At 33.4% G+C, this 144179-nt stretch overlaps 3 protein-coding genes across 5 annotated transcripts; 2 read left to right on the forward strand and 1 right to left on the reverse strand.

The window, feature by feature from the left end:
* The first annotated feature begins 1388 nt into the window (after positions 1–1388).
* Positions 1389–22998, forward strand: LOC110103398 (BTB/POZ domain-containing protein At1g30440). 3 transcript variants are annotated; one of them, XM_028698169.1, is made up of 6 exons: positions 1389–2497; positions 18188–18374; positions 18462–18667; positions 20004–20073; positions 20506–21705; positions 22263–22998. In XM_028698169.1, the coding sequence occupies exons 3-6, from the start codon at positions 18537–18539 to the stop codon at positions 22785–22787; spliced, it is 1926 nt and encodes a 641-aa protein (XP_028554002.1). In that variant the 5' UTR covers positions 1389–2497; positions 18188–18374; positions 18462–18536; the 3' UTR covers positions 22788–22998. The 3 variants fall into 3 exon arrangements, with proteins under 3 accessions (XP_028554002.1, XP_020687758.1, XP_028554003.1); XM_028698170.1 differs by lacking the exons at positions 1389–2497; positions 18188–18374 and adding an exon at positions 18765–18856 and having other exon boundaries at positions 18614–18667; XM_020832099.2 differs by lacking the exons at positions 18188–18374; positions 18462–18667 and having other exon boundaries at positions 1390–2497.
* A 3663-nt stretch (positions 22999–26661) lies between these two features.
* LOC110103376 (187-kDa microtubule-associated protein AIR9) lies at positions 26662–112480 on the reverse strand. Its single transcript, XM_020832062.2, has 38 exons — positions 112321–112480; positions 111024–111997; positions 110774–110845; positions 104155–104220; positions 103965–104036; positions 103795–103860; positions 103651–103713; positions 103505–103570; positions 102532–102631; positions 101340–101441; positions 89940–90163; positions 89737–89851; positions 82449–82569; positions 82163–82338; positions 75972–76107; positions 66291–66391; positions 66144–66191; positions 65864–66048; positions 65589–65706; positions 63590–63717; positions 63238–63406; positions 62617–62735; positions 62266–62434; positions 62011–62095; positions 61855–61928; positions 61344–61463; positions 58925–59120; positions 58710–58831; positions 58418–58625; positions 50449–50522; positions 45796–45934; positions 45533–45714; positions 44121–44276; positions 31554–31685; positions 28244–28302; positions 28091–28114; positions 27880–28011; positions 26662–27153 (listed from the first exon to the last, which is right to left on the reverse strand). Exons 2-38 carry the CDS (start codon positions 111828–111830, stop codon positions 26977–26979), a joined length of 5103 nt encoding a protein of 1700 aa, XP_020687721.1. The 5' UTR covers positions 111831–111997; positions 112321–112480; the 3' UTR covers positions 26662–26976.
* A 20562-nt stretch (positions 112481–133042) lies between these two features.
* LOC110103410 (GDSL esterase/lipase At2g04570) lies at positions 133043–135892 on the forward strand. Its single transcript, XM_020832123.2, has 3 exons — positions 133043–133417; positions 133521–134016; positions 135702–135892. The coding sequence occupies exons 1-3, from the start codon at positions 133055–133057 to the stop codon at positions 135890–135892; spliced, it is 1050 nt and encodes a 349-aa protein (XP_020687782.1). The 5' UTR covers positions 133043–133054.
* Positions 135893–144179: the final 8287 nt, after the last annotated feature.

The following is a 144179-nucleotide window of genomic DNA, read 5'->3' on the forward strand; positions in this document are numbered from 1 at the left end:
TGAGTACAAAAGAATGAAACTAAAAAAAAAAGAAATAAAATGAAACCTGAATCTCTAATCTATCATCACTCCATTAGATCCTAAGCCCTTCCTAAAAATATATAAAATCACGGAGTGAGTTAACATTTCAATAGGTTACTAGAACCTACAACTAAAATCAATGTAAGATATTAGAAATAATATCTATATAATCATTCAGTCAATAGAAGTGTGAATATATAAATGTAAAAGTACGTAACAATCAATGAAATAATAATATGTCACATGATCAATAAAGATCAATACAATTATATATCTTACGAGCAGTAACCATTTATCAATAACTATATACATGGGGTCAGTAAACTCTATCATTTATATACTTATTAGTTATAGAATATTTTCTATCTTAGTTCAAGAAATTAGCATACATTATGTACAGTGTTGATACTATGCATGAATCTCATATCTTGATCAAATACAGTGCAACATGTCAGTGTAGTATATCATGTATGTTATATCATACATATGTATCATATATTTATGTATTATGTAGTTCATATAATTCATAATTAATGATTCATATATATATGGTTGATAATAGTGATTGGATGAGTTGATTAAACTGTAATAATAATAGCTATTAATTGTGACAACTAAGTACATGAAGCTACAAGAGGGTGTTAGTTAAGAACTCAATTATATATTTTCATATGCCTTCTAGGCATTTAGCAGGCAGTCGGTAGGCTGTGCTAATGGTACACGCATCTAGCGGGCTCGCCAATGGAGCTTGTTGAGGATCAGTAGATCCCATTCGCTAAGAAGCATGGAGGGAAGTCACCTATCACAAGGGCAATCACCGATCCTTATGGATAACACGACTAACCACTCTCCTCATAAAAGAAGATCGATCGTAGAGCTACTTGCCATCGTCGACGATGGGGTAAATCATTCGTGCTCGCCACTTCAGTGATCAGAAAGTGCATACACGTAGGTTTTCAGGTTCATTCCTTCAAATTTGCTTGCTAGTAGGGTCGGATGTCATCCACAAATAAATTTTTATCCAACATAAATAATGTGTGCCACGACATTCATCGAAAACAATGCTGGATGAAATTCTTGCATGATTTATAATTATATTCAGAACTTGATTCCTCTTAAATGTACATGATCACACAAAATATCTAATAAAATTGATTCAACTAGAACACAAATATTAATTTTTTTTTAATAAATTACATAAATAATAACAATTTTTATATTTATAAATTACCCTATGCAATTGACTATTCATATGAGCCTAAAGAGATAATCTAAAAGGATAAATAATTGAGTCCGGTTCCAATCAAGCTAATCATGCGAATAATAAATTCATTTTAATTGCTTTGATATGCCTATTTTGTCGTGGAATCAGCGTTGAAATCTGAAAGCAACCAAAGTCCCCAATCCCATCGTTTCCGCACATGGGATTAGGTCAATACTCCATTCCACCATTTTTCTCCTTGCGATGAAGCAATTTTACAGTCGTCGACTCGATGCAATTCAAAGATTTCTTTACTTAGGAGGAAGGGAGGGAGAGGGAAGGGAGGGAGTGGGAAGGGGGGAGAGAGAGAGAGCATATACTGTTGTCTTTTCCTTAAAGTGTTTCTATTCTTGCTAAAAAGAGGGGGGTTCTGTGCTTTTCTCCACGAGTACTCATTTCTGTGGCAGATGTATCATGGGTTTTGCTTGCCATGGTCCCATCCAAAGCGTGCCTCCAGCTCGTTGAAGCTCTCAAGGGGAGGACCAAAGGAAAAGACAGAATAGAAGTTTTGTCTGTGCTTTTGGAGGGCATCTTGTTCATAACCTCCCCTTTTGTTCTTTTCTCCTCCGTTTTCTCTCTCTTTCTCGTGGTTTCGTTTGGGTCTGTACTCACCGAGTATTGCCGGGGAAAGGAGTGTTCAAAATTTGGTTCTTTATCTGAAGAGGATTTGGTATGCGTTCCAAGGTGTCTCGTATGCTGGGTTTGGTGGATTAGGGTGTTTGTGGTTACATTTTGGATTTGTTGCCTTTGGGTGGTGTAGTTGAGTAATTCACAAATCAGAAATGTGTAACTTTGTTTGGGTTTTTGAGTATTTATGGCTGATTTTTCAGCTTATATGTGACTTCTAAGAGGATTTGTGGCCAAAACTTTTGTAGATTTTCTCTAAATGCTTGCCTAACTAGAATTTTATCACTGGTTTCTCTTGTTTGTTACTTTTAGAGGTTTTTTCCCCTATTGAAATTGTAGAATGGTCTGGGGAATTTAGGACTAGAATTGGCAGTGCTCTTAACCCATGACCCCAAACTGCACTTTATATTGCTTTCCCCTCAGTTTATGTTGCGGTGCTATCAAAGGAATTAGCAGCGATTTGGTTGTGGCGGCATAGGCATTAGGTTCTGCTTGAGTTCTTTACTGGAACATTTTTTGGTTGTTTTAGATGGCTTGCATGAAGCTAGGCTCAAAAATGGACACCTTCCAACGGAAAGGGAGGGCTTGGTATGTTAAACTCCATCCTTGTTTACTTGGTGTATTACATATTATTTCAGCTGTAATCTTTAAATATTGTTTCTGCTGAAGAACTTTTGTTATACATTTTAGAATGTATATATTTACAGTCTTTCTATTTCAGCTTTGAGAATTTGAGCATCTTCAACTAAGGTATATGCATTTACTACTTAGAAGACTTGACCCCTCCCTTAATCACAGCAAATAATATACATGGCTGTTTGATGAAATTGCTTGTTTGTATTACTGTAGTATGCTGTGACATGCTGGACTGCTTAGAGTGGTTTTTTCCCTCTGTTCAAACTAAACTGAAGGATGAAAATAGAAATGTATTTTAGAGATTGACTTGCAACTCCTTTATAGGGAAAGATCATGAAGGTTGAAAGTTTATAGCATATGTTTAATAGATTTTCAGAAAAAAATGTGTTTGGAACCTGTTGATTGCATGAGATGGAAAAATCACTCACCTTAGGCACCTAAAGTCATTATTTTGTTGATGTGTTACTGAAGTACTTACCTTTTTAACAATGAACTACCTTGGAGGGTCAATTTGGGATGCTTCATCTTGGTGAAGTGCATAGGGTTCGTTTGCACCTCTCTAAGTATAGAATAAAAAATTCACCATAAAAAAATAAATCTTAACCATTAATAATTTGGTTCGGCCAATTTTTCAATTGGTTGTCCTTAAGTGGTGAAAGTGATTTCTTATAAGCATAGGAATAATTGCTACATTTAGATGCTTTGAGAACATTAGGGGACTTTCAGAAGTTATATAATATTGGTCTCAGACCGGGACAATATTGAGCTTTTTGAGCCCATTAGCATCCATGCTTTAACTATAAACCTGCATTTGTTTTGTCATGCATGCCATTATAAATGTATCCTTTAGAAATATATGATGTTTTTTTAAAATTGAGGTTGTATATTAAGTTATGATGGTTGTCATTGACTGCTTCATCAAGAAGTGGATCATAAAAGAGCTAGCATGTGTTTCATAAGTATTCTAGAAGGCCCTAAATTATCATCAAGTGAATAATATCTAATTGGACAACATGCAGGCTGATTGGCATTGACATAAGTAGATTGTGGATTTACTCCTATATTTCTACAATATATCATCATTGTTAGCATTATCCGAATTGTTTGTTGTCTTCTTTATGAATCATCCTCATTTCATTCTTATTCAATGCTCATGAGATAGTAGCTATACATGTACCGGTCTTTTTTCACAATTTCTAGCCATGTCACTTGTAGTCTCAATATTTATCTTCTTTATTTTTTCACCTTATATGCGTGTCTTCTGCCTCAATTTTACATGATCAAATCATGTACATATATTTTTCACAATGGTGCTACTCACATTTCGCTTCTAAAATAATATTTTTTCATTCTATCCTTTTTTATTTTTACCATACTTCAATTTGGCATTGCTTTCTATAATGACATGCTTAACTCAGCTATCAAGAACATATTTGTTAACACTCTGAACCATATTAGCATATTGGCATTGCGTAATTATTGTTTTGTCAAAATTTTTTTGATCTACATTGTATTCTCTAATCTCATAGAATTCTTGAGGCATTTCATTTTAGTTGCCTTCTTTAACTCTAAGAAATATGCTCTCATATGTATGCACATTTTTTTATCTACCAATAAATCCAATCCACTTAAACTTAGTATTCCTAATTATCACTTCATTTTTCAATAATATAAGCGGATAATTATCATTCTTGCATCTATTAAAATTGAATATTATGTTCCCAGTTCTTATTTTGATAATCTTATGACTTTTATCTTTTAAATTTTCTGCTATTATCTTATGTTTTCTTTTACTTCAAAATAGATCTCACTTATTATATTATATTATCTATAAATAGAATATACTATGGATCCTCACTTTACATTTGGAAGAATCATTTATTTTCAATTTTTTAGTGAAAATATATCTTGAATATCTTTTGTTGAGGCAACAACATTTGGTGTTCACATTTATGATATTGACTTTTTAGCATTCTATGTTTGTATGAACTGATCGCATAGAATTTGTATTGTTTTGTTTAATGAAATCTTGTGTCAATAACCTTTGCATCATTAATATCATGAGTCATGTTTCCATTTGTGCTAATGTTAGGTTTAGCTGATATAATGATTTTTAATTGGAAATAATTGTATTATTGAACTGTAATCTGACATTAATATTTCTAGCATTTCTAGCCCATATAATGTCAAAGTCCTTATGGAACTTCAGATTCTATGCTCCATGTATCTTGCTCTCTTTGAATATGAAATTCCGTGAGGATTTTGACATTTGAATGTGCTATAGATGCTAATATCATTTGGTAGTTCAACAACATCATCTTTTTCATAAATCTTTCTTTAATCTTGTTGGGTTCAGATTTTCTGTTGATCAACTTATGAACAAACACTATGAAGATCTCTCCTTTCTCAGAGAAACCATCGCATCATCACGCTTTTATAAAAGTTTGCCCTCGTTAATATTTGTTTACATTAAAGCCTTATTATAAATTGCATAAAACTCTTTAAGTTCGAACATTCTCCATTTTCTCATCTATTTTGCACATTCAGTCTTGAAATTTATAGCTAAAAAACCAAATCTAAGGGCGCCATAGGTTTCTTCCTTGTAATAGTTGTAACACCTCCACAGTAACTTTTAACAGTACTGAAAGTACTACTAATATAAAGATAACAATTTCATCATTTGATTATACTATACTCTTGAACATTTGAAAATATTTATAAAATATCCAACATTTATCATTTATCTCATCAAACGGAAGCATCTAATAGATTAAAATTTTAACAAAGACATAGTTATAGAGCACTAAAAAAAATCAAATAAATCCAAAGTAATGCAACATTAAACTGCTTATTAACTTCAAGTGTATAGCTCACAAACAAGATAAATACTAATATAAAATAAGAAATAACTTATAATTTAATCTTCAACAATTTTTTTCTTTTCCTTTATTGTAACAACCAATAAGAAAAATACTGGTGAGTTATGAGGCTTAGTAAGCTTTGCAGGTTAATTAATAATTAAAAAATAATAATTGTAATAAATTAAAAGATTGAAATTATTATTGATTAATCTTATCGTTGCGTGTAAAATATAATAAAATAATAATTAACATTAGTCTTTATTTTTTTTATTTTGCACTGAATATTAATTTTAGTATGTAAAAGATTTGACTATACTTTTATAACAATATTTAATAGAGCTCAAGTGAACATGACATTATCACCATTTAATTATATAGAGGTCCCTTTTATCCACTTGCTATGTAGGTATCATATTCTCTGGGGTTCCTTTTTCCCCACTTATAATATAGTTTCATACCTGGGAACCCTTTTGTCTCATATATACTTGTAAGTTATATATCATATATAGCCAAACTTTACTTTAAATTGATATTCAATACACTTTTTATAATCATAAGTTATATTTATTTTTTTGCATGCTTTCATAATCATTCATATTATAATATATATGCCATGAATATGCATATAATAAGTAAGTAAAATGACTTCTTTCATAAACATTATCAATAAGGAAAATATTTAAATGAAAATAATAAATATTAATTTAAACTCACATAATAAATTTATATAAGTGGTTATTCATATTTATGTGAGTTTAAATCAATATTTATTTTGTTCATTTAAATATTTTCCTTATTGATAATATTTTGAAAAGAACTCATTTTTTTTACTTATTATATGCATATTCATGGTATAAGATTATAATATGAATAATTATGAAAACATACAACAAAACAAGTATGACCTATAATTATGGAAAGTATATTGAATATCAATTTAAAATAAAATTTGAATACAAATGATGTATAATTTATAAGTATAGGTGGGACAAAATGGTTTTCATGTATGAAATTACATTGTAAGTGAGACAAAAGGGACCCTAGAAAATATGATACAGCATAACAAGTAGGGCAAAAAAGATCTCTAAAGAGGCAAAAAAGACCTTTATATAATTCAATGACGATAATGGCAGATTCACCTTAGCTTTATTGAATATTATTATGAAAGTATAGTCAAATCTTTTACAGATTAAAATTGGTATTAAATACAAAATTCAAAAGAAGTAAAGACTAACATTAATGATGATTTTATTATATTTTATAAATTACAAGGGTAAAGCTAATTAATGATAATTTCAATCTGTTGATTTATTATAATTATTATATTTTAATTGTTAATTAATCTGTAAAGCTTATTGAGCCTCATAGCTCATCAATATTTTTCTTACTAGCTATTGTTACAGGAAATAGAAATGAAAAGATTGTTGTAGATTAAATTACAAGTTATTTTTTATTTTATGCTAGTATTTATTTTATTTGTAAACTCTATACTTGAGGTTAGTAATCAGTTTAATATTGTATTACTCTGGATTTATTTAGTTTTCCTTAGTGGCTCTGTAAATATGTATTTGTTGAAATTTTAAACTATTAGATGCTTTCGTTTGATGAGATGAATGATAACTATTGGATGTTTTATAAAGTTTTTCAAATGTTCAAAAGTATAATATGATCAAATGATAAAACTGTTATCTTTATGTTAGTAATACTCCTAATACTATTAAGGAGTACTGTGGGGTGTTGCAATTGTAACATTCTTCTAAGATATATTAGCCATTTAAGTGTACAAAATCATGCTTGTGATAAATTTAGTCCCACTACATAGGCTTATCTATTGATAAACATCAAAGTAGGTTACCTGGTGTGCAATTCACAACTTTATTTTGTCCATTAGTCTGTGGATAGGTTGCATAGTCAATAAGTGAGATGTTAAATCTCCTCATATCCTCCAATGAGCTCCATCATCCATGGTTATAGAATTTTTTACCCTTTTATGATGTTATGCTTTCTTAGTTTAATGTGATCTGAGTATATCCTCAAAGGACATGTTTGCCGTTGTCATTATATCAAATGACTTTTTTCTGTATGGATTGAATTATCCATTTTTGTGAATAGATTGATCATGAGGAAGATTGAATGCATTCATTTTCATGTCCTGACATGTAAGGAAAAACAATGGGTTGCTTTTCTCTTGTAGTATTCGGGGTAGTAATTGTGTGTATGAAATTGTCTTCTGTATGTGAACCTTCACTACTTGACCCATGTATGCTATTTCTCAACATATTTTGCAACTTCTTTCTTTATTTTGGTCGATAATCTTTCTTATGACTGCTTTAATGTATGGTGTCTCAACATTATGAAGTTTTAAAATAAAATTTGCTCTAAAAAAACCTTTAGAAATACACATGAAAACATCTAAACATCCGGCTCATGAAAACCTCTTTGCTTTCCATGGAAACATTTAGCCCAATCTTTACTAACATGCTTATTTTTGAAGCATTTGCCACTTTGTTCTATTAAATTTTTTAATGCTTCAAAACTGATAGGAATTCGATTTCCTCATAGTAAAAACAACAATAACAAAGAGAGAATGCAACAAAAATTAGCGAGAAAGATTTTTATATCGGCACAACAAACCAAGTTACAAGTTGATATACTATTCAAGAGGTAGATCGACTCTCCACAAACCCTAGGCTCTGCTAGGAATAACTCCAAAGAAAACCACAACAAAATACAATTTACACAATGAAAAAAAACAACCCAATTAACCCTAATATAAACCTTTCTATTTTCCTCCAAAATATGAATTCAAATCAGTCCTCCTTTACTAAATAAACTTTTCTTACTTCCCTCCCACATTTGAATTCAAATTAACCATCTTTTCCAAAAAAAAAAAACCATCTTTTCCTAAATAAACTTTTCATAATTTCTTCTTAAATCTAAATTCAAATCAACCATCTTTCCTTAAATAAACTTTCCTAATTCTCTCTGAATTTTAGTATTTTATGCAAGTAATTAAAGGTGGAATTAATCCCCTTTGCTCTTCTTGCCCAACAACCGCCTGGGGTGAGGGAGCCACCACAACATCAATATTCTCCTCCCAAAAAGTCATTTTGTCCACAAGGTGGAAGGAGAGAAACTCCTTCTAGATGTGATTGTAGGGCTCTCATGTTGCCTCATAATAAACTGGTAAATCCTTCCACTTGATCAACACCTCCCTGATCCCCTTGGCGCCACCTACAGTGGTTCTAATATCACCTCCATATATTTTGACAGTGTGATCGGTAGTGCGGGCAAGGGTGTGTGGTTTTCAATGGCTTGTCTCAATTGCGATACATGAAATACGAGATCAATGGCTGAGGTCGGTGGCAACTATAGGCGATATACTACTGCGCCAATGTGGTCCACTACCTCGTAGGGCCCAAAGTAGCGGGAGGAGAGCTTACTCCTATATTTCTACAATATATCATCATTGTTAGCATTATCCGAATTGTTTGTTGTCTTCTTTATGAATTATCCTCCTTTCATTTTTATTCAATGCTCATGAGATAGTAGCTATACATGTACCGGTCTTTTTTTCACAATTTCTAGCCATGTTACTTGTAGTCTCTATATTTATCTTCTTTATTTTTTCACCTTATATGTGTCTTCAGCCTCAATTTTACATGATCAAATCATGTACATATATTTTTCACAATGGTGCTACTCACATTTCGCTTCTAAAATAATATTTTTTCATTCTATCCTTTTTTATTTTTACCATACTTCAATTTGGCATTGCTTTCTATAATGACATGCTTAACTCAGCTATCAAGAACATATTTGTTAACACTCTGAACCATATTAGCATATTGGCATTGCGTAATTATTGTTTTGTCAAATTTTTTTTGATCTACATTGTATTCTCTAATCTCATAGAATTCTTGAGGCATTTCATTTTAGTTGCCTTTTTAACTCTAAGAAATATGCTCTCATATGTATGCACATTTTTTTTATCTACCAATAATTCCAATCCACTTAAACTTAGTATTCCTAATTGTCACTTCATTTTTCAATAATATAAGCGGATAATTATCATTCTTGCATCTATTAAAATTGAATATTATGTTCCCAGTTCTTATTTTGATAATCTTATGACTTTTATCTTTTAAATTTTCTGCTATTATCTTATGTTTTCATTTACTTCAAAATAGATCTCACTTATTATATTATATTATCTATGAATAGAATATACTATGGATCCTCACTTTACATTTGGAAGAATCATTTATTTTCAATTTTTTAGTGAAAATATATCTTGAATATCTTTTGTTGAGGCAACAACATTTGGTGTTCGCATTTATGATATTGACTTTTTGCATTCTATGTTTGTATGAACTGATCGCATAAAATTTGTATTGTTTTGTTTAATGAAATCTTGTGTCAATAACCTTTGCATCATTAATATCTTGAGTCATGTTTCCATTTGTGCTAATGTTAGGTTTAGCTGATATAATGATTTTTAATTGGAAATAATTGTATTATTGAACTGTAATCTGACATTATTATTTCTAGCATAGATAATGTCGAAGTCCTTATGGAACTTCAGATTCTATGCTCCATGTATCTTGCTCTCTTTGAATCTGAAATTCCGTGAGGATTTTGACATTTGAATGTGCTATAGCTGCTAATATCATTTGGTAGTTCAACAACATCGTGTTTTTCGTAAATCTTTCTTTAATCTTCTTGGGTTCAGATTTTCTGTTGATCAACTTATGAACAAACACTATGAAGATGATGTAGACAAGGGGGGGGGGGGATTTAGCTCATTATGAGCTGGTTTTTAGTTCATTTATTGAACTAAGAGTTAGCTCATTATGAGCTATGTTTTTAGATCATTTATTAATTTATTAGTAGCTCATTATTTTGTCTCTTCTTCTTCCCCTTGTCTATTCGTTTCCCGTGGATGGTTCTTGGGTTCCCGTGCCTTGGCTCCTTGGTTCCCATGACTGCCTCCTTGGTTTCTTGCGGCTGGCTTTTGGATTTCCGTGCCTTGGCTCCTTGATTTCCATGGTTGGCTGCTGGTTTTCCGTGTCAGGTGGTTTTCCCGTGCCTTGGTGCCTCGGTTCTGTGCGGGCCTCTTTGGCTTCTGCGGCTGCCTCTTCGGGTTCCTGGCTGGGCTGCTTCCCGTGGCTGTTTGGGGGCTTTTCCGTGGCTTTGGTGCTTCGTTTCCTAGAATGTCTGTTGGCTTTTCATATTCCCTATTTAAATAAGCTTTTAAATTAATGAGGGGCTGTTTGTATTCCCCTCTCATGCCTATATATAGAGATGTTTTGGGTATGTTTAAAATATGTTATGTGAATGATTTTTGAAAATGTAAACATGCGGGTTTTGTTGGAAAAGCTTGCGAGCTTTGTCCACTTCTTCTTCTCATCTCCTCTAGGAAATCTTGCGAGCTCTTTCCACCCTTCTTCTTGGCTTCTAACCTCTTTCGTCTCTTCGCAAGTGCCATTCCACCTGTATCCTTCTTCTTAAAGAAATGCAACTTTAGGTGTTTGTCATGTTTGAGTCAAGTTTGTAAGAGTCTTTGTTTGTAATTCGTTTTATTATATAAATTGTGTGTTCTTTTAAGCATTTTATGTCTTTCTATCATCCTAGAAAGATTTTATTTTTGTGATAAAAAATTTGGGACCCTTCCCAAATTTTGATTGCATTAATTTGGTATCAGAGCAAGTTAGGAAGTCCTAGGTTTTAAGTTGGTTTGTCAAGTCAAGTTATTGTGAGTTGTGTAAGTCTTGTGAGTCAAGTCAAAATTTATGAGTCAGTTTGTCGTATGTGTCATGTTAGTTATCATGTAAGTTTTGTTTTGAGTCATGTTGTCATTTGAGTCTTGGTGTCAAGTGAGCAATCTCAAGCCTTGGTGTCTCTTGATGCAACGCCTTCAGAACAAAGCTAACTCATCGGGAGATGAGTTCTCAAGAAGGGGAGTCTGATGTAGACAGGGAGGGGGGTCAAATAAAAAAAAAAAGGTTTTGACTTCTCTTGAGTTTGCTAGCTTATTAATTTTTGAGCTAAGATTTAGCTCATTATGAGCTGGTTTTTAGTTCATTTATTGAACTAAGATTTAGCTCATTATGAGCTATGTTTTTAGATCATTTATTAATTTATTAGTAGCTCATTATTTTGTCTCTTCTTCTTCCCCTTGGCTATTCGTTTCCCGTGGATGGTTCTTGGGTTTCCATGCCTTGGCTCCTTGGTTCCCACTGCTGCCTCCTTTGTTTCCTGCAGCTGGCTCTTGGATTTCCGTGCCTTGATTCCTTGGTGTCCACGGTTGGCTGTTTCCGTGCCTTGGCTCCTTGATTTCCACGGTTGGTTGCTGGTTTTCCGTGCTGGGTGGTTTTTTCGTGCCTTGGTGCCTCGGTTATATGTGGGCCTCTTTGGTTTCTGCGGCTGCTTCTTCGGGTTCCTGACTGGGCTGCTTCCCGTGGCTGTTTGGGGGCTTTTCCGTCTTTGGTGCTTCATTTCCTGGAATAGCTGTTGGCTTTTCATATTCCCTATTTAAATAAGCTTTTAAATTAATGAGGGTATGTTTGTATTCCTCTCTCATGCCTATATATAAAGATGTTTTGTGTATGTTTAAAATATGTTATGTGAATGATTTTTTGAAATGTAAACCTGCGGGTTTTGTTGGAAAAGCTTGCGAGCTTTGTCCATTTCTTCTTTTCATCTCCTCTAGGAAATCTTGCGAGCTCTTTCCACCTTCTTCTCGGCTTTTTACCTCTTTCGTCTATCCGCAAGTGCCATTCCACCTGTATCATTCTTCTCAAAGAAATGCAACTTTAAGTGTTTGTCATGTTTGAGTCAAGTTTGTAAGAGTCTTTGTTTGTAAGTCATTTTATTATATAAAGTTGTGTGTTCTTTTAAGCATTTTGTCTTTCTATCATCATAGAAAGATTTTGTTTTTGTGATAAAAAATTTGGGTCCCTTTCCAAATTTTTGATTGCATTAGAAGATCTCTCCTTTCTCAGAGAAACCATTGCATCATCACGCTTTTATAAAAGTTTGTCCTCGTTAATGTTTGTTTACATTAAAGCCTTATTATAAATTGCATAAAACTCTTTAAGTTCGAACATTCTCCATTTTCTCATCTATTTTGCACATTCAGTCTTGAAATTTATAGCTAAAAAACCAAATCTAAGGGCACCATAGGTTTCTTCCTTGTAATAGTTGTAACACCTCCACAGTAACTCTTAACAGTACTAAAAGTATTACTAATATAAAGATAATAATTTTATCATTTGATTATACTATACTTTTGAACATTTGAAATTTTTTATAAAATATCCAACAGTTATCATTTATCTCATCAAACGGAAGCATCTAATAGTTTAAAATTTTAACAAAGATATAGTTATAGAGCACTAAGGAAAATCAAATAAATTCAAAGTAATATAACATTGAACTGCTTATTAACTTCAAGTGTAGAGTTCACAAACAAGATAAATGCTAATATAAAATAAGAAATAACTTATAATTTAATCTTCAACAATTGTTTTATTTCCCTTTACTGTAACAATAACCAATAAGAAAAATACTGGTGAGCTATGAGGTTCAGTAAGCTTTGCAGGTTAATTAATAATTAAAAAATAATAATTATAATAAATTAAAAGATTGAAATTATTATTGATTAATCTTATTGTTGCTTGTAAAATATAATAAAATAATCATTAACATTAGTCTTTACTTTTTTTTTTTAATTTTGTACTGAATATCAATTTTAGTTTGTAAAAGATTTGAGTATACTTTCATAATAATATTTAATAGAGCTCAGGTGAACATGATATTATCACCATTGAATTATATAGAGGTCCCTTTTGCCCACCTGCTATGTAGGCATCATATTCTCTGGGGTTCATTTTTCCCCACTTATAATGTAGTTTCATACCTGAGAATCCTTTTATCTCATATATACTTGTAAGTTATATATCATATGTAGTCAAACTTTACTTTAAATTAATATTCAATACACTTTTTATAATCATAAGTCATACTTATTTTGTTGCATACTTTCATAATCATTCATATTATAATCTGTATGCCATGAATATGCATATAATAAGTAAAATAACTTCTTTCATAAACATTATCAATAAGAAAAACATTTAAATGAAAAATAATAAATATTGATTTAAACTCACATAATAAATTTATATAAGTGGTTATTCATATTTATGTGAGTCTAAATCAATATTTATTTTGTTCATTTAAATGTTTTCCTTATTAATAATGTTTTGAAAAGAGCTCATTTTCTTACTTATTATATGCATATTCATGGTATAAGATTATAATATGAATACTTATGAAAACATACAACAAAACAAGTATGACCTATAATTATGAAAAGTGTATTGAATATCAAATTAAAATTAAGTTTGGGTACAAATGATGTATAATTTATAAGTATAGGTGGAACAAAATGATATCCATGTATGAAATTATATTTTAAGTGAGACAAAAGGGACCCTGGAGAACATGATACATGCATAACAAGTAGGGCAAAATGACCTTTATATAATTCAATAGCGATAATGCCAGATTCACCTTGGCTCTATTGAATATTGTTATGAAAGTATAGTCAAATATTTTACAGACTAAAATTGGTATTCAGTGCAAAATTTAAAAGAAGTAAAAACTAATATTAATGATGATTTTATTATATTTTACAAATTACAAGTAAGAGTAAAGTTAATCAATGATAATTTCAATATGTTGATTTATTACAATTATTATATTTTAATTGTTAATTAACCTGTAAAGTTTATTGAGCGTCATAGCTCATTAGTATTTTTCTTACTAGCTGTTGTTACAGGAAATAGAAATGAAAAGATTGTTGCAGATTAAATTACAAGTTATTTTTTATTTTATGCTAGTATTTATTTTATTTGTAAACTCTATATTTGAGATTAGTAAACAATTTAATATTGTATTACTCTGGATTTATTTAGTTTTCCTTAGTGCCTCTGTAAATATGTATTTGTTGAAATTTTAAACTATTAGATGCTTCCGTTTGATGAGATGAATGATAACTATTTGATGTTTTATAAAGATTTTCAAATGTTCAAAAGTATAATATGATCAAATGATGAAATTGTTATTTTTATATTAGTAATACTCCTAATACTATTAAGGAGTACTGTGGGGTGCTGCAATTGTAACATTCTTGTAAGATATATTAGCCATTTAAGTGTACAAAATCATGCTTGTGATAAATTTAGTCCCACTACATAGGCTTATCTATTGATAAACATCAAAGTAGGTTGCCTGGTGTGCAATTCACAACTTTAAACTACATTACATGGTTTTTTGAACTGTTCATATAGACGATATGCGATTGTACTATATGATCTATGTACATTCCAATTGAAATTTTTAGTTTTATGGATGAGTTTTCTTATCTTTCATATATAAGTGCCTAAAAACTAACACAATATCTTGCTTCAAATTTCTCTTAAGAGCGTCTTTGGGAGAGTATTTTAGGAGTAAACAGAGAGAGAGATCTAGTAAGAGTAATTTGTGAGGTGATTCAGAAGGTTGTCCAAAGGTAATGATCTCTTATTTATTCTTCAACATTCTTTCCTACTTCCTTGAAAGCTCTTGAGAGAAGATTTTCAAAGAAGATCACAGTATTCTACCATCACCAGGAGGGTGAGAAAGGATGTTGATACTCTGCCATCACCATGAGGATGAGAAAGGACTTTGGTACTCTATCATCACTAGGAGGGTGAGAAAGGATATTGGTAGTCTGCCATCACCAGGAGGGTGAGAAAGGGCATCAGTATTCTGTCGCATCAGGTTAGTGGAAGAGAAGTTTTGTAATGACTTATCCACCTTGCTGTGGGACCAAAAGGAGAGTCACTTTTGATTTAATGCAATACTGAAGAAAAAGTCTTCAGGGAGTGGACGTAGGTCTAATTGGACTGAACCACTATAAAATTTAGTGTTATTCTATTATTTTACATTTTATTGCATTTTTATTTTTTGCACTTTAAATTATTATGATTTTATAAAATATAAGATAAATTTTAAATTACCAATTCACCCATTTTCTTGGTTAGCATTGGAACAATTTTATTAGGTCTAATAACCTATTCAAACTTTTATTTCATAATTATATAGTTCACGGTTGAACCATCTTATCATGTGCTTGAATCAATTTAGCTTTGTATAACTCAAGGTTTTGTTGAGCCTACATTTGTTTCTCTTCAATACCTTCAAACTTTTTTTAATTTAAATTTAGCATTTTATTCCATTATAATTTTATTATTTACTGGAATACATAATCAAAGCAATGGTACCTCCAAAGGGAGAACATCCTCTACTTCAAAGTCTAAAGCAAATGGCATAATTTAAGTGCGAGTTCTATATGCCCACAAAGGTTCTCTTAGCTGTTCATGCCATTGATGCTTATTATTATCCATGATTTCCTTTTTGAGTTGTAACAAAGTTTATTTAATGCATCAGCTTATCCATTTTCTCGAGGGTAATAGACTGTTGAGTATCTCCAATCTATTTTATGATGACTAAAAAAACTATTTATTTTTGTTCTTCTATAGGATTGACCATTATCATATATGATTCTGCAAGGAATATCAAATAAAGATATAATATGATCTTTGAAGAAGTTAGCTCTTCTTTTTCCTTCTATGAACTTTACTGGTCTCTTTCTTTTTTGGCTAAGGATTTTATGATTGTCCCTTAAAACATGCATGACAATGATGGCCCTAAGCTTATTTACTGGTCTAAATAGCCTGATAAAATTTTTAAACTTAATAGTGATGGTTCGGTTAAAAACATTTCTTCTGGTTGTGGTGTCATTATTAAAGATTTACATGGCAATTTTATTATAGTTTATGCTGGTCCTCTTAAAAATGTTTTGTTATTTTTGCTGAAATTTTAGCTATACTTTATGGTTTAAAATTATTTCTTTCTCTTGGCATAATTAACATTTGGATTGAAGTTGATTCTTTGCGTTGTATCTACTATTTAAAAGAAAATGAAGATAAAATTTGCAGCTTGAGCTTTTTTATCTCCTAAGGGATATTAAATAATTAATGACCCTTTGTAATGTTAATATTTCCCATGTGTTTCGTGAAGGGAATGCTTGTGCTAATTGGTTAGCAAATGTTGGTTGTAATCTTCAATTCCTTACTGATAATGGATGAAGAGTAAAATCAACATTTAATATGAGAATATAAAATATATAAGAGATAAGATGTTCAAGAGAGGTTTTAGTCATAATTGAAAAAAATGTACTCAATTTATTTTTGGGAAATATATTCCAAATTTCATTTTGAATCAAAATATCCCATAGTTGGATTCAGAATATTTATATAAAGTCTATGTCAAATGATATAGGCTCAACCAAGGTTCAAATTATAATCAAGCAGTATTTGATTTATATTCAAATCATATTTTTACCTTGTTCAAACAAGGTTTTATCTTTATGAATCCTATTTAAATAAGGTTTGAACTCATTTTAGGGTTTAGGGTTTAGAATTTATAATTATATATATATATATATATATATATATATATATATAAAGAAACCGGTTAACATACATTCGGTTTCTTTGGAAATTTTTTTTTGAAACCAGAATTTTGTTATGGGTTTCCTAAAAAACTGAATTTTTAGAATCCATTTAATTTTTTTTTTTTCAAATACCATTCATCTGCTTTTGTCCATCAGTCTGTGGATAGGTTGCATAGTCAATAAGTGAGATGTTAAATCTCCTCATGTCCTCTAATGAGCTCCATCATCCATGGTTTTAGAATTTTTTACCCTTTTATGATTTTATGCTTTCTTAGTTTAATGCGATCTGACTACATCCTCAAAGGATCTGTTTGCCATTGTCATTATATCAAATGACTTTTTTCTGTATGGATTGAAATTATCCATTTTTTTGAATAGATTGATCATGAGGAAGATTGAATGCATCCATTTTCGTGTCCTGACATGTTAGGAAAAAAATGGGTTGCTTTTCTCTTGTAGTATTCGGGTAGTAATTGTGTGTATGAAATTGTCTTCTGTATGTGAACCTTCACCACTTGACCCATGTATGCTATTTCTCAACATATCTTGTAATTTCTTTCTTTATTTTGGTCGATAATCTTTCTTATGACTGCTTTAATGTATGGTGTCTCAACATTATGAAGTTTTCAAATAAATTTTGCTTTAAAAAAACCTTTAGAAATACACATGAAAACATCTAAACATCCGGCTCATGAAAATCTCTTTGCTTTCCGCGGAAACATTTAGCCCAATCTTTACTAACATGCTTATTTTTGAAGCATTTGCCACTTTGTTCTATTAAATTTCTTAATGCTTCAAAAAATAAAAACAACAATAACAAAGAGAGAACGCAACAAAAATCAACGAGAAAGATTTTTATATCGGCACAACAAACCAAGTTACAAGTTGATATACTATTCGAGAGGTAGATCGACTCTCCACAAACCCTAGGCTCTGCTAGGAATAACTCTAAAGAAAATCACAACAAAATACAATTCACACATAATGAAAAAAAACAACCCAGTTAACACTAATATAAACCTTTCTATTTTCCTCCAAAATATGAATTCAAATCAGTCCTCCTTTACTAAATAAACTTTTTTTAATTCCCTCCCACATTTGAATTCAAATTAGCCATCTTTTCCTAAATAAGCTTTTCATAATTCCTTTTTAAATCTAAATTCAAATCATCCATCTTTCCTTAAATAAACTTTCCTAATTCCCTCTTAATTTTAGTTTTTTATGCAAGTAATTAAAGGTGGAATTAATCCCCTTTGCTCTTCTTGCCCAACACCCGCCTGGGGTGAGGGAGCCACCACCGCATCAATATTCTCCTCCCAAAAAATCATTTTGTCCACAAGGTGGAAGGAGAGAAACTCCTAGATGTGATTGTAGGGCTCTCATGTCGCCTCATAGTACACTGGTAAATCCTTCCACTTGATCAACACCTCACTGATCCCCTTGGCGCCACCTTCAGTGGTTCTAATATCACCTCCATATACTTTGACAGTTTGATCGGTAGTGCGGGCGAGGGTGTGTGATTTTCAATGGCTTGTCTCAGTTGCGATACATAAAATACAAATCGATGGCTGAGGTCGGTGGCAACCATAGGGCGACATACTACTGCACCAATGTGGTCCACAACCTCGCAGGGCCCAAAGTAGCGGGAGGAGAGCTTCTCATTCCTTCGTCGAGCCACAATCCGCTGCCTGTAAGGTCAGATCTTCATATAAACCCTATTCCTAACCTCAAACTGCATGTCTATCATGTGTCCATCCTCTTACTTCTTTATGATTTGCTGTGCTCTTTGTAGATGTTCCTTTAATTATACCAAAATCTATTCTCTTTCTCCCAAGTGCTGCTCCACTGATGACGTGTTGCCATGCCCATAATATATCAGATGAGGTGGATCCCTGCCATATAGGATTTTAAATGGCATTGTTTGGTCTGCTGTATGATATGAAGTGTTATACTAATTTTCTGCCTAGGCTAACCACTTGCCATTGTACTTCTACCTTAGACAATAAAGGTTCAGTTTTATTTCTGATTCTTGTCAAATATTCATTTTTGGAAGGCTGAGGATAGCTGATGAATTTTTGGAGTTCCCAAATATTGTTTCTCCTTGTATTGAGGATTAAGCATTTGAAGATTTAGCATGGCCACTTCAAGGCTCTTCAACTTAGCATGGATGAATTTTTTTTATTTATTATTTTCAAGGTTTCATCTCCCAATAATGTCCTTGATTCTGATAACACAAACACTGTGGAAAGAAATAGAAAAATTAGACTTTGAGATGGGCTTTTAAATTCTCCGTACTACAAAATTTAGCCACAACATTGGGGAAAATTTAGAGTTTAGTTTCATTTACTAAAATTTTTTGTGTTATTACATGATTTCTTCCCTTTTTATGTTCATATGTCTTGATTTGGCCTAAATAAACTATACTTTGATTAAAAAGACCCAATTTGTTCAAATTTATCCCAACATCTAGAATATTTCTCTATCAAGCCCCTAAAGATGGGATTTTGAAGTTTTCTTACTCCAAAATGTTAGTGGCATCCTTGGACAAAATCTAGAGTTTAGTTTCATTTTGTACTATTTTTGTGTTATTACATGATTTTCTACAGTTCGTATACTCATTTTTGGCTTGACTTTGACCTAAATAAACTAAAATTTGACCTAAACAAACCCAAATCGACCAATTTTATCCAAACACCTAAAACACTTCAATCAAGCTCCTAAAGTCTAACCAAATGACATGACAGACTGCGAATAGCCTGAAATATAAGTTTAATGACAAAAATAAATAAATTGTGAAACAATTGTGAAAACTCTTCCAAGTTTAACAGATTAATTATTTCCACACTTATCTTGTAATTCATGCTTTCTTTTCATATATTGCTTCTGCAAATGTATGGGCATCTTTGATTACTAAAGCCTTTGGTTTGCATGATCTGTCATTGACCATGTAACTCTTTCAGAATTAAGTTCTTAAAACGTAACTGCAATATCTGGTTTCTATGTAATTGATGATATGTGTATTTTATTGCAGGTTCAGCACTACTGGCCTTCCCAGTGATGTTACCGTTGAAGTTGGAGAGATGTCCTTCCATCTTCACAAGGTGATTGTAAAACCATGTAATCTGTATAATTTATTTGATAAAAAACTCATGCTTTATCCATTTCTTTTCGGGAATGAATTATTTATGTGTAACTACGGATTTTCTGTCGCTATTAATATCTGTAGTGTTAATCATATCATTGGTTTGGCATAGCTGCTGAAGATGTCACAGAGAAGTCATTTTGACTTCTGGTTCTGGAGATATATTAAAAAAAATACGTTCTTCATTCTCTGAGATAACTTTTTAACTAAAAATATGCTTTGTCCTTTATTTTTCCTCTAATAAATCTTGCTATCTGCTGATTTAACCATTGCATCTATTTCATTTTACATATCTTCTGAAATTTATTTTGCTATGGCAGAGGTTTCCCTACGTTTAATTAATTGACCTCTTCCAATTTCAAATCTAAATGTTCTTACGGATGACTTGCAGTTTCCTTTATTATCCAAGAGTCGTCTTCTGGAAAAACTGATTTCTGATAAGTCTGGCGAAGAAGAGAGCTGTATCATAAAGCTTTCAGATATTCCTGGTGGTTCAAAGGCGTTTGAACTAGTTGCCAAGTTTTGCTATGGCATGAAGATAGAACTTACTGCTTCGAATGTTGTATATGCCCGGTGTGCTTCTGAGTATCTGCAAATGACTGAAGAGGTTGCTGAGAGGAATTTAATCTCAGAGTCTGAGCTATTTCTCAATCAAGTTGTTCTCCGTAGCTGGAAAGATTCAGTGAGAGCTCTCCAAACCTGCGATGATCTTCTCCCTTGTGCTGAAGATCTTAACATTGTTACAAGATGCATTGACTCGTTGGCTGTGAAGGCTTGCATGGACCCTGATCTATTTGGCTGGCCTATGATGGAGCATGGCTCCATGCAAAGCCCTGGTGGAAGCGTTCTATGGAATGGGATAAGTACTGGAGCAAGACCCACAAGTCGTAGCACAGATTGGTGGTACGAGGATGTCTCATCTCTCAGTCTTCCCTTGTATAAGAGGCTTATATCAGTAATGGAGTCACGAGGTATCAGAGAAGAGATAATTGCTGGTTCCTTAGCCTCCTATGCAAAAAGGTATCTTCCCGGATTAAACAAAAGGCACAATGCAGCACTTATGACACACATATCTGTACTGTCTGAGGATGAGCAAAGGGGCCTTCTTGAAGAAATTGAGAGTTTTTTGCCCATCCAAAAGGGTGTGACTTCTACAAAGTTTCTGTTTGGTCTTCTCCGCACTGCAATGATTTTGAAAGCCAGTCCTGAACACTTGGCTAACTTGGAGAGAAGAATCGGTATGCAGTTGGATGAAGCCAGTTTAGAGGATTTGCTATTGCCTACCTTTTCTTACTCTATGGAAACACTCTATGATGTTGATTGCATCCATAGAATTCTCAAGCACTTCCTAGCCATGGACCTGGCTACTGGTGGAGCTTCTCCTGGTCTGATAGATGATGAGCAGTTGATGGGTTCTCCATCGCTTACACCAATAACCACTGTGGCTAAGCTTATAGATGGGTACTTGGCAGAGGTGGCCCCTGACGTCAACTTAAAGCTGCCAAAGTTTCAGTCTCTTGCAGAAGCCATTCCAGAGTATGCCCGTCCTCTGGATGATGGGCTATACCGTGCCATTGATATATATTTCAAGGTAAATAATGTAATTTAGAGGTGTCAATTTTTGACACTGCTCGAAATCCGACCCGGACCCGACCCAGAAAAATTTGGGTTCGGGTTGACCCAGTTAGCAAACGGGTCGGTTTCAAATTCAAAATTTCGATTCGTTTCAAAAACGGGTCGGCTTCAGGTTAACTCGTCCCGCGGACTCTGCTCGCTGCCGCGCGCTTGCGACTCGGACTTCGCCTGCACTCGCGATCCCGCACTCGCGAACCCGCTAACTCCTTCCGCTCGCGACTCGGACTTCGCTATCCGCACTCGCGGACTGGCTCAGGCGCTTAGCTGCGCTTCTTCAGCCAAATCTACTAAATCTAGGTCGGGTCGGGTCAAACCCGGCAACCCGCGTGGGTCGGATCCAGGTTGAAATGTCCTACCCGTTTGCAGAAATGGGTTGGGTTCGGGTTGATATGTTTAGATCTGGGTCAACTCGGGTTTGACCCGAACCCAACCCGTCGACCCTAATTGACACCTCTAATGTAATCACCCTGACATATCTTCTTAATGTGTTTCTGAAATAAAATTCCAATACAGGCACACCCATGGCTATCAGAATCTGAGAGAGAACAGCTATGCCGGCTGATGGACTGCCAAAAGCTCTCCCTTGAAGCCTGCACCCATGCTGCACAGAATGAGAGGCTTCCTCTTCGAGTTGTTGTCCAAGTACTCTTCTTTGAGCAGCTTCAACTTAGAACTTCAATCGCCGGATGTTTCCTTGTTTCTGACAACCTCGATGGTTCAAGACCGTTAAGGAGCGGTCTTGTGGCCCCAAGTGAGGGCGGCGGCGGGGGCTGGGCCACTGCTGTCAGGGAAAACCAGGTTCTGAAAGTTGGTATGGATCACATGAGGATGAGAGTCTCTGAACTTGAGAGAGAGTGTTCAACCATGAGGGAGGAGATTGAGAGGCTGAGCAGGTTGAGAAATGGGTGGAGCGGTTTCTCAAAGAAATTGGGCTTCAGGGTGAAGCCACAGATATGCAGCACACAGGAAGATTCAGTTAGCGAGCATCAGAGCAGGAGTGGGAAGATTGAAGCTATAAGCAAAGCTCACAAATCATAGAAGAAACTTATCAAAAGGTGAATGATGGACTATATGCTACTTCTCTTGTATTTCACAGTTTATTCTTTCTTGTAATCTTGCCATAGTTTTTATGTTTTGAATTTAAATGGCTAGTTGTTTTTTATGAATTCCAATGTTGCTGGCAATGTAACAGCACAAACTTTTATCAACATATTGTCCGCTTTGATTTAAAGGCCTCATGATTTTATCACATTAGTGTAAATTTTTAGAAGGTCAACCATTCTAGGATTTTTTTCGGGATAAGCACGTCTAAATGTATAGTTTCTTAAATGAAATTATAACAATTATATCAAAAGATGTCTAGATATTAAGAGTTTAGCTTCCTTTTATTTAAAGGGTTTTACAATCTTTTTCATTTAAGTAATTGATGTAATCATCATTATCTTTTTGATGCTTAAGAATTTATTTTTATTTTTTTACTTAAAGGATTTCACCGCTAACCTTGACGTATTGGATTGAAGATTAGTAGTCCTTACAATATTATGATCAAAATATCAAGCTAAGAGAATTTTATGTCATGTTTCAAATGTATCGATCAACCTTTTCTGCTGATATGAAAACTATAAGAGAAAGTTATACTAACGGCAAGTCTCATGTGAAAATTACCTTTTTTTTATTAGTTTGTTCGCTATTCAACGAAAATGAATGTAGAGAAAGGATTCATAAATTGCTATGATGAGATTGATGATTGTTCTAAGCCCAAGTTATTGATGAGCATTAGGATTGTTTAAAGTGTTATATTTATGTTAAAATAAAAATTAATTTAAAAGTTCAACTAAAATTGACTTTTCATATTGAAATTAAAGCTTCATTTGGGTTATCATTTATACTGTTTCTTAAAATAAATGTTTAGTAGAAAAATCATAATTTTTACATAAGAAAGTTGCTATAAGAAATACTAAAAAACTGTCTCAAATGAAGCCTATGCTTAGAGCACTGACCTGAGAATTTATTTTGAATTAATTTCAACTTAACAGTAACATTAATCAAATTTTGATTAAAACTTTCTCAAAACTTATTATATATAATGCATATGTAACTAAATGATTAATTAATCTATCAGAAAAAATAATTATTTTTACAAAACATAATTAGTTCAAACTTAATTTTTAATATTATTCTTAGTTTATCTTCAAATCGATTAACTGTTGATCATAAATGGGTTAATCAGCCAGCCCAAGCTGATTAGAGCAATCATACCATGATGATGCTTTTGTAGTTGTATAATATGTAGAATGATAACATAAAGATTTACACTATTTGAACTCCATCCCTTTTTTTTACTTTCATTTAGTGCTAGTTTTTCTTTCATCTTGATATAGTTTATAATTATAGTTGGCTTTTTCAATAATATAGTTGAAAAAATATCCATTTTCTTAAAAATCTCTTTAAGCCTTCTATAATTAGAAAGATTTTTCTCTTTCCAAAAGACAATCATTTCAATATTAACTTATCATATCATTTTATCGAGAAAGTATCTTTAATTGAATTTTAATATGACAGTAATACCCCTAAAAATCTATGAGACATTTAAGTTATCAACCATCATTGAGTGCCATGTTAGTATTTAGTTTAGTTTAATTTGTGGACGCTCATCAATATCTCATTGCATCATCTACTAAGGCGAGTATTCACTATGCTTCACCTTTGTATTATTTGACATCGTGTTCTTGATAAAAACCTTCTACCCTGCTCTTTATTTATGAAATTTCATATGTTCCTCATTGCGGTTGACACTAGAGAAAGTATTATATTTTTGAATCACATATGTACTATTAACATGTTCCTATTAGAAATTTGCACTTGAATATTTACTTGTGGACATTACTTCCATATGTTAGTTCACAAATAATTTTTAATGCTCTCTTCTTCACCTATATTAGTTACATTATATAAGCTCATTGCTGATTTCTTTGGAATCTTTTGATAATTATCCTATGTATCACAAATAGTAAATTTTTTACTCTAATAATTACCTTTCTTCACATTACCATTTGAGCTTTATATTATCCATCCATATCTCCTTTTTGGTCTCACTTATACTTAAGCTTATTCTAGAAATACATGTCTTATCTCATAGTATCAACATCAATAGACATTTGTTTATTCATTCTATATTAATCACCTAAGCATGTGCCAATTCTTTAGAAAGGTGTGGATGATTTGTTTTCTTTATTTAAATTTTATTCAAGAAATTAGAGGCCTTCTCTATAATCACAATTATTTTGATCGAATATTTAATTTAAAACATTGTGTAACATAAAGATCATTAGCAAATAAGACAATTATTTGCATAAATTTAGTGATGTCAAAGTCTTTACAACTTGTGATTGTAAGTGCTATTGAAAAATAGTATCACTGTCTTATTCTTAAAAAAAAAAAAAATACTATTAGAAGTACTAAAAAATTCCATGTTGGATCTCACCATAATATTGGAGATACTCTTAAGCATAAAAATATCTATAATTCCAAATATTCTTATGATAGTGATAATAATAAAATCAATCTATGATTCCATTTGGACTAAATTATTGCTTTCAAAAGAAAATTTTTATTGCAAAATTTTCTTAAAATGAAAAATTTTGAATCAGAAAATTGCTTTAAAAACAATAAGAAAACTGTTCCAAACAAACCCTATACCTACCATCAAATCTTTTGAACCTTAGCATTATTGTATCAACACCTATATGTTATCCTCTACAAAATTAGTGCGTGAAACAATTCGATAGGTGTAATGCTACGTTGTTCTAAGATATTAGTGACACCTTACAAAGCAATAGCCCAACTCCAAATACCTAAATGTGCATCACATGTAGTAGTAGGCCTTACATAGTATGGTCCTAATTATCAATAACAAATGAGAAAAATATAAAAAATAGTCCCCTAACTATTACTAAGTGCCAAATTATGTTCCAACTTTATGATAGGATAATATTCAAAATATTTTACCATATTATAAATCATTTACTAAGTGTCAATATCAAACTTATTCATGATAAAATTTGTTTTTTTTATCATATCCTATCAAATTATTTGGAGGATTATCACTTTATAAGCATACATTTCAACAAAATTCATTTGATTCTTTTGCTAACATTGTAGTTTTCACTTGATTTTCTATTAGATTTTGTGTAGGTATTGTTTTTTTTTTCCTTTCAATTAAATGTTTGTACTATCCTTGTTAAATTTTTATTGAAGAGTATTAATGCAATAAGATGTTATCTATTTTTTATACTTATATATATATATATATGCTTACAATTATTTTTTTATGAATCCTTACCTCATAAAAACATCAACATTTACTTTCATGACATCAATCATCAACATGCAAAGGCCTTACATGACATAAACAATCACATCAACATTGCTTTCATGCTTTCAACTGTTTTATTTCTATATATATATAATCAATGGATGCTATTCACCACCACAAATAACATCATCCTGAACCAAAACATGAATCATTCACTCATGTAAATGTTTACCATCTTTTTTTTTAAAAATTTGCTAAAACCCTAAACCATCCTAAGAATGTGTAACAAACAAGCTATAAATATCTAGAAGTCACAAAATTGATTTGAAGCATTTTCTTTTTCAAGAAACTTGACTTCGTTTGGATAAAGCAATAAGAAAGTTATCCAAAAAGAAACCTTTATCTGACCTCAAATCAGTGTACTTTCACTCTTTTGATCTTCAAATACCATACTCTCTCAACTTGGGCTTCTCTAGAAAGCAACTCTTTCTTTTTCCTTTTGATTATACCAAACAAGATTTCGAATGACAAATGTTTGGTCCTCATAAGTTAGCTATATAAAAATAATAATTAGAAACAAATACAAATAAAGCTCATAGCCAAAAACATATCCCATGAATAGAAACCAGTAAAGAATACACAAACACCCTCACACTGCAATATTAGTCATGTAACCCAAATGATCAGCAAATTATCCTAAGAATGCACACTATGAACAATAATATAAAAAGGAAAAAAAAAAAAAAAAACATTAAACCAAAGCCTTAGTACTACACTGACCGCACCATAGAAGTCTCCACGATTTACAACATAAATACAGTGGATGATCAATGCAGTAAAAACATTGACAAATTCCTTCTGAGCTGTGTTAAATATTTTCTTGAAAACAGTTCTTTTGAGTAAGTTGAAGTTTCAGCTATCTATTTTCAGTAGGGAATTGAGGGAGGTACTATTGAATCTTTGAGCAAGTCCTCTAATAACAAGAACAATAATATCCCTCATGTGCCGCGTTTGCACCATTAGATCTACCTCATCTTCACTGTCAACAACAATCTTGAAGCGGTGTTGATCATTCCTGTAAAGTTCCACCTGTAAAACAAAGAAATTGTTAAGCTCATATAGAATCGGATATCACAAGCATTTTCTTCATGTTCATTTTTCTATAAGATCAAGTGTTGTAAGTTCAGCTCAAGTGTTTGCGCTTGATAAAGCTGATGAAGAGGAGGTTACATAAACAACAATGATTTTCAGGACTATACAACAACAACAAGCCTTTGTCCCACTATGTGGGGTCGGCTAGATGAATCCTTTTTCACCATTGTGTCATGTTGAAAGTCAAATTCTCATTTAAATTTAATAAAAAAAGATCATTTCTAATATTTTCTAACCAAGTCTTTTTAGGTATACTTCTACCTTTCTTAACATGAGTAAAATCTAATACCTCAAATTTCCTAACCGGGTCATCAACGAAAGGCCTCCGTTTAATGTGACCAAACAATCTAAGGCGACTCTAATATTATCTTCCAGTGGCTATATGCTCATTTCGTATCCTATCTCTAAGGGTAAAGCCACTCATCCACCTAAGCATCCTCATCTCTGCAACACTTAACTTAGTATTATGCTTCTCTTTTAATGGCCAATATTCGGCACAATAAAGCATTGCAGGTCTCACCATCATCTTATAGAATTTTCCTTTAAGTTTGAGGGGGACTTTTCTATCGCACAACAAGCCCGATGCATTCCTCCACTTCAATCATCCAGCTTGAATTCTACTGATAAGATGGTTGTAGGTTCTATAATGCATGTAAAACTTACATGAAAGGGTGGAGCATAGGTTCCCCGGATTTCTGTGGCAGGAAAAGAAGCCTTGGAACCAGGCTTTACAACCTTGATCCTCTTCCTGTTAACTTCTAATATTCTTCTCTCAAGGTTTCCGGCTCCTGGGACCTGTGGAAGAAGATGGTTTCAGTTTTCCAGGATAAATTGTTCAAGCAAAATATCGAGACAGGACCAAAGACAGTAATACCTTCTTGTCTTTGTTAATCAATGCCTGATTCCAAAAAGAAGAATAACAACATCAGAATTGGCAAGAGAACACCAATACATATAAACAATTATAGGAACAAAAGGTACGCAGGAACAACATCTAAAAGTTTTGTTATGGGTTGGAAAACATCACCTCAAATTTCACTGATCCGATTTCAACCTTCTGCTTCACCTCTCTATATACATCGGGCTCTGTGAAAATATCTGCTTGGTTAATATGGGGAAGAGTTGTGCAGTAGAGTGTGAAATCAGATATGCATGGATCATGAAGCTTTTCTGATGGGGCAGTTTAATCACTAAAAAAAAAAAAACCATATTTATGGCATCGAAGGTATGCCCCATACGCTAAGGTCAATTATAGATTTATAACCCCACACAAGGAGCAGATAAAAAGGCATACTGATAGGAAATACTTGAGTTCGCAAGTAACCCTAAGGTAAATACTTGAGTTCGCAAGCAAACCTATCACTAATCGGTGAAAACAGCGAGAATAATGCAAAATTTGGGCGCATCGGCCCCAAAACGTTGTATTACAACAAGGGAATCAAAGCCAAACAAACACGAGAACAAGACACAAGTGATCCTCAATTCGAGAGGAGAATCGTTCTCTCCCAATCTCTAGACAAAGAATCTAGAGCTAAGACGCTAAGAAAATCCAAGAGAAAACAAATCAAAGCATGCATAATCCTAACCCTAAACAAACCATACTATTAATACATTAATTCCTTAATTCAAACATCCTTAATTCAAAATTTCCCTCACCCTAGCCACCCAACCCTCTCTCATCAATTTACTCCTACTGGGGCCCACTAATGTGGGAAGCAATAAGGAAGGGAGGCGGCACTTGTCCGCCCCCTGTAAACCTAAGCCGGCCTTTGGCCCGACTGGGCCAGTTCAGGTTGAACCAACCTAACACATAGCATACAAACCGGACTAAAATTTGAGACCTCTACTATGAGAATTGGAGCATACTGACTAAACTAGAACTCAATATATGTAAAACTCAAAATCGATGATCTTAGGCGTCACACACATTTCGATGCGCTGCGACGAGATTTAAGTGAAAATTCAAAGTTAACGGATTTCGGCGGAAATAATTTTATAAAATTCTAAGAAAAATTATAAGAAATTTGGTATATAGAACTTAAAGATAATTTTGCTTAATTTTGAAGTTAAAATTAATAGAAATCTCATAATACCCAAATTACCACTAATCATTTCTAAATCTGAGATGATTTAAGTGAGGGCAAAGTGGTCATTTAGCAATCCCTATTTTCCCTAAATAAATAAGAGACTGAAACCCCCCTCCCTTCATGCGATTGTTTTATTTGGCCAAACCGAACCGAGAGAAGGAGAAGGCGGACAAGAGAGGCGGACGGGAGAGGGCTTCGGCGGCGGCTCCGACGACGATTTCTGGCGAGGAAATTTGGGGAAAACATAGAGGATAAGGGGAGACTAAGGTATGCATTAGAATCTACATTTCCCCTCTTATTCTCAAGATTTTTGGAAAGGAAGATTTTTAGGGTTTTTCAATAAATGTTTTTTATTCCAAAATTTCTTTACGAAATCAGTAGAGAAGGTTAAGGAAGATGTTTTAACGATAGAAACGAAGTTTCCCTAAATTTTATTGAGATTTGAAAATTAGTGTTTTTCCTAAAAATTGAAATTTCTTGAAGTGTTTTCACAAAAGTGATTTCTATGGGTCCTATGAATGTTTCTAAATCAAAATATTGAGTCTTCTTAAGAATTTGCATTTTATTTATTTATTTTTCTAGTTAAATAAATCCGAAATTAAATTAACCTAATTATTAATTAGGTTTAGAGAATGTTTGGCTTGATGATTTGATGAATTAAATGGATTTAGGGGTTCCAAAAATTAGGGATTTTAATAAATCTAAAAATTCAAATTAAACTATGTTAATTTTCTTAAGCGTAGTAAGAATCGAATAGTGAGATATGAATAGTTTAGACAATTTGAAAATAATTAAAACTTTGAGGAAAAATTATCGTTGACACTTCTTTATGTATGATTTTTAGGTTGTGATCAATAAGGGGAGGGACACATTTCAAAGCGACACTATACGAAATTTTTGTGCTTGTGTTAAGGTAGGTACTCATATCTCTTGTAAAAATTTCATATATATTGCTTTGTTCTTTTTATTCAATGCAAATCTTTAGAGCTTTCAAAGTTATATGATTTATGAATTTTATTTTGCAAATAACATATTAGTAGAATATATTTATTTCAATAGATAAGTAAACTTATATGTTATGGTTTAATTTGTGATTTTCATGTTTGAAACTAATGATTTCTGAATCATAATTATTTTTCATTAAGCATATGATTGCTGAAAAAAAAAGATTATAAATTTCTGATATAAAACTATGCATGTTGATGCAGAGTATCCAAATGGTAAAGGAGCTCTTCAGAGCCAAATAATAAAGGGGCTCTTCAGAGCCAAATGATAAATGAATGGCCAAATAAATGAAAATGTGTACCTGATCAATACAAACTCTATGAGTACCTCTGAGACGAGTGTTATAGTAAATATTATACATATTAAAGTTCATATATGTTTTCTATGCTCATTAAAGGTTTATGTTTATGGAAAGGTTATGAAAAAGGCTTTTATTCAGAATGGTTTTGAATTTATGTATTAATGGTTATTCTTTAAAGTTTTACACTTGATGGTTATTTATTTTTATGTAAAATGTTTTATTGTTGTTTTATGAAATTTTTATGGAAAATATGAATTATCTGTTGGGCAAGTAAGCTCATCCCTTATTGTGTGATTCTTTTTCAGAAGAACCATCTAGGAACTGATGGCAGAAAGACAGTTTACTTATCGTCGTAGGACTGGACGGAGGAGTGACAGGTTTTTTCTTTCAGTTTGTGTCTTGTGTGTGTAAGACATAAAATGCATGTTTTATGAACTTTGGAATTTGTTGTTTTGACTTTTAGTGTTTGATGTTATTGAAGAATTGTAGAAGAGAAACAATATTTATATGTGTGGTTTAGTGGCTCTTTTATGTCATGTTGGAATGAACATTATTACAAGTTTATAATGTTAGTTTACTGTTTATCGTACGACAATCTGTTCCTGCCTCGCCTTTGCAAGCTTACCAGGCCGGGTCGTGACAATGTATTTGCTCAAGATTACTATCCTTGACAGCTAGCAGCAGATTACACAGATTTGCAACTTGGAGCTTCCAAGTGATTAGCTTAGTTAAAGATGTATTCCTTAGCATCTCAAGGGAAAAAAACAGGTAGCAGATGCTAATTTGGAGAGATCTGAATCTGAACATCTGATCTAGCAATTTTTGAAACTGATGAATGTTGGTTGTTAACGATATCAACTACTTAAATTGTAGCCAGCAGACCAGGTCATACCGCATGAGAATTGTCTGTATAGAAGAATATCTAAACGCATTGAATTCCATACCAATTGCAATGGGCTCCGTTGAAGTATATACAGGCTCTCCCTCTACCCCATCTTCTCGGACTGGAGTATAAACAGCAACAAGCCTGTATCCCACATCATCAACATTAGCTTCATACATTCGCCCAACCTCACCTGTTACAAGAGAAGAAAAACGGTCATATTAATATTACCATACATGCATAAACAAACAACTTAGGCATCTAACATAAGATGTAGGCAATGCAACAAATTATTTTTAATCTCCGAAAAGAGATCAAAATACAAAGCTAGAAAACAAAAAGAAAAAGTAAAGATATAAAAGATCATAAAACTTAGCTTCATGCAGACGCCCTGCCTTATCTGATGAATGTTTTATTTTAATTTTTTTAATATAAATGAGTTTAACAAGGAAAACACCTAACATCTGATTTTAGGAAACCCACAAATGAAATTTGACATGGAAAACACCTAGAAAGGATTGAATTCAAGGTCCTTTATTTCTTTTTAATGCTAAAGAGAATTTAGCATGGATAAGCACGTAAAGAAGGTAGGGGAAAAAACAATGTTAATCACATAAAAATCTTTATATCTAACTATATTTCTGGCGATGTCCAATGTCTCAGCAGGACTAGAAAATAAGACTGGAAATAACATATCTATAAGTTCAAAGCTTATCCTTTGCAAACAATCCTTGAATGCTAATTCCACGGTTGCTTATTCCAAATTGACATGCAATCAAACTGATTAATTGACATTCAAAGACTTTAACAGAGACATCATTTAGTTGAACAAACTCCCAGCTCTTCAAGTGTTCAAGTTAACATAAGGAGTTTTACTGCATTAGAAGTGAGGAAAGACGGCACGGAACCGATATTCTAAGAGGGAGATGTATTAAAGCTACGAAGCACAAAAATTTAGTGCGACCATGTTCTGTGGTTTCTAAGATCCAACTGTGGATTTTTGTTGCCAGGATTATCGGCTCCAGCAGCCTCTAGTGAGGCGGGCCAAATCTTTCAGACTGACTGAAGCTTATCAAGTGCGACTTTTTTATTGATTTTCTAAATGCCATCTGTCATGGATCGAGGGACTACGGGTTTTCGGGTCAACTCAAACCTGACTTGATTTTAAAAGCAGGTTAGTATCTTGAACTCGAGCCCGACCCGTTTGGCAAATGGGTTGACCCGAATCCGGATTTTTTCAGGTCTAGTATGGGTCGGGTTTCGGGTTGGGTGAAATATTGACACCACTATGCTACAATAAACATTCTAATATTTCTTATGGACAATTTTGAATTCAACATCCATTCGAGTGCGGTGAGCATCGACAAGTATTAAGGATTAGTAGCCAAGCACTACGATTAGGAAACTCAACAAATGCGTAATAAAGCCAACTTCTAGAGAATTTACGACTAGCCTAAATTTATTTGTCTCAGCTATCCATACAAACAAACCTACATGATACGGTGAGCATTTATCCTCTCAAAATACTATTTTACCACAAATGCAGACACATTAAAATATAGATAAAACCACAAAAAAAAGCTATAAAAAGAGTTGCGATCTAAAAAATAACATAGATTAACGCTAAAACTCATTTAGAAATTAACACTCGGTCGATCAAGTAAAAATTAGACCAGTGTTTGAGATCACAGTGATCTCGACATAAGGCCAAATAAGAAAGCAATGAGACTAGCTCCAATGTGAACGACCTCCAAGAGAACCAAGACCCCTGGGTAGACAGACAATCTATACTCGATGAAGCCACCTTTCACACTTGATTTTGAATAAGTTTCATCAAGGAAAAGAGATATCTAGCAACCGTAAGAATAAAAACCTACATAACATAAAGGTTTACGTAATCTTTTGATTTAATTTTTGAATATTTGACAATGGATTTGTATTAATTTTCTACAAATTCACCAGGTACATGGTAAACTTAAACACTTCCCTTTATGAATTTGACCTCAGAAGTATATCTTGGGAGCATACAACTCAGCATCCACTATAAATATGATTTTCTATGATATTTATTTTAACAGTATCTACCTCGTTATAATTCAATGATAATATTTGCCATCATAAAATTCAACTTGGCAGTATGATTTTTTATTCAAACCGTCTTCTTTCTAACAAAAGGGGCTTGGAATCAAATCATTTTGTAAATTTCTTGTTACTTATTTCTAGCAACTTGCATAACTCCAAAAGAGAGAATATAAAAAGCCAAGCGTTATAGAATGCGGCTCCCCCTTTTGCAATAAGATCTACACTTAAGCAGCACGCGAGTTCACTCTAAAAAGATTAGATATGCAATCGGTAGCCTAATGATTTCTTTGTTTGCACTTGATTGAATGTGCTCCAATTTTGTTCACATGCAGATGTTAGTTAAACATGTTAGACTTAGGCTTTGATTACAAATACTTATAATTTAGTGTTTCATCTCTAAAGTGCATCCACCAACAGTCTAAATCACGAATTAAAAAATAAATAAATTAGAATAATGTTAATTATATATTGAACAAACTTAATCATAAGTTAAATATTTTAGTGAAGCTGACAAACAATTCACTAGGTGTGTGTGTTTCGCCTGCTAGTTGGTCAGATCTCATGCTATTCCTTTTTTTGGCAAAGAATTCATTTAGTTGTCTATCAGCCTTCTAAAAAATGAGACAATGTGTTGTATAAGTAGTCCAATCTAGATGTTTTCTTTTCTAATTAACATCCTCCCTGTCGCCTCATACACTTGCATTATCTATTACTACTAGAACAACAAAATTTTCTCCAACTTTCTCAGCACTATGTTCGAATTGTGAATAACAATGATGCATCTTTAATGAACTTAGATATCTTAACACTTTAAAAAACATCATTTCATTAGGATTGTAAACAAGGAATTTGATCAAGCTTGACATCTTATGTCTTGCCAACTATCCGATAATATTGAAACTCCTTTTTATGCTCATATATTTATTATTCTTGAACTATCTTATCAGTAATTTACACTTCTTCCATTAATATCCATTTTCGATGGTCATGCATGGAAGTTTAAATCCTCGATCATAATTCTTAATTAAGCATGTCATATTGAAAAAGGATGAACTCCTCGCAGCATTTAAAGGATTATCATTTTCATAAAAAAAAATCTTCTAACATCCATACAAACAGCTAATTTTCATTACAAGATACTCGTCGGATACTTTAAGTTTGATTTTCAATAACATGATCCAAACTTCAATAAATCGGTCCATAGGGCTTTGAATTTTTCTAGTAAAAATAAAGGCACTATCAATTCAACTAGTGAATTAATAATAGGAACATGTATAGGACCAAAACTAGAAGAACCTATGATCCATTCTCAGTCATTTCATCATTTTTTATTAGTGCTGATGCTTTGTCACTGCAAAGCCATTCAAATAGTGTCATCTCTCATTTAACTTCAACTGAAACTTTTTCACACCACCCCACATTTGTATGAGTTTGAATGAGAAGATCATATACTCTTTAACACCTCTTATAATACTTTTGCTAGAAATATTCAATTATATATATATATATATATATAAAAGATTGGTGGCAAAAGGGTACACTCAGACATACGATATTGCCTACCACGCAACTTTTGCACATGTGGCCAAGATGAACACCGTGAGGACCCTGCTCTCTCTAGCAGCTAATTACAACTGGCATCTGAAATAGCTAGATGTCCAAAATGCATTCCTACACGGAGATTTGGAAGAAAAAATATTTATGGAGATTCCACCAGGATTCAAGGAGAAATCTAGGGGTGATAGTGTGCAGGTTAAAAAAGGCTCTATATGGACTAAAGCAATTGCCTAGAGCTTGGTTTGAAAAATTCTCAAAAGTCATGCCTGTGAGATCTCGTTCCCTTACTGTTCCTCTCTGAATTGGATTTTCCTCCCAGGATCGGCCGGGATGATATTGAGATCGTCCAGGCCGATCAGTGCATTGAAAACGGCTGATTTCTGGACTGGATCGTCCAGGCCGATTTTGGATCGTCCTGGGACGATCAGTGCATGGCAAAATCCTGAGAGCAAGGGTTTTTGGCAAATTAATTATCGGCCTGCGGAATCGTCCTGGACGATTGGATTTTGTTCACATCGTCCTAGACGATGTGGCGATCGGCCGGGCCGATCAGGCTTATGATATAAGCAAATCAGCTCGATTCGAGGAGAGAGAAATCCATTTATAAAGAAAATATTCTGAGGAGAGGAAAAGAGAAAGGAAAAAGCAGAAGAAATCTTGTATTTCCGGAGGCCAGCGAAGCGCTTTCGTCCGTCGCCGACTAGTTGAAAGAATTGAAGATCTCGCGTAAGGAACTCCGAATCCTATTCTATTTTCAGAGATATTGATTTTTGATTGCGTGTGCACTGTTTTGTGTTTTCGTAGTCGAATTTTGGACCCGGTTTAATATTGACACAACTTTCACCGCACAACTGTTTATAAAGATTATGAATTATGTAATATTCACGATTTGAGTATTTTCTACGCATGATTTACCGGTCGGAATTAGTTCTACGCGATTTTAATTGAATAGAAAAATATCATGATGTTATTTGATATGGATTCAGTAGAACAATAGCCTTATATTGATGTTGTGACACGTTCTGTGTGAATTTGAAAAATTAGTGCTTTTTGCAGGTTTCTTTTTTGTTATTAAAGAATGATCCGTGATACTGCAGTTATCTGCCGAATTTTCGTAGATTTCTGATTTTTCTGAGATTGATAGATTGAATAGAATGAATGTGAATATTGATATGATTGCTTTAATATGACTATGAATTGATTATTATTGATATGATACTGGAACACAAGTGGAACCTGTTGAACGTTGGTTGGAATGAATTGAACCTGTACAGTGCGTGGGTGCGGCCGACGGGCTTTCCTTTAAACATTGATTATGGATATATGGATGGGAGTCATAAGGAGTTCTTATAGATATGCCGACGGGCAATAGAGTGACGACTCTTTTTATTGAAACCAACGTATGGATATCCAACAGCAATATGGATTCTACAACAGCAACATAGCCAGTTGATTGTACTTGTTCAGTATTATTGTATTGAATGCATGTTTACTGTATTGACATACGGATTTATTGCTTTATCGATTTCTACTTTATTGATTTGATCGGATTTACTGTATTGTACGATTTCATCGATTTCATTGATTGATCATTGAGCATGGATACTATTGATTATTGACATTGACTATGGATTTCCGTATTGCATAGACTCATTGACCATTGACTGATACAGATTTGATTGACTGACATGCATATTGATAGCGTCGTCCGTGCTTTGATTTAGTTATAGGTATTAGGTGACCTGCTGGGCTTTGTAAAGCTCATTATATGTGGTTGAAATTTTTCAGTCAGGGCAAGGGAGCAGAAGATAGGAATTGATCCGGATCTACAGGTTTTTGTCTTTGATTGATAGTGATTCTTTTGTACTCAGGACAGGATAGATTTCTGTACTTGTGATTGTAGTGTAGTTCCTGAGTATTGTACATGAACTTTTGTGATATGAATCGACTTGTTATTGATTTTTTAATTTAAGACTTTTGTTTAGACGGTGATTAATTGAGAATTGTAGATAACTCTGGTAAATGGCTGGTTAATTGACATTCTTTCCAAGTTAGATCTCGGGGCATGACAATGCCACTTAAATGGTTATCAGTAGAGACCGAGGGATTCATACATTCTTCTCAAGCACTTAGACTCAGAGGGACTTATAATTTTATTAGTTTATGTGGATGATATAATATTGACTAGGAATAATAAAAAGGAGAGAGTGATTTTGAGGAAATGTCTGCTAAGAAATTTGAGATCAAAGATCTTGGTAAATTAAAATATTTTCTTCGAATTAAGTAACCACTCAAGCAGAGATTCTTATTTTACAACAAAAATACATGAATGATCTTAATAAATAAACAAGCTAGCTAGCTTGTAAACCAGCACCACAACAACAACAACAACATCAAGCTTTATCCCACTACGTGGGGTCGGCTACATAGAATCATTTTTCTCCATTGTGTCCTATTATAATGGTCAAATTCTCGTTTATAAATAATAAAGAAAGGTCATTCCTAAATTTTATAACCACGCTTAGGTCTGGCCTTTACCTTCTTAACATAAGTCAAATCTTAATACCTCTACTCTCCTAACGCGTCTTGGAAGGCCGCTTTTTATGTGACCAACCTCTAAGGCGACTCTCTCTAATCTATCTTCTACTGGAGCTACTCAACCTTTCACGTATATGCTCTAGAAGGCCACCTGAGCATCCTCATCTCTGCCACACTTAACTTAGTATTATGCTTCTCTTTATGGCAACATCAGCACATAAAGCATTGCAGGCCTCACTACCATCTTATAGAATTTTCCCTTAAGTTTGAGGGTACTTTTCTATCACACAACAAGCCCGATGCATTCCTCCACTTCAACCATCCAACTTGAATTCTGCTGATAATATCCCCATCTATTTCACCATCACTCTAAATAATAGATCCAAGATATCTAAAACGTGTACTCTTATTTAACGATTGAGCTCAAAGTCACAATCCCTCACTAGTCTTATTACTAAAATTACACTCCATATATTCCGTTTTAGATCTACTCAAGCGAAAACCTTTAGTCTCTAATGTTGACCTCCATAATTCAAGTTTACTTTCAACCCCTCTCTCTAGTCTTATCAACAAGAAGAATATCATCAGCAAAAAGCATACACCAAGGCACATCCTCTTGCAAATGTCTTAGTGAGAAATCCATGACTAAAGCAAAAAGATATGGGCTTAAGGCTAATCCTTCATGTAAACCCAACCGAAATAGGAAATACTTGGTCAAACCACCTTGTGTTTGAACACAAGTAATAGCTCCTGCAACATATCTTTAATGATTTGAATATAAGCATTATGACTCCTTTCTTTTCAGAACTTGCACAACTTGTTCTCCAATTAGTAATCTCTTTCTCTTGGAACTTGTAAATCATATGCTTTTTATCTAAATCATAAATTATCATATGTAGATCCCCTTATTTTCTTCTTCCAATTAATTTCCAATCAACCTCTTTAATAAATATATGACTTCATAGTCGAACTAAGTCAGAATCCAAATGATTTGAGAAAATTATATAGTGAACCTATCTAAGCTCTACGATTTTAAAGTAGACACATGAATTAATTCTCTCTAGGAGTTGCGACAAGTCTATATGTCAATCATATTTGGAAAATAGGAATGAAAACACATGATTTATTCATTTGGAAAGTCTAGTCTATAATGTAGTAAGTTTAGAAAGTTCATTGAGGATTGTTCTCTTATAATCAGTACATATGGAATATGCTTTCATGCAAACAGTGCTATTTCAAAGCCTGAGCTATTTTTTTAATAGAGCCTTAAGCTTCCGGTTTACTAAAGTCTTATGAAACAACTATATAAATCTGAGCGTAAAAAATCTTGTAAACCAGCACCAACGACAGTAAAACCAAATCTCAAATTGGGAGAAACTAAAGAAGATCTAAATGTAGATAAGGGAGCTTACCAAAGACTTATGGCAAATTGATCTACATCTCCTGTTACCGCACTAGATATAATGTTTGCTGTAAACACGGTCAGTCAATTCATGCAAAATCCAAAGCAGAATTACATGTAAGCTCAAGGTCTGAAAACCGGACCTGACAATGAATCGGAGAAGGTGAGGTTCACGGTTTGACTGGTTTAACTGGGGTCGAACCGCGAATGATGTAATAAATAGAATTTATATGAATTTAATAAATAACTTAATAATAATGTTATCATTCAAAGTATGAGACAAAAAAATAAACTAAAAAAATATGAAAACATAAAACTTATTTAATTAAATAAAATAATTATTTTAAAATCTCACATTAAAAGCAAAAAAAAATTTAATATCATATCATAAAGAATTTACACTAATAAAAATATATATTCTAAATTTAAATATTTTCAAATTTTAAATTTGATTTTTTATTTATAAATTTACATCATAACCACATTAATTTAATATAAATTATTATTAATTTATGTTACATATTTAATATAAATTAATTCTAACATAAGTTTATAATTTTAATATAAATTTCTTCTTATTATATTAACTTACATGTTTATGTGGTATATCAAAATTATTTTATAAATTTATATCTAAAATCATTAATAAATAGATAAAATTATTAATGATAAATTATTTTTAATAGTGTATAAATAAAAAAATTATTATTAACTAATAAATAATTATCATTCACATCAAAAATAATTAATTAAAAAATCTATTTAAAAATAGGTTTTATAGGCATTATATATGTTATGACTCATGCACACCTCAACCCTTTTTTTTAGTCCCACATCTCTTGGAAACACTTTTTTGCTAATAATGAAGTGGTGGGGTTATGTGAAGATGCTTCATGATGGTTTGAAGGCCATTGTTAACAATAAAAAATGTATTATAACTTTAATTAAAGTTATTATATATATATATATTTTATTTAAAATAATATATATTATTATATTTATTAAAAATAATTAAAATTTGTGGGATTTGAACCGGCCGGTTCAAAATAACCGGGTCGGTTCACCAGTTCGCTGGTTGAACCAATGGTTCTGACAGGTTTAGTCCGGTTCGATGCACAAGCGATTTTAAGACTGAACGATCGGTCGGTGGTGACCGTTCATGGTTGAACAGGTCGAACCGGCCGGTCTGGTCCGATTTTTAAAACATCGTGTAAGGTATAAACAGAACACTGCACTACCCTATGATGCACCGACACTTTTCCTAAATAGGCGTGCAGTGTCAACACTGTATCCGACACGACACGCATCAACACTCCTCCGACACGTGCAAACACACAAAAACGTGTCCAATTTAAAAAAAAAAATATTAAATACAAATTGAGCACGGTATCTTAAATATTTTATGATTTTAAAATATAATTTCATGTATAAATTTTTTACTTAAAATATAAAAATTAAACTTCTTATTTCTTATCAACTATGTTGCACGGATACTCCTAGCAGGCTGTTGGGCACGTGGTGACGAGATACGCCTCCGATATGGCACAGATACGGGTTTGCTGTGTCTGATTAAAATATTAATTAAATTTGACTGACACGCGTATCGGATAGCGTGTCCTATTAAAAAAAAAACACGGAGCCACGATTTAACCCTATTCTTTTCAGCCTTCCACCTATTCCATATTTATTTATGCGGCTTAAAACATTTCAAAGAGCTAGATTTTTCGTTTCCACACAAGTGTTCTTCGTTATAGTTGAAGGAGTGGCTCGATGACGCGAGCATGAGAAGCAAACAGGATCATCCTTTGTCGACAAAGAGGCTTGAGACGCGGTATTAAAGTCAATAGGATCATCTTCGTCGACGAAGCGGCTTGACAACGTGAACAGTGAGGCGACATGAGCAGTGAAGGTTTCGTTTTCTTCGTCGTTCTTTGTTTTCTTAATCATAGGCTCGGTATCGAAACTTGTACGCTTGATACCGAACGTTACTGGAACTAGTATTGCTCGGTACTGCTCAATACGAGCGGTAACTGGAACAGGTACCGTTCGGCATTGAACTCGGTACCGCTCGGTATTGGAACTCGATATTGCTTGGTCGAACCCTTATAGGGGACAGCGCCCTGTTGGACCCCCGGCAGAGTCGCAACATATCTACACTTTCACTTAAATTTTTTCATGTTTCAAATTCATATGTTTTAATTTGTATAGATCCTTTGTAGAATAATGAGCTCTAGTAGAGTAGGAATTGGTTCTGATGATGGTCCATCAGAAATTAATATTGAAGATAACAAACCTTTATGGTGTTATGTTACAAAAATAAGTAAAACATCAAAAGGGGGAGGCAATATTGCATTCAAATGCAATTTCTGTAATGCAACATACAAAGGATCATATTATAGAGTGAAAGCTCATTTGTTGAAGATTAGTGGTCATGGAATCAAAGTTTGCCTGAAGATAAGCTCATCACAAATGGGATGTTGCTGATTACGTGCATACAAACCTTCGATTTCTCTCAAGGAAAACTCCAACTTATATGGAAGGAGACAACAGGATGTGGGATGTTGCTAGAGATGGATTTGAATCTCTTGAGGATATGAGAATATTAGAAATTGCTAATCTTTCACTTGATGAGCCTGAATTAGAAGCTATGATATTTATTGAAGATGATATAGAAACTCAAAGACAAACCACTGAAGAAGCTAATCCTATCATTCCTTCTATTGAATAGTTGAATTTCATGTGCTGGGCAATTTATCTTCTTGTTTTTGTTGTTGTACTAGACATTTCAATATTTAATGCTTACTTTTATTTCAATTTTTTTGTCATTTCAAATATTACACTTTGATTACTTTATTAATTTTTATGTATTATTTATATATTATAATGCCGTATTCGCGCCATATCCGTATCCTGTATTTTTAAGAATTGGCGTGTCCCGTATCCGTATCATGTCGTATCCGTATCGGTGCAACATAGCTTATCAACAACACCAAATCAACCACCCTCTCAATATCGACGATAAACCTCTTAATATTGATGCCCAATATTTATTGCATAACATCAATTCCAGACTCTTGACATCTCCTCTCTTGATGATTGATAAACTACATAGACGCCCGACTCTTGATATCCTAAAATTAACCATTTTAAACAGAAATTCTAGTTAAATGACTTATTATTTCTAAATTATTTTTAAAATTATACTTATTCAATTTTTATACACTATTTTTAAAATATAAAAACTATAATATTGTATTCAACCCATGCTCATATCCTATATTTTCAATAATTGACGTGTCCCGTGTCCGTGTCGTGACGTGTCCGTGTTGCCGTGTCCATGTCTATGCATCATAGGCAATACCTTAAGGGGAACCCAGGTAAAGAGATTCTCTTCATAAGAGACTGTGGAATAACCCAAAAATATACTGATGCATATTACGCAGAATCATCAATAGATAGACAATCTACCTCAGGATATTGCACATTCCTTGGAGGAAATCTTATTACATGGAGAAGTAAGGTCTAGTGCAGAAGCATAATATAGAGCTATGACCTTGAGAATATATGAGCTAATATGAATCAAGATGATTCTAGAAGATCTAAAGATCAAGTGGAAAGGACGCATGAAGCTACATTGTTACAAAAAATTAGGTATCAACATAGCTCACAATCCGTTTTAGCATAACAGGATGAAGCACATAGAAGTGGACAGACATTTTAAAAAGAAGCAACTAGACAGTGGTCTTATATGTATCCACCATGTCCCATGAAAAGATTAGCTTGTAGATATTCTCACCAAGGTACTTGATAATTCTACTTTTTGAGACTAATTACCAAGCTGGGAATAACAAATTTGTATTCCCCAGCTTGAGGGAGAGTGTTAAAATACCAATAGTTCCTTGGCTCTTGATCCCAAGGTCAAGATGGGGATCCGTGAGAGGCTCACTAGGATCATGCCAATCTCCTTCCATATTTAGGTGGTTGATTTAGGAAGGATTATATAAGGGAAATTATGCATGATCCGTATTTATTTATTTTTTTATTAAGATGTCTTGTATAGATCTATAAATAGGGATACTTTTGTATAATGAAATCAAAAAACCTTTTCCCTCCCCAATTCTTTGAATTTAACTGTTTATGTAGTTTCAAGGAATTGAACTTTACCACTTATACTTTAAGAAAAAAAGACAATGATATATCTACTCCTTCATATCCAAATATTTATAGAGAATCTTTCAATTGTTGTATAAGCATGCACATGATGATTACACTTTCTCTTGGGGTGCAACAGCACACGTGAATTTAGTGCTAGAAATGCCACGCGATGTGTCCCAAATAAAAAAATTCATCTGATATGTATTGGGAACATCTAGATGCAAACTTCCAACACCTCCATATCTAGGTACTTATAGTGAATCTTTCAATCTATTTAGTTTTGTTATTGTAGTTAAACATTAGATTATACAGTATTTGGTGTCTCAAGATTATCCCTTGTCACGCCTTCTCTTCCGGTCTCTTGTCATATCCATGCTTCCAAATATTATATTAGCTGCTAGTTTAGTTGAATAATAAAAAAAAGCGCAGGAAGGACACTATAATATGTGGACAAGAAGAACAAATTGCTACAAAAATCTATATGCAATTCTATTGAAAGCATCTGGGTTTCTGTTCCATGTAGCTAAGGCAAGTTCTGTATAATTTTTATTTCAATAAAAATGCAGCACTAAATAAAGAAACAGGGATTAAATATTTCAGGGTTGCTGTTAAATGAAGATATTCCACCTTTCTATTTCAAAATGATTGAAATATAAACAAGTAATATTTCATGGTAGAATTAATGAATATTCCCGCCCAATGTCAGCCCCTTCGCATTTTAAAAGCATATATTGGAGCCAAACAGAGTATAACGATTCAATAAGCAAATCAGAATCAAGCACATCATATATTTAGTATAAGCCATATAAAAGACCTTTTTTAAAATTGATTAAAGGTATATTAATTAACACCACACTTGCAAATCTGCCATAGTATATGTCATTTTTGGCATACCAGGTATAGATATATGATCAGGACTTCCAACCATCGATCTAAGCCACTGGATTTTGCTCTTTCCTTCTTTTCCTCCACTATATATACCACGAACAGCATACAAGTTTGTATGGAAGCCTCTTCCCTCAATCTCAAGCTTACAAATTTTAGGCATTCCTGGATAAAAATAAAATAGTACGACATAAAGAAAGCTGATGAAAAATAACGCTGATTAATATAAAAGGTTTGGATACTTCAAAATCTAACAAGGGCACAGCAAAACCATTATTCAGGAACAGTCAAGAATGAATATGATAATTCTGTAAAACAGTTATACAAGGAAAACAAATCGAATGAGAAATCATGAACTTTTGTTAATATCAATACCTAATGCCATTACATTACAGGAAGAAATGCAAATAATATTGTTTTTAAGGATATCACCTTAATCAAATACATTAGCATCTGGTTACTTCCAGCATTAGTTTGCTGAAGACATAAAATGTTGAGAACTTGAAACTCAGTAGGATTTTTATTAAGATTATTCAAAACGCCCTGTAATGAGCCTCCCGTAAGTCGTCAATGAAAAACAAAGCAATTATAACGATGAACAAGTGAAAATAGGGTCTCTAAAGTGGATATACACAGCACTGTCACGCATTCGCTACATAAATTTGTCCACCACTATACATACATTGAAAACATTTAGCAAGAAATAAGATACTAAAATTCATAGTCATTATACTGACATAAACATAAAATTTAGTTAGCACATTCATCCATTATACTGACACACACATAAATTTTACTTAAGCAAATTCACGCGTTATACTTATATACTGCATGCACAGATTTATTATTCAAAAGTACTTGAATCTTCCAAATCTAATCAAAGATCTTGAAAAATACTTCTATTTTAAACTTCAATGGTAAAGCAAATACTTTCCCTAGGATAACCGCAAGTTTTTTTTTTTTGAAAAATACTCCTTTCTCATTCTAACATATGAGGAATTAATTTTAATTAAAATAATTTCAATTCGTTTTTTGTCATCTTCGTCGAGCTAACTACGTTCTCTATTTTTCAATACATGTTAAATGTTATAATGGTTAATATTGCCAAAAAGAACAATTTTACTGGGTGTTTGTTATCTTTTCTCATGTCCATCATAAAATACTCTCCATAGCTATTTAGATCAAAGTGAAGTTCCCCGAAAGAAGAACAAAATCATGAAAAGTGCAGGCCTACCGAGAAGTTTACTGCTGTCCCATATACCTCTCAAAAATAAGATATCCAATTCTTAAAACAAACATAAAAACAATGTCTCATGAAGTTCAACAGAGAAATTATAACTAGCCCTAAAATATCAGAAAAAAAAAGGTTTCGGAGAAAATCATATATTTATCATTGCCTTTTAACACAAATATTGAACTACCTGGCAAGATAGGAGAAGTCACTGCTGAGACAGTTTCACTTGATCTTCCAAATACATCAGTAACAGTGCACTCACATTTCAGGCAACGACCAATATCCTCAAAACGCACCCTATATGAGCAAGACTGTTGTGAGGGAACCAGCTCAAAAGATTGATGTTCCCCCATCCCCACTGAATAAAACCTGTCATCAAAACCTTGACATGATAAGAGAAATTAGCTTCTAAGAAGCTATTATACCAAATATGACAAAATAGTAGTTTACCATTGGTATTTAACATCGTTTTTGTACTTGCTCCAAACATGCTTTTGATTTTCAGTTTTTGGTATTAATTGAACAGCTGTGAGTATTTCTCCTTCTACTTCCTTTCCATTGAAAGAAAGCAACTCAATTTTTGGGAGTTCTGGAAAAAGCATAACAAATAAGGCATGACAATCAGCATCTAAGAAAAGCACTTGAGCCTTAAGGTATCATCAGTCATTATCTGTTTCCTTATCAAATGCCTATAACAAAAAAAGGCTTTGAAGGAACATGCATAATAAAATTAGGAAAGTGGATTTTTCAAACACATCTGTTGACCTCATGAGTTTGAGACTTATATGGTTCATTAGTGATTTGATGATTTATGTTATGTTATCTGTAAGAACCGGGCTTGGCTGGTTCAATTGAACCGGCCCCTAACTAAAACAGGCAATGCAAAATTGAGAGGACGAGCAAAACAGAGCAGGGCCGCACGCGAGCGACTTGCTGTAGTGTTGATAACAAGTTTGTATAGTCATATAGTTAAGTGTCAAATCACATTGTGCTTAACATAAATCACTAATCTTATAATAAAATCACAACTTATATTGCTTATCCCCTACACTGTCCACTAGGTTGTTTATCAAGTCATCATACTTGTAGGTTCAACATAATACATTATAGATATGAAAACCAATAAAAGAAAATAATTGAATTAGTGTTGATTCAATTGAACCAACTAGTAGTCAGATTTACTATAAAAAAGGGTAAAAATAGATTGCCAGAGAAGAAAAATGCAAGTAATACAATGTTAGATAGAGGAAGCGAGGGCGAAGCAGCGAGAGAGTGAAGCAAGCGCTTAAAGCAGATGACTAAATCAAGTGCAGTGAGAAAATAAGTGATGAAAGCATGAGAGCCAGCAATTAATGTGAGTAGGGCCATGCATTTGTGTGCGCGCGTGAGAAAAATGGTAAAGCTTTCAGATTTCCTATGCCTCTTTTACATCGCCTTTCTATTCAAGCAAAGGCAAAAATTCAACCTTAACTAAATTATTTTCAAAACTCCTTTTGTTCCACTTTCTATTCAAGGTAAAATTCGATCTTACCTAAATTATTTCAAATAGAGAGAATGACCAAAATAATCTCTTGACTCTTCATGAAGGACAAATGGTCCCCCACTATATTGAAGGACCATTTTGGTCCCTAAAATCTTTAAAAATGAATCAAAATAGTCCCATGTGAGACTATTTTTGTTCTTTTTTAAGGAATTGAGGGACCAAAATGATTCTTTAATATAGTTGTGGACTATTTTAATTTTTCATAAAATGGTCCCTGAAATTTTCATAAAGGTTTCTAGATATTAATATAGTAGAAGATAAAATTTGAAATTTATTTAAGGATATCCTAAGTATTGATAATTGGTTTTACATAAGGAGAGGTAATCTATACTTTATCATTTTGGCTTTGACAATGAAAAAAATGAAACTGATTTTGTTATTTGAATTTAGGATAGGTATTGTTAAGAAATGTAAATTTCATTTCATCTGTGTAATTATGTAATGGGGATAATTGGTTAGCAAAAAGAAAAGTATGATTAATATCAGAATAAAAAAAAACAAAATAAATAAATATTTATATACAATGTTATATATTTATAAGTACTGAAGTTGAGAGAAATGAGGATTAAGGATTGATTTGACAAACAAAATGGCTTGCATCTAAGGTAAGTGACTATATTTCTATTTTCTAATACTGATATATATTCCTCTAAATCTAATTTATTGATTTTTATGCCTTCTTATATACATTTGATAAAGGTATTTCTACGAGATTGTTAATACAAATTGTTTAAGATAAATTCATCTTTTCTTTCATGCAAATGATCTGCATATTATAATAAATGTTGCTCAAAACTCATTTTATTTCAAATGAGTATCCCATATAATGTTATGAAATATTTATTATGATAAGTTTTGAAATAAATGCAAAGAATATGACATTTAGAAATGCTTGCATGTATAGTCATCTCCTTGTGATACTAACAGATGACGCATTGTACCTGCACATAAAAGATTATTAACTCACCTCAAAGTTGGGAGATTTTTTAAAATTATATTAAGATTGATGTGCATTAAGTGATGCAAAGATGGCGCTATAGTAACAATACTATTAAAAGATAAGATAGTATATGATATGATGTGTTCCTTTTAAGTTTTTAATGCTCTTGTTATGAATGTCTAATTGAATGTTAAATTTTCTATTCCATGTTTAAATAAAATTTAGATATTTTTTATTTCAATTGTTATTAATATGAAAGTCCAAGTTCTATTTATGATGACCAATTTACATTTTATTCTCTTTCATTAAATTACAGCAACAAATAACTACTATATATATTTCATGTCCAATAAATGAATGATAGAAGATTGTTTGTCTACAACTAATGAAGAGCATTCGGTGATCGATATGTAAAGAAAATCTGAGCACTATTCAATATTATGCATCTTTATAAGAAGAACAATGTATCTTCTTGTCATTTTTCAGATAAATAAAAATTTATGAATTAGTGACTCTTTTGATGTGTTGGAAGAATGGCTTGGAAATTTTTGTTAAGCATGATAAAAGCATTTAAGTTTCTTCAAAATGTCTATTCCTGTGTTAATATTCTAAGCTCCACGACCGTCGTGCCAATTGATAACTCTATTGTGCATAAACTTTATATTTCTTACATTAAATGATACTTTGATTGTGTCAGATTTGGGTTGGGAAGAATCTTAGCTCTGAAGTATGTAAAACTTTAACACCCTTGTTATGCCTTAAACTATCAATGTCATCTAAAGAAGATAATGTAAGATCCAAAATCAACGTAATAAATCTAAAATTTTATTTAATAAAATTATCATCTTATTTTAATAATTAATTACTCTTAAATTAGAAATAATAATTATTAAATAAGATTAAGTATTTCCTAATATTTTATCCGAACAGATGCTTATAAGGTGTAAGAATTGACTTGGAATACAGTTATGTATTGGTGTGGGCCCTCTCTCTCAGTTTTCCTTTTGTTTGGAATTCGCTAGCAGTAAATAAATAAGGGAGGGCAGTTACGGGAAGAAATTTCTGTTATAAGAGGCGGCACAGTGCTTTGGGAGGAAAATCGGTTCACAGGGCTGTATGGATAGTGAACGGCTGAAGGAATTTAGTGACTGTGAAAGAAATCATCAAAGTATACATAAGCTAAAGGGATTTTGTGTGGCTTTGAAGGCAAGCATACAGCGGCTGAAGGGATTTGAAGAAGACAGAAGTTTTGTGTAGGAATTTCGGCTTTGATAGGAAACAGAGAACAGAAATTTTGGGAAGAAATAGGAAATCTCGGCTGTGAGAACAAAGAACAGTGAAGGAAGAATACGAGGGAAAGTGCGGTGAAATAAGAGGTAAGCATTTTTGATATATTCTTAGTTGTCTTTTATATTTCTAAAAGTGATAAAAGTTCGAAGGAAGTGTATACCAATTGTAATTTTAGGATTCCTAAGATTTATGCAAGGAAGTTTTGAAATAGTTTATAAAAGGAGAAGGTTACATGGTGTAGAATTGGAAGAAACAATTCGTCAGGAAGGTAAGTTATGTAAATTTAATTTATAAATGCAAGGATTATTATTTCTAGGTATATTTTTAATGTCATTTGAATGGTTTGAGAAATTTATGCATTATGAAAATTTCAATAGTAACCATGGGAATCCATTCAAGTATTCATGTATAAGCAACCGCATATCCATACGAACAATTGAAGTTTGAAATATGAATAAGCATGATTGCTTAAATCTTTGCTTAGTTGGTAAGATGTTGAAAAGAAGTTCACTTCTTTAGGTATTGCATATAAATTCTTTTCATGCAATAGATGGTTATAAAAATTATGGAATGTATACAACCATAATAAGCATGTATGGATTATGAATATGTGAAGTGTAATGAATATCAATTTATTAAAGTAAAAGTTGGCTATAAAATGATGTAAATTTACATTTGCAGGTAGGGCAAAATGGTTCTCATGTATGACACTGCATTGTAAGTGGGGCAAAAAGGTCCCCATGTATGACACTGCATTGTAAGGAAGAGGAAGTGAGCATATCCAATCTAAAATAAAAAACAGTTCAACATTAAGCCTTTCAAATGCAATATCATATGAATTATCTCAATTCATCAATTCCATGTTTGGAACTATAAATCTGAAAATAACAGTGGTTTATAAGGCAACTCTTAAGGTAGTAAATCATTATTATCATTAACGGACTTATCACAATTACCTAAGGTTGTCTTTTACATAAACTTGTAGCCATGTTGCCTTTAGTCTACCAGTCAGGACCGATTTCTGACAAATTGTTTCTTAACACATAAAATAAACATATTCTATTCTTAATTATTTATGAATTAATCACATTAAGTTTATATTTTAAAATCTTCGATAGATTTCATTTCCACAACCCACTAACCTATTTTTTTCCACTTACATTTCCACTTATTAGCTTACTTGTTGGTAAATAAATTTAGCGCTTCTTCAATTCTTCCTAATGAATAAAACTCAAAGAATACTCCACATTCCACGGAACATCTCTTACATAAAGCAGAAGATAAGGAAAATGGAAGAAGTTGTAACTCTGATAATTCATAAACTGTTTACCTGGAAGAACAATGTCAGATGCTTCTGACAGTACAAGTTCCCCAATAGCTGAGTCTGAACGAACAGGAGTGTAGCTGCCAATAAATGTTAAAATAATCTTTTAAAAGAAAACAGAGACAAGTCAATACTATCAATCTAATTATAATACGAAGGGGCTAGAAAAAGGTACAGAATTTTACACCAAAAAATAAAACACAAGCAATGTTGATGCGAATATCATACTAAAATAATAAAAGCGTGACAATAAGAATAAGAATGGAATGATGTCCAAATCACTTGATTCCTTTCAAAGAGAAAAAAAAATAAAGCAAACTGTTACGGTTCTCCCTGAACCGACCAAACCTGCTCAACCTGGGCCGGTTCACTTCTATAGGAGGCGGGCTAAGCCAGCTCCTTAGAAGTTGCCACCCAAGCATGTGGACCCCTCATAAGGTGGCAAAATAGAGAGGGAAGGGGGCGGCTAAAGCACATGAAGGCTATTTTGAATTTGGTTAATTTTAGAAAGCTTTTGATTTGGAAGATATGTATTTAAAGAGGATGGGAGGTTAGGGTTAGGGGATGTTTTGAGTATTGTATTCTCTTGGAGTTACTCTTGGGTGTTTTGGGCTCTAGATTTATCGTCTAGAGATTGGGAGAGAACGATCCTCCTATCGAATTAAGGATCAGTTGTATCTTTGCTTGTTCTTGCTTTTGGTTTGATTCCTATAATACAATCAACTGTTTTTGGATTGTTTTCATTGGGGATCTTAAGGTTTTCTCTCTGTTTTTATCAATTATTGTTAGGTTTGCTTGCAAACTCAAGTATTTCCCATTAGGGTTACTTGTGAACTAAAGTATTTCCTATCACAAACCACCTTTGCAAGCATGACTAAATAAATAAACTTTTGCTAAGATGCTAAACGTAACTTTAATGCCAAAGGATTAGTTGCAAGAAGAAAAAAATTGCAGCTGTAACAACTACCAGAAAAAATAACAGATGCAAAAATCTTTGACAGGAAAAAGAAAAAAGTGCATATTGTGCTATTACCATTAAATAATTTTATTGAAGCAACGATTGCCAAAAAGAACTAAAAATAGAAGGATACTAGCAGAACTGGCTTTGTCCCTGCACGAAATTGGCCCATCGAGCTTTTCCCAAGCTTAGGAATTCGGCACTACTAGCCGCATAAGAATATGGGCTGTCTTAATCCAAGTGTGCCCTATCATTTTCTTGGATCATCTACTGTTTAATGATTGGGTAAATTATTACCAAACCGACTAGCTAATCAAAGTTGAACCCCGACTAGCTGATCAAGTATTAACTCATCCAGGATCCAGTAAATTGACACAATTTAAGACAGAATTTTCTAGCCTGTCATTATAAGTAGAAACAAATCTATAGAAGATTTTGGGATTTGGAAAATCCTTCGTTGTAAGTAAAATTTCTTTCATATAATTTTTTTTAGATTTATTATTAAATCATTTTTTTTATAAAAATTTTATTATTTGATTTTAGGAATTTTGGAAGGACAGAGATCAAGTTGCAGAAGTTGGGTTCTTCAAGGAATTCAACAAAAAAAAAAATTTGAGGTTGAGGTAAGAATCAATTAGGTAGATGTTATTGAGAAAGTTGATGAAAGTTAACTATATATAAAATTTCTTTGTTTTGTATCTCTTTAGGTTGAGATGAGGATCGAATATTTGAAAAGATCAAAGTGGGTAAATTATGTAATTTTATAATTTTATTTTATGCATACAATCTTTTAAACATTTGATTATTTGCATAAATTACAATGATAAATTTCATCTGTTATAAACGTTTGAAAGTTTTATTAAAGAGAAAGGTATTAAACTATGTAAGATATGAAATATGCAAAGATATAAATAATGATTAAATGAAAAGTGGAAAATGGAAAACAAAATGAAAGACAAAAATTATGTATATGTATAGAAATAAAAAGATGTAATTATAACAATGAAAAAGGTATTGCAAATTACAAGAGTTCACCCCCGTATGATACTGGCTGGGGAAGCAACGTACCCGTGCATGTTAAAAAGGAAAATGAAAAGAAAATGAAATGGAAATGGTTGAATCTTAATTGATACATTTAGACGGTGCTCCTGTAAATGGAAATGGGGAAATGGATATACTAAGGAATTGAATGTCAAACCTAATAAAAGAAATGTTAACATAGAAATGGATGGTTATGAATGAATACCAAGAAAAAGACTTATGTGTCATTATAAGATTTATAATGCATGAAAGATGTATGTGTATCGATTGATATTAAGAGAAAAAGTTGTATGTATTATATCGATATATCTATTTTCACTGTTTTATAATTGTCAATAATTACACACTGAGTTTACTTTGTAAACTCATTCCATTAAATAAATTTTTAAGGTAAATTTTTAGATATTTAAAAATGACAGAAAGAGAAGAATTCGAAACAGGTAATTTATGATTTTTATAAATGTTAAGTATTTGAAATTTTTTTGTTAGTGGCTCTTCAGATCAAAGGAGAAAATATGATGTTTAATGTTGTTTTGCTTATGAATTGAAATGATTTGATCATACAGTCCGACTTTTTGTTCCTGCCTCGTTAAATCGAGTATCCGGGCCGAGTCGTGACAATAAAACTCTTCATTAGATTCATAGTTGTGTTATTTCAACCCTTATTCAAATGAAAAGATGATTCCAAAGTTAGTTTATTCCAAGGCGTAAAACTTGCATCCATGTGCTTCATCTTATGGCCAAAACTTAAAAATGACAGACCTGCACATATACTTCAATAGAAAATTCATACTGCATCGCCTATTGAAATCAATTGAAAAAATTGTATTCTATTGCTTACAGTGGCAGCACTTCTAATAAATATATAAATATGGTGCTTCCGATAAATAGTGGTGGCACATATAAAATTATGGTTAAATTTTAGGGAACAAAGTCACTTCTTGAGAGGGATAAAACAAACAAGTCAGATCAAATTTAAGTGTGAGAGCTTCTAGACCTACTGCAATAATTTTTTAATGGTGAAGAAGAAGATTCTAGGGAGATAGAAATAGACATGGTGAGATACAAATCTTGTGATGAAGAACATAACATGGGTTATGATGGAAATGAACATGAAAAAATAGCAAAGATTAGATTAACCTTAAATTGTGGAAGCTAAAAACCAAAGTTATTATATGCTTGTTTAAATTTAAAATATAACTATTGAGCCTAAGGATCCTTAAATAGTACCTCCTCATCATGTTCTCCCTCAAATCAGAATTTAGCAGTAGCAAGATCCACATCTCTAACGCTCCACTTCTCCTTTTCACTACACTAGCCAACACCACTACTCACACATTAGATGGTAAGTACCATAACAAACCACTAATAATTCGAACCTCTACACTTACCAATACTATTCTTATCATCAATCTCCTCATTTATCTTGTTTGCCCAGTCAACCATTTATCACTATTTGCCCCTACCTCTCCAAGGCAGCACCACACACTCACTTGACCTTAAGCACCAAAGCACGCCATTGGTAATCCCAACTTCTACACTTACCAATATTACTCTTACCATCATCATACCCATTATACGTGTTATTAAATCACCTGATGAACATTACACCAACTTTCCACGTCGAAACAATTAATTTATAGAGTAAATCTTGCACCTCCCAATTTTCCTATATTTGTCCTCACAAGTAGAGCTTCTCCATCTCCTCAAGAAACAACAATGACACTTTTACCGCCAACCCCAATTCTCTATCAAATGTTGATCTAATTTTGACGAACGAGTTTAGACATTATCCTTCAAGTGAGTAGCATCACGTGATGGTTCATGTGTAAAACCCGAAAAATATCGATCGGATGCATCGCATGCATTTCGATGTGTCGCGATGAAATAAGGAGAAATTTCGAAGTCGTCGGAATTCGACACAAATAATTTTATTAAATTCTAAGCGAAATTTCATTCGAAATGATATGAAGAACCTATACCTAATTTCGCACGAATTTAAAACTAAAAACTATCGAAGTTAACTTAAGTAATATTTAGCCTTTATGCTCAAATTGTTCTCATGATCCTTAAGAAAAATACTATGAGAAAGGGTACATGCGTAATTAGGCATTTGTTTTTTTCCCTTAAACCCTCATACGCCTCATTCGGTCCCTTGTTTCGTTTGGCCGCTCGCGTGAGGGTAGGCGGCATCAGGTGCAAGGAGGAGACGATGGCGCCGGCAGAAGTTTCCGGCGAGGTCTTGGGGAAAAATCAAAGGGGAAAGACTAAGGAAGAAGGAGATAAGCTTCAATTGCAAATAAACTCTCATTTTCCCTAAATTTTCTTAGGTTTAAATTTTAAGGTTTGCTCAAATCTTAAGGTTTTCAAAGAAGAATGATAGAGAATGAATAGAACATGATTCTAACCATTTAAAATGTAAATTTGCTCAAGAAAATCTTAGGTTTCCAAATAAAGATTTTATGGAAATTTAATATTGTCTTAGGAATATTATTAGGAAGGGTTTAAAAACATTTTTAAGCATGAAATTCGAATTTTCCCTAAAGTTTTTTAGTTTAAAAAATTATGGTTTTTCCTAATTTTGAGATTTTGAGCTAAGTTGTTAACTAATGTTGCTCCAAGGAGTCTTGGGAAGGATTTAATTAAGAGAAAATGAGATTTTGATAAAAAAATATTTTTTTTCTAATTTCTAAATTAATTTAATCCGAAAAATAATTGGGTTTAATTGTAATATAGGTTAGAGAAAATGTTTTAAATAATAATCGAAAGGAAATATGTAAAATTTCAACAAGATTTGCAAAGTGTTTAGAGTAAGTGATAATTACATTCTAAATTTCATGTTATTTCTCTTTTAAATATGTTTATGTTACAATTGTTCTTTTAAGAAGTTAATTGTTATGTCTTGCATATGATCATAATTGTAATTATATTACATTAATCCTTAAGATATTATTGGTGTCTTGAGTTACATATAAAAGTTCATGTTGCATTATTACATTTCATGTTTAAATAAAAAACTCTTCATATGTATGAAAGTTCACTTTCATGCTTAATCAAATTCATTTTAATAGATCAAACATATGTATGACTAATATATTATATCATCTTATTTTATGATATCAAAATGATATGTAAGATTGTGCATCTTGAGACGGAGTACTTCAGTACGGATGTATTTTATTGTAAATCAATGTAAGGAAGTTTAGAAGTCTATATCTTTTAAAAGTATTCATTTCATTTCATAAAGAGTTTATTGATAAATATAAGTTTAATTATCATTCATATTAATTCCTCTACATTGCACATAAGTTTAGATGTAATTGTTATTTGCTGTGTTAGCTCATTCCCTAGTTTTGGGATACTTTTCAGAAGATCTTGTTGCTGGGTGATGGATGAGCGACCCTAATTTATGTACAGCGGTAGAGGACCGGAGGACAAATTCTAGTGTATTTTTCTTTAGTTGTTGCAAAAAGATTTGGTTGGTGGATGTTGACATGATAAACTTTTAGCCACCCTTTGTAAATCTTGTGATATTTAGATATGAAATATTTTGTTCTAGAATTGGAAGTTGTTTTTAAATACACTAATTATCCATTAAGTTATTTTAGATTCATATGTTTCATGTTTTAAAGATATTGAAATGCTATGTTTTAACATTTAAGTCCGACATCCATTCTTGCCTTGTCTATGCGAGCTCATCGGACCAGATCGTGATAAGAGTGGTATCAGAGCCCCGTCTATGCGACATCCGTTCCCGGCCCGATGAGCTTGCATAGAAGAAACGGGAACATATGTCGGACTTAAAAGTTAAAACATATCCTTTCAATAATATTGAAATATGAAGCATGTGAATCTAAAATAATTTAATAGATAATCAGCACCTCTAAAATCAACTTTCAATTATAAGAACATTTCATATAATAAATAAAAGATATACAAAAGTAGATAAAAATTTTCTTTCATGTCAACATCTACCAACAAAAATCACATCAAACTAAAATACAAGAAACTTGTCCTCATATATATGTAACTTGGCGTAAACCAGGATCGTTCAGCCATCATCTAACAACAGAGTCTTTTGAAAAGTATACCAAAAATAGGGAATGAGCTAACGTTCAGCAAGTAATTATTACATCTACTAAACTCATATGCAATGTAAAGGAAATCAATATGCATGCCAAACAAACTTGTATTTATCTATCAAACCTTTTATGGAATGAATGCTTTTAAAGGACATACACATCTAAACTTTTTTACATTGTTTTATAATATATATCATATATATAAACATCCGTACAAGAATACCCATATTATAATGATCAGGCACAATTTCATATTTGACCATTCATCATCATTTTGCCCTCAAGAGCCGTATTGTGCAAATGCACCGTATTTGTACTCCGCCTCAACATACACAAACTTGCATATCATGATATCATAACATATGATGATTTAACATATCAACCATAAATATGTTCGATCCACTAATATAATTTGATTAAGTATGAAAATGAACTTTTGTACATATGAAGAGTTTTCTATCTAAACATATAATATTACACATGAAGAAAAGCTAAGGTCATAAGTTGCTTAATGAAAACTAAAGGCATATGTAATACTATCATTAACATCTTAAAACATTTAAGGCCAAATGCAACTTGAGACAATTAAGCTTTTAAAAGAACAATGCAACATAAACATCCATATGCAACTCAAGACAAATAACACCTTAAGGATTAATATAACATAATTACAATTATGGACATATGCAATATAAAATAATTAACCTCTTAAAAAAAATGCAACATAAACATACTTACAGGAGTAAGAAAATGAAATTTAAAATATACTTTGCCACTTATCCTAAGCACTTTTCAAATCTCCTCAAACCAACCTCTTCTTAGGTTTAACACCTAAGGAAAACAAATACTTAAATTAATATACATGAAATTCTCCTTCCAATGCTCTTATTTAATAATTTCATTCTCTATCTTTTTTTTTTCTTCCTAATTACTATATACCTAAACAATTAATGAAATTTTAACATACAATTTCAGTTATAATTAAAATATCAATTTTAGGAACCTAAATTTTACATATTTTCTTCAAATTATTTTTTAAAATATTTTATCTAACCTATATTACAATTAAACATAATTATTTTTTGGATTAATTTAATTTAAAAATTAGAAAAATAATTTTTTTGATAAAAAACTTATTTTCTCATTATTAGAACCTTCCCAAGACTCATACGAATAACATTTGTTAACAACTTATCACAAAATCTCAAAATTAGGAAAAACCCTAATTTTTGAAACTTAAAAAATTTAGGGAAAAATCAAATTTCATCATTAAAAAGCATTTTTAAACCTTTCCTAACAATATTCCTAAGACAAAATTAAATTTCCATAAAACCCTAATTTAGAAACCTAAGATTTTCTTGAACAAAATTACATTTTAATGGTTAGAATCATGCTCTAATCCTTCCCTATCATTCTTTTTCAAAAATCTTATTTTATTTATTTTATTTGTTTTATTTTTTTCTTCTTTAAAAATCTTATTATTTGAGCAAACGCAAACAAGGATATTTTTTCTTCAATAGAAACCTTATAGTTCACTTGTTAAGTGATAATTCGCATTTCAGATTTTGCTTCTAAATACATTTGATTCCTCACTCTCCCCCACTAATCTTTTTCTTTCTGCAATCTAACTTTTGCATTCCCTCTGACTCATCCCTCTCTCTCCACTCCCCCATTCTTAAACTAGATCATTCAACTCCTTTAATCTCACATCTACTATAATCATAACAAGGAAACAAAGAAATACTGAATTCTATCCCACACAACATAAATATATGTGCATCATACTTTTTCTCAATTTGGATAGCGATAGGAGCTGAGTTACTAAAGGTCATTGCATAATAGTACATATGATCATCAAATACAAGCAACAACACTAAAAAGAAGTAGCAATTACCCAAATAACAAGCGGCAGTTGTAATCTGGATCTCCAGCTTTATAATTAATGGAAGTGGCTCCTGGTATGAGAATAATGGTTCCATCACTAGTTTGCCTATACCAGCTATACATGCTTGATCCCTCAGATCCACCGTAATATTGGCCTTCTCCTTCGTAAATTTCTGAACCAAGATGCTTTATGCATACATTGGAAACAACTGGAAGTGCTGCGTGGTTAAGAAAGCAAGAAAGTTTAAGAAAAAGAGGGTTCAAAAGAGACTAGAAAGAAGTATGACTATCAAATAAAGGACCTGCGATGACAGGGTTGCTGCCAACTGCAATTACTGGAGAACCTTGTTTCCCATCATCCCGTGTAGGCACCCAATCAAGAACCAAATAACAGCCGACATCTTCAAGTGTGGGCGTATAAGTCCTTTTTCAACAAGTTCATTTGAAATTAAAAAGTTCTTAGAACGAGACAAGTAAGAGCAGAATTAATCAAACAATTGTACCTATGACAGCTTACATATTCTTTCCAACAACTACAAAGTCCGCAGTAGCACTAGACACATCCAACATGTTTGATTCATCAGGTTTACACCTCGTTCTATACCAAACATACTCCCCGCTGCCTTCCATTCCACCATAATAAGATTTAAGAGGAATGATCTCCTTATCCTCAAGGCAGTCAGGAATAATAAGTTTAATACCCTTGGGATCCGCTGTAAGGCATCAGCAAAAATGTATCATCTTGAATTCAAACAAGAAATATTCATCCAAAAAAGTTGATAGTATTTTGCTGCATGACTAAACAAAAGTTAATTTTAAAATATACATCCTAGAAATTCAAATTAGTAAAATTAAGAAAGGTCTCTTTTGAAATGAAGAATACTAAAATGTAAGGTTAACACCATTATCATGTAATAGCCTTTATTTCGATCCAGACAAATACATTTTTTAAGAAGTCATTATAAGTTAAATTTGAAAACCGACTTTACCGTAAGATATATATTATTGTGTTTTAATTACATGATTTTTTTTTTCATAATTTTTGGGCACCGATGAAAATCCTTAAGAAAATTAAAACCTATTAGTACAAGTGAAAACTTTGAGACCGTCAGGTGTTTGTTTTACAAACCGATTTCATCAATATTTTTAAAATAAAATAATTTATTTTATGGATATTTTTCTATAATTTTTAAAGCCCCAAAGAATATATATAAATTTAATATTGACAATTGATAAATTATATTATTCAATAGTATTATATTATTATTTTATTCCTAAATATCTGAATTCATTATATGAATTTATTAAACCCATTTTTTCTCCCTAAGGTTTCGGCTAACAAAGAATGAAAAGAGAAAATAAGAGAGAAAGTGAGGAGAGATAAAATGAAACTTGAGGTTTAAAGGTTGCAGAGCGATTTTCGTCCGTCGACGCTATCAAGAGATTTTCTCAGCACGCTGTAAGGAATCATTGCATTATTTCTGATTTCAATAATTTTGTGTTTTTGATATTTTTCCGATCAAATTTGTATTTCCATAACCGAAAAATGATGATACTTTTTTATTGGTAAAACTTTATCGTGTAATTTTTTATATATTATAGAGACTGAGATTATGAATGTTTTGAGTATTTATTTGATATTTTTCACAGGATGATTTTAAAAATACAACGATTTTTGTCTACTCAGAATTTTATTTTAACGTCTAAAAATAGTGATTTAGTTCAACTAAAATTTTAGAATGTTATTTAATGCAATATTTGGTAATTTGGTTAAATTCTAAAAAATGTGAATGTTTACCTAGTATGATTTTAGTTGTCTACCATTAGGGCATTTTGACACTTTTTGAATTAAGCTCAATTATGTTTTATGGACATGAATATGTTATTGGGATTACTATTATAGTATTGTGATAATAATGTATGTGTAAAACATAAGAAAAAACTAATTAACTCGTTGATTGGATACTGATTGACCTATGCAAAAAGGTGGGTCGACGAGCTTTTATTTAAATACTATGGTTTGATATTATTTTCTACTGATTTACGTGATACACTGATTGTGAGTTATAAAGAAATGATTATTGGGCCGACAAGCAAAGAGTGACGGCTTTGTTTACAGAACCAAAGGTTTACTGATACGATACTAAAAAATATTGTGAAAGCCAGAATTCTTACTTGTTTAATGTGACTACTGAAATGAATGTTCATATTACTATATGGATTTATTATTAACACTGTTACTGATTTATTGATATAAAAAACATTATATATTCATTGAGCATGTGTTTAAGATGTTGATTTAATATTGATATAGAATAACTGAATAGCATGTGTACATTCCAATATAATTTATAATATTGATTTGATTTCAACAATATTTATTGATGTTTTGATTCGAAGCTTTATTCTATTTCTTAACTGATTGCTATTGTGGATACGATGATTGCTTTGTGCCCCTCTCTCTTCTTGCCCACCACCCACTCTAGTGGGGCCCACCGGCTCAGCCGCCGGTCTATCATTTGCTTCCGTCTCTCTTTACATTTAACTGCGTACTTAGAAGGATCGCATGAGCCTCAAGTGCCTTAAGGAGGAACATGTATACAATAACAGAGTGTCGAATGAATCACAAAGTAATCAAAGCAAGTTCTTCACATAGCAGGAAAAATATAGATCCTTTAGCCTACCAACAATAGTATCACAACAGTTGATAAAACTTCTGCCCATAACAAGAAAATTGGAAACGTCTCAGCATCATAAGCGTCCTAGAGGTTAACAAAAGCAACTAAATATTTTTTAAATATTTTAAAAAATTAAATATTGTATAAGTACTTGCAATATAGCCGACCCCACGTAGTGGGACAAAGGCTTGATGTTGTTGTTGTTGAATTGTATAACTACTTGCAATCTACATAGTAGCTAAGATATTAACTCGATACCAGGAAAAATGGTGGTTGAAATAAGACTCTTTTTGGAGCCTCTCAATCCATCTTCACGAACAGGCGTATAAACAAGCTCAATCAATCTTCCCACATCTTCATAAGTCAAATCCAGAAACTCTACAAAGTATGAAATGCCATATTCAGAAAAAAAAAATATTGTTTTACAAAATCTTAAAAATATTTCTAATGTCCCATGAAAATAATTTATGAAACAGATGAACCAAATTATAGAAAAAGTATAAAAATTAAAAGAGAAAATGATTAAAATGGTCTCTTGACTCTTTAAGAAAGATCAAAATGGTCCCAAATTATATTAAAGAACAATTTCTCGGTCCCTCAAGCTTTTAAAGAGAAATCAAAATTGTCCCACCACCGGACTAATTTGATTTTTTTTTTAAGAACTTGAGGGATCAAAGTAATCCATTAATATAGTTGGGAATTATTTTGGTCTTTTATAAAAAGTTAAGAGACCAATTTGATCCATTTCCCGAAATTAATAGAAACTAACCATAATCAGTTAATTTTTCTTTAACACCGCTTTCCTTTAACCTATACCATTCATGGATGCAGCATCCCTTTTCACTAATGCATGAAAAGCAACAATTAGAAGCGTCAAAAACCTAGTGGAACCGGGCAAAAAAGTAGAGTTTCTTAGCATCCTTACCCGCCACTGTACTCAACAACAAAAGTGACACGGTTTCCCTCAACCAGTGATCCAAGAAATTCAAGTGAATGACAACTTGGTGGACCTGCCGAATTAAAAAAAAAAAAGTGTCAATTTTTCGCACACAGTAATACTATAGAGCACATGTGAACTAAAACAAATTTGCTGAAAAAAAAGAAATTATCCATGTTAAGAGCATTTCATATTTTCAATGGTCAACAATGTTAGCATTAAATTTATCAGTGATGAACATACCGGGAATAATAGGACCAATGTGTTCCGAAGTCACTATGGGACCATGAGCCCAATCACTTCTAACAGGTTCGCATGAAACAGATACGAGGAAACCAATATCACTGCAGGATACCTTATAGGAAGCAGAATTTGAACCTTCGATTTCAGTCACAGTGCCATTAGAGCTCGTCTGAGAATGAAAAGCAAGTGTCATCAAAAGGAAGTCTATAGCAAGTGTCATCAAAAGGAAGTCTAAATATTAGCAACTGAACAGCCCACATACGCCAAATACAAAGTTGTAGCAAGATTTAGAGAAGAAATCCATCAAAAAAGAAAATAATTTAAACACAAAGCTGATCAGCATCCACTTACCAAGAACCAGCGGTAAATCGAATTACCCTCTTCTCCACCCCAATATTTCTTTTCAGCATACAATGTGGTTCCTTCAACACCTTCACCAACTATCTTCAAGGAAAGTAACCTAGGGCTTCCTGGATGGTCAAGTTTTAAGAAAGCAACAGGAGAAGAACATTGTTAATCACCAGTTCTCATAATATGCGGCCAAAGAATATTGTCTAAAAATATTAAAACTTACTAAACTAGCATAAAAAGAAGATATGTGAATATAAACAAGAACCAAGAAACTAAGTTGTATCTTATCTCAAGCATCTCAGTCTGAAAATATGCATGCTACTTGGAAGTAATGATTTAAAGAGTCTGTATCTCGATTGCGGACGATCAAGTGGTTTATTATAGCTTAATGAAACTAAAATTATTCATTGCAACCACCAGAGTTGCTATTGAAAGCCTTTCTTAAAGAAAGTTACAATAATGTAGCTCTACTGTGTGCATTCCTATTGGAATTTTTTGTGAAAATGTACTATTGGCTACAAATAATAGAAGAACACATGAAATAATTATACAAACACAAAAAAAAAAGAAATAAGATAAAATCACTATATGTTTAATGTTCAGCTTCCATCTGCAATTCACCTGGGCGAGTTCGTTCAGGTGCCCAGAAGGTTCTAGGTTCGCCAAAAATACCATCATCACGAACTGGTGCGCACTTGAATGAAATAAACTTGCCAATAGCATCCTTTGTAATGCAATATTGTAGCGAACCTGATGCTTCAGGTATTAACATACCAGCAGTGCATTCTGTCTACAAAAACAAAAAACAAAGGAGCCAACTCGACAATTATAATTCATAAGAACAATAAAATTACCTAGAGAGAAAATTAGTAGAGCAATAAGTTTTTCCCTTTTTTTTTCTTTTTGAATAAAAATAACTTCTTCTATATTATAACAATGTCACGCACAGTTAAACTTGAATAGTGGGACATACATCATGAAGATACCAATTGTATAAACTTCTGCCCTCTTGTCCACCAACATAACCATATGATGCTGTCAACACTTCACCCTCATGAAAATCACCGGTGAGGGAAAGAAAATTTAGGCTTGGCGGAAGTGCTGTCATAATATGGTAAATAAATTCAACAGCTAAAAACATCATAAGACTCTAAATTACATGACAAGAACATCTGAGAAGGTAAGGCCCAAAATAAATTTGTGGCAGGATACTAGAAAGCTACAAGGAATTTGCATGTGCATGTTTGTCCATATGTAGGTTGTGGATCGTGTTTTACTACAACCACCATAGCAAGAAGAAATTCGAATTTGTGAGACATAAATTATACTATACAACAAAAAACAATAACAATATCAAGCCTTTATCCCACTATGTGGGGAAGGCTACATGAATCATTTTTCTCCATTTTTTCCTATTAAGAGTCAAATTCTCATTTAAATTTAATAAAAAAGGACATTTCTAATATTTTCTAGCCAAGACTCTTAAGGTCTATCTCTATCTTTCTTAACATGGATCAAATCCAATGCATCTACTCTCATAACCAAGTCATCAGAAGGCATAAATTAAACTGTACAACAACAACAAGCCTTTATCCTACTAAGTGGGGTCGGCTACATGAATCCTTTTTCTCCGTTGTGGCCTGTTAAGAGTCAAATTCTGATCTAAATCTAAAAAAAGGTTATTTCTAATATTTTTTAACCAAGTCTTTTTAAGTCTACCTCTACCTTTTTTAATATGTAGTTTGGTAAAAAGGATAACTCAAACAGCAAATATAAAAGACTAAATCCCAAGGAAAGGGATGGAGGAGGAAGAGAGGAAAAAATAAACAACATATGGTTTTGAGAAAGCACGAGCATAGACCCAAGGAAAAGATGCTAGAGAAAAAAAAATCCTTATTTCATCTTTAACTCACTCAATTACAAGACTCCACTCTTTAAAGAAATATGCATTGTTCAACTATGTCAGACCGCTCTGTATTAGCACGCTCCAACTCTTTCGATCTTCTTCATTGTCCTCTCTCTCTCTCTCTCTAACTCTCTATCTCGCTCTCACTCTTTCTTTCACCTATGTCTTCACTAGAGGTGTCAATTTCGGGTCACGGGTCGGGTTCGGGTCGAACCCGAAACTGACACGGCACTATTCGGGTCAACCCGAACCCGACCCGTTTTTAAAAACGGGTCAGTTTTCCTGACCCGAACCCGACCCGCTTCGGGTCCGAGTCAACCCGACACAACCCGAATGACCCATTTCCAACAAAAAAAAATTGCTATTTTTTTGGTCAAAACGGGTCAATCTCCTCTTTTCGGGTCAAAAACGGGTCAATCTCGGGTTGCCGGGTCAAAATCGGGTTTTCGGGTCAAAATCGGGTCAAAGGGTTAACCCGACCCGATTTTTGAAACGGGTCGAAATGCTGAACCCGAACCCGACCCGTTTCGGGTTCGGGTTGACCCTAACCCGAAATTTTCGGGTCGGGTTCGGGTCGGGTTTTCCGGTCGTGTCAAATATTGACACCCCTAGTCTTCACCATCTCTCTATGAAGAGCAGACCGACTAGCATCGATTCAATTGTTCTTTTAATAAAAATGATTTTTTAAATAATGAAGCAAAACAACACTCTACCAAGAACTCTTAAAGAAAAATCACCCACATCATCATTATTATCATCCTTACACATACTAGGATAAAAGCCACTTCATGTTGCAGGTAATGTTGTTACAAATTCTCAGCATACACTTATGAATTTTTTTTTACTAGGGAAAGAATCAGTGATGAGAAGAGAAGTTATTGACCTTGTTGGAGATATGTTTAAAATGATTAGGTTAGAGCAAAAGTTAGCATTATTAATATTTTCTAAAATATACAAGGTAGAGAGACCCATACAATCATGCTAAAATACATAAAGATGTAATAAAATATTCATACTTACCAAAGACTTTCTTTAAAAATTCAAGCAATGAACAATTACTACTTACTTTCAATTACTTTCTCAGTGATAGCAAATGCTGATTCACCAGCTTCACCATCAGCAGCCACAGGAATATACTTCGAAACAATGTAGTTCCCCACAGCACCAGGTGGAACACGAAAAGTCTTAGAACAAAATTATGCAAGATGGTCAAATAGAATGGATACTAATTTTACAATAAACAGAAAAAAAGAAAAAGGAAGAAAAAAACAAAAAGATGAAAATTGTATCCAGCTTTTTAGTATAAGAGCATGCTCATAACGAAAAAAAACAGATCTTCACCTTCGCAATTTTTAAGGAACCAATTGCTTCAAGACTATTTTCATCCTCAAACTTAGACGAACTTGTTTTAAACCATTGGACCCTACAAGATCCCTCATTTCCTCCGATAACTGTAGCTGCAACTGTCAATTTACTCCCTTCCCTCAGATCTCCAACAATCTTCAAATTGGTTACCTTTGGTGGAGCTAAAATTGAAATTGGAAGGAAAAATGCAGATGTTTAAAGCAATAACACGAGGTTGAATACATAAAGTAGCAAATGATCTAAATACCATATATACCTTTTTTCACTTTCTGAGACATGATTGATACGGATTCTCCCTCCTGGCCTAAATAGCAAGAACAAATATAAAAATATACGAGTTAACTTTGACCAAAAATAAGCTCCATTATCTTGAGGAATAAGCACCTTCCAAAGATAACTTTACCCTCAAAATTAGCCGGAATATAAAAAAATGCAAGACGTTGCCCAACATCTTCCTTTGTCAAGGTATACTCAGAAGCACCGGATGAAACTACCACTAGGTCACTGTCCATTTAAAAACACGAAAATGAATGATAAAAAGATAAATACACCAGGCTTTAGTATCTCTGTATAGTGTATGCCATTTCTTTTGATTAGCATATCATAGAAGGCGTTGGCAAAAGAATAATTGAAGATAACAAAGTGGATTAGTCAATAAGTCTGCCACAAAATCACAGCCAAATGTCTGACAAAAACTCATAGCTATTACGCCACTAAGCAAACACCAAGCCCAAAAATAGAAAATAAGAATACTATAAATAATCAAGAAGAAAATAATGTGAACCATTTAGCTGTGAAAACCTGAAAAATGCCGTTTTAAGCCTCGCACGCTTTTCAAAGCGGCACGACGAGTTTTAAGTGAAAAATTCAATGTTGTCGGATTTCGACGGGAATAATTTTATAAAATTCTACCCAAAATTCTAAGAAATTTGGTATATAAAACTTATATTTAATTTTGCTTAATTTAGGAAATAAAAATTAGAGAAGTCTCTTAATACCCAAAGTACAAAAGGGTCTTTTGAAATCCCTATTTCCTTAAGTTATGAAAGAACTGAACCCCCTTTTTCATTCCTTCCGCTCATTTGGTCGAACAAACCGAAGGGAGGCGGAACCGAGAGAAGAAGCGATCGCAAGGGAGGCGACGGGTGGCTCCAGCGGCGGATTTCAGGCGGCCATTCGTGGAGAAACTTGTAGGGAAGATTAATGGAAAGTTAAGGTGAGTTGTTTTCAATAGATTTCTCATGATTTTATAGAATTTTTCTTTAAGGAAAATTTAGGGTTTGAGGAGAAACTTGGATTTTCTTTAAGAGAATGATAAGATAGGTTTAAGAGATGCTTTTATGCGTAAAAATGAGATTTTATTTTTAAACATTTTGAGATTTGGTAAAATGAGGGTTTTCTCTAAAGTTGGAGTTTTTGGAAGTGCCTTTGCAAATATTATTCATAAGGGTCCTAAGAGAGTTTTTAAGAGAAGAAATTGAGTTTTCCTTATAAAATCTTATTTTCCTAATTTTTAATTAGTTTAAATCCAAAAATGGAAAATATTTAATTATGATTTAGGTGTAGGGGAGAGTTTATTTGAGGGAAATAATGAAAATAGGTTTTCTAAAATTAGGGTTTTAGGTAAATCCGAAAATAGAATTATTTTAAATTAATTTAGATTATGGAGAAAGTGTTATGTTGATTAATATTAAGTAATTAGACAAAATTATGAATTTTTAGATTATGATATGCTTTATGTGATCTTTTGGAGAGAGGGAGAGGAAGAACTTAGGGTAGATTTTGAATAGAATGAGAACATTAATTTAGATTTATTATAAATGATTTTGAAGAAGAAATTATATCTTTAGGTGCTTTGAAGAAATCTCGAAGGAAGAAGGATTAGCGGGGAGAAATCAATTTTTTAATTTTCAGGTAAGTATACATGGTTCTTTATTTCAGTAATATTTTTGTTTCTCTCAAGTTATATCCAAATCATTATTCTTTACTCTTGTCAAATGAATGATCATGCAAATTACATTTTATATTTTATGACATTATATGATAGAGATTATGTAATTTATGAAATAAAAAGAAATGATATGATATGAATGTTATATTGAATGATTGAATGTGCATGCTGATTAGATGGAGTTTACCCCCTTACAATACTAGCTGGGGACGTCGTACTCGTGCACGATAAAATGATAAAAAGATATGGAAAAGGAAAATGGTAAAGGAGTACCTTTATGGTACTAGACGGTGACTCCTGTGACGGTTGTATTATATACGAAAAGAGAAAGCTAAGTATAATGATATGAATATGGAAATGAAATGAAATGAAAAATATGGCTTCATGTTATGATATATTTAATGTTATGTTAGTATGAAATCATTTTTATATTATGTTCATATGAAATTGGCATCTATCATATTACACAGTTGCCTTGTTTACTATAGTTTAGAATTGTGTATTACTTACTGAGCTTTAGCTTAATGTTAGTTATTAACATTTTCAGGTAAACTTAAATTAATCAAATGAGTAGAAAAGGCGGTAACGTAAACCGTAGGAGAGGAGCTCAAGAAGAAAGGTAATTATGAATTTATTTGAGTTTTATGTTAATTGAGTTTTCAAATTGATATTTTAGAGGCTCTTTCAAATTATTATGGAGATAGATTTTAGGAATTAGAAATTTTAACCTACCGTCCGACCTTTGTTCCCGCCTCGCCCATGCGAGCTCACCGGGCCGGGTCGTGACATTAGCAGCATAAAACTTACATGAAAAGCCCAGGCTGAAGACAAAGAAATGCAACAGCCAAACGCAACTAGGGCATGACCCAGACACATCTACTTAGAAAGCATAAGAGCACACACAGAAATAAGCCATGAGTCAAAAGGCACAAGCATAGGTCGCATGTCACAGAACTGATGCATTATTGGTGACAAAAAAAAAGATCCAATATGCAATTTGAAAGAGGACAGTGACGCAAAATAAAGCAAATCCTGAAGTGCTAATAATGAATCCACAAAGTACCTAAACTGCTAAATAACCTAAAAAGAATAACGTGCTAATTTCCCATACCACCCAAAAAGAAAAGTAGCATAAATTTGAGCAGCAAGAATTTTCATTCCACCCACCACATGTAAAACTCGAAAACGACGTTGTAGGCATCGCACGCATTTCGATGCGCTGCGATGAGATTTAAGTGAAAATTCAAAGTTAATGGATTTCGGCAGAAATAATTTTATAAAATTCTCGCAAAATTCTAATAAATTTGGTAAATAAAACTTATAGCTAATTTCGCTTAAATTTGGAATTAAAATTAATAGAAATCTCATAATACCCAAACTACCTGTAATCATTTATAAAGCCAAGATGATTTAAGTGAGGGCAAAGTGATCATTTGATAATCTCTATTTTCCTAAGTAATGAAGACCGAACCCCTTCCCTCATTTCGATCGTTTTGTTCGGTCTAAACTGAGAGAAGGCGGACGGAAGAGGCGAGGAAGGGAGAGGCGATGGGCGGCTCCAGCGAAGATTTTCCGACGAGGAAATTTGTGAAAAACGTAGAGGAGGATAAGAAAAGACTAAGATATGCATTAGAATCTACATTTCCTCTCTTTCTCTAGATTTTTGAAAGGGAAGATTTTAGAGTTTTTCCAAAAATATTTGTTTGTTCCAAAATTTCTTTATGAAATCAATAGAGAATGTTAAGAGAGATGTTTTAACGGTAAAAACGAAGTTTCCTTAAATTTTATGGAGATTTGAAAATTAGGGTATTTCCTAAAAATCGAAAATTCTTAAGTGTTTTTACAAAAGTAATTTCTATGTGTCTAAGGAATATTTCTAAAACAAAATTTTGAGTGTTCTTAAGAAATTGCATTTTCTTTATTTTTCTAATTAATTAAATCCAAAATTTAATTAACCTAATTATTAATTAGATTTAGGAGAATGTTTGGCTTGATGATTTGGTGAAATAAATGGATGGTTTCCAAAAATAAGGGATTTTAATAAATCCAAAAATTCAAATTAAATTATGTTAATTTCATTAAGTGTAGTAAGAATCAGATAGTGAGAAATGAAGAGTTTAAAAAATTTGAAAATGATTAAAACTTTGAGGAAGAATTATCGTTGACACTTCTTTATGTGTGATCATGGTTCAAAATTGCACAATATGAGGCTCGCCTTGAGGCCTGCCTTTGCACAATTCCAGTAAAAAATGCCTCAAAGCTTACCTCGAGTTTTTTCTATGAGGCTTGCGCCTCAACTTGGTTGAGGCCCGCCTCGCCTCACTGGCATGAGGCTTACGCCTCACGCTATATATATTAAAATTTATATAAATCTTGAAGTAAATGCTTGACATTGGACTCGATAGGAGAGGAAGGGGAGAGAGCAGTTCATCATAATGATGATTCAAATGAACAACCCCTTAGCGATGACAGTGTTGATGACTTATGAGTTCTTATGTGATATGTTTGCTCACCAAATTTATTTATTTTTAGGTGAATGTGTATGATGGCTTTCCTCTTCTTCCATGTCTGTACGAAGTTAGTAAAATAGGTTTGATGCCTACTGAGACAAGGATATATATATATATATATTACTTTGCTCTTTTTATTCTATTCAAATCTTTAGAGTTTTCAAAATTATATGGTTTATGAATTTTATTTTGCAAATAGGATATTAGTAGAATCTCTTTATTTCAATAGGTTAGTAAACTTACATGTTATGGTTTAATTTGCTATTTTCATGCTTAAAGCTAAATAATTATGAATCATAATTATTTTTCATTAATTATATAATTGACTGAAAAAAAAATAAATTATAAGTTTATGATATGAAATTGTGCATGTTGATGCGGAGTGCCCAAATGGTAAATGGACTCTTCAGAGCCAAATGTTAGAGGAAATGACCAAATAAATGAAAATATATAACCCATCAGTACAAAATCTATGGGTACCTCCGAGACGGGTGTTATAGTAAATACTATGCATATTAAAGTTTATATTTTATTTTCTATGCATAATGAAAGTTTATATTGGAGAAAAGGTTATGAAAGTACTTCTTGTACAGAAAGGTTTTGAATTTACACAATATTGACTGTCGTTTAAAGTTGTCATTTCATGGTTATTTAATTGTATGAAAAAGATGTTTTATTGTTGTTTTATGTAAATTTTTATGAGAAAAATAAATTACCTGCTGAGTGAGTAAGCTCACCCCTTGTTGTGGGATTCTTCTTCAGGAGAATCATCTGGGATATGATGGCAGAGAGGCAATTTACTTACCGTCGTATGACTGGACGGAGTTGGAGTGACAAGTTTTCCTTTTAGTTTGTGTCTTGTGTAAGGCATAGAATTTGTGTTTTAAGAATTTTAGGTATTGATGTATTTGATTTGTTTAGTATTTGATGTTATGAAAGTCTTGTGAAAGATAAAAATAAAATAAGTATATGTGCGGTTTAGTGGCATTTTTATGTATTATTGAAATGAACTTTATTATATGTTTATTTTGAACTGAATGCCGATTTTTACTGTTTTTCGTATGACTATTTGTTCCCGCCCCGTTAATTCAGGCTAGCCGGTCCGGGTCATGATAAGAGTGGTATCAAAGCAAAGATTTAATAAATCAAAGATTTAATACTGATCAATATTAAAGAACATATATGATAATTGTATGAGTCTTAGAATGTATAAAAAGTATGAATTTTATGAATGTTTGACTTATGATTCTTGTGTTTCATCTCAGAGTTATGAATTCTAAGCAGAATGTCACTGATAGTATTGTTGGTGAGGAAGGGAGGGAGCTACCAGTAGTAACAGAACCTTAGAAGAATAATAATAGTATCACAATGGAGTCATTTGCTCAGATGATGACAGCAATGACTCAGATGATTAAGAACTCCCAAACTCAGGCCAGTGGCACTGGGAGTAGTTCTATGGACAAGAACTTGATGTTGTTTCAAGATATGAAGCCTTCGTTATTTTCAAGTGGTGGACCTACAGAGGCTAAAAATTGGCTGATGCGAATAGAAAAAATTCTAGAGGACATGTCTTACCCTGAAAATAGGAGGGTGACACTTGCTACTTATGCCTTTGATGGTGAGGCAGAAATGTGGTGGCAGAGCCAACTGCAAGAGACTTTTGAAGAACGATCCAACAGTCAAATCTCCTAGGAAGAGTTGCCATCAAGTGTCACTAGAAAAGAAAGAATGAGCAAACTGAGTGGACTTTGCTTGCCCTCAATCTTTTTTTTTATGGAAGTCCCTCCTCTTCTGAGTTGTCTGTATGTCCATCTCGATTCTTGTGGCTCTTTCCACCAAAGTGGAATAGTCTTCAATTACAAAAGGTATGAGAGGCTGTCTTATTATATCCTTCAGTCCAGTCAGGAAGTGGTGGCACTTCTCTTCAGCATTTGGTATCAGGTGAGGAGCATATCTTAACAACATAATGAATTCTACCTCATATTGAGAAATAGATTGATCTCCCTGAACGAATCTGTTGAACTTATCCTGCATTTGTCTCCTGGCTGACATGGGTATAAACCATTCTCTGAATAGCTTCACGAACTCTTCCCAGGAGACTTGACTGCTGGATCATCCTCCAAAAGTCTCTTGGAGCTGGCTCCGCCACCACCTTTCTGCCTCACCATCAAAGGCATTAGCAGCGAACGTCACCCTCCTATCTTCAGGGCAAGACATGCCCTCCAGAATCTTCTCTATTCGCATCAGCTAATTTTCAGCCTCTATAAGTCCACCACTTAAAAACAACATAAGCTTCATTTCTTGAAACAGCTTCAAGTTCTTGTCCATAGAACTACTTCCACTGCCACTGGCCTGAATTTGGGAGTTCTTAATCATCTAAGTCATTGCTGCTATTATTTGAGCAAATGACTCCATTGTGGTACTATCATTATTCTTCTAAGGTTCTGCTACTACCGATTGCTCCCTCCCTTCCTCACCAACAATTCTATCAGTGGCACTCTGCACAGGATCCATAACCCTGAGATGATACACAATAATCATAAGTCAAAAATTTATAAAATTCACACTTCTTATACATTCTACGGCTCATAAAATTATCTTATAGGCTCTTTCTTACTGATCAGTATTAAACATTTGCTCTGATACCACTCTTGTCACCACACGACCCGCTAGCCCGAATAAACGGGGCGGGAACAAATAGTCGTACGAAAAACAGTAAAAACAAACATTCAGTTCAACATAAAAATATAATAAAGTTCATTTCAATAATATATAAAAAAGTCACTAAACCACACATACTTATTTTATTTTTCTCTTTCATAAGTCTTTCATAACATCAAATACTAAACAAGTCAAATATATCAATACCAAAAGTTTTTTAAACACACATTCTATATCTTACACACATAAGACACAAACCGAAAGAAAAACTTATCATTTCGACTCCGTCCAGTCCTACGACGATAAGTAAACTACATCTCTTCCATCAGATCCTAGATGATTTTCCTGAAAAAGAATCTCACAAGGGACGAGCTTACTCGCTCAGCAGGTAATTCATATTTCTCATAAAAATTTACATTAAACAACAATAAAACATCTTTTTCAAACAATTAAATAACCATGAAATAAAAAATTTAAACGACAGTCAATATTACGTAAATTCAAAACTTTTTTGTATAATAAGTCTTTTCATAATCTTTCCTCAAACATAAACTTTCATTATGCATAGAAAACGAAATATAAACTTTAATATGCATAGTATTTACTAATGCATCCGTCTCAGAGGTACCCATAGAGTTTCTACTGATCATATACACATTTCATTTATTTGGTTATTCCTTTATCATTTGGTTCTGAAGAGCCACTTTACAATTTGGCTTTGAAGAGCCCCTTTACCATTTAGGCACTCTGCATCAACATGCACATTTTCATATCATAAACTTATAATCTATTTTTTTCAGTTAATTATATGCTTAATGAAAAACAATAATGATTCATAAATCATCAGCTTCAAATATGAAAATCACAAATTAAATCATAACATTTAAGTTTACAAACATATTGAAATAAAGATATTCTACTAACATGTTATTTGCAAAATAAAATTCATAAACCATATAACTTTGAAAACTCTAAAGATTTGCATTGAATAAAAAAAGCAAAATAATATATATGAAATTTTTATAAGAGATATGAGTACCAACCTTAACACAAGCATAACAATTCCCTATAATGTCGCTTTGACACGTGTCGCTCCCCTTATTGATCACAACCTAACAATCACACATAAAAAAGTGTCACCGATAATTCTTCCTCAAAGTTTTAATCATTTCCAAATTATCTAAACTCTTCATTTCTCGCTATCTGATTCTTACTATGCTTAATGAAATTAACATAATTTAATTTGAATTTTTGGATTTATTAAAATCCCTAATTTTTGAAAACCCAAAATTCATTTATTTTATCAAATCATCAAGCCAAACATTCTCTTAAACCTAATTAATAATTAGGTTAATTAAATTTCGGATTTAATTAATTAGAAAAATAAAGAAAATGCAATTTATTAAGAAAACTCAAAATTTTGTTTTAGAAGCATTCCTACGATCCATAGAAATCACTTTTGTGAAAGCACTTAAAAAATTTTAATTTTTAGAAAAAACCTTAATTTTTAAATCTCAATAAAATTTAAAAAAACTTCATTTTTACTGTTAAAATATCTTCCTTAACCTTCCATATTGATTTCGTAAAAAAATTTTGGAAGGATCAAATATTTTTAGAAAAACCCTAAAATTTTCCCTTCCAAAAATCTAGAAAAGAAGAGGGAAAATGTAGATTCTAGTGCATACCTTAGTCTTCCCTTATCCTCTACGTTTCCACAAATTTTCTTGTCGGAAATCGTCGACGGAGCCGCCCGTCACCTCTCCCTTCCTCGCCTCTTCTGTCCGCCTTCTCTCAATTTGGGTCGAACAAAACGATCGAAATGTGGGAAGGGGTTTGATCTTCATTACTTAGGGAAATAGTGATCGCCAAATAACCACTTTGCCCCCACTTAAATCATCCCGGCTTTAGAAATGATTAGGGGTAGTTTGGGTATTATGAGATTTATATTAATTTTAATTCCAAATTTAAGCGAAATTAGCTATAAGTTTTATATACCAAATTTCTTAGAATTTTGTAAAATTATTTCTGTCAAAATCCGTTAACTTTGAATTTTCACTTAAATTTGGTTGCAGCGAATCAAAATGCGTGCGACACCTACGATCGTCGTTTTCGGGTTTTACAGAATGGCCCAAGCAGGCAGGGAATGAACCCGGAATGTACAGAAGCAGGAAAAGAGAGCCACATAAAGGTAATTAAATCCCAAAAATCAGCAACAACACTCAAAACACCAAGCATCCAAAGGAACATGGGCCAAGCCCATTATGAAAAATTTAGCCCACCAATAAATACCCATTTCTTGCCTACATCAGAAAAGAACTTAAAAATTCCAACTTTTGGTTTTCTCACAATATATCTGAGGGGTATTCTCATTCACTCTCTTATTTTTTATACAAAGAAATGATTTTTTAATATAATTTCCTGAATGCCCAAGAAAACACTTCGCAAGCCCCTGTACTTTGCCACAATTGTATTGACACCATGCTTTATCCATTCTAGAACTAACAATCTATTACTTGCTTCTTGCAATAAATGGCACTATGTGATGCTTTTATAACACGTTAACTTAGTTAAAGATCAAATTTTAGATTATATGGGTAACAACCCGAACTATTAACAATCTAGATATTCTCCCCTTAGACCAGATAGGCTTCAGTTTTGACTAATTGGTGCATGCTAGGCAGGTTATCCATTCAAGAAAAGCCCCAACATAAGCATGCTTGACTTATAGAATAGCTAGTGAAACTTCAATCATTATAGAGTGCATGCGAGAGCAAGTTAGAAAAATAAATTAAAATTTTAAAAGTTGAATCAAATTTGAAAAAAGGTTTAAGTACTTATATACTAAATGATTGCCAATAACAAAAAACAAGGAGATCACAATCTTTCAAACAGTAAACTGCAGGTGAAATGAAATGGCAACATCGAAATTAAATTCAACGCTCACAAGAAGAAAGACACTCACCCAGTCTCATAATCTTCTCGCAACCATTGAAACTTGCTTGGTCCTTCTATCCCACCAAAGTATTCTCCAGTTCCTTTGACTGTATTTCCTTCAACAGCATCTCCCAAAATTCTTACATTACTAACTGAAGGTGCAGCTGCAACCACAGTCGCTTATTGATTTATGCATCCATATGAATGCAAATAACCCAAAGATAAGTGACATGTCGGATCGTCAAGATTAATGCATGTAAAGTAAAGTAAGAAATGGATGAATGAGAATAGGTGGTAAACCAACAATTATGCAAACCATATTCGATGAGCACATGAAAAAACTCCGAAGTAATTTATAAAACATCATATATTAATAGACAAAAATTAGACTGGGATATAAACTGATCAACCAACTGAAGTTTATTCAGGGAAAACAAGATATGAGATCATTCCAGCAATAATTACAATGAATTGCATACATTATATGATAACAAGAAGTAAGAAAAGTCAGCCTATAAGTCTTCAATTAAAATAGACAGCAAATTCAATCGTTCACTTGGGTTATTAAAGACTTAGTTTGCCTAATTATACATATTTGAAAACCCAATGCATATATAGGCATTCCGAAACACATGCAATATTAAGAAGCAAGGCCTGCAGTCATACGTGAATTTCTTGGCCATTATGTACACGAGTTTTGTAAGAACCCATTTTATTATTAAAAAATATCAATTAAATTGAACTGACAGCATCAGCTGAATGGAACTATGCTACAATTCCGTGAATACATAGAGACAAAAGGGCAGTCGGTCAAGCAAACAAAGTGAGCAATCCACAACGATGGAGAGAGAGAGAGGTGACTCGCTTATTACAGGAGACGAAGAGGGGAGAACAAACACGTCCAAAGAGAAGCAAGATTGAGCTGCAAAAAACAAAGGAAGACACAAGGAAAGCAAGAATGATGCTAGCGCGGCTAGCGAGTGCATGCAAGAGTGTGAGGTTGATCACACGCAACTGAGAGGGAGAACGAAGCCGTCTACACACCTCATTGAGAGGGAGACAAATCATAGACTTCAAGTACACTCAACTTGGGATAAGATAAACATAACCCATATTTTGTACCTGACTAAATGGATAGCCCTAGTTTTAATTTTTAAAAATGTTAAAGGAAGTTGGGACGTTGGAGTGAAGAAACTGAGCAGAATTTTGCATGAGACCGAGCCAGGCAGGATTTAGGCAATGACTTGGACGTCGGTTTCAAACAGAAAAATGAGTCAAGGTTTTGGCTATATATTTATTTCATTTTTCTCTAGATATGAAATCACATAAGATCAATTTAGAACCTTTATTATTTCATAATTATAAGCTGTAGTTTAATATTCTAATCAAATTTCGTGCCATATTCTTAGGTTTTCAGTAATGTACCAAAGTATGAATCTGAACATTAAGGAAATTTGAAATAAAAATTTTTATAACCGAAAATGACTGAAATATTATAAGAATATGAAAGTATATGAATATGTGAAAGAAATTTCACCTAAAGGAAATAGAAAGTGAAGTTGGAAAGTATTTATATATACATGATAATTATATACATATAAAAATACAATTACATAATGAAGAAAAAATGAAATAACTTATAAATTATAAATAAAAACATAAATGAAATAAAGAGAATGAATGAAAAAACAAAAAAAAAGATATGCATACAAATTACAGTTCACCCCCATATTGATACTGACTGGGAAGCAACATACCCGTGTACGTTAAATGAAAATGGAAATGATTATACATATATTGATACATTTAGACGGTGTTCATGTCCTAATTGAATTGGAAAATGAATAAATGTTGAATTGTTATGAAAGGTATATGATAGTAAATGTATAAATGAATGAAATAAAAAGAAAAACACGTATATTAAATGTTATATAAATATACAGATATAAAATGTTATATGCATTGTATTTTAAACATGCGTAACTGTTATACATATAGAAATATTATCCACTGAGTATATCATATAAACTCAATCAATTAAACTAATATTTTCAGGTAAGTCTCTAGAGAAATAAAAATGGCTGAAAGAAAAGAGGAATATGTCTACAAAAGACAGCTTACAAATGCAAGCAGATAATCTATGGTTTATAATAATGTTAAGTATATGAAAGATTTAATGAGTTGTTTGATAGAAAATTTTATAATAGTGGCTCTTCATTTGTATTGAGAAGTTGAATGTTAAATTGTTTATGAAATTGAATGAAATGTTACACCCATCCGACTGTCAGTCCCACCCCATTAGTTAAATTGTTCGGGCCGAATCGTGACAACTACGACCACAACATATTCATTAATAGTTTAGAATTTCATCATGACTCCAATTTTAGAAATAACCTGAGACTACTTGAGCAGAAGAGATTTTCACAACCTGGAAAATGAGAAGGCTATTAAGAGTGATAAGAATACATCTGTACCAGTTGAATATATGACATCACACATAACACCAAAATTAGCTATAATTTTGATACGCCCTTGTGGGGCCCAAGGAATTTATTATTCATTATGTGAAGAGGAGGAATTAAGGGGGAAAATTAGGAAAGGTATATATAGAGAAAATGGCTGATTTGATTGGAAGGGAATTAGGAAATGTTAAGTTAGAGAAAGAAGCCTGATTTGATTGGGAGGAAATTAGGAAAAATTTATTTATGGAAAGATAGCTAATTTGATTGGGAGGGAATTAAAAAAAAGTTCATTTAGGAGAAGATGGATGATTTGAATTCAAATTTGGAAGGGAAGTACGAAGATTTATATTTGGGTTAATTGGGTGATTTTATTGTCATTATGTGATTATGTTTGTTGTAGTTGTCCATTGGAGTTGTTTCTAGTAGCACCTAGGGTTTGTGGATAGCCAGTCTACCACTCAATAAATAGATCAATTGTATCTTTCATTATTTGTTGAAGAAATAATAAAAAACCAGCCCTAATATTTGGTTCCTACATTTTTTTTTCTTATATACTTGTTGTTTTTACTTCTAAGATGCATCAAATTGGAATCATAACAAGGTTTTGGAGAAATGACAGCAAAGAAGGTGGATGCCTTTTAAGGCGAAGTAGAGCAAATCAAATCCCGAATGGATGAAAAGTTCTCAACCATCGAAAAAAGGTTTTTAGCCATGGAGAATTGAATGGAGAGCCAATTTCAAGGGTTGAAGGAGATGATGAGGAAGCTTATGGAGATACAATCCAAAACTCCACTGGTGGTTCTAATTGCTAACCCTAACCAAGATTTGACTGGGATGCCCTTGGTTTAATATAAGGGAAAAGAGATCGAACGAGAGTAGTTCAATGAGGAGAATTTCTTTCATCACAAGCCACCTCATAGGGATCCATGCTCATGACATAAAAGTTATAATATGATTGTATAGATCCTGAGTAGTGTATATGATTTTTTTTTGGAATGAATATAAATGTCCATATTGATGTTTTGATCAATAGTTTTATATTCTCTATTGTTGACCTCGTTTTAAGCAGAGCAAGCAAAATCATTTCATGATCCCTTCTCTAAAATCAAAATTAAACCCTATTCGAGTTAATTGAAGTCGATTTGATCACATAAACTAAATTTGATGATGTCGAATCTGATTCGACTCAATTCAAGCCTGATTGAACTCGGCGTCATCGTCGATTATTAGATAGAGTTGAATCAAACCTAAATTAATTAAAATTAATGTGATTAATAATAAAATAAATTCAATTGAGCCTTGTCGAGTTGATTCAACCCGAGGCCAAATTTAACAAAAATTTAATTGGTTTTTAGTCAAATACATATAATCGAGCAAAATCGAGTCAATTCGGATGTGATTTGAAGGCTGACGGCATTGATTGACTCAATTTAAAGAAAATAGACCAAACCTAAATTAAATCAATGTTGATTATCTTGAATACATTCAATTGAATTCATCTAAACTCAAAAATCTAATTTTTTAAAGTTTAATTCAACATCGTTTTCAAATTAATCTCACAAATACTCTCTAAAGCAAGAATTTATCTCAACCCTTGATTTAAAAATCAGGAGAGGGCAAAGATGGTAATTCTTTCATTCAAGAAAATTTTAGGTTAATAAGAGGGGGTTGTTTGGACGGCATCATCATTCAGTCCCCTTGTTGTGTGTGTCCCGAGCGATTCACAGAGAGGGAAAGGGCGGACGGGAGTGCGAGAGTCGGAGTGTGATTTGAGTAAGAAGAGAGCGGATGCGAGCTATCCATTCGGTCGATTCTCCATAGGTAACCGTCCTCTCCATCATCTCTATCTTCTCCATCCTCTCCTTCTTCTCCTACTTGTCCTTCTCCTTCTTCTCCTCCCTATTCTTCTTCTTCTTCTCTCTTCTCAGTCCTCTTCATCTTCTCTTTAATCTTCTCCTTCTCCTTAATCTTCCTCTTGATCTCCTTTTTTGCTTGTTTGAAAATAATCTCAACCCCTTCCTCTTTGGAGATAAAAGTTTGCTGAATTTTACTTATAGATGCTGAAATGTCCATTTGATTTGCTTTACGATATACCAAAGGAAATACTAAAATTAGTTTTGTTGGGTTCTTTCATGAATATGAATCGATGAATGTTGAAGTGATGCTAATTATTTTCCTTCCTAAAGCTGAGAATAGCCATTTGCTTTCGTTCTTTCTTCTTGAAGCAAATGGAAAATAACATAATGGGCTTCGTTTCTTGATCTAAAATTTAATAAAGTTCGCTGGAATTGATTTCTTTCTTCCTAAAAGAAAAAAAAAATCAGCATGTTGTTTCATGTTTTTCTTCCCTTTTTTGAACGTATGGAAACAAGCTAGGGATGGAGTGATCTCTCTTCCGTTAAAACATACATATGCAAAATCAGATCTCTCATATACACATATATGTGTATACTTTTGAGAGTAAGTAAAAGGTTTATAAGAAATTCTTCAGATCTCAAGATTGTTGGTTGGCTGGATTTATATATCTCCAACACATTTTGATCAGTATTATGTAGGAAGGCATGCAATCTTTCTTCATGTCAATATACCCCCCATTATATACAGATTTTCTTGTTAATTGATGAGGATGAAAATTCAATGATTGAATAGCATTCTTTATTTTCTTTCTTTTATATATGTGGTGATGTCCCGATTGATGGCAGCAATCTTACTTTATTTCTTATACATATGTGATAGTAGTTTGATTAATGGATAAACATTAGATTTCCAATCAAAGATCATAGAGCTTGGAATGTCTTGAAAGACATAAATTGCTCATTAAGAGAAGAGCAATATCTTAAGTGCCTTTGTGATGGTTACCTTAGCTTTAAGGGGAAGTGTTGGATGCTCACTTGGTATCTAAAAAAATATACATGTATACATTGGAAGGATACGAATTCTTGGAAGAATTGAAGTTGCATTTATTTCCTTTACACAATTTGTATTTGGCATATGCATCAAGTTAAAGCTATGAGTGGGGATGACATTGAGTGACTTTCTTTTTATACAAGTGATTATTTGATTGCAAGTAAGAGGTGTATGTGTGTATTTGGTGGATCTTGATTGTAGGAGAGCGATGTAACATTTTTGTGATTCAAAAGAATATGCATGAATAAGTCACACATTGTAGTTTGAGAGAGGAAAGGTGTGGTGAAGTGCTTTGCATCCTTTAACGGTTGTGTGAAGTAGACATAAATCTTGGAGTGAGGGATATTGATTATAAAAGAGGGAGTGCAGCGGCATTTAGTTTTCTTTCTCTCCCTCAACCTCTTCTTTTCTCCCTTCTTCACCCCTTTATTGTGCCTCGGGATGAGTTCAAAAATTATACAAGTCTCTTCCAAATAAGAAGTTTCAAGAGCAAAATCAAAAGATTCCTATAAAGAAGCCCGAAAAAAATATATTATTTCTAATTTAATTGCATGTTCAATTGCTTTTATTTTAATTAATAGCGGCTCTAACCACTGTTTTTCTCTTTGCTTTTGTCTTTTTTGCAAGTAATTGTGGAGAGCATTTGGACAAGGAGCTGTGGTGAACATAACGCATCAAATTCCTGTATTTTGGCTTCATAATTAATGTTATATAGAATTAGGTGTAGCATTGCATTAGACCAAATCTAATTGCCAAAATTTAGCCTTGGATCATGCCAACTATTTCCTACATAATGATGAGTACCCTCTAAAAAGCAAGGAGGCTGATTGACAATTTGAGCAGTATATACCTGCTTTTACAAAATCAGTCATGGCATACTGCGGTTCCCCCTTTGTACCGTCCTCTGTCACAGGGGTATACATGAAAACCAAGCTTGAATCAATATCAGCGGCAGCCAAGAGGTAATCTTCATTTTCTGCTCCAACAATTATCACTGGACTGCTATTCCATCTTCTTCGCAACCAACTGGACATCGGATATAATAAAAATTCCTTCAATTTAGCACCAACAATTGAAAGTTTTGAAGCATCACTGCAGTAAAATGAAGAAAGGTTTGAAAAGGGCGAAAATATCACCTTGATACACACTTTCCTGGCATGCCTCCACACCATGCAATCTTAGCAGAACCCCTTATTACATTTCCCTCAATAAGTTCACCAAGCACATTTAAATTTAAAACTTTCGGGCACCCAGTTCCTGATCATGAAATTGCAATCAGCACAGGTAATTAAAAAGCATAATAATTGCAAGATAAGCAAAACACGAATTTGAGATTTAAAGATTACTTAGCATATTACTACCATTTCAAAAATCCAAGAAAAGCAGGCTTGAGGATTGTATTAAAAATGAGAACTACGACATAAGCCTTGCAACAGATGACTTCAGTAAAGATTGGTAATTTTACCATGTGTAAATCAAGTACATTCTACAATTTAGGGCATCCAAAATATGAAAGCAAAATTAAGATATATGCAAAAAAAAAAATTATTTAACAAACCACAAGTTAATTATTTGAAGAGCAGGAAAGCCATGGTCAATTAAGAATTTGTGCGCATAAGAAACCAGATTGTTAAAGAATTGAAATAAAGTATGATGCAATCAAAGCAGCCAACAGAGACGACAGAATAAGGTTGTTGGAATAGAAGCCATTGTAGGTTTTGTTAATATGGATAGCTCTTTCATCTATTCTTATTCAGCAGACAAAAATGAGAATAATATTCTAAGACAGAAATCAAATCAACATACACTACTCACTAAATATAGAAAAATCACCTAACTTAGGCTAGAGCAAATATGTCAACTAGGTCAAGCTTATCAGAAGGGTTTGAAAAATGAAGAGGTTGCACAAGACAAAATAAAGAAAACATAAATATAGAAAATATAGCTATTATTCATAAGAATAATATGAAAGATTACAACAACAACAACATCATCAAGTCTTTATCCCACTACGTGGGGTCGGCTACATGAATCCTTTTTCTCCATTGTGTCCTATTAAAAGTCAAATTCTCGTTTAAATCTAATAAAGAAAGGTCATTCCTAATATTTTCTAACCAAGTCTTTTTAGGTCTACCCCTACCTTTCTTAACATAAGTCAAATCTAATACCTCTACTCTCCTAACCGGGTCATCGCAAGGCCGCCGTTTTATGTGACCAAACCATCTAAGGCGACTCTCTCTAATCTTATCTTCTACTGGAGCTACTCCAACCTTTTCACGTATATGCTCATTTCGTATCCTATCTCTAAGGGTAAAGCCACTCATCCACCTGAGCATCCTCATCTCTGCCACACTTAACTTAGTATTATGCTTCTCTTTTAATGGCCAACATTCGGCACCATAAAGCATTGCAGGCCTCACTACCATCTTATAGAATTTTCCCTTAAATTTGAGGGGTACATTTCTATCGCATAACAAGCCCGATGCATTCCGCCACTTCAACCATCCAACTTGAATTCTGCTAATAATATCCCCATCTATTTCACCATCAATCTGAACAATAGATCCAAGATATCTAAAACGTGTACTCTTATTAATGACTTGATCGCCCAAAGTCACAATCCCCTCACTAGGTCTATTACTACAAAAAATTAAACTCCATATATTCCGTTTTAGATCTACTCAAGCGAAAACCTTTAGACTAAGGTTGACCTCCATAATTCAAGTTTACGTTCAACTCCCTCTCTAGTCTTATCAAACAAGAAGAATATCATCAGCAAAAAGCATACACCAAGGTACATCCTCTTGCAAATGTCTAGTGAGAACATCCAAGACTAAAGCCAAAAGATATGGCTTAAGGCTGATCTTGATGTAACCCAACCGAAATAGGGAAATACTTGGTCAATCCACCTCGTGTTTGAACACAAGTAATAGCTCCTGCATACATATCTTAATGATTTGAATATAAGCATTATTGACTCCTTTCTTTTCAAGAAATCTCCATAGCACTTCTCTTGGAACTTTATCATATGCTTTTTCTAAATCAATAAATATCATATTGTAGATCCCTCCTTATTTTCTCTATATTCTCCATCAAACCTCTTAATAAATGTATGGCTTCCATAGTCGACCTACCGGCATGAATCCAAATTGATTTTGAGAAACATTAGTATCACCCGCAACCTATCTCTCATAACTCGCTCCCATAGTTTTAAAGTATGACACATTAACAGTTAATACCTCTAGAATTCGCACAATCTTGTGCATCACCTTTATTCTTAAAAATAGGAATTAACACACTCATTCTCCACTCATCTGGCATCTTTTTAGTCTTCAAAATAGTATTAAAAAAGTTTAGTAAGCCAATGAAATTCCTTCATCTCCTAAGCATTTCCACACCTCTATTGGAAATATCATCAGGTCCAACAGCTTTTCCACCCTTCATTTTCTTTAAAGCCTCTCTAACTTCAGTTTACTAATACGCCGTAAAAGCATAAATCTTTATATTTCATTTAGGGTGCTAAAGTCACTATAGTCAATCTTATTTTCACAAACTTCATTAAAAAAGTTTAGCAAAATATCTCATCCATCTTTGTTGAATATCATCTTCTAAGAAAAGTTTTTTTGATCTTCACTTTTTAATACACTTCACTTGAACTAAATCCTTACTACTCCTATCCTTTGTTTGGCTAAACTTCTACATATATCTTTCTCCCTCTTTAGTATCTAATCTATTAATAAATCACTAAAAGCTAATGCCTTTGCATCGCATATTGCTTTCTTAGTATCCTTACGAGCCACTTTATATATTTCCAATTATCATAATTTTTAAAATAAAACCAATTTTTATAACAAAGCTTCTTATTTTTAATTTTTTCTTGCACATTAGGTATTCTACCACCAAACTATTTTTACTACTTAGGAGTTTTTCCCTTTGATACTCCAAGGACATCTTTTGCAATATTCTTAATATCACTAGCCACTTTTTCCCACATAACATTAGCATCCTCATGCATAGACAAAATCTTAAGATCTAAAATTTTATTTCCAAAAATATTTTTGTTAATATTCTTTAAATGCCCCCATTTAATCCTAGAAAATTGTTTTACTTTATTTTTTATTTTATGCCCCTTTATCTTAAAGTCTAAAACTAATAATCGATGTTTGGTACATAAATTTTCACTCGGAATAACTTTACAATCTTTGCAATCTAAACGATTTAATTTTCTAATAAGAAAATAGTCAATCTGGGTTGTACTATATCCATTTTTATAAGTGATGATATGCTCATTCCTTTTCTTAAATAAGGTATTAGCAATTGAAAAATTATAAGCTAAACAAAAATCTAATATGGTCTTGCCACCTTCATTCGTCGTTCCAAATCCATGGCCACCATGAATGCTTTTAAAATCATCTACCTCTCTACCAACATGTCCATTTAAATCTCCTCCAATAAAAACTCTTTCTTCAATAGGTATATTTTGTATTAATTCTTTTAAGTCATTCCAAAAATTTAATTTAGAACTCATATCCAAACCTACTTGAGGAGCATAAGCACCAAGAATAATATGAAAGATTACAAAGATAATTTTGATGGAAGACCAAGGTTGTGAAAACCAGACCGAACAAAGAACTGGATAAATGAGAGATTAACAGTTCAATGGTTCGACCGAGGTTGAACTGAGTGACATAATAAATACTAATTTTATTTTAAAAATATATATTTTATGTGATAATGATGCAATAAATTAAATTTTGTGGCAAACAAAATAAACAATTATGAAATTTCAATAGGCAATTCTAGGAAGGCACTTGAACCTGCTACCTAGGCAGTTCTTGTTGCAAAGCAATCAATAGGACTTCCGGGCAAACCAAAATAGTAATCTATATAGATCTTTGACATTGTGTTGATATCTAAGATGCAAAAGTTTCTGGTTAAAGTAAGAATTGAATTTTACAGGCATTAATTAAAAAGGCAAGCTTATTCACAGTCATATTAACCAAAGAGCCAATTGCATGCAATCAAGCATGATAATTATCCAAAAAGAACCATGCATTACAGGTTGAAAATCGCACGAGGAATCATTCCCATATATTCTACCAGAAAAAAAAAATCACAACAGTATCGAAGTCCCGGCATTTAGAGAGTTACAAATCGGGACACTATGTCTTTAACTTTAAACAGAAACATCAACAAGGAACTAGAATTATATCCAATTGCTTTTGTAATGCAAATTCAATTGGACAGTACCAAACAATCTAGAGAGACGTGTAATATCAAATTTTTCAATCCTTATCAAAAGATAACTACTCAAATATAATGATATTGATGTTAGTAGACATTGATGATGCCAACTTCAGAAAAAATTGAATAAAATAAGTAGCACATGTAAGCCAACAACTTCCACATTCATGACAAATTGCTTATAGCTTCAAACCAAACTCATATTGGACACTAAAATGAATTAAAAATGAACATTATTAAACAAATTTGAAGGAGAGATCATCAAACATGCTCAGATTTGAGACTAGGGTTCTCAAATTTTTTGCCCTAAACCAGAAAAAGCATGGCATGCATGCCAAAATGATACAAACAACATTACTAAACACGTTTGAAAAGCACTAAAAAATACTCAAATTTGAGGAAAAAAATTGTTTGAAGAAATCTTACTCCCAAATGGATGGAGATCGTTACACGAGGAGCCAAGGAGGGATGACCGGATGCCTAAATTGGCGAGAAGCTTCACAGGCCGGTGAGGATTGAAGATTCACCACTGTTTCACGTATGAGAAGCTTCGAATGGGGACGAGAATGGAAGTTGAAACGGGAACATGAACAGGGTCGAGATAGATAGGGTTGGAGTGAAATGAGGAAAACATAATGAGAATAAAATACATAAATAGGGATTTCAAAATCCGATTTTGGAGAACTAGGGTCGATTTGCCAGTCAAGCAGTTCGACCACCGGTTCCACAAAGTTTCCTCCGATTTTAATCAAAGCCGATCATATTAAAAGCCCGAACCGGCTAACCAACCGATTCCAGGTTCAACCAGTCGATCTGATCTGATTTTTAAAACCTAGTGAAGACTCAGCAAAGCCTCCATGATTGAGAGAATCAAATTCTACATGTATACTCATAAATTCTTTCATAGATAACAACCGAGTAATAATGAGGATACTCCAAAAAGTGTTCCTCGAAGCACTCATTTAGGGTCGTCAAAAAAATTCTCTTGAGGATATTAGCGGGGCTCTAATCGCCTGAGCCTACAAAGGAGTTCACCCTGGACGGGGCAAATCAAAGATCCCTCGTCAAACAGTCACTCGTTGCTACCTCTCTCACTGACTCTCCCCCAAAACATTCAAATAGGTTCTTTAATGGAGAAAACTAAGTAACATACGATTAGGAAGAAGCTCTTGAACCTTCTCTTTAGCTCTCCAACTCCACGCTCACTCTTAAGCCCGAAAACTCGTTGCATAACAAACAATCTCCTAAGAAGAAGACTTGGGCCTACTCTCTTTTCCCATCTGAGTTCCCTTTATTAAGATAGGGAACATCAATACAACATGGGCTACAACTAATTTATGGAAAATAATCTATGTCATGTATTTATTACAGGAAATCATGACTCGTAAATGAGAAAATTACAGGATATGGCATCCACTATCAATGGTGCAATAGTGAACTATGGTTACCAACTTGTGATCAAAATTATCAATCAACGATCTTCTTAAGCCAAGAGTCAATCTCTTTCACAAAGTCCTTTTCAAACTTTGCTTGGGATCTTCAAGCTATCAAGCTCTCTAGCACTTGGAGACATTGACTTCTCGACTGTAAGAAATTGGTTTTCTAGGATTTACCTAAATCTTATAAGTTGTTCTTTAGGAAGTGATTCACTCCTGTGAATCATGCTAGAAGAGAGCAAACATCAAAGCTCCTCTCCAAAAGTATACCACTTTTCCTCGGATGTCATATACCATGCTGATTTTCTATAGCACATTGGTGCCTAAGCGGGATTGTTATGGTTCTTTTTTTATTATTTAAATTGGCCTTCCTTCAACTAATTTTCTCTGTTAAATAGGAAGTCTAAAGGGGATACGAATTCTTGCACCTTTACACAACCCATGCCAAACAACTTCTTGCAAAAAACTTAAGCTCAATAAAGCTAAAGCTTGTTTACACCCCAAAAGGTAACCCGATTCATTTTCCCATCTTTCCTCTTTGTATGCCATGGGATGTTATTCTTGGTGAAGTATCTTCTTAAAACGATTCCAAAAGATATCTAGATGAACATATCTTAGATAAGCATTCCACCAAGTCAAGTGTTTTTGGTGAGCTTCTATCAAGCGAGATATGATCTTGGAAAGCATACCCACGAAGACTAAAGTAGAACTCCAATGAACCTAATAGAATTCAACTTCTCTGGATCAATTGCTCAAGTAGGAATGTCAATTATTTTCTCTAACTTGAAGGATTGATGTCTCGTACTAAAAGAAGGCTTGATCATCACCTCTAAGTCATTTTCTTGCCTGCCAGAACTCTCACTAGTTTCCCATTGTCTTAATAACAAGAACTTTCTCAAAAAAATATATTTCTTGACTTCATCCAATTCACAAGATTTTGCGCTAGAAACAACATGCTCAACATCACCATCATCAAAATCATCTGTAATTGAAGAAGCACGGCTTGATTGGCCAATCCATTTCGAGAATTCGCTGTTTTTGGTTGACATTTTGGTTTCCTCTTGCCTTCGTGAGGTTTCTAGGGACAAAATGGTCACATCTTCTTATAGCCTCTCTTCATCAACACCATGCACCCGTGGTGCTCTTCAAAACTACTCCAATACCAAAAACCCAATCTGTGATCCTCCATCAATGACTGCACAAAAAGAATGGCTCTTCAACTTCTCCACGCTTGGCATTTGGTTTTCGTGAATTTTCCCAAGGTCCCTTCTGAACACCCCTCTTGCCCCGAAATCATCTCGTCAGAGTTGCTCTTGATTCGGAAACTTCTAGGCAAAATTATATATCCTCTCGGAAGTCCCCTTCTCAACTTCCATATCATCTTGATTGGTCCCCATAACATCAAGCCGTTAGTATTTTGATCATAGAACAATTTTATTGCTAGAAAGTTAACAAATAAAAGGCTGTGAAAAAGAGCAGACTTTTGAAATTTAATTTCAATAACATCAAGTAAGCATTTTTGTAAGAATTTTCAATTCACTAACCCTCCCGCAAAATCTATAGTATGATAATAAGAACTTCAAGCAGTTTAAAGATTCATCAAGAGTCAAAATTGATATTATAAAATTTATCCTAGAAGACTGCTAAGACTGCTGAGAATTTATTTCATGGTACGTTGAGTGTTCACCAAGTAAAACACATAACTATACAAAATAAAATAAAATTAATGCATTTGCTGGAATACCTGGAGAAACAGGCGCTGAAATAGCAAAAATGGGAGGATACTCCGTCTCCTTTAGTATGGGAGTGCATTCAACCTTTAAGAATTTCCCAACCTCCTCACGCTTTGGCCAGTATGCCTGTCATGAAAAATGAACATCATCTTGTTTATGAAATGCAAAAAAAAAAATACAACGCTACTCTTAGTTAAACAAAAATATAACATACATCTTCAACCGCATCAGCAATAGCCTCAAATTTAGTAGGAGTCCTTTCGCTAACAAACCATTGGTATTTAAGGACCAACTCAGAATCACTGTTCAGATTGATAAATGTGAAATGACAACGACAAATGTCTTCTTCGAATGGCTGATCAACAAAAGATTCCTTAACCATGAAACCAGGGGGCAAGTTTTCCCTCCATTTCTCAAGAAGAAATGAAAAGGTTGAATCTGTCAAAGATGCAAAGATTAGAAGCTTTATCCTTTGCAAAGTTAGCAATCACGAGCTACATCAAAAGGAAGCATGTGTGATGTAACTATCTAGTTAGGCACTAGTCTTAATAGTGCATCTTATTGTTATTTGCACTTCATCTCATAGTTTATCTACAGAATAAAGGCTCCATTTTTTCACCATATAACCAATCGATATTAATAATATATTGTCACACAGCACCAACACAGCTCCAATAATTAAACTAGCTTGAATTTTGTTTTACAATGCAATTAAACTTGCATAATTGACACCTTCAAAGTTAATAATGTAGTCCCAAAATGGCTATCAATTTCTAAGTGTTTAATAGCATCTCCACGACATTCAAATGTAGTTGAAAGATCAAAAAAAAAAAAAAATTTGCACTTCATAAAAAAAAAAAAAAAAAAATCATGTAGGAAAAAGCATTCTAAAAGAAAGGATGGAATTGTTAACATTCCGAGCCACTCGGAATGGCTAATATACAGCATGAGCTAGGCGGATATTTAGATGCAGTATACGACAAACTCACACAGGAACATTTCTGAGACTATAACGTGAATCTTTCTTAAGACTTGATCCACGTCATTTCTTCAATGTTAACTTTTCTTATTTGCCCTATAAATCAACTCAATCAAGTGCAAAGGAAATGACACCCAAAAGATGTGACATCGTGTATGGTTTGAAAACGAGTCACAAATATTGAAATTTATTCAAATGTCCCTTGTTTTGCGGGATGTACTGCACCAAAAGGTTTTGAGCATCAAATCATCAAGAAAAGGGTTCATGTAATGAATGATGAACACATTGTCGCGCAAACCTAATTTGAAATACATTTCCCACATGAAAAAAAATACCCAACCATTGCTCGCTTCATGAAAACGATCACGGACGGGCGGCTGAGCCGGTGGGCCCCACAAGGGTGAGTTGCGGTCAAGAAGAGAGAAGGGCTCAAAGAAGAATAATTCCACCTTTAATTACTTAACATTGAAAATTAAAATTATGAGGGAATTAGGTAAGTTTATTTAGGAAAAGGGGGCTGATTTAGATTTAGATTTAGGAGGGAATTATGAAAGTTTTGTTCTGGGAAAGATGGCTGATTTAAATTCGGATTTGGGAGGAAAATATGAAGGTTTATTTAAGGGTAATTAGGTTGTTTTATTTCGATCATGTGATTGTGTTTCTTCTGTAGTCTTCTTTGGAGTTATTCCCAATGACGCCTGGGGTTTGTGGAGAGCCAATCTACCTCTTGAATAATAAATCAACTTGTATCTTGGTTTGTTGTGCTGAAATAAGAAACTTTCTCGATGATTTGTGCTGCATTTTCTCTTTGTTATTGTTGTTTTTGTTGTTTGGAGATCGTATACCTATCAAATTAGTATTAAAGCATAATTTGGGACCTATGTCATGAAAGAGAAGTGGGCCAACTTAAAGCAACGTTTGAGGATAGAACTTCATCAATGGAGTATAAATTTTCTAACCTAGAAGAGATGATGAAGAATATGTTGAATCTTCGCGTCAAACCGGCAGCATCAGAGGCAAAAGCGCTAATAGGGGAAATGCAATTCCAACAACCAGAGGGATGATCACGATGTAGAGATCTTAGGGGAAGGGAAAAGGATGCAATCTTTTGGACCACCACCTAGGAGAGGAATGGGATGAAGGTTATGGCATGTGGAGGTATGGAGATGAAGAATTCAGGAGGGTTGAAGTTGAAGAAAGGGAGACATATGAGAGGGAACAAAGGAGAGAATATCATAACCATACGTGAGCGGGGGGGGTTAAGGAATAAAAAGTTGGGGATGATATTATGATTTACAGCAAGACCAAGGAGGAGCACTTAGATCATCAAACAGTTGTTTTGGCAACTTTTAAGGGAATACCAACTATTCAATAACTTAAAAAATATGCTTTGCTACATAACCTAGAGTGGAGTACTTGTGATATATGCAAAAGAGGCTTTTTGGTGTTCCCCATGCCGATTTTAATTTCCAAAATATGCCTTTTTGGTTTCCCCTTTATGAGTCATTTAATGCTTCGAGTTTCCCCCACTTTTGAGGCTGTTTTGATGCTTCTGTTTCTTCCCCAGACGGCAGCCCCTTCGGTTCTTGCTTGTTGCGGTTTCAAGGGAATTCTATTGGTTGATTTTAAGGTGCATTAAATATATATATATATATTAATTGTCTTTTTTTACCTTTTCTTCCTCTATATAAGGGATGTTTTGTGGCATTAAAAAAGAGAGAGTTATGGAGTAATTTTTGGAGCTAAAACCTGCGAGTTTCTTCTTGGGAAAGCTTGCGAGCTTCTTCCACTTCTATTCTCCTCTCTTTGATTTCGTCTTGGGCTTCTTACCTACTTCGTCTCTCCGCAAATTTCCACCTCACTTGTATCTTTCTTCTCAAGCGATCTAAAAGTTGTTTAGGTGTTTTATGCTTGTATGTGTTGTTTAGGTGTTTTATGCTTGTTTGTGTCGTCCTTCTAATATGAAAGTTAAAATTGTCTTATTTAAATTTGCTTTGTCATGTTATATTGTTAAATTTTGTTGTTTAGGAAAGGAAGACCTAGTTTATATGCAATCTTAGTTCTCCTAATATTTGGATTGCATCAAGTCTTGATGCAGACAACTAGATAGAAAAACCAAAACTTGAGAACACAATGGCTAGTAGAACTTTCTCAATTCAAATTCAAGTAAGCTAACATCAAAAACCAATTTGACACAAACAAAAGTTAGACAATACAAATTTAAAATAAAAATCAAAATGAAAACAAACTACCCTCACAACAATCAACTAGTGGTCACCTCACATGCAACGAAATAGTAGGTAAAAAAATAAGTGCTTAAGGACATGCAAACCAAGGGTCCACAACAACTTTGGGCCAACGTCCACCACAAAACTCCTCTGGCAAATGCTACCAAACCGGCCAACCAACACGTCCAATAGCTTGAGAAGAAAGATACAAGTGGAGTGGAAACTTGTGGAGATAAGAAATAGGTAAGAACCCCAAGATGAGATCGAAGAGAGGAGAAGAGAAGTGAAAGAAGCTCGCAAGCTTTCCCAAGAAACCCTCAGGTTTTTAGATCAATTCACTCACCAAAAACAACCTCTTCATGCATCAAAACAACCCATATTTATAGGTGCAAAGAGAACCAAACAACCCAAACAACCTCCAACCGAGAAAACCAGAAAAAAGGGAGACAAAAGGCCAACAGGCAGCGCCAGGAGCAGCACCCGAGAGGTCACGCGGGAAACAGGAATGGCCAGCCGCGAGAACAGGCGCCAGGCAGAGAAACCGAAAGGCCAAACAAAGAGGGGATGAACTCGGACAACCCCAATTATGAGCTGAAATGATAGCTGAACTTCATAGCATCATAATGAGCTGAATTTAGTAGAAGAACACAGCAGCTCACCAAAGGTGCAGCATAACCCGAGACAACCAAGCTCAAACCTAGGAACCAAAGCAGCCCAAAGCCAAGGCACATCAATTGCCCCCCCCCCCCCCCAATTGCCCCCCCCCCCCCTGCCTACATCAAATTGGGATATGCCGTGTCTCAGGAAGGGTGGCAGCATCAAAACAAGATTGAGGCCATACTTAGGTGGCCTCTACCCAAGACACAAGGAAAACAAGGGTTTTTATGCCACACAGGATATTATCGAAAGTTTGTAAAACGGAACAGCTCGATAGCTGGGCCAATGACAAGACAGTTGAAGGATAGCTTTCAGTGGAGGGAAGCAACAACCAAAGACTTCGAGCAGTTGACAAAGGCCATGAATACAGTTCTGGTGCTAGCATTACCAGATTTCAATTAGATGTTAATGGAGATGAATGCCTCGGGTTATGCACTTGGAGCAATGCTCATGTAGAATCAAAAGCCAGTGCCCTACTTCAGTTAGGTAATGACCGCCAGGGCAAGCTCAAAACAGTTTATGAGAGGGAGCTGATGGTGATCGTGCTAGCCATACAAAAGTGGCATCCGTACTTGTTGGGATGATATTTCATAATCAGGTTTGATCATAAGAGCTTGAAGTTTTTACTAGAGCAAAGGAAGAGGACAAAGGAGCATCAGCAATGGCTCCCAAGCTACATGTCTCTGTTACGCTTCGTGTTCAACCGATATGGGTCGTCATGAGGCATTACAATTTCACCGCAAAACAGCACCATTAAATTACAGACATAACTAAAGCCGGCAAATTCCCCAATAGCTTAAACCCCTTTGAGATGTGAATCACAAGGCAAGTATGATAGGGCACAAAAAATAATATGTTAGATAAGGTCAACTTAATCTCATCTTCATAGACAAACAACTCCTCTTGGACAATGCAACCCATGACTGCTGACAAGAATGCTTTGGCCTGACAACCAAGGATGTTAGAGCCATAGGATCTTGATCGAGCATCTTTCCCCCACCACGCACTTTGATTTTGCGGTGGCAAATTTCTAAATCTTAAGTCAAATTTGCTACTAATATATGCTAAACACCATAGTTTAAAATTGTGCAATCTGATGCGCGTCTCGAGGCGCACCTTTGCACAATTTGCTCCAAATAGCCTCAAAGCCTAGGCAATTCTCATGCATCATAAGGCGTACGCCTCAGGTGGAGTGAGGCGCGCTTCACTAGCATTATTGCATAATTTTCTTTGAGGCGTACGTGATGGGGACATTAGATTTCAACACGTGTACCATCGCCGGCGGCGCAGATCAACGGCTACGATCCAGAGTCTCTATTTCTGATTTATTTACAGCTTATGTCATGTTTACTTTCTTTAGTTTTCCTAGTTTGCCCCTGAGGGCATTGTTTCGCTTATGTAGCCCAGAGGGCGTTTCTGTCTTTTCAGTTTTATTATTTTTGGTGCCTCCTTATATGAGGCATCATGTATTGTAATGACTTAGTTTTTTATGAAGGAAATTTCTACTTATCAATCTCTTTGTGAGTTCTAAATTTTGCCTAGTTCTCTTTGTGAGTTCTTGAGGCGAGAGCTTCGTGGATCTCTTTGTGAGTTCCGGAATCCCTAAGACCTCTTTGTGAGATCTTGAGGAGGAAGTATTTGAGGTTAGTAATTCCCTGGATTTCTCCAAATCCTCATCCTTCACCAAGCAAGTGTTTTTTTTTCTTTTCCCCAATTTCTCCCTGCCGCAGGCCTCTTTGGACCGTCCAAGCATTTGGCCGCCGGCCCCTCAGCCCTCTACCGACCCCAGCTCTCACGACTGGCAACCAGACCGTGAGCCCCAGCCCGCCGATCCCTAGACGCTTACCTTGCCGCCGGCCCCCCTTGGTCCAATTCCGTTTGGAATTCAAAATCTCCTTGATTAAATGTGTTTCCTAATTAGTACTCTTCTATTTAGGAAAGATATTTAAAGGAATTAAAGCCTATTTCGATTTCAAATTCTTTCCCTCTCATATCATATCAAGTTGGAAGTTACTTAAAAATATAATCCAAATCTGAAATTACAATTTCAGATTTGATTATGAATTAGCTATTAAACATTGGGGCCCACTTTATTAATTCTAAAATCCCTCTCCCTCACCACATGGCCGGCCCCGTTAATGGGCCTTTTCTCTTTTCTTTTTTTTTTGTTTATCATCTTTAATACCTCATTAACCCCTTCCCTCCTAATGCTAATTTCAAATTCAAATTCTGAAATTTAAATTAGAAGGACGCCAATTCCAAAAATCTGAAATATTCTAGCTTTTCTCCCCCACAGCTCCACCCGCCCCTAGCCCCTCTCCTACCCGTGACTCTCCTTCCTCCACGAGCTCACGTTTTTGCTCTCTCCTCTCCCCTCTTTGTCCTCATCACCCCTTACCACCATGCATGGCGGACCCCGAGCTTAAATGGGGGCTTGTATTAGACGTCCACGGCAATCTCGACGTCCGACAATCGCCTTTCTTCGACGCGGGATTTTATTCCGACGATGACACCGTTGGAGCTTACTTGGACCGGATCCTCCCGACTCTCATACACGTCATCGACAAACAACGTCCTGACTCCGAGTGGATCATTGACGGCCGCCCACCCGCTCCTCCAAATCCGGCTTCTTCCCCAGCGACGAGTCCTCTTGGGATCACTTGTCTACTAGTGGCATTGCTAAGTCTACTTACGATTCTCCTCTGCTAGCCACCACTTTCAAAACGAGTGAAGGACTTCAAGGTGAATGATCTAGATATTAAATTTGGGGCTTTGTTATTCTTAGCTATTTGCATTACTTAAATTCTTGGTGTTATTTTGAAAAGCTCCTCTAATCTCTACATATAATTTCTTGTCATTGCTTAATCTATCAACATTTTATTCTTAAACTCAACTTGAGCAAACAAAGAGTTTTGATAGCAAGCTAAAAGTCATTTCTTCTATTAATTTCTCAAGTGCAATTCTTGATTCACCGCATGTTGTTTCACATCAGTACAGCTCTAATATGGGCCCCACTTACTTAAAAAACCTCTTAAATTCTTCCTTATACCCACTTACCTGATCAAAGATGTCAATCGAAGTCGCGCATGAAGCACGCAGACGCCCGATCCGGCTCTCCCGCACGTTTCCGCTGGCGCCGCCTCTCGCCGGTGAGTCCTTTGTTTCCGGCTGCCCCTCTACATCACTTCTTCAAGTGTTCTTCGGGATTTTTTTTTTTTAGGGTTTGATTTTTCAACTTATGGGAAAGCTAGGGTCATAGTTCTCGGTGCCGCTATGTACATGCTCGGTACCGCTAGGTACATGCTCGGTACCGCTAGGTCGCCTTGGACCCTCGGCAGCCCAACATATTGTTGTATTCATCATCTTTAGTAATAGTTGTTAGTGTTAGTCTGTTTCTTCATTAGTGCATGCTTTGATTGGAAGACATTGGACTCTATAGGAGAGGAGGAAGGGGTGAGGACTTTAAATGTGAATTCTTATCTCTTGGACATTATTATTTCATATTCATGCTTATTATTTTATATTTTTTGTGTTTTATTTTGCATTTGTGCTTTAGAAAACATGGTTAGGGGCAAGAAAAAGACAAATACGTCATTACAGCGTGACCCTTCTTGGAAATACAGTGTGCAAGTTGATGTAGGACACGGTGAGAAGACATATATGTATTTAAAAATGTAATTTTTGTGATAAGGTGGTGAAGGGAGGAGTAACTCGCATAAAGGAACACTTATCCGACTCACATAAGAATTTAGCACCATGTGTGAATATTTCGGATAAGGTGAAGGAGGAAATTACAGCTTATATGAAAAAGAGTGTCACAGCCAAACATTTATAATATGAGCAATTTGATGAAAGGATCGAACATGGTGCTTACTTCGGGTGCTTACTTCGGGAGCGAGAGTGGAAAGAGCTCTTCCTCTACTATACATAATAGAGGTGCACGGAGTCCTATGGACCAGTATATGACTAATCCAGGAGAGGATAGAGGACAAGCACAGATGATGCCTGCGGCTGGTACTAGAGAGGGTCGACAGCAGTTTTGCATGGATATTGGCAGATTTTTTTTTTTTAGAATGCCATAACATTTAATGTTGCGACATCACCGGCCTACTTCAATATGTTGCGGTCTGTAAAGTTGTATGAGAGAGGGTTGAAGACACCTTCCATGTACGAGTTGCGAACATGGATTTTGAAGGAGCTGCAGAACACAGAGAAGAGCATTGATGAGATTAAACGGACATGGAGTGAGAGTGGTGTTACCATTATGTCAGATGGATGGTCTGACATGAAGAGCAGGAGCTTGATTAATATCTTTGTCAACAATCCCTACGGTACGGTGTTTTTACGATCAGTTAAAACTTCAGATGAGGTTAAAAATGTTGAATTCATTTTCAATTTATTAGATGTGATTATTGAGGAGATTGGGGAGCAATTAGTTGTTCATGTGGTGACTGACAATGTCAGTGCATACAAAGCAGCTGGTCAGATGTTGATGGAGAAGAGGGAACACTTGTATTAGACCCCCTGCGTAACACACTGTATTGATCTCATATTGGAGGAACTTGGTGATTTACCTCAACACAAGAGCGCTCTTTTTAGGGTGAAGAAGATGACAAAGTTTATCTACAACCACTAATGGGTCTTAGCCTTAATGAGAAAGTTTTCAAAGAAGGAAATCATTCGCCCTGCAACGACTAGGTTCGTTATTACATTTGTGCACTGCAATTCATTTTCAATTCATAATGCAAGTTTATTCTATAGGTTTGCCACATCTTATTTGACACTACAGAGCCTGCTGGATGTGAGACCTCTTGAAGCAATGTTTACATCGACACAAAGGCATAATTCTGCGTGGGGAAAGAAACCTGAGGGGAAGGAAATACGAAGGCTAATTTTAAATGATAAATTTTGGGCTAGTGTGACCTATGTCATATTGAGCATGAGACCCTTGGTACAAGTTCTACGTTTAGTGGATGTCAAGAAGAAACCAGCCATGGGTTTTATTTATAATGCTATGGATAAGGCAAATGAGTTAATTGCACAAACTTGGGAGGAGAGGAGGCAAGTTATAAAGAGATTTGGGATATCATTGATGCTCGGTGGGAGGTCAAGTTACACCATCATCATGTAGCGACATATTATCTCAATCCTCAATTTCAATATTCAGATAGGAAATCCTCAAATCCGAATGTGAAGCTTGGCTTGTATCATTGCATGGAATGACTAATACCGGACCAGAACGTCAGGGAGCTCGCAAATTTAGAACTTGTTCTATTTCGAAATAGGAGGAATATTTTGGTTTGCGAGCAACAAAATCTACTATTGCTAAATGGTCTCCAGGTATACATATTTTTGCAAAGTATTTATACATGCATAACACTTTTAATATCTTCTGATTACCTTTGTTTCTTCTTGAAAATAATTGAATGCTGGATCCAATTTGGTGATTCCACCCCTGAGTTACAGATTTTTGTTGTTAGAGTTTTGGGTCTCACTTGTTCTTCCTCTGGGTGTGAGCGAAACTGTAGTACATATAGTCAAGTACAAACGAAGAGAAAAAATCGACTTTCAACGGTCAGAATGAACTCCCTTGTGTATATTATGCATAACAAGAGATTGAGAGATAGGATGTTGAGGAACAAGGGGTTGAAGGATGATGAGGACCCATTGGTGTGTGATGATGTGACGTCTGATAATGAATGGTTCATAGATGATGAGACATATTTGCCATTATTAGAATTGCAACTAGAGGATCTAAGTGTGAACGTCTTGAGGGGCGAAGTAGATCAAGTGGGCACATCCACTAGTACCAGACCACACACATCCACTAGTTCTGCAGCACAACAAGCAACTAAAGGTATTCCACAACTTCTTATATGCTATTACATTATATATATATATATATATATATATATATCAAGTGGACAATTAACATAACAATAATCATTATTATTGAACAGGGAAGAGAAAAGTGAGTAACATTGGAGATGACGAAAACATGACATTCATAGATATAATTGGAAAAGAAAATTTCCTTGAAGACCCATTTAGTGATGGAACATGATTTGATTTAATATGTTCTTTCTTATTTGTACTTTGGGAGTTTTGATAGACTTATATTTTGTGGTTCTGTACTTTGGGACATGATTTTATTGCATATATTTTCTTACTTTCTACTAATTTCACTTGTCATTTAGATATTTTTATTGTATAATAGAATCTTACTATTATTTATCTGCTAAAACCCTTAAATTCTCATTTACGCAATTCTCATCCATGAGACTTACGCCTTGCCATACGGATGAAAAACGCCTCAAGGCTTATTTATGCAATTTTAAACCTTGCTAAACACTAATCATTTAATGACTAACATGAATTGAAAGTTCTCTCTCATCATCAAGAGGGATAATTAATCAAAGGGACTTATGCTTATAAGAAATTTAGAACAAGATCATAAGTGCATCTTTAGAGGATGACTTATTTGTAATCTAATCTGCCCTTCTAAAATTTTCACCAAAAACATAAATTTTCTGAACAAAGCGAGCATGATTTTTTAGAGCCCACATTCAATGCTTCAATTAAGATACTTAATTATGCCTCTGTTAAGATAGCTTCTTAAAAAGCACAGAGAGCTGGAATGTTTTATAGCATCATTTCCGTCTATACGGTTATATTCAGCTGATAATGCTTAAAATGGTCTTTTATGAGTAGTACAATGCAAATTAAGATAGCTAATTATGCTTCTGGTAAGAGAGCTTCTTAAAGAGCACAGAGAGAGTTGACAAGTTTTATAGCATAATTCCAATCTAGATGGTTAAGTTCAGCTGATAAGGCTTAGAATGGTCTTTTATGAGTATACAATGCAAATTAACCATTCATCAAAGCCCACCCTCCGACTAGTGTGTTGCCCAATGAACCCAATTATCTGTTGTTAACTTTTTTATGGAAATCCACCTTTTAAGCAGCAGCATATCAAACTAATAGAGCTTTGACACTTCGATATGTTAGAGGTCAACCATCTTTTCATCCCATCACCCAACCATTAGAATTATGGAAACTATCTAAGGTTGAAGTTCCAATGCCTGGTTCAGACTGGAATTTGAAACAAGTTTTAAGGCTAATGTAGTTTGATTAAGATCATATGCAGAAACTATTTTTGTATTTGTCCGAAGCCATGTGACAAAGTATGGGGCATCATTTCAAATTATGTGTGCCGTTTCAAGAATACATAAAAAAAGGCATTCTGCATAAATGCATAAATAATTATGGAAACTATCTAAGGTTGAAGTTCCAATGCCTGGTTCAGACTGGAATTTGAAACAAGTTTTAAGGCTAATGTAGTTTAATTAAGATCATAGGCAGAAACTATTTTTGTATTTGTCCGAAGCCATGTGACAAAGTATGGGGCATCATTTCAAATTATGTGTGCTGTTTCAAGGATACATAAAAAAAGGCATTCTGCATAAATGCATAAATAACTATCCTTTTAGCCAACACATTGAAGTCGGAGTTTGAAAAGCATCTAAATCAAAGAATGTAATGGTTTTGCAAGAATGTCTAGATAACTGCTTTGTGCTTAGTATCAATTAATATATATTGTAAGTTGGAAAGTATAAGTAAGGGAGAACCCTCCTTGGATATATCATGATGATTGCAGGAAAGTCGTAAATGAAGCACGTAAAGGCATGTCATTGTAACAGAAAATCAGATTGGCTAAATAAGAAGTGAATTAAAAATCTAAAAGACACACCAGCAGCCAGCTCTGGACGTTCAAATTGCCAACCATCTCTAATGCAAATAGGTGTATGAGCTGGATATAACTTTGCAACCTCTAGCTCCTCGGGAGATAGATCTGGAGAAATTGTTGAATTAACTACTAAGAGACAACAATCAACAGTCAAGCTTTCAGACAAAATTAAAATTAGGCGTCGTTTGGGATGGCTTTCTTATTGTTTCTTAAAGCAGTTTTTTAGTACAAAATTTTAAGTTTTTGTATTAAAAAGCTACTTTAAGAAGCGGTAAAAAAGCAGTCCCAAACGAAGCCTTAATCTTAGCTTTTCACCAATACGCTGTCAAGTTTATGATATAAACATAAGTAAAAAATCAAATCCACAGAAAATCCCACTATTCAATATTTTTTTAAGAGGATATTCTCCTGAAATGATCAAGAGTTTAAATAGACAAAGATTATTAGTCCTCTTCATAATGAATCTTCTAATAGATAGCGCTTTAAATTTCCATTCATCTAAATTAAAATGTAAACTAAAAACTGCAGGACAGCATTAGCTTCAACAGCCGTTTTAATTTATAACCAATTCAGTTTTGATCACTTAACCATTTTTTCTTATTCCCGCCAACATATGCATTTGAACTGAATTTTAGTTAATTAAAATTGTTCGTTATTCCTTAACAGTATTTTATCTGTCCCTTCCACATAACTAGGGAGGGGGAGGCAATTACCATTACCTCATGTATACCAAGGCGATCTCCTTCTCTACTATATAAACGCATACTGATAAGAATTGAGGAGAATTGGTTAAGTGTTTAATTGCAACGTGTATGAGTATTACACAAACCTAAGAGAGTTTATAATAGGAAAAATATTAAAACAGTGAATTATAATTACAAAATAATTATAATAGTCCATAGATTAATAAGGTGGTAGAATAAGAATTTCAGAATATTTACAATAGTTCACAAATTAATGAGACTACGGCACTAATAATCCAACAGATCACTGCCGTGGCATGTAGTCAATAAGGATGGTAAACAATTGTTGAGCACAGTGAAAATTTGATGTAAGTGGAATCAAAACTAATAAAGTATACTCAAGCAGCAAGAAACCCTGTATCCACTATATATAAAGTGCTGAAAGATCAACAACATCACAAATTTGGAATGATATTAGGAGTTCCAGTGGAATCAAAACTACTAAAGTATACCTCGATCATTGAACTTCTTTAAGGTGGGGCCAACTAATAATATAGAAGCGGCCTCCACATGAGGTACTCGTAGTATAGGATTTTCTTCCAGCCGTAAATGCTGCACATAATTGAAAATGCCTTCATAAAAAAATAAAGAAAAAACAGTGCAGAAACACAATCACAAGGCAGCATGAAAACATTGGCTTTAGAATGCACAGCAATGTGCAATAACAGATGTTCAAGGAGAAGGGCGCAGCATAGCTTTCTAAGTCATGACAACCATCATAAAACAACGTTATTAGTTATGCCAAACTTTTATAATCAGCAAGTGAACTATGAATGGCAGTCATAAATCTTCAGAAAAGGATGCTATTTTTGGAAGGACGGTAACGGCATTTCAAGTAATTAAAAACTAATGAAATTCTGAAGAGGAAGAATTACACTTTTTAATTTAGTAAAATTGAATAAGCATGTAATATAGCTACTCAAGATGTAAACAGGATTACCAATAAATGGCTTATTTCAACAATCATCATCATCAGCTTTAGACTTATCTCAATTATTTGGAAATGTCTTCATACAGCCTAATTTTTTATTCATTTTTGTTGAGCGTTGTCTGAGATATCAAAACTAATTCTTTTAAAAAAGTCTGAGTTATCGATTGTCTGGAAATGTCTTCATACAGACTATTTTTTTTATTCATTTTTGTTGAGTGTTGTCTAAGATATCAAAATTAATTCTTTACAAATTATTTTATTCATTTTTATTCACTTTTTTTAATATTTTTCATAAATTCAAAAGTAATGCACATACATGAAATGATTAGTGTTACAAAAAAAAAAAAAAAAGAACAAGTAGTAGAGTTTAAAATGGGTATAGAAAACCCAAAAGGTATTATCAGAAAGGTTAGCATAACTACACTATAACCGTTACACAACATAGAACTCACAATGGCATCTTGGCATCTAAGAAGCAATATGAGAATGCTAACCTCAAGAACAGGTAAAAGTGGGAATCCTTTAAAACTTGATATTTTGTTTTTGCTGGCTGCCAAAACCTGGATGAATACCAAGAAAAGATAAAGATAGAAAACGGTAGGCTGGAATTACATAACAGAAAGACTTGATGGTAATTGACCTGTAGCCGAGGCTGGGTAGCCATTGAAAGCGATTTTAGTTTGTTCTGAGCAACAGAGAGAAACTAAAACAAAATAACGTTAGTTTTAGGCTAATAAATGATTCTGTCACCTGTTAACTGCGTGATCTTCCCTTATCTTCATACCTCTAAACTAGGAAGTTCAGGGAGGCTTGCAAGTGATGTAATTTGATTTCCAGCAAGGTAAAGTTGCTGCAAAATAAAAAAGTTCAATTTCAATTGCATATCTTTTGAATTCCAAAAATGGCAAATGCAATCATATTTCATTTCTGAATAAATGAGAAGGAACCGCCTACCTGAAGAACTTTACAATTCCCAAGAGGCTCAAAACCAGGCCCTTTGAAGTCATTAAAGCTTAGGTCAAGAACCTATCAAGAAGAAGAAGAAATATAATCCGTAACTCAAGTTTATTTGAACTTTAACTTTAGCTTCACAAACAAAATCACAAATGAAAATATGCGGATATCTACAAAACACTGGGCTCACCTTCACCCGCTTCAATATTTCAATGCCCTTCACCGATGAAAGTAAATTATCCCTGAGATAAACAAACTATGAAACAACAACATTATTAACTCCCAAAGGAAGCTTTATTTGAAATAACAGTAAAATTATAATGAAGACTATAAATTGTACAGTGCTATTACATGTCTGTAAATCAAGGAATAAAAAAAATACAAGAAATTATAATGCAGGATCATTACAATCTGTCTATCCTTTACCGATCCTTTACTGATCAGATCAATGAAAACACATTAAATATTAGTCTTCAAAAGAGGTTATCAATTTATCATGTTATGCTTGCATCACATATTAGGTTATGATGATCAGTGCTGTATTTTCTTTTGTTGCTTTAGACTCTAAGTAAATGACACGATCCTCATTTATATAAAAGGTGTTTGAGGATTGTATTTTCAATCATAACTGAATAATGAAACAAACCCAGACAATTACTCTCCATTTCCTAGTTTCTCACCCCATTTCCTCCTCTTGCCTGTCCCTCTCACATATTTATCTCCTTTCTTCCTCTCTAACTCACGTTATCTTCCACTTCCTTGTCTATCCTCCTCCTTCGAGACAGGATGAAAAAGAACAAAAGGAATTCTGCTGCAATTATCTGCAACATGGCATCAGAGCATATTTCAACTCCTTGGAGGAGTATTCAAGGTTCAATGAAGATTGTGTTTCTCCATCAATATAAATTAACCCATGGTAAAGATGTACCTTCTTCATCTTTCTCATATTGTTCTTCTTTCATTCTCTGATGTTTCTTCCAAATGATCCACTATTACAACCATCCTCCCCGTCTACTTCCATCAATTATGTTACACGTTGCTCAAATTTGCTGCAGAAACTTGAAATTGAGTTTGTCCTAAATGTGTAAATTCTTACTAAAGCATCATTAGATTCTTGCTAAAGTTAATCAAGGACAGGTTGAAAATTCAGCTAGAAGTCTGTACTATAGACGTTGGAAGGAAATTCTGAAAACCTGAGCATTTTTGGTGAACAGAATGCAATCCTAGCAGCATTCACGGAAATGCCAGTATCATTCTGCGCCTAATTGAAGCTATAACTCAATTCCTTATAGCCAATGTCCAAGCACAGCACCCATTCCCCTTAATGGAACAAATCTACACAAAATCCCTTCAGAAAATTCCACAAAACTCTTTCCATATTTCCTACCACAAAGCTTTCCTGAACTTCGATATGAATCTTCCAGATTAGTAATTGAACCTTTCCAAATCTACAACAGTATCTTGCAAAAATTTATTTTACCATTTTTATTCCCGCACAGTTTTCTGTAGCATGAGTAGCGCTAAATTTCTGCACTTTCTGATTAATTAAGCATGAGTAACTGCTGTAGTATAGACGTCATACTTCGACAGTTCTAGTGCCTTGCCACTGTGTAATATTGTCTTGCTTCCAACTGTTTCAGCATCAGCATTTAATATCTTTCAACAAGAACACACGCCTGCCTCTTCAAACTCCCCTTCAACCCACACATCCTCAATGTTATGACTACATAACTGTCCCTTCAACACGCCTGTCTCTTCAATCTCCCCTTCAACCCACACAATCTTTTGTATAATTGATGAGTGAAAATAATGTTATGTTTTATATGTTAAATTGCTAGTGAAATCGTGTTGTTTTAGTTGTGTTGTGCAGAAAATATACATAAAAGGCATGAAATTCCAAGTATCATACAGCGCCGCGGCGTCGGACACTATACCGCTGCGACGCCATCATTGACTCCGCCGGAGCACCCAATATGGACATGGCAGCACCCAGTCTCTGTTTGACAGCACCACGTCGTCGAAGGAATCAGCGCTGCAAAGTCCAGTCTTTGTCTGCACAGCGCTGTGGCACCAATTTCCAGCACCACCAAGTCGAGGAGAGTGTCATGTAGACGCCGCATCACTCAACTATCAGCAGCGCTGTAGCCCGTAGAGGAGGAAATTCTTTAGTGCTGCGGCATTAGTTCATTATATAGGCAACGTGGCGCAAATGACTAGCGCCTCACGGCGCCAAAGTTTGTTTTATGTGTTTTTTTATAAATAATCCGTTTGTAATGTTAGTAAGAGAGTTCAATCGCTTAGTTAATTTCAATCTTCATAGTGCTTCTCTGCAATTTCCTTAGGAGTAACAACTAGGGGAATTCATGGAGCAAAAGATCCACTTCATAAGAGTGTTTGACCAATGCTTGTGAAAGCAATTCTATAAGTTTAAGGAGTGTAGAGGCGATCATTGAACTCATCAGGTGATATCTTTTCTTCTGTATTTTCTTTCTTTTTTTGCAATTAATGAAAATATGTTTGCTTCACTTGTTCTTTATATATAGCTAAATTCTCTAATTTTGAATTGATGATGTAAATAGAATGTGAAGTACTAATGAATTCTTTTCATCAATGATTTAATGATATTTTCAATATATATTGTCTTTATTTAAAGCACATAGTGGTCATATGTGTAGTTAATATCATGTGTAATGTGGAGTCTAGGAATAAAAAAGCAAGCACAACTAGGTATATTGGATTGGTATAATGCAAGCATGGGCATAGTGCTTGACATATACTAAATTTATAGATATGAATTATAATTTTAAGGGGGGGGGGGGGGGTTTGGGGGGGGGGGGGGGGGGGGGGTTAACAGTATATGCTTTACTTACTCTTATAAGATTTCGTAGGATGACAGTATTGAGGTTGAAAGATTTAATCTGTCATTTATCTCTTCATGCTAGACTGAGCATTCATTGATGCATATGCTCTTAATAGCATCAATATAAAATAGAACATATTATATTTACATTCCATCAATCTAAAATATTTTATCCAAATAGTATTTAATTTAAATTTTTTATTTTAAATTAATTAATTGAATCTCCGCCAAAACTTATTTTTATTGAGTAGGATAATTAATGTAATTATAGTAGACAACCATAGTTTAAAATTGCGCAATAAGAGGCGCGCCTCTGCACAATTCTACCCTAAAGAGCCTCATTACTTAAGCAATTTTGGGTCTAGGTGAGGCTTACGCCTCATGGCTCCTAAGGTGCGCCTCAGAGGCGCAATTGCGCAATTCTGGGTGAGGCATACGCCTCATGGAAATCTTCAAATCCAGAGGTGAAACTGGCCTTGTACCATTGCATGGAGCAGCTGATACCGGACCAGTCCGTCAGGGAGCTTGCAGATTTAGAACTTGTTCTGTTTCGGAATAGAGAGATATTTTCTAGTCTACAAGCAGCAAGATCTACTATTTTCAAACGCTCTCCAGGTAAGCTTATTTTTGCAAAGTATTCGTACATGCATAATAGTTTAAGATGTTTTGATTATCGTTTGTCTTATTGAAAATAGTTGAATGGTTTATTCAATTTGGTGATTTCACCCCTAAGTTACAAAGTTTTGCAGTTAGAGTTTTGGGTCTCACTTGTTCTTCCTCTGGGTGTGAGTGAAAATAGAGCACATATAGTCAAATGCAAACGAAGAGAAGAAATCAACTTTCAACACTCGGAATGAACTCCCTTGTATATATTATGCACAACAAGAGGTTAAGAGATAAGAGGTTGAGGAACAAGGGGTTGAAGGATGATGATGACCCTTTGGTGTGTGATGATATGGCGTCCGATAATGAGTGGTTCATAAATGATGAGAAAGATTTGTCATTATCAGACTTGCAGTTAGAGGATCTAAGTGTGGATGCTTGAGGGGTGAAGCAGATCAAGCGGGCACATTCACTAGTTCCACACCACACACATCTACTAGTACTGCAACACAACAAACAAACAAAGATATCTCACAATTTCTTATGTGTTATTATATTTAAAATATATGCAATTAACAGCATACTAATCATTTTTATTGAACAGGAAAGATAAAGTGGGTAACATTGAAGATGATGAAGATTTGACATTCATAGATACAATTGGAGATGAATATGCCTCCCTTGAAGACCCATTTAGTGATGGGACATGATTGGATTTTAGATGTTCTATTTTATTTGTACTTTGGGAGTTTTGACTTTTAATAGACTTCAATTTGTGATTTTGTACTTTGAATTATGCTATGATATGCATATATTGCATCTATTTTATTGTTTTCCACTAAGTTCACTTCTCATTTAGATATTTTTATTGTATCATAGACTCTTACTGTTATTTAACTGCTAGAATACTTAAATTCTCATTTACACAATTCTTCATCCATGAGGCTTACGCCTCACACTGCCTCGAGGCTTACGCCTCGCCTCACGGACGAAAAAAGCCTCAAGGCTTATTTACGTAATTTTAAACCTTGTAGACAACACTAGTATTTACAAGTAAACATTCTTTCTCGTGGGATCGATACTCTACTCTATCATTATATTACTTGATTCGGCACGTATACTTGCGTATATTAAATGGGATTTTTATAATTTTTATATATAAAAAAAAATCTAAGCATTGTTTAGGGATTGATAAAGCTCAAAATTATTTTCACAATTATTTAAGTTACTTCACCGCCCTCATGGATGTATACATCCAAGATATTTAAATTAATCATATTCACGTAGCATTTTATTATTATTATTATTATTATTATTATTATTATTATTATTATTATTCTCCATTATTTTAATTATCATTTACTTCAATAAAAACATCACCAATTAAAACGAGTCACCAACTAATATCACACCCACTAAAATTTCGAACCATCTACCCAATCTTTGATCATTGATGTAATCCAACTATAATTGAAAACTCTTGGGTCACCCCATCATGACTTCTAATACTAGTCATTCTCCATTAAACATATTTTTAATAACTTCAACATAAATTTGACACAGCTTTTTGCCGTAATGCCCACCAAAAAATTAGTCTTGTACTATATCACAAGCTTTCTAAAGATCAATAAAAAATCATATGAAAATTCTTTCTATGTTCTATATAATTTTTCATAATTATCTTAATATAAAAATCACTTCCACAGTGGATTTTAATGGCATTAAATCAAAATGGTCCTATGAAACCTCAATCAACGCTATCTTTTTTATATCTTTGCCAAAACTCTTTATCAATGCCTTTGTTTAAGGATCCCATTCATATCTTCTTTGAAATAGATCTCACTGAAACTCTTTGCATCCAATTTACACTGCTCTCTTCCACAAATCAATCAAGAACCTCTTGCAACACTCAAAACCTTTGGGCAATAAAATCTTTGACATCTTCGCATGAGGTCACTATTATTTTCAAACTCAAGTTGACATTTTCTAGGCCACCTTCAACTTGCGGAGTAGTATTATCATATGTAAATTATTAAACTTTTTGATTATTTAAAAGAAGAATTTGCATTATTTATTATTCTCAATTTTTTTTGTCATTATTGTGAATACTCTCACTCACTATATTTTCATAGGGAAAATGATCAAAATGGTCCCTTGACCTTTTATGAATGATCAAAATGACCTCCCAACTATATTAAAGGATTATTTTGGTCTCTTTAAGTCTTTAAAAATGAACTAAAATAGTCCAATGGTGGGATTATTTTGGTTCCTCTTTAATGAGTTGAGGGACCAAAATGATCCTTTAATATAATTAGGGACCATTTTGATCTTTAGTAAAAGGACCATTTTGGACCTTTTCTCTATTTCATATATAATTCTCCTCTTGCTGCCTTATATAAAGGCACATAAATATTTTTACTAAGAAAACAATCAAGTAAGAATGATCCATTTCTATCTCCCTTATGGCATTTATCTTTCATGGACATTTATTAAGTTCACAAAGGTGTATCATAGCTCAGAAATCATACCATCATGGTCCAAGAATAGCCTAGTTATTTAAGTAAACAACTTTATTGACATCTTGGATGCCATTTCTTAGCTCAAGCTCCAGTAATTATCATGAATAAATTTTAAGGCAAAGCCAATTGCACCTATAATGTCAACATTATCTAATTACAGTATTAAGCTTTTTATGTAGGACAATAGTATTCTAACTGGTATATAATAGTGTTCATATAATCTGCAATTTCATTAATAGTAATTAAGATTGTACAACATTACTTCAAGAACAGAATGACATTATAATATGTGAAAATAAATAAATAACAACATCAACAACAACATCAAGCCTTTATCCCACTAGGTAGGGTCGGCTACATGAATTCTTCTTCTCCATTGTGTCATGTTAAGAGTCAAATTCTCATTTAAATCTCATAAAAAATGTCATTTCTAATATTTTCTAACAAGGTCTGTTTTGGTCTACCTCTACCTTTCTTAACATAGACCAAATCTAATACATCTACTCTCCTAACAGGGTCATCAGAAGGCCGACGTTTTACATGACCAAACAAATAAATAAATTAAATAAGAAAGAACCAAAAATGAGATTCAATGTTGAGTATGCAAGTTCAATTTGTCAGTGATTACAAAACAAGAACAACAAAAAAGAAATGCATGATGAAAATTATTACCGGTGTCATATCAGCGACCTAAAGTATTTACCTTTTGATTTAGCAATTAATGATGGTGTCCAAAACAATGTTAATAATCGTTCACCCTAGCTGATATCATAATGGTAACTTAGTAATAACATTATCATAACTAAGGGTCTGAAATAATAAAATACCTCCAAGGTTGGTGATAGATTCAACCCAACCGCATCAATACTACGAATTTTATGCCCTCGTAGATCCAGTCGCTGAAGCAAAGAGTAGCAATCAGAAACATCTTCATCTTGAACAAACCATGATGAGGTTTAAAACATATATAAGTAGCACTGAAGCATCAGTATTCCTTCAGAAAACATAGACTCAAAACTAAAATGAAAGCAAAATATAATTTAAACAACATAGCGTAAAGAAAGTATCGTTGCTCACCAGGTCATCCTTAGCTTTAGAATCGACCTGGGGGAGCATCATGAAACGAGAATCACCACTCTCAACAGTCGTCAGAGTTTTTTTCCTGCCAGGTAGTGAAGAAATTCTATCCACAGATGCTGAAAGTGACCCTAACTTCAGGCTGCTTGTAACTGCTGGTGATCGTGCTGAAGGAGAGGAAACAGTCGAAGTTGTTTTCCTAAGACTACTGCGGCCATTAGAGCTTCCCAAAGAAGACGAAGACACACTCCTCGAGTAAGACAATGGCTCTAATGGTTTAATTGTTGACCTTTGCCTAGAATCTGCCGAGCCACTATTTAACTTTGAGAGCAACTGCGGTCTTGGAGAAGCTTTTTTCCCATTCAGAGCTGCATCCAGTGTTGAACCCTTTGGACTGGCGGGAGGCAGCGATGACCGCCTACATTCACCACTACTTTTCTTCGCAGAGTTCAAGACTGAAGGAGAAACCTTTTTCCCATCAATTGACGGGCGTATTGAACCCATCACAGCCTGCTTCTCAGAAAGGCCTCCCGTGCTGTTTCTCCTCGGTAATGAAGCAGCACTCGAGCTCAAAGTTGGCTTCATAAGTGTAGATTTAGGTTGACTAGAACCCCGTGTCCCATTTCCTTGGGCCTTCTTCCCTGCAGATGAAAGAGACCCTGTAGTTTTCCCAATTGTTGTAACTCCACCTGATTTTACCGATTTCACTGCTCGCGTAGCGCTATCCGATGAAGCGGCCGGAGAGAGCATTACCGAATGAGATTTATTCGAACTATCCTCCCTGGCACTGGCAGAAATAGTCTCCATTTCCGCGAACCCACAACTGCTCCACTCCACTCAACGCCCGCAGTTTACAAAATGGCAACCCTCATCAAGAATCTCATAAGAAACGAAAAATAAAAAACGCAGGAAATGGATCAAACAGATCACATGCCACTTCAAACTCCTTTCATCACCCTAGATCCATCGAACCACTGCAGGAATCAAGTTTAGCAACTTAACCGAACATTGGAAAGTCAGAAGCGAACAGAGTCAGGACGAAATCAAAGCAGAGATTCCTAGTTAACTCTGTCTAAAATAAAACCCAAAAAACGACCTCTAAACGGAAGAACGCCCAAAATGCAGCTAAAACCCGCATCAAAGCAAAAAACATCAGATAGCTTTAAAAAATGTACGACCGACATGGATCTTCGCAAAACGCAACTAGCAAAGCAAATCCCACCCCACAGTCCAAACACTACAAAACGAAATAACCAGAAGACAAATCGTAAAAACGCTCCAGCAGATGGAATCTTACCTTCCTCGGCCGAGAAACGACGCCTAAATGCAAACCCGAGACAGGAAACAGAAATGCAGAAGGGAAAAGTTGAAAAATGGAAACGGAAACTAATAAATCAAAAAAAAAAAAAATCTAAAGCTTTAAAAATCCCGCTTTTAACTTTTAAGTTAGTGCAGTTGGCGAACAACGACCGCATCACGATAACAATGCCTCCGCAGACAGCCATTTTGCCAGGGATGAGGTGAGCTTACCCTCTTCTTTTATGGAGAGATTGCCAAGAGATTAATTGATAAAGTAAGGTACACGAAGAGAATAAACCGGGAAAAAAATCAAAAAATAAATGCAGTGGCGCGACAGGAGTCGGCATTGGGCGACCAAGCGCTTCGAAACTCCGACTGCATCAAAGAGCGGTTATGATCACTAACGGTAAGTGTAAGCCTGGTACAGCTGTAAGTGCTTTTTCTTTGCAAAAGGCCCCCTAGCAAAAAAAATTATTACAATAAGCATTGATTTTCATTATCTTAGTTCGTTTTTCGAGAAACAATTCTTTTATCATAAAGAAAAATGAGAAGAATGTTGAGAAAAACAAGTCCAAAAGACATTACAATTTTACAATGAAAGAATAGTAAGAAAAAAACTTACAATGCCCACAAATTGCTTGCAAAAATAGGAGAATAAATGACATTAAAGAGATGCAAAATAGAATTCGTAATAGCTAAAATTTCCTGTCCACACAAAATAATCATGCTAAAATTCATAATAGCAAAAATGCATGGCTAATCTTGGTCTTTCGGTTTGGAGCTTAGGTTACCAATTAACATATTTTGGTTTTGAGTCATGTGTATACGATGCGTGCGTGAGTATGCCTTAATTGGCCTAATTATCCCAAAAAAATGAGCAAATACATTCATCATCGTCCAAAAAAACTTCAAAGCTGAATGTCCAAGGCAGTGTTACTCTCATTCCATTTGGATATAATGGCTTTTAAGATAACCAATTTTAGAGAAGTTAGAGAACGAATAAAGTTGTCATATCTCATGTTGTTTCTTTCATGCCATATAAAGTAAATGATATAGCAGGCAGCTAAGTAATAAATTTGTCTATCATAGTGTGAAGAATGTTTTATATCATGAATGTATTCAAAAAAAATTGAGTCAAAATTGATCTCATAGGAAAAGAGGCGGCAAAAGGCAGAATGTGGTAAAGATGGCAAAAAGGGAATTCACATTCAAACAGCAAATGATTAATACTTTCATCCTCATTGAAGCAAAAAAAAAAAAGGCAAGATAGAATGATTTTAATGTTGCAAGTAAGCAAATTATTCACAATTTTATGACCACAAATCAAGGCAAGCCAAGCATGGACCAAAAATATGAATGTAAACTTTTTTTTGTCATCTAAATTTCCATCAGCTCATAAAGATCTTATTTTTATAATAAGTGGCAATAAAAGATTTGAATGTAGGCATCAAACCGCTCTAATAAAGCTTATCCACTTCCCCAACATCAATTTGAATAAAAGAAATAGCAGCATTAATATTAGCATAAATAGAATATGAAACTCTTAAGAACTATCTCTAATGAAATTATCTAAGGATGTATTATAATCAAGATTCAGGTGAAGAGAGTCACCCAATAAGTCTAACAAATTCTTCCCATTGCACTTGGGGTCATGGAAAAAAAGAAATATATTTACCAATCCTAATAACAAATATTCTTCTTAATAATAAGAGCAACCATGCAAACTTGTCTCCAAGAAATAGAAGCCAAAGCATAATAAGACCTCGAGGGAGAGCAATATTTTCTTTCCAACATTTAGCTAGAAGCCCATAGTGGATGAAGAAATGCCAAATAAGATAACAAGTGCAAATATGGCTAGTAAGAAAAAAATGCTTGATAGCCTTGCATACTTGACACCTAATAAACTTCTAGTAAGAAGCATAGAAATTTATGTTGAACTCATCAGACCCAAGAGTTCCATTACTAGAGGGTGAGAAGACCACATGTTTAATTTCTTCATCAGATATAAGAACCATAAGCATGGAATAAAGATGGCATGGAATAGTGTCTCTAGCACAAGAAAGGGAGCTAGAGAGGCAAGCATGTTTGGGAGAGTTGAACAACACTTTAAAGTGGTTGATGATAGTTTCTACTACAAGGGTGTGATCAGAGAAGGTCCCATTGGTGGGAGAAGATTTTTCTAATGCAATTGTGATTCTTTCTATCTTTAATTTTCCCATACAAGAAATGTAAGCCTTCTTCACCATGAGTAAGTCATTTGTCTTTTGAGCTTTCAATGATCCAAGTAGCACAGACACAGTAATGGAGATTAAGAGTATCCCTAAATAAGATAGTCCTTGAAACTAAAATTAGGATAGAAACTTAGAATAAATGTATCATTACATGTAAATTAATAAAATTAATATATATTATGATTCATTGGAAAATAAATATTCTATGCATTCAAGAAACTAAATAGATTGGAAAAAAGGCTAAGGAGATTAATTATTTAGGATTTGAACTTTAGTATTTCGATAAGAGTCTACTAGAAATGGTCTTTGTGTGATTATAGATAAGAGTTTAAAGGATAATACTGTAAACATTATTAGAATTAGAGATAAAATTACAGCTTTAAATATTGATGTTAATGCTAATATAATTAATATTATAACTACTTATACTCCTCAAGCAGGTTTAGATATGGGTTCAAAAATAAAATTTTAGAATGACTTAGAAGAATTAATACAAAAAATGCCTCTTGAAGAAAAAATTTTCATTGGAGGATATTTAAATGGGCATGTTGGTAGAGAGGTAGATGATTTTAAAAGTATTCATGGTGGCTATGGGTTCAGAGCGACTAATGAATATGATAAGACCATATTAATTTTTTTAGCTTATGTTTTTATAATGGTTAATCCCTTTTTAAAGAAAAGAAAGGAGCATCTCATCACTTATAAGAATGGATATAGTAAAACTTAGATTGATTATTTTCTCATAAGAAAAATAGATTGTTTAGATTGCAAAGATTGTAAAGTTATTTTAAGTGAAATTTTATATACTCAACATTACTTGTAAACTTAATTTGGACTTTAAGATGGAGGGAGAAAAAATAACAAATAATGTAAAACATTGTTCTAAATTTAGATGGAGATATTTAAATAATATTAACAAAATATATTTTTTGAGAATAACATACTAAATCTTAAGATTTTTTTTTAGCATGAGGAAGATAATATTATGTGGAAAAAAGTAGATAGTGGTATTAAGAATATTGCAAAAGATATTCTTAGATTATCAAAAGAAAAAACTCCTAATAGTAAACATAGTTTTGTGGTGTAATCAAAATGTTCAAAAAAAGATAAAAAAAATAATAATATATGTTATAAAAATTGGTTTATATGTAAAAATTATAATAATTGGAAAAGATATAAAGAGGTTCATAAGGAGTCTTAGAAAGCAATATATGATGCAAAGATTTAAGCTTTTAATGATTTATATAATATATTAGATACTATGAAGGGTGAAAGATATGTGTATAAGTTAGCCAAACAAAGAGATAATAGTAGTACGAATTTAGTTCAAATGAGGTGTATTTAGGATGAATATCAAAAAGTACTTTTATTAGAAGAATATATTCAACAAAGGTTTATGAGATATTTTATAAACACTAAAATAAATATTATGAGAATGCAATTTACTTTAGTGACCTTAACACTCTAATTAAAAATAAAAATTTTTATTTTTATCAACGTGTTAATTATGGGCCTCCAAAAAGAAGCTGTAAGCGGGGGTCAGAATGTAAAGGGTACACTCTATTTAGGCAAGCTAATAAGAGAATAATGGGATTATACACACGAGTAACCATGGAGGATAGTGACTTTCACCTACACACCTTGATGCATAATAATATATATAACCCTATAATATATCATGAGATTTTTTTCCATTCAATACATCAGCTTGAATGTGGTTTATTTGATTTAGGTATTAGTTTCCCATGGGCGCAAGCCCCCATGGTTAATTACATCTTAGGGCTTAAGAAAACTTTTGATTAAAGATGTTATATTATTCTCTTCAGGAGTTTGGTACATAAGATAATACATAGGCTCTCCTAATCCAAATGGAAGATAAGCTCAATTGGGTTATTCAACACACACAAGCACTCAATTGGCCAAAATTAGAGAAATCAAAAGAGGAGTCATTTCATACCAAACATGCATGAGAGAAAAATGGAAGTGCGCCATCAGTGTGATGTGGATGGGTGTGGTTTATAGCCTCTAAATAATAGAGAGCTTACCCACCAATAAAATATGCAACGATACACCAATACCGTCGGCATTTGATTTGAGATCTACAAAGGATGTATTATACATCAAGTACTAACACCCACAACCTAACTAATGTGTAAGACATCGCAAAGGGACTTATAATTTAAACTTCGTTAGCGATCTAAGTAGCCCTGACTTAGATTTACCACCATGATCAGAAATGGGTACCACCTAGCATATTAAATCCATAAAGTTTGGCCTTATGCAAATACAAGAATGGTGGGAGGCGCAGAAAAGGAAATGATCATTAAGTCTGACCATGAATGATACTATGTTATACAAAGTGAATTATCTCTCTATGTTATAAAAGAAAATCTATATGCTTTTGACTCAATGTTATGCATGTATGGGTTGGGCTAATCAGGATTGACTAGTAGTCACTGTGAAATAAATAAGGCTTAAAATATTAATCATTATTTTAAAAAGTAACCCACAAAGGGGTCATGCATTAATTTTAAAAAATTAATTAATTTTAAAACCTATGTTCATTTTCATCTTATTTAAATAAATTTTAATTATGTAAAAAATTTAACATCCTAAAGAGTCTAATGAACTCCGTCCGAGCCACCCCAAAGCAAAGTAAGAAAACTTTGAAAAACATTTAGTTCTAATGTGCAATCAAAGTAAATAAATCATCACATAATAAATAATAAGAAATATTCAAAAATGTAGCTGGGTTTTGCAATACACCCCAAGAAAATAAAAAAATGAACCCAAGCTCTATCATATATGTAACTCAGCCTAAATTTATACATAAATGAATTGATGTGTGGGTTCTTAATCGTTCTCCACCTACCTCTCCTTCTGCCTTTTGAAATTTCCACACACTTACAAAGCTTTCCTAACTAAAATTTATATTTGAAAATTTAAAATTGCATAAACCCACCTACAAAAAATATGTAAGCATAATTATAATAAAATTATACATCAATCATCCATAACCTAGCCCGTAGAACCACATTCCCAAGGATAGCATTCCTCGCAGTACTTGTTAAAGAGTGCATTTATAATTATGATTACAACATTTTATTTACCCTTTAGGAATATGGCCACCTGTATAAGATATTTTTTATAAATTATTCTAAACACTTAAGGGCTGGTTTCCACTCATCAACTAAAAAGAAAAGAAAGCAAACATAAAATAATCCAAGCCAAAAAAATAATCACCACATTATCACATATGAAAAAATGAAAAAGAAATAAATTGTGAAATGTTATCCTAGTTACACCCTATTCTTAGATACCTATAAAAAGTTTCATATCCAACACCTAAGTGTGTGCAAAAATTAGTGTACCTAACTACACCAAATTAGATGAGCAGTTCAAGTTTTAAGGTCAAGTTATTGTTGTTTAATTTATTAGCCCTCAAATTTTTGTTTAAATAATTAAAAATTTATGGTGGGTTAATTAACACTTAATTTTAGGATTATAATTTCATTTATTGAGTTATGAAGAGCCTAAATGTATGAGCCCTAATATACACTAAGGTTATAAAGAATTGAGGGGGCAAATGGCTCATCTACAATCCTACACCTAATCATGACTGAAATATTTATAAGGTGGCAAGGGTCTTTTAACCCTTTATTGGTAATCTAAGACTCGACGTAAGGCTTAAAGGTGACATCATAAGTGGATCTATCATCAACAATAAAGAAAAATCTAGATTTTTTTGTCTAAGGTAGATTTATTTTAAAGATTGATATGAAAATATAAAGACTCACTATCTCTATATATGTATAATTTCTACCTGACTTAAGATTTAATAGTTGAATGGTTAAGAATTTGGTTTGAGCTCCTAAAGATGGGTTTAGATTTTTAAAGAGGGGTCAATCTATATAAATCTTTATACTCTTTCTTCTTAATTTATGAGGTACGTGACATTGTCATAGTGGGTTGAGGAACCAGGCCTCCTTAGGACACTTAACCCCACAGCTCAAGGTAGTTCAACCTATAAAGCTTTCATATGTTGAGAGGGAAATGTAAAAAATGAATATAAATTTGACATGAATTACATCACTAAGGTATGATTTTGAAATCCATTTTTGCTCCCTTAACAAATTCATTTTGGTTTACTTAAATTTAAAGAATTTTTGTTTAAGTTTAAATTTTAGTGTCTTAGCATTTTGTTAAACATTAGAGAGTTGGTGAGAGAATTTTTATAGTATTTATTTTGTTTTACCTTAATTATTGTAGGTTATTATTTATGATTATGCTAAAAGTTTGTGAAGATGTATTTTATAGGTTTTATGATTACATTTAATTAATTAAGATTTTTATGAATTTATGTGAGTTCATTTAAGAGTTCATGTATTTATTATATCTTATTAGTCATTTTAATTGTTAAAGCTTTAGGTTTGGTATAAACTTCTTATATTTTAAAATTTGAATATAGTATAAGTTACAATATTTAGTTTATTGGTGGTTTATTACTACTTACTTAAGTTAAGTGATAATTGTCTTTGTTAAACCAATATCATGAGGTTTATTTCATCATCTTTTGGGCTAAGTTAATAGCAGTGTAGGCCTGGGTTACCAGGTAATCACCCTTGTTGTTATTAAATTTTATGTTTATTACTTAGTAAATTTTCAATGTAGGATTATCATTAGGATTAGTTCCTTATATAGTTTAAAACTAGTTAAGAGTTCATTATTTATGTGTTTTATTAATTGATTTCATAGCTTTTAAAAATTCTTTATGTTGTTTGGAGCAGATAAACAACAAATAAAAAGTGATATGCTAAGTTTTGAGACAAAAAAGCTATACATGTTATTTACAAGAGAATCCAACATAAAATACTAGCTTAAGATCTACTTAAATATGCTTGACCTCACTTTTTATTTCATTTTTTGTATATTTTATTTAATACATTTATGAAAGACACATTTAGATGCTAAAAATCATTAAGAAACAAATTTTTGAGTTATTTAAATGTTTTAAAATTTCAAATAAAATCAACCTAATGATGTCAACTTCGTATGGGAAAAAATGATGCACATCCCACAAGTAGGTGGGCCTACACTACATACTTAAGGTGACCATAAGAGTTTATAAGGTTCACAGAAGGGGAACAAGCCTTGATCCATAAGGTTAAGTCTTTGTCGGTGTATTAACCTATAGCCAGCTAACTAAACATCTTAGCATGTATATTTGGGCAAAAAACTAAAAGCAATCAACAAGGTGTGTGCAAGTATAACCATTTTGACATTTAATGAGAGGTCTTTATAAGTATACCTGACCGTAGCATGTCCTCTCAAGAGGTTCCAAGAAGATGTCACACTGACCCTAGACTATACAATACAATAGGTACCTGGCAAATAATAGAAAGAAGGAAAAAAAAAGAATGAGGGTAGAGGCTATTCAAAGAGAAATACAAGTAAATAAAAATATAATTAATAGATAATTCAACATTTAGATTTACTAAACACATGCATATCGTTGTTAGAACATGAAATAATGTAAGGGTTTTCTAACATAGAACACATGTGGAATTATACATAAGTAATATGGAAATTCTACTAACATGTAATGTAGTGGTTTAATATCATAAAGCTTGGAAGGAAATCGTACATGGAATATATAAGAGCCTACTAACACATGCATTAATCTTTATATAATGTGGTCTCAAACATACAATAGAAACAAATCAATTAATTTACAAGTTTTATTTGATATTAGATATTCACATAATCTTGAAGTTCAATTTTATAAGTGGAAATTGATATATCATGTATGGTGAGATTTAAAGTTAACACAATGATAACTAGCAACTACATGACTTGATTAAACATATGCCAGTTATCATTTGCAAAATATTCATGTGGGAGGTTTTCTAACATAACTACCATACAAATCTTCTATTGAGTGAATGAACATGATGTGAAAAAAAAAGAGAGCAATGTACATGTGTAGATTTAATAAAAGCTACAAGTCATCTAATCGAATTGGTGGGTTGATTAAATCCATATCTAACATCAGAACATAAAAGTGTATATGAGATTCTCCAGTTTAATCTATATATATATATATATCTTTCCAAAACTAAAGTCCGCATGAATGAGTATTCATTCCTAGAGAAAAAGTGTGAACATTTAAACAACAACATTAACATACATATAGCCATGAAATAACATTGTTACAAATGGGATTTTATAAAAATCAATTAATGAATGAAGGGATAATTAAATGTAACAAATTTTTTTTATAAAAGTCCACAATCATGAAGTCAAACTTATCCTACGCACGCAATAAAATGAACAATAAAACATTTTTAAGCTCTAATCACCATATTAAGTTCTGATTTGTCATGAGGTAGATCAAATTTGTAAAATAAACCAACAAAATACGCTTCAAGGAAATTAATCTCAAGTATTCCCAAAATCATATGTTTTACAATCGTTTGCCACTTGTAGGATAAGTACAATCAAGGACAAGAGTCGAGCATAGGCATGTATGCTAACCTCCCGACCAAATCATAATTTGCTTTACATCTTTATTTTTTTGTTCAATATAAAATCAAAAATTTCACGTATATTTCTTTAGATTAAATATTTGAGGATACCCAATTGATCATGAAGTATGAGAGCATGCAAACAAATTTAACTAAAAGTTATGCTATGGAGTAATAAGAGCCAAACATAAAATCAAGGCATGAATATGCGTGTTGATTTGAAACATGCTTCATATATAACATCACTATATGCCATTCATAAAATACAATATCATCATTTTTTATGGTGAAGCATGACAAAACATAGAATAAAATAAACTCGCATATTGATCTAATCAAGGCTTCTTTACGTGGATACACATTTATACATGTTATTAGATCAATAACTACACATTACAAGAAAAAAAAATAATAATAACTACATATTACAAGTCTTCTATTTATTCATGATTCTTGAAATGTGAGCCAACTACAAATGTAATACCTTATTCCAACTACGATGAGAATGAGGATAAGGACTTGCATGTGGTGTTTGTAATTATTAAACTTGATAAATAAGGTTTGATTGCAAAATCTACATGTAAATATTTGTCAGAGATTTAGGCTTTGTTTGGGACGGCTTTTTATTGCTTTAAAACGGAGTTTTAGTACAATTTTTTTTTATTTTTGTACTAAAACTCAATTTTATAAAGCAATAAAAAGCCGCCCCAAACAAAGCCTTAATTATTAATTATTGACCTTCATCAAATATATTTCTAATATACATGCATCTCCTCAAGACTTGCTCAATACAACATAAATACAAAGAAACATAGAACTCATGATAACCAAACATGTTACACAAGATTTGTTTTTCTCATTATTCACCCCACTTGCAATCTAACACACACTTTACTTTTACTTCTCAAAATTTCAATTCATCACAATGAGTCTCAACATGAACAAAAACAAGTATAAACTTCTCTTAAGGGCATTTCCTCAAACAACTAATATACAACATTTATAAAATTACGTGAGGTAAATCTATGCCAAGATCATGCTTTACAACCACACAACCATTAAAGAGAAGAAAATCTATCTACATAAATCAATTTGGATTCATGTCGGGTATATCTACTATGGAAGCTATACATTTATTGAGAGGTTTGATGGAGAAGTATAGAGAGAATAAGGATGATCTACATATTATATTTATTGATTTAGAGAAAGAATATGATAAAGTTCCAAGATAAGTGTTATGGAGAGTTCTAAAAAAGAAAGAGATTAGTAATGCTTATATTCAAGTCATTAAGGATATGTATGCAGGAGCTGTTACTTGTGTCCAAACACAAGGTGGTTTGACCAAGTATTATCCTATTTTACTTGGATTATATCAAGTAAAGAAAGGACAAAGGGAGTATTGAAATGGTTTATTATTTCGTATCTCATTACATTGTGACCAGTGGTATATTTATACTAGTGTATTGATTGTACATGTGGCTGAGATTCATTTCTAAGTATGTGGCTGTAATATATGTGTTTGCTTACATGTATTTCTTTCTCTTCTTTGTTCTTCTTGATTGCGGTTGAACTCGTTCTGACTTTGCTTAGTTGTATCTCTTGCTCTTCTATGTTCTTCTTGATTGCGGCTGAACTCGTTCTAACTGTTGAGCTATTCTATTCTTGTTATCTCCCCGCAAGCTAATGGTTTCGGATGAACCTTTAGCTTGTTTCGTAGAAGATGATAGCTTGGAGTCGAGAGGGGTTTTGTGAAGATGTCGGCTATCTGATCCTGAGTGCTGATCGGTTGTAGACGAATCATGTTCGAGTGAATCTGGTAGCGTATGAAGTGATGATCAATATCTATGTGTTTCGTTCGTGCATGAAATATTGGGTTGTTGGCTAGGGCTTTTGTTTACATGTTGTCGCAGAAAAGATCTGTAGGTTGGGAGCTCTCAATCTTGAAGTCCTTGAGTAATTGTCGTAGCCAAATAATGTCTACTACCGCTGCTGCTAAGGCACAATACTCTGCCTCAGTTGACAATCTAGCGATGATATGTTGTTTCTTGACACTCCATGATATTGGTGTATGTCCTAGAAAGGAATAATATCCAGAAGTTGATTTTCTTGTGTCGATGTCACTTGCCCAGTCTGCGTCTGAATATGATTGTATTTGGAGAGGACCCATTGTGATTGGTATGCCATAATTTAAGGTGCCTTTGATGTACCTTAGTAACCATTTGAGAAGGTATGCATGTGTAGGTTGTGGGTTATGCATGTGTTGGAAAAGGAGGTTTACATGATATGCTATGTCTGGTCTAGTATGGTGAGGTATTGTAATGATCCTGTGAGTCGTCTATATGTGTAGAGGTCTGTAAGAATTGGATCATGTGGTATGTTATGTGGAATTTTGGTACAAGAGGGATTTAATAATGGTTTGCAAGAGTCAAGGTTTGCGGTATGTAGTATGGATGTAGCGTATTGATGTTGTGACAAAAATAATGAGTTTTCATGGGAAGTAATGTTAATACCAAGGAAATTATTGGCATTGCCTAAATGCTTCATCAAAAAATGATTATGCATTTTCAATATGATGCTTGAGATCAGAGATGAATTGTTACCTGTCACCAGTATGTCGTCTACGTACGTTAATATGTATACTTGAGACTCTTGCTATGAAAGTATGAGCAGTAATGGATCTGCCTTGCTCGGTTGGAATCTCATCTGTTGTAAGAAGGTAAATAGTGTCGTAAACCACTGTCTTGAAGACTGTTTGAGACCATAAAATGCCTTATATAGTAGACAAACAGGATCTGGATGTTCCCTGTCTTCGTATCCTTTTGGTTGTTTCATATATATGGTGTATGTTAACTTTCCATGTATAAATGCATTAGCAATGTCTAGCTGATGAACTTCCCATTTCTTGTTAATTGTAATTGTAAGAAAAACTCTGATGGTTGTGAATTTGGCTACCTGGCTGAATGTCTTTATATACTTGATCTCATATTCTTATTTGTGTCCCTGAGCCACTAGTCTTGCCTTGTATCTGGCTATCGATCCATTTGAATGAAATTTTATTTTGTATGTCCATTTACATCCAAGAATTGGAGTATTGGACGGGGGGACGACTAATTTCCAGGTAATCTGCTTTTGTAATGCAAAAAATTTTGCATCTATAGCCTCTCTCCAATGTTGGTGTCTGGAAGCTTCCTGATATGTAGTTGGATCTAGATGTGTTTCTTGCTGATTTTGATTTTGATGGTGTAGAAGGTTCATTATTGTCTTGGATTTGAGTGATCCTGTTTTGAGTCGAGTTAACATTGAGTGAGTGGGTTGAAGTTGTTGGGTTGATGTTGCTGGGTGGCTGGGTTAATGAAGTTTCTTGCGTGGGATTTGATGAGACTTCAGCAGAGTTGTGTTGTATGGGTATTTCTGTGGTTGTAGTGGGTGTATTTGTGTTATTGTTGTGTATTATGGTAGTGGGAATGGTTGTGGGTACCAACATGTGAGGATTGTCAGTGATAGGTATCTAAGATTTCTGTTTGTTTTGAGTTTGAGCAAAGGGAAAAGTGGTTTCATGAAAAGTGACATGTGTGGAAATAATGATGTGGTTGTTGGATGGGTTGAGGCACTTATATCCTTTGTGGGATGTAGAGTAGCCCAAAAATATGCATGAAGCTGTTCTTGGTTTAAGTTTATGTCTATTTGGTGGTGGTATCCATGGAAAGCAGCCGAAGATTTTTATGAGTGAGTAGTCAGAAACTTTGTTGTATAGTATTTGAAATGGGGAGATGTTATGAGTGGTATGTGAAGGGAGTCTATTGATTAGATACGATGCAGTCAAAACTGCATCTGGCTAGTATGAATATGGTATGCTAGCAGTATGAAGCAATGTTCTGGTTGTCTCTATGAGATGTCTGTGTTTTCTCTCAGCTATGCCATTCTGTTCGGGTGTATATGGGCATGAAATTTGGTGGATAATGCCATGCTTTTGCAAATAAGTTTGTAACATGATATTGACATATTCCGTGCCACCATCTGTGCGAAATTGTTTGAGTTTGTGCATTATTTATTTTTCAATCATAATGTGAAAATGAATGAAAATGTCAGACACCTCAGCTTTTTGCTTCATTGGGAAAATCCACATAAATCTTGAAAAATTATATATAGGGATGAGATACTATCTATAACCTTAATTAGATGCGACAGGGGCTAGACCCCATACATCCGAATGAACAAGTTCTAAAGGTACATTTGAACTTGAAGTAGAAACATGGAATTGAAGCTTGTGGCCTTTAGCTATCTTACAGTTAATGCACAAATCATCAAATGTAGGTATTTTGAGATGTTTGTTTGTTTTTGAGATAACTTTCATGGTACGTGGATGAGGATGATCAAGTCTATTGTGCCATATAATGGCAGCTTGGTCTTGATTGGTGGTATGAAAAGTAACATGTGGAGGAGTTCTTGAAGTGGTAGATATTGGGTATAGACCATTACGGCTGGGACCTTGTAACAGGGTTTTGTTGGTCTTGATATCCTTGATAATAAAACCAAAAGCATCAAAAGAAATGGTGAGATTGTTGTCTTTGGTTAATTGATAGATGGAGAGGAGGTTGTAAGATAATGTGGGAATATATAGGAGTTGGGTTAATTGGAGCTTACTATTGGGGGTCGGTAGTAATCCAGCTCATGTATGAGCAATTGGGACTGAGCTGCCATCTCCGATGTGTATAGCTTCTGACTTGTTGTATGGAATGGGTTCACCAATCGTAGGTTGGTGATGTCATTTGTAAGATGGGTTGTAGCTCCTGAGTCTAGATACCAATCTGGGTTAGAATTCTCATTTATTGCTGTGAGAGCTGTGTTGTTCTTCTGTGGTGGTTGGGTGTAATTTATGTTGAATCTATGCCAACATGTGTTTGCAGAGTGTCCTTTCTTGTTGCATATCTAACATACAGCTATTGGTTGATTGTTGGGACGGGTATTGTGGTTGATGTAACGTCCTCTGCCTCTATTGGAATAGAGGGCTATGTTCTGATCAGGGTAGTTTTGTTTTTTAAGTGCTTCAATATTCAAGTTGATTTCCTCACTTATTAAAAATTATTAAAGGTCGTCAAGGCTAATTGGATGCATCATTGATATGCTGGAGGTAAACCGTTCATTGTATATATGATTATGTCTTCTTTGTCAATTGTAGCTCCGGCACTTGCAATCTTATCAACTAGAATTTTAATGTCATTCATATATTATGACATAGATTTTTTGTTTCATCGAAACATTGTGTAGCTTGTTTTTGAGCTGAATAACTCTAGATCGATTGGAAGCTTGTAGTCTTCTTTCTATTGTTGTCTAGATTTCTGCTGTTGATTCCAAATGGAGAACATACGGTAGGATTGCTGGTGTGATCGTGGAACAAATTGATGCTGCCAGGTTCTGATCAATAAGCATCCATTCCATATGCTTGGGATTGACTGTAGATGACCCGTCTTATGCTTGCTACAAACGGATTGGCGGGGATGTATCTGGATCTATGAATTGGATGAATCCATTTGCTTTCAAAAGTTTAACTACTTGGGATTTCCATATGGGGTAGTTATCATTAGATAACTGGGTGCGAACAATATTTTTGATATTTGAAATCAGAAATTTCAATGATGCATGTATAATGTATTATTCTTAAATGATATTTATATGTATAAAATTTTATTATATATTTTAAAATTTTATAAATATTATTAAATGTTCATATACTTATATTATATGATTTTTATGTTATTAATTTTTAATAATATTATGATTTATAACGTCATCCGGTTCGACCGGTCAAACCGTGAACCTCTCCCTCTTCCGGTTCGTTGTCCGGTCCGATTTTCACAACATTGGTTCTAACAGTTCTTGCCTTCTTCAAGTTTCCCACTCTAATACCATAAAGAAACGACAAAGGGAGTATTGAAAATGATTTCTTATTTCGTATCTCATTACATTGTGACCAGTGGTATATTTATACTAGTGTACTGATTGTACATGTGGCTGAGATTCATTTCTGAGTATGTGGCTGTAATGCGTTTGCTTAGCTGTATTTCTTGCTCTTCTCTGTTTTTCTTGATTACGGCTGAACTCGTTCTGACTTTGCTTAGCTGTATCTCTTGCTCTTCTATGTTCTTCTTGATTGCGGCTGAACTCGTTCTGACTGCTGAGCTCTTCTGAGAAAAAAATCTATCTTCATAAATCAATTTGGATTCATGTTGGTAGGTCTACTATGGAAGCTATACATTTATTGAGAGGTTTGATGGAGAAGTATAGAGAGAATAAGGAGGATCTACATATGATATTTATTGATTTAGAGAAAGCATATGATAAAGTTCAAAGAGAAGTGTTATGGAGAGTTCTAGAAAAGAAAGAGATTAGTAATGCTTATATTCAAGTCACTAAGGATATGTATGCAGGAGCTGTTACTTGTGTCCAAACACAAGGTGGTTTGACCAAGTATTATCTTATTTTACTTGGATTACATCAAGTATCAGCCTTAAGCTCATATCTTTTTTGCTTTAGTCATGAATGTTCTCACTAGATATTTGCAAGAGGTTGTACCCTGATGTATGCTTTTTGCGGATGATATTCTTCTTGTTGATAAAACAAGAGAGGGAGTTGAAGGTAAACTTGAATTTCGGAGATCAAATTTAGAGTCTAAAGGCTTTTGTTTGAGTATATCTAAAACTGAATATATGAAATATAATTTTAGTATGAATAATTTGTGGGGGGGATTGTGACTTTGGGTGATCAAGTCATTAATAAAAATATATATTTTAGAATTCTTGGGTCTATTGTTCAGAGTGATGGTGAAATAAATGGAGATATTATTAGTAGAATGCAAGTTAGATGATTGAAGTTTATGAATGTATCAGACTTATTATGTGATAGAAAAGTTACACTCAAACTTAAGGAATGCATATGTTGTTTTCCTTTTTATTAGCTCTTAGTATTGCAGTTTTTTTTATTGCAGCTCCTCACAGATTTTTTCTGTTTTACTGAGTTGTAAATTTTTATAATTATTCTTCTAGTCCCTAAATTACACAAAATAATAATAATAATAATAATAATAAAAGGCATCGAAAGCGTTTGCTACATAATTCTAAGGTTGTTATAGGTTTATTTGCAAAAGAAAAATTGCCAGCGACGTCCTGGCGACCTCTTCGATAGTGGCAAAGCAGAAAACGGACCGATCGAGTCTCCAAAATCTTATACAACATGTCATATCTATAAAAACGATACAAATGCATCTTACCCTTGGAATAGTTCGAACATCCGATCTCAGAACATCAAGATTGGCATCAGAATATTATCTCGAAGAGCTTTTGAACGGTTTTAGTGGATCTTGAAACTTCCTTGTGCCTTCAGTGACCGCCGACAATATATGACAGCCTAACTGACAATAAAGCAATAATAAAGGAAACGAACATCTGATAAGATACTATTAGAATTCGGAAATTAATTAAGGATGATCATTAGTCATAACGATAATGGATTAGATAGAGGCATTGGGTGCATTAACCCTTCCTACTTAGAAGAAATTATTTTGTGTGGTTACTAATCAAAATACATCACATCATTCAGTATCAATTAGGGGTGTCAGTATTGGACACGACCCGAAAACCCGACTCGAACCCGACACGAAAATTTCGGGTTCGGATCAACCCGTTTACAAAAACCGGGTCGGGTTAGGGTCATAGATTTTGACCCGTTTACAAAAACGGGTCGGATTCGGGTTGACCCGGAAACACGAAACCGATCTAATTTAACCCATAAACATCCTGTCAGTCGTCATTCTCGTCACTTGTTAGCCGCGGCGCGCATCACTCACGAGTCGTGTCAGCTAGTCACTCGTCCCGTCACATTCAGTTCGTCATACTTTCAGCGTCGCCTGTCGGTCCATCACAGTTGGATCAGAAGCTCCGCGAGACCGCCAGCGGCCAAACGCCAGGAGTGACGCCCCGCCGCACCTTTCATCTGCAGCTCCGCGGGACCACCAGACGCAAGGAGTGGGAGCTCATTGGAAACCTTGCGTCCTTGACGTTTGACCCAAATCGGAGAGGGAGCTCGCCGCAGTCCAAGCCTCCAAGGCACCTCGCCGAGACTGGAACCAGCAACGGGAGGCTGCAACTCACCTCATCTTCACGCCCTTCTTCAGTCAAATCCCATAAACCATGTCAGGTTGGGTTGACCCGAACCCGAAGCGGGTTGGATTTGGGTCCCAAAAGCAGATCGTTTGTAAAAACGGGTCAGTTCGGGTTGACCCGCACAGTGCTGGGTCAGTTCTGGGTTCGACCCAAACCCGACCCGTGACCCGAAATTGACACCCCTAATATCAAGCAATACAATAATAATACACAACAAATGTGACGCATTCTCATTCACTTTTGGATGTCATTCGGTGATCGCACAAAATAAATTTTCCACGGAAAATGTTATAAACCTTAAACTATTTGATTAGAGTTATTGAAATAATTAACTAAGGCTTAATAGATTAAAAACTCTGTATTTAGAGGCTTCCTTCTAAAATTAGTTATTGAGCTTTAATTTGTTGATGATTATCCATTTTGTTTGGGACTTGAGCAAATTTAAATTAAAAATTAGCAGTTAGTATGTTTGCATGTGTTTCAAGAGTAGAACTCAATAGTAGGAGAAAATTCTCCCAACTGTTGAGCCACTGGCTCCATGTAAATATAATTTTTTTTATATATTTTTAAAAATTAGCATAAGAATGAGCTTTTTATAATCAAATAAATTAGAATGTGATGTTAAAAAAAAAAACCGTAATATTCATTACAGATTTTAAAAATCTTATTTTTTCTAATAATTTCATAATTAATTTTACATACAGTTATAGGTCTTTAAAAAGAAAATAATTAGAAATTAGTAGTAGTTTTTTCCGTTAAGAATAGATTATGTTTATCTTGTTGAGATAATTATAGGATATAATTAATAATTTGTTCGGTATTTTGGGATATCATAGGATTTATAATAAATCATCAGTCGAACTAAATGTCTCGATGAAATGAACTCAATGATATCAAATGCGGTTCAATCTAAGTCTGAGTAAACCCAACTCAAACTCTTAAAGCATGATTGAAATTTGAATATTAATTAGAGGATGAAATTATTTTCAAAATTTGACATGCTTATGATCATATTGAGCATCTTGATGAAACAAGTCCAAAGAGCTTATAATTACTTAATTTTGACAATATTAAGGCCCTCAAATGTTAAAAGAATAATTTATGATTTGATGAAATTAATATGATCCGTCCGGTGACATGTTTTGGATTTTAACTATATTTACGGGATATGCCACTCTAAAAAAATCTATAAATGGATATCTACTCTCTACGTTATGGAGGAATTGTACATTGGACTTTGGCTTGAGATTTAAGAGAATAGAGAGACTCTAACAATCCTAAAGTTTCACTCAAACACCACTGTCAGACCATTGGAGTTGGACCACCACTCGATTGCCACTATGGAATTGCTGTTATTGAAGTAACACCTGATAGATAACTTCGAAGCACTAACCAGCTACCTCTATCAGACCACCACCCGATCACAACCATTTGACAACCATCTAATAGTTGCTATAGGAAAACTAGATGATTGTCATCATTCCACCACAACCACTTGACTACTGTCCTATGACCTCCCTGAATATGATCCTCTAACCAGCCGACCACCATCCTCTAATCATCGTCCTCCAATCATAGTTCTCTGACCATGGTCCTCAAATCACAATCCTCCGATCATTGTTGATCGACTAGATCCTCTGTCCACAATCGTTTGACTATGAGCCTTTGACCATTGTCGTCCAACTATGATCATTTGACCACCATTATTGAATTATGGTCATATGACCACAATGACATAGCTATGATCCCTAATCCCTCATCATCTGATGACTGGTCATCCAACCATTATCACCCTAACTACGACCTTTTGACTTTTGTCATTCAATTACTATCCTCCAACCATCATCGCCCTATTATATATAGTCCTTCGATAGCTATTTTCCAACTATGATCCTCTAATTCATTATTGCCTTACTATAATTCTTCGACCACTATTATTCATTTATGACCCTCTAACCACCATCATTCGATAACAGTCCTCCAAACTCTAACCAACATTACTTGACTATGGTCCTCTTACTATTATTGCTAAACTACATCCTCTAGCCATCATCCAATTAGAATCCTCCGACTACCATTGTTCAACTACGATTTTCCAACTTTTATTTGGAACCTCTATCACTTAACTACAATCCTCCGTTCTACAGTCTTCGAACTATTGCCTCTTCTCTATCCCACATTCTTCTAATTATTGTCGCCTAGTTATATTAATGCACGTTGACTTAATTAGCTATCATTACTAATAAATTCAATCTATACATTTCATTATTTTATAAGATCGATGCATGCCATTGATATTAACTTTGACTCTTGAAGTTAGCAAGGATTTGGGATGCACTTCTTAGTCTCTATTCTCACATTCTCAAATAATTTAGATCCAACAAACAAGCAATTTAAAGACAACTCTCATGCCACAAGACACTTCCAACTTTAATCACAAAATATACTATGTACATTGTATGTTTACTACACTAAATCAACATAGTCCATTGAGGAAGGGCATCATTTATGATCAATGAAAAGTATTATTGGAATTATTTTAACTGAGTTAGGCCCTATACTTTTTTTTATTTTTTAGATTTTTCACATAAAAACAAGTGTCTTACAATACTTGCACCCCTATCTTATCAATAAGTGTGTTGGACCCACTACATGAAAATCGCCTATTCCTGACGGATTTTTCGATTGAATATGTTTCAGCGGCTTTCAGGTGAAAATCCCACGGGATTCACAAATGCCCAGTTGTTGGGTAGCAGTTGCGGGTAGGCGTGCAGCGCTCGGGCAACTGGGCGAGCAGCTGCTGTTGTATTTTTTTTTTTTAAATTATTTCGGCAGCCTTTTTTCGCTAGACAGTCATTAGAAAAAAATTTCGTTGGTTTTGTTCTACTGGAAAAAAATAATTTTTGACAATTATTTTTTGTTAGAAAAATTTTCTTACGTGGATTTTACGGACGAAAAAAATTTTCTCCGAAAATCGGTCGTAAAATGAACAATTTCCATCGGCTTCATATAAATACTAAGATAGCAAACTCTCGGACTCAATAATATATATATAATTTAATATAAGGCCAAACCAGTATAAAAATACCAAAAACATATAATAGTTCATTAGACAAAAATATTAAATACATAACAAACAGCTTCTCTTGTACAATGAACAATAACAATAATATCTTAGAATTCTCTCCAGCTTTTGGTTTTCTTTTGAGAAGTAGTTCAATTTTCGGAAAACGCAGAGAATCTGCAGAATTTTGTAAACTTCCTGGGAGAAACAAATTGTATTCTGATTATCCCAACTTGTGGGACGAATCAACCATCTGTAATCTGCTAAATCACTAGTGAAACTTTACAACTGGGCGAGGCCCCGTGGTTTTTTCCCTTTTGGGGTTTTCCACGTAAAAACCTTGGTGTTCACTTTCTCTTTTCTGTTTGTGTGTGAAATACTCGTGCAACGCTAGGACGTGAATTTACAAACTCTACCGCCGCGTATATTCTCGCACGCAACAACTACCATTTCAGTATTTTTAGATAACTGAATCATTTGGCTCAACAGGCTCAACTGGTATTGATAAGTCAATCCCACCATCAACAAATTCTGGAAAAAATTTTTTTTTTTTTTTTTGTATCCCATTAAAAGTGGCTAAAAAAAGTCGGTAAGAATATCAGCTCGATTTCTGCATTCAGATCACCAAACAATATTGTCGTTACAAAAACAAGCTACTTTTCTTCTTCGTCTTCTTCTTCAGATAACCAACCAGAACAGAATAATAACCTGCAAGGCCACAAGCAAAAAAGAACCTGGAACAAGCATAGTGAAGATGCCGCAATGGTGTCTGGGCTTGTTTTTTCTGCTCCTGCTTGTGCTGCTTGGCTCTTCTGCAGCGAAGGTCCCGGTGATCATCGTGTTTGGCGACTCGACAGTCGACTCCGGCAACAACAATTTCGTCAACACTGTTGTAAAGTCCAATTATGAGCCCTATGGACGCGACTTTGATGGAGGAAAACCAACGGGGAGATTCTCCAACGGTCGACTAGCCACAGACTTCATCTCCCAAGCCTTCAACCTCTCCCCCGCAATTCCACCTTATCTTGATCCGGCGTATGGCATTAAGGACTTTGCCATTGGCGTCTGCTTTGCCTCCGCAGCCACCGGCTACGACAATGCCACTTCCAACGTTGCGGTACGTAACTCATTCAATGTCAATAGATCTTTTTTTTTTTTCTTTTCTCTTAAATTATGTAAAATTCTTATAAATACTGCTTTTAATCATCGTTTCTTCCTAGTCTGTCATTCCACTGTGGAAGGAGCTGGAGTACTTCAAAGATTACATAGGGAAGTTGAAAGGCTTCCAAGGAGAGGCAAAGGCAAGGGAGACAATAGGGGAGGGTCTCTACATCATAAGCATAGGGACCAACGATTTCCTGGAGAACTATTTTGCTGTTCCCGTCAGGTCTTCAGCTCTTACCGTCAAAGAGTACCAGAGTTTCCTCATTGGAATCGCCAAGTGGTTTGTGAATGAAATCTATGCGTTGGGAGCTCGAAAGATAGACCTCACTGGGCTGCCTCCAATGGGTTGCCTGCCACTGGAGCGCTCAATCAACTCTCGGCTGTTTCAGTTTGACGAATGCAACCAGGAGTACAACAGAGTGGCCCGAGAGTTCAACGTCGAGCTGCAGAAATTGGTGGAGAAGCTCAGCATGGAAAGGCCGGACCTCCGCCTGGTTTATGGCAATATTTATGATTTCTTTGACACAGTTGTCAAGAGTCCATCTTCTTATGGTGAGTTAATTTTTTTTTTTTAAATAGTTTCCCTTAATCTATATAGTTACTTCATTATTCTTAAATTCTACTGATTTTTCAATGAAGAATAAATTTATAATCTGATTTTATGTTAAGATCATTCTTGTTATTCAAGATCGAAGCAACACATAAGAGAACTATTTTCCTAACTTGAGGATAATTGTATAAATAGGAGTCTTAGTTTTTCAGGATTAAAAACATTTATTCATATACATGAACATATTGATAAAATTTAAATATTCAATTATAATGAAATTATTAGATGTTTAAATTTTTCTTGTTCCTATCATTTATAATTATATTATATATAAAATATTTTCATTATAATCACTAGCATATTAATAATATTTCAAATAAGATTTTCCCGTTCAGATCAGAGGAGATCCATGAATCATAATAATAGTTATTATATTTGATAGCCCTAACTATAATTTACTAAAGAGTATTTTAAGATGTTTAGTCTTAAAATATAGTGATATTTATACATGATTTTTAACATCTCATTAATAAGTATAAAAGTTTACTGATATATATTATTAAGTATAACATATATGCATATAAATATTTAAATAAAATGTTGTATTATTTGATGGATTAATAGTAAATTATATATTTTTAGGGCACAATAATATTTAAATATTATGAAATCAATGCAATTCAAGTAGTATCATATGTACCACTTTGATTACTAGATTAATTTAACCCACAAGGGGTTGTGACAAAGAAAGCAAATTTTGTAAGTCAACATATATATAGTGTAAGGATGGCTTAACTTTGAAATTTATAGTGCAATAAACACATATATCTAAACTTGCAAGAAGAGAGATCGTTATTTTTTTTTTTTTTTTGGGAAAATCGAGAGAGATCGTTATTAGTATATATTTTCAGCTTAATTCTACCACCATTTTAACTATGACATATATTGTTATCGAGGTTAATTAGTTATTCCTCGCAATGTGATACTTGACATCTAGTTATTTAGTAAATAATATATCATAAGGAATGAAAGAAGCAACTTACATAACATACAAAACAAAATATAGTCACCAAACTCACCATGCAAAGCATGCCATCATGATAACATATTAAAATAACATGAATTTTATAAGTCAAATTCTTAAGGGGAGAAAAAATGTAGCAGTAACAATAAAATGACTTAGCAAATATAAATATCCATCATGTTGAATTAATGCAGTTATTTCTACCATAGAAGTTGTGAAAAGGTAGCATGAAGGAGGGATATGAAGACTTGTATTTACAACGGTGGTGAAGGGTATAAAAGAATTAAATCCCAAAACATAAAAAGATTCGCTTAAATGAAAGAAAAAAGGCTTTGTTTGGGACGGCTTTCTTATTTCTTCATAAACTAGCTTTATAGTACACAATTTTTAATTTTTATACTAAAAATTATTTTAAAAAACAGTAAGAAAGCTGCCCCAAATGAAATCTAAAATGAGAGGCATGATGCTGCTTTAATTGTCTAGCTTGACTTATATAGTCAGCTTTAGATCTCATTGCATGAATAAGCTCGCATAAAGTAAAGCCTACTACCCACATTCTAGTTTTCTAATTCTCACCTCTTTACTAAATTTAAGATTTTTTTTTTTCAAAAATCTAACTCATTCAAATTCTTTTCTTTTTACCAACTATTTTGTTATGTGTAGGATTTGAGGTTGCAAAGGTAGGTTGTTGTGGTGCCAGTGGACTAATGGAATTGGGCTACTTGTGCAAGATTCCATTAACATGTAAAAATGCAGATAAGTATGTGTTCTGGGATGCTATCCACCCTACGCAGAAGATGAATAAACTGTTGGCTGATTATATTGTCAACACCACCTTGGCTCGTTTTATGTGAATACACATACATATACATGTATACTTTTTTCATTTGAGATGAATTTCTTCCTCTTATGAAGAGAATAATCATCTATATCCTTTCAACTAGATTTCAATATATTTACCTTCAAGAAGTAATATAACATAGCAATTGTACTTTTAATGACCTTAATTTCAATTTAGCTATATACACATGATATAAATTAAGTGCTTTATAGATTTTTATTATTAAGTAAATTCATTAAAATTTTGTTAATGAAAAGGATCCAATTGCATGAAAAGATAATTATGCATGCATGATTACAATGGGTGATTAGTATTTTTCAAATAGATTAAAATTAAACTCATGAATTATTCATTATATTTAAAGGAGTTTAAATGGTTTTGAGAAATGAAATATAAGCCAAAAAGTATAATTTTGTTGGTCATTCATATTTTATATGATCATCCTATTGTTCGCATGCTTATCAAATTATTAAGTTAATATAAAATCTGATTAACCTAGCTAGATTATAAATAATATATATATTTCATAGGTAATTAAAAATAATTGTGTTATCTTGAGATTCAATACCGTGAAAATTTGCTTTTATAAAAATTAATTAACAAGAGCGATAAATAATAATAGTTAGAGATAAGGCATTCGAGACTAGTCTTCTAGCTTAGTGGGGTAAAGAGGGAAACCTAGAGGAGTTAGAGAAAGGGAGTAGTGTCCCACAACTATATTCCTATAAATATATCAATATAAATATTACATGTTGTAAAATTAGCAGTAGAATAGAAAGGTTATAGTCTTAACAAAAATTCCACACACATTAATAAATAAGTTGAGAGTAGCTTATAAGCGACTTGTGGTTTTTTTAAATAAAAATTTTAGGAATGGGGCAAACCGTATGACTTGACCTAGGTAAAATAATTCAGATAATGTTAGTCATTGACTATAAATATAATGCCCTTCTCTTCAAATGGAAAAGATATTGATACACTATTCTAAATATGAAATGTGAAAGATAACTTCTATGGTGGAAGCAGTAGCCTTGAGAAGTTAAAAATGTTATTAAGAAATTATTGATGGTTTGTTTAGTGATTATCTTTATAGGACGGATAACCTTTAACTAAGAATGCATACATAAACCTTAGTAGAGATGGAAAGAGTTAACATTATTATCTACAACAAGCATTTGGCTTATTGGCAATGGAAAGTGTTAGTGTAGTGTTAGCAGTGGATGCTAACATTGGTTTCGATGGAGGATATTGGGGTTGATGTCAATAGCGAGTTTTAGTGTTGGTGTCGACAGTAGGCATCAACTATATTGACAACAATGGACAAGTTCATCGGTGCGGTTGACAAGAATTGACCTTATTATCGAGTGCTTCTAGATAGAGCTCTAGAGACTCATCTATAATCATTCTTGTGCATTTCCTAACCTTCCAAATGTGTGGAAGTAGGCTTATTTATATATTTTAAGAGAGCGGCATTATGGTCATTTCAAGTATAGGGCTTATTTCTTTATTTCTAGAGTTGAACATTATAGTCATTTTAATTAGAAATCAAATCACTCCATGAGATTCTTCATATTGATCCCTTGATCATATAATTCATTTGATCATTTAAATATATTACTGACATAAAATTTGGATGATCTTGTCTTTGTTAGATTGCCTCTTCAAAATGTATATTTTGATTATAAATTTATTAAAAATAAAGTTGAAATGGTCATGAAGTCGATATATTCCATGAATACCTAATTCAAATACTTTCCACAAGTTCAATGTTTGAAAGGATATATTTTCTAGTGATGTATTAATTGGCTCCTATTTTCAAACATCAAAGTCTATTTATCCAAATAATAATAATTTAGGTCCTCAAAGATGTCACACCTCAGGATCTAAAATGAAAAAAAACTTAATTTCTTCTTTATTATCATTTATTTTTCAATTCATTAACAATCAAATCATTGATAATTAGAGCTAATTAATTTGCATTTAGAAAAAATATAAACATCAATAAACATAATTATATTTATATAGTCAATTTTTATATATTATTTCAAAGTCTAAAGTCCAAAAGAATATATACAATAGTCACTACAGGCTATAAAAGAGTTCATATAAAACAAAAGAGCTAAAAGTAGAACAAAACTATTGCCACTTTCTAGGCTTACTATGCAGGTTTCTTATATTTACCTAAAATCATAATGAACATAAAAGCCCAGTAAGTATGTAATAAAAAAATACCACTATATTTAATGTAAGGCAAGATAATTAACATACATGCTCTAATTCCAGTTGATATCAATCAATAATCAATAGTCTATCAGAATAAGAAATAAATAAATTTAAAATCCATATCAATCAATAGTAAAATCAACATTATCATAAAGCTAAAAGTGATTTATGAAACTATAATACAAACTAATATAATAATCCATGAAATACAGAAAAAAATTATAAAATTTATATACTATACATTAACATCAGAAATTCATAACTACTAATTTACCAGGTAAAATTCAATAATATTATAATCAAAATACTTATGAAAATCATATCTACAAATACAAAAAAGTTATATACAAAGCTCGAAGTATTAAAAGAAAATACATTTTTAATAATTTCAAGAGAGAGAAAATCCTTACAAAATCAAAACTATTAAAAATATGAGTAAGAATTGTGACACCCAAAGATTTAAAGAGAATATAACTTTTATTCCTTTATTAAACTAAGCCAATCACTCACAAATGTAAATACATTAGATCCACTAATCATTACATGTACGTAAAATAAATATCCAGAGTATGCAAAATATAAGTTTCATTTTCAAAAATAATTATATACAAGAATCTAAATTCCAATATGTTTAACAAAATATAATATCCTGAAATTTCAAAATCATAAATACGTGATGACTAGATTTCTTGCTTTCTATCAGACCGAAACTAATCAATGATATTTTTTACCTTTGCTAGAAATTGTATGACAATAGTAGAGAGAGTCTATAACTTAGTAGGTTAAACCGAGTTCCCATCACAATATTCAATTATACTTATAAAAGACTGATTAAATATTTACAACAAGAAAACTAGTGATTTGCGGCAGATTTGCGATGAAAATTTTTTTTCGACAAAATTGCATCGGATTTGCGATGGAATTTTTTGTCATAGATTTTGTGATGGAATTGTGGCAAAATTGAGATGAATTTTTCACCACAATTCCATCACAAATTTACCCGGGTGTGGAGTTACTCATAATTGGTCAAAGAAGAGTATTTTCTTGTCTTTGCCTTGTTGAAGAACAAACTTGATCAGAAATAATTTAGATGTGATTCATAAGAGACAAATGTTTTCTAAAATATATTTAATACAATGATAGACATCAAGGACAAATCTAAATATAATGTAAAAGCTATGATGGATTTGAAGAATATTTGCAGTAAAAAAATGCTTGAGTTGAAGGATGGTGAAAATGGTAAAGTTCTAAAGTCAAAAGCTCCATTCATTTTCACTTTAGAGCAAATGAGAGTGGTTTGTGAATGAGTGCAGAGTCAAAAGCTACTTTATGGATATGCTTCCAACCTTAATAGATGTGTTGATATAAGATCGTAGAAATTATTAAAATTAAAAAGTCATGACTGTCACATCATCATGGAATGTTTGTTGCCCATTATTTTTAGTTCTCTTCCATATTTAATTTTAAATCTCTTAACCGAACTAAGTATCTTCTTCAATGAAGTACATGACACATGGTTCGATCAGAAAGTTTGAGGTAAGTAAGCCTCAATATTATTAACAGTTGCCCATTTTTTTTATTAAGCTAATAAATAATATTTTTTCCTAATTTGTTGTGTACAATGAGATTTCTATTGGTTGCCTCAACTTGATACTCAAATTAGAATAAATTTTAAGAAGCGTGGAGCAACTCTTCTGTGAAACATATTTACTCACATTAGATAGACATACAAGCATCCTCTTTGGATTGCTGAGTGTGTATGGGCTGGACTCAAGACTGCTTGGGGTGGCTCAGACTACATAGTGAGGAGGGAGCAGAACATGCATAATAGATCTTCCGATGTCAGAGGTCTGGGAAGCTCCCTACATACTAGGGGCTCTGTTCCACAATGAGCATAGACGACGATTGGTAAGAATTTTAATAAATTTTAATAATTTCTTTATATATACATTCTAAACTAAAATATAGTGTAAAAGGAGATAGATGCTTGATAGAGAGCCCACTTCAGTTGAGTTACATAGTTACACTCATAAGCATCAGCAAGACTAGTAGTGGGTGGATGAACGAGCCAGTATGGCATATTTAAGTATATAAGAATATTATTCTTACAAAAATATTCTAAGCGATAATTATATGATGATTAATTTTATATTATGTTTTATATATAGGATGATTATGCTTGGCTTCGAGAGAGCCAAGATGCTGCTGGAAAGGGATCCTTTGTGGGTTTTATAGATACTTTTTACTATTGCCATTGGATGTAGGTGGTAGGTAGAATACATAAGGGACAAATTTATGGATTAGGCTTGTAGGCATTCGCATTTGAGGAATAATACTCTTCAGCCACCAGCCACTCCGTAGGTAGCCAGGAGAGTTTAGTTAGCTAGCAGCTAGCTAACTTAGCAACTGAGTTAAAAAATGTCTGAAAAACATGTGCGGACATTAAACTCATATATTGGAGGAGGTTAGAAGATTGAGCGAGCGTGCAACAACTCACATTTTGACATAGATAAATATTTTTTTGGAGTCAATATAACTCCAAATTGCTAATTATTTTTGCTATAGAATTGAGATTGTAGTGTTTTAATTGCACGAATTTTTTTGGCACAAGTGAAAATTCTTAAGAAATCGACACCTGTTAGTACAAGCGAGGATTTTGAGACTGTTAGATATCTATTTGACAAATTGATTTCACCAATATTTTCTAAATAAAATGATTTATTTTATGAATATTTTTCTATAATCGTTAAAGTCCTAAATTGATTTATATAAAATTTATATTGAAAATTGATTAAATTAAATATTATATCAATATTATATATTATTTTGTTATAAATTATCTTAAAGCAATTCTACTTTCTCATTAAAAATCATTTAATTCATAAGCATTTGGCTAACAGAGACATTTTAGAGGATTTTGAGAGAAAAAGAGAAGATAGAGAAAGAAAAAGTTAGGATTAGGAGTCCGTAGAGTGATTTTCGTCCGTCAACGTAGTTGGAAAATTTGCTTGTCCAGCTGTACGGAACCTTTACTATATTTCTTATTTAAAAGATTTTTTTATTTTTTTGATATTTTTCTGATCAAATTTGTGTTTTCGTTATTGAAAAATAAGAATAATTTTGTATAGGTAAAACTTTTACCGTGTAATATTTTATATATTATAAAGATTGAGATTATGAATATTTTAAGTATTTATTTGAGATTTTTTGTAAATGCAGTAATTTTTTCTGCTCAGAAATTTTGAACGTCTAAAAATTGTGATTAAGTTTAACTTTTTATATGACATGATGCGTCCTAATTGGCCTTTGGACGACATCTAATGACCGCACGTAATAATTTTGCTACACTCTCTCTCTATGTTATTCTCTTTACTTTCTATCTCTCCCCACTCTTTTTTGAAAAATCCCATCTCCACTCTCTCTAGTCTTTGCTCTTGATTACCCCAATATCATTGTAGCTCTTTTTTTTTTTTTTGGGGGGGGAGGGGAATTAGGCAATGATGTGTTGCATAAAATTTTTGTAAAATTATTTTAGAATAAGTTAATTAATTAATACAAAGTTTTAATAAATCTTATTAAGTAAATTAATTAACTTAATAATATTAACTTTATAAATTTATATAAATTATTATTTTCTTTAATTAAATGTGAACCATTATATCAAATTAATTTAATTTAGAATTAGGTAGAATATTATGTCATACTAATTTAAATATATTTAATCTAAATATAGTTCAAAATTAAGACTTGAATAAACAATTCAAATAAAATAATCATAAATATAAAATTCATTTATATGAACTCAATTCATTAATAGACATTTGGGAAAAATATTAATTTTTAATTAATAATAAGAATGAGGCTAATATATCGATTCCTTTTTAGCGGTAACAAATATAATTTTGGTTGTACTTTTTATAAAATTTTATTAAAATATATCTCATGATTTACGATCACACTAAAAAAAATAATCTTTTGAGAGTAATTTAATGAATCATATTAATTTGTGCCCCCATTCAAATTTTTTTTTTTGACTCTGCCCTAATCATTGTCATAATAACACAAATGACACATTATTTATCTCCTAATCTTAAGGAGTTTGTTTCTCTCACTATCATCATGAATTAAACTTGTTGTTCGTAATATCAATGTAAGAAGTGTGCTATCCCTATTATGCCATAGGGGAAGCTCTCTATCATTATTAAGTGGATATGGTTAGTCAAAATTTATATGTTATTATTCTTCGTGTTTAAGTTGATTATTGTGAATAGATTTGTATGAATATAATTATTTATGAGTTAGTTGTCATACACATCTAGTTATTTGAGCATTGTAAAGATATATTTAGATTTGATTATTTATATATTGAAACTATTTATTTTGATAAATAGGCATGACATAAAATAAATATCACCTTTTTTTTAGAAGTGATATGATCCAGAGAAAAGATAAATAATAAATAAATAAACGTTAAAATTAAAAAGAGGCTTAACAGCAAATCTATACTACTATATAAAAGTGGCTTGGGATTCCACTCTTAGTAGATCCTAATCGTTCATTTGTAAATTTTAAAATAATCTGAAACGTTCATTTATGTCTCTTCAAATTCTTTATTTATAACACACTCCATTAATTTCTACTCTCTATTCTCATGCGTCAATTAAATTCAATTAATTATAATTTCTCTTCATATCTCATATGCTTAATTAAAAAGTCTTAATTAATTGTAACGTAACAATTAATGACATATAAAAGTTTCGAGCCAAATATTTAATTCATTATCTGTGGTAATTATTATTTAAATATATATTTTATAGCAAATGATATTAATGTTTTAATATTAACGTTAATATTAAAATATTTATCTTAAGTTAAAGATCGTTTAAATTATATTACATATTAATTTATGAACATAAAACTTGTATTAAAGCAAGCAGAAGACGAAGGGGTTTTTTCACTTATTTCTTTGCATTCACGTGAAGAGTTACATGTGGTTTATTGTAACCCTCAATCTGTCATGACCCTTCGTCTTCCTCACGCATTACTTAGTATTATCTTCCTTCGCATTCCATAGTATTCCATTAGAACCAGCCCACCCCGCAACCCTCGGTCCCAACCCTTCTCCCTCTCACATTTGAAAAAAGGTCGTCATCTGCTTTCCCTCCCCTCCCCTCCGGATTTAGTATTGAAAGATTGAGTTGCTAACGAAGCTTCTTTGACTTCTTCGCGTGCTTCGACTCCAGCTTGGCATGTTTTGCCCTGAAGAATATCTTGCTTCGAAGGCTCCTGGAAGGCAAGGGTAGCATTGGGGTTGAGCACGTGCTTTTTTGTGCTGATAGTTAAGGAGGAGGAGGAAATCCTTCAGTTGGAAACGAGCAAGAAATCGCAAGCATCTACCGGAGGTCTTCTTCTGGTCGTAATTCTTACTTGGATTACGGCTGTTTGATGCCGATTAAGCCGACCCCAAACTCTTCCATACGTTTGATGTCTGCATCTGGTAGCAGATTTTAACAGTAAAATCTTTTTACCTTTTCATGATTGTCGTTGATTATGATCTTCTGATTTGTTTTTTTTTTTTTTTGAGTGGTCTTATGTTTTTTGAGAAAACTTTTGGCGTATGGGCTTTTGTTTTTGGGTACCGGTCAGCAATTTATTCACATTTAATTTATTAGTCTATTAGGATAGAAAATATTGTTTCAGATTTAGTAAATTTGGGATAAAAGTGAAAACTGCTTCAACTTTTGTTTACTTTTAGTAATTTGTTTGATTATTCATTTTTTGGATCTAAAAAAATTTTAATGTGAGAAATTTTTTCTTACTTTAATGATTTGTGCCCCACTTGAAAAAAATCGCTCAGCCCCTGGTGGTGCTTGCCTATTGATGAAACTTTCATATGGTCATTTGGCTCCAGTTGTCTTCATCTTTCTTCTGCAATGGATGGACTGTGTCTCGACTTGCATGCTTCCCAGTTATCTACGACTCCTTCAAATACTTGTATGCAAGCTTGTTCTTTTATTTTATCATTTAATATTGCTTCTTTTATTTATTTTCCAAATTTTTAAGAATGATAACAAAAT

Source organism: Dendrobium catenatum, unplaced genomic scaffold (genome assembly GCF_001605985.2).
Source record: "Dendrobium catenatum unplaced genomic scaffold, ASM160598v2 fragScaff_scaffold_1056, whole genome shotgun sequence".
Lineage (NCBI taxonomy): Eukaryota > Viridiplantae > Streptophyta > Magnoliopsida > Asparagales > Orchidaceae > Dendrobium > Dendrobium catenatum.

Bases quoted from the DNA above. Each gene is read 5' to 3' on its own strand.
- LOC110103398 (XM_028698169.1), top strand. From the start codon at position 18,537: ATGGCTGAGGTCGGTGGCAACCATAGGGCGACATACTACTGCACCAAT. The intron at 18,668-20,003 runs GTCAGATCTTCA...ATTTTATTGCAG, and splicing joins CACAATCCGCTGCCTGTAAG to GTTCAGCACTACTGGCCTTC. The intron at 20,074-20,505 runs GTGATTGTAAAA...GATGACTTGCAG, and splicing joins TGTCCTTCCATCTTCACAAG to TTTCCTTTATTATCCAAGAG.
- LOC110103376 (XM_020832062.2), bottom strand. From the start codon at position 111,830: ATGGAGACTATTTCTGCCAGTGCCAGGGAGGATAGTTCGAATAAATCT. The intron at 110,846-111,023 runs GTGAGCAACGAT...TCTTTGCTTCAG, and splicing joins CTAAAGCTAAGGATGACCTG to CGACTGGATCTACGAGGGCA. The intron at 28,012-28,090 runs GTATTACTGTCT...CTTCTTCCACAG, and splicing joins TGATTAACAAAGACAAGAAG to GTCCCAGGAGCCGGAAACCT.
- LOC110103410 (XM_020832123.2), top strand. From the start codon at position 133,055: ATGCCGCAATGGTGTCTGGGCTTGTTTTTTCTGCTCCTGCTTGTGCTG. The intron at 133,418-133,520 runs GTACGTAACTCA...GTTTCTTCCTAG, and splicing joins ATGCCACTTCCAACGTTGCG to TCTGTCATTCCACTGTGGAA. The intron at 134,017-135,701 runs GTGAGTTAATTT...TGTTATGTGTAG, and splicing joins CAAGAGTCCATCTTCTTATG to GATTTGAGGTTGCAAAGGTA.